Below are 144,179 nucleotides of genomic sequence, written 5' to 3'. Positions count from 1 at the left end.
GGCCCGCGCAGCGCTTTTCCTGCTGAGGTGGATGTTGGTGCCACAGTAATCTCCTATTGTTTGGCATCCCTGCCTTCGCATCAGAGAAGTGCCGGAGAAGAGCAGCGTTTTCAGGAGGAAATGCCAGTATTTTGGATCCATACAAATAAATACACCGACTGCCCGTGCTCCCCCCACTTCCCTCCAGCCAGTCAATAATTCAGATAAACACCTTTTCAAATGGCTCTTCTCCTATAATTTCCCTCCCTTTAAAAACGGTGATGGGGTTAGATCGGATGCCCCAGAACGTCCATCATGCATTTATTTTATCCAGCTCAGTGCTAGGCAGCAATTAGCAAACGTAATACTAATTAGGTTTTACAATGTAATATGTGTCCCTCTAAAGTTAAGTCATAGCATTTTAAGCTTCTAATGATTGCAAGGTCATTTTGCTATTCTACATAATAGTAGGGATGCTAATGAGTGCATTTGGTATGCACGGGATGCCCCTGTTTCCTCTTGGGGCTTATTAGCATTTATTGGGGACACTTTACTTAATTTGTTGCTGAACTTATGCCTTAAACGGAAGCAATGAACCAGCCACCTGAAAGGCTAGAAGTTTTAGACTCTAGTGGAATTGACCCTACCCACCGCCTGGCTATCTGGGTTATTATGAGATAATCATTTGTTTTCCCCTGGACGTAGAAGCTTCACACCCTCTTTGTGCCAACATTACCCAATGTGCTTAAACATGCTTGTTCCCACTGAGAAAAAATATTATGCTATTAAACTATGCTTGTTACGAATATATACCTTAACATTCACAGTTCCATGTAGCAATCATGCTGACAGGATGGGCATTCTGGATATATTTTGGATTCAGTGTCTAATTCTTAGACTGTAAGCTCTCAGGTGGCAACACGCAGACCCTCAAGACCGTCTCCACAAGCGTCTACCCCAGACCACATGTGACTCAGAGCTCTCTGTGGGCTCTGGGATGCTGTTGTAGGTAATGAGATGGTGAAAATGACAATGATGAGATTCTAGCAATCTAGAAAGAATTCTTCCCCGGGGCAGCTGGAAGACATGACAAACGGCGTTTCCAGGCCTAAATCATCGTCTGGGGTGACCTCATAGGGTGAGGGTTTGGAGAGACGCGATGGGGAATCGGCCTTCCTGCTTTCTTTCTCCGGGAGGGAAGGGAAGGAATGAGTTGATGGATATACACACACACACAAACTACAGAGAGCTAGTTTGTCTTAATTTATTCAGTCACGTGGTAAGTATTTATCCCCGGGTGGGGATGTGGTGATGACGGGATATGAATCCAGCCTCTCAAACTTGCATTACGATGTGAGAGACCTTAGCAAGCAGCGAGTTCCCAAGAGATTCTTTCTTTTCAACCACGTTAAATGAAGCAAAGAGCAGGGGCTGCTATGACAGAAGAGTGGGCCCCACCTTCTCGGAGGGGTGCAGAGCAGGGAGCAAAGAGCGGGAAGGCCCAGAGGAGGTGGCACTGGGCGTGGCTCCCAGGCAGCCTGGGCTCGGGGGGCTGGAGAGCCCTGGGGCCCACAGAACTGCATGGTTGCCCTTGGCCATGGGGAGACACTGGGGCATTTGAAGCCTGAAGGCGTTATCTCTTCCCCGGATCTCTTGACCAGTGATCAGAGAAGAGCTCTTGAACTTTAAAAAAAGATACTTTATTCATTTATTTTTAGAGAGAGGAGAAGGGAGGGGGAGAGGCAGAGAAACATCCATGAGATGTTTCATCCATGTGAGAGAGAAACATCGATCAGCCTCTTGCACACACCGCGACCAGGGACTGAACCCACATCCCCGGTATGTGCCCTCACCTCGCTTGGTGGGATGACACTCCAACCAGCGGAGCCACGCTGGTCAGGGGGAACTTCCTAAGTGTGAATGGGGGAGTCGTCCTACCCATGGACAGCATGACCATTCACAATGAGCTCCATCTCTGGGCATGGGTGGGGGCGGGACTCCAAGGCAGGAACCGACAGGTCAGCCCAGGAAAGACAGCTTCCAAGCCAGCAACTCCCAGCAACGGACACGCCCTGGTGTTGTAGCTTGTGGCCATTCCTAACACTTCCCCATAGCTGCCTCCCCACAGGGGGCGCTTCTGCTCCTGGGGCAAAAAAGGGAGAAGCGGTGGGAAGAAAAGAACTGCCAAAGCAACCTCTCTGATTAGTCCTGGGGATGTTCCTGCCCTCCCTTTAAGGACACTGAGTGCCAGGTCGTCAAAGATAGAGGTGAGTCCCAGGTGTCAGACAGAGCACGGGACGGAGGCAGGACTCCTCTGGTTACGGAAAGCCTACCTGAACAGAGCCCTGGGTTCTTCAGCCTCTGCAGCAGGTGGGGTTGGATGTCTGCCTGTCACTTCCCTAAACCTCCTGTCATCTCTGACCTAAGTCCGACACAGAACTCATCCGTCAGAAGCCTCAGTGGCTGCATGAGCCAGCCGTGCCCACTGGGCAGTCTGCCTCAGACCCCAGGGGACAAGCGTGACTCGAAACACCCACTTCACCTGACACAAAGAGAAGAAACTGCAGTGGCTTTGTCACTGGAGTGAACGGCACAGTCTCCTCGCCAGATAAAGCAGAAATAAAGTGCAATTGTGAGAGACAACAAAAGGATTATCCCCCATTCCTCCCAAAGCACCCGTCATTCCACTCAGGGATTACATTTCTCTTTACTTATCTTGCAAATAGTTTTTTGATTCTTGTTTTCTCTGAGGAGCACACGCGTGGCTTATGGCAAGTATGAAATGTAGCTGGGCCGCTCAAAGGCAAGGCCCCCATTAATCACAGAGAAGTCGTTCTCCTGACAGCCCGAGTCCTCTAATCCACTGCTGGGTGGACGTGCATCCGAGGAATTCACCCCACACCATCCAGTGCATAACCAAGGCTGCTCGTTTGCAAGGCTGAGCAGGATGACAGAGAGAGAGAGAGCCACATCTGAGGGCAAAGCGGAGCTGGTCCCAGGGCATCTCTCCCCAGCACCAGCTGTTGGGCCCTGAGGCCGCTTCATGGCTCCTGTACATCCCCTCCAGCCCCTGTGTGTCCTCCGCAGACCACAGACAGGCTTGCTTTTTAAAGACTCTCCTGCTTTTCACTTGGAATGGACAAAACATCAAAATCTGAGAAGCAGGCAGAGGTGAGGATGTTCCCAGTGGGTGGAATAATGGCACAGCTACCCTGGAAAACTGTGGAGACAGTGGGGCCAACGCCAGGCCTCTCTGCCCGCCTGTCAGGCTGAGGAGGACTGAGTGAACTGCCAGAGGCTTTGATGCTATCAAGAGCCTTGCCTCTGCTCTGACCTCCAGGGTCGGGGGTGAGGTCATAGCATCACTCTGGCAGTCTGTGACACATGGGTCGTCACTCTCATCATTCTTTTCATCTCTATGACATGCACATTTTCTCCTTCTTTTGTAGTGTTGACACCCTTACCCCAGTAACACAGCGTCCTGTGGTCCACACACAGTGGACCCTTGAATAGGCATGGCCATGGTGCTTGCTCGCGCTGCCCTCATTTGTTCCTCTGAGCCTCTGACATTGCAGGGCACCAGGAGGGGGAAGTAGCAAGAAAGGGCAAGTAGCAAGAAAGGACCCCAAGCTCCTTTCTTTCCTTTTTAAAAATCCTTTCTTGAGGATATGTTTATTGGTCTTTTGAGAGAGAGGAAAAGGGGGAGACGGAGAGAGAGAGAAACACCTATTGGTTGCGGTTGCCTCCTGTATGCATTCCGACCGGGGATGGAACCCACAACCTGTAGGTGTAGGGGATGATGCTCCAACCAGCCAGGCACCCAGCCAGGGCCCTGAGCTCCTTTTCTGTGCTGAACTCCCTGCCCACACCCCCACCGCCAGGCATCCTGCCTGGACCTCTTTCTTAGCAACTGTCCAAGTCATCCACCTAGGAAATGCTTCATGAATATGAACTGCACACAACTCACACCTGAAACCCTGTGGCTGCATTGGATCCAACGAGCACCTGGGGCCCCACTGGGAAGAGCAGAGATTTGCCCCAGCGATTTGCCCCCAGGCCCACCAGGTGGGGCGGAGTCTGCAGAGTGTGCTCAGGCCGGTGGGGTCCCTCAGTCAGGAGGCCAGTCTTAGAATGGAAGAGGAGGCTCCCCCGTTCAGCACACGCTTCCCTCGAAGGTGCTCAAAGCTTTCCAGAAAATTTAAAACCTTCCCCAAGTGCTCTCTTGTTTTGGGAAAAAATGGCAGAGGACCTCGTAATTCAGCCGGACCTCAGCAGTCTACCACGAGCTGTAGACCTCTGTCATTTGGCCATCACACGTCCACCAAGCCCACGCCCCACCTCAGAGGCAAGGAAGGAGAGCGAGCCTCTATTGCAAGGAGGGTTAAACGCACAGTCTCCCCTGTTTGTGGATAAGAGAAACCATTAGGGTGTTTTTATTTCTCCTCTCTCCATGTTGCGCAATACCACATCAAAAATACATTTGCAGGAGAGCTTATTTTCCGAAGATGGATAATTTGGTTAAATCTCTTCCACTTTAATTTCATCTCCAGTTTCAGATGAGCAGCAGTACAGCATGCAGTGGCAAAAGCCCATTTTATTCTCCTGAAAAAGAACGTAATGACCTTCTGATATAAATGTGATCCTCTGATAAGATGGCACTTGTGGGCTCCTTGGACAGGAACGTTCTGCTAAGTGAGTCTGCACTGGTGCACTAAGGCGCCACGGCCTCCGGACTTGCAGCTAGGACTGGGGAGAACAGGTAACTGGGGGAGGGGCGGTGGGCGCTTGGGTTGTCTGAGCCAGTCCAGCAGTATCGCCTCTGGATTCCTACAGCATTGGAGTGGCCCTTATGAGGTCTGCTCCCTTATACAGCCACGCACTTTACTTCAGGCAGCTCAAGGTCAGGATTACCCTGGTTCTAGTATTTGAGGTCACTCCAGTCTATCTTGTGAACAGTTGGGAGTAAAAATCTAGCACCAAAGTTATGAGGAATGAGGACAATGGAAATAGCAATGAAATGCTACTTTATGTCAGTTAGGTTAGCAAAAATTAGGAAAGTGGAGATAAGGGTAATGAGCGTGTGAGGACAATGGAACCCCCAGGCATGACTGGTGAGAACACAAACTGGTCAATTATTTTAGAGACGCCTGGTAGTGCTTAATAAAATTCTGTCTCCTAAGACCCAGATGTTTTGTCTGGTTGTAGGAACACCAGAATTTTCAAACAGATTTATGGGAGTAAGGAACAGAATTAGTAGAAATCTAGAGCTCCATCAAAAGGGAATGGATAAATAAAACTTTGTTAAGTTGCACCAATTAAAAATAACAAGTGGGTAAATACCTAACAGTATAAATAATCCTTAAAAGCTGAGTTGGGTGAAAGAAGAAACAGAGTTATATATGTCGCACAATGTCATTTAGGTAAATTAAAATTATTCATGTAGAAAATGCTATATATATTACATATGTATTCAAAGGCATAAATCAAACGCAGAATAGCCCTCACTGGCATGGGTCAATTGGCAGGTTCGATTCCTGGTCAGGGGACAGTCTAGGTTGTAGGTTCAGTCACCAGTCGGGGCACATATGAGAGGCGACCAATCAATGTTTTTCTCCTTCTTGCTCTTTCCTGTCCCCTCTCTAAAACATCAGTAAGCATGTCCTTGGGTGAGGATTTAAAAGGAAAAGATAGAATAAGTGCCTAAGGGCAGAGGAAGGGAAAGAGGAGTAGAGCCAGGGAGAAAGGTAGAAAAATAGAGACAACAGAGTTCTTAGATGGGTGAAAATGTGTCATAAGCTGAGAAACATAGTCAACCCGAGTCTTTGCTGCTTACATTCAATTTTGAAAAATAACACACAACTTAGGATGCAGAGTGAATAGCCACAGAAATGGTGATTCTGATGGTTACCATCTGGGTTCCCTTTTCCAACTGCCTTCTGAACCTACTCATCTTGGAAAATCAATAGGGATGCTGTAAGAAAAAGGGACTCAAAAGCAGGTGGAAAGTCTCTCCCATCCCCGAGCTCCCTGTGACTGTAGGTAATGAAAGGCTAACAGAGGTGGAAAGGTCCATGAAAGTCATTACAAACTAACTGACCCACCAGGATGGCACAAGCCCCAAGAGATGTGCTACGATCTTGTGGAACGGAGGTTTCCTACACATAGGGCTCTAACTGGAGAAGCGCGTTGACTTTGACTTGGGTGTAAGGATCATCCTTCGATACTGATCAAACAGGAGCCAGTCTGAATGCTTTGCAGCCTTTCACTCTTTGTAGACATCCTAGAAGAAGTGGGTGGGGTCATTAAAGTCGTTTACACTCGTAAAATGTGACCCAGTAACCACTAAACACAAAATCTCTGATAAAAACAGTAAAAAAAAAAAAACAAAAGCAGCATCATGTATCCTAACAGCCAAGGAGAAGAAGGAGCTGCCAGTCAGAGGTGGAATGCTGAAAAGACTTTCCTCTTCTTGGAACTGCAACGGTGCCTACTTTTCTCTCTCCATCGAACCAGTTTGCAAGAATGACCTGGAAGAGGAAACTTCCTCAGAGCTTGAGCACCACTCAACCTTTGGAAAGCTACACCATTCTCGACAACTAGTGTACCTAGCCAACAAAACCCTGGGGTGGAGGTCCCTGAAACAACTGTCGTGAAAGGCCCTGGCCAGTAAATGGGCTGAGAAGGGAGCTTCATTAAGCTCAGAGCTAGCAAGGCAGCTGTCCTCACATCCTGTACCACTTGTTCGCAATTTAGTTCACCTGTGGTGCCAAACATGGCCAGAGCATGTCCATGGAGGCCTAGTGGCTGAGTTCTTTGTGTTAGACCAGACGAGCAAGTAGAGGTCCTAGACATACGGCATCTTCTCAGAGACCCCTAGAATTCAAATCTCCTTCTACACAGCCTAAACCCCTCTTCAAGGATGCAAATTTGCCTACCGGGGGAGCAGCAACCAGTCCTATTAATTGCTTGGTGGTTTGTGTTTTGTAAAAAAAGTACAGTCACGAACTGCCTAACGATGTCTAGGTCAACCGTGGACCACACATGTAGCGGTGGTCCCATAAGAGCTGAAGATTTCTCATCGCCCGGTGATGTCATAGGGCCATGCACTACTCACATGTTTGTGGTGACACTGCCAGCACTAGGACAGTACAGCACATGCAACTACGCACAGGATGCACTTCCCACTGTGTCACCACTGCCCCCAGTATTCTGCGCAGTGACATGCTGCACAGGCTTGCAGCCTAGGAGCAATAGGCTCTACCACATCGCCTGGGTGTGGTGGGCCATGCCTAGTCTTGTGTACACGCACTCCATGTTCACACGACAAGGAAACCGCCCAGCAACACACTTCTCAGAATGCATCCCTGTCCTTGAACGGCACGTGCCTCTGGTCAGTCGACAGATCATTTTCTCTGCTCTCCAAACCAGTTGTTTTGCACAGCGAGGACACACTGCCAGAGTCAAGGAGCTGAATGAAAGTATGTCCGTTCTGTGTGTGTGAACACACGGCCTGATTTACAGCAAGTAGCCTAATCCCAGAGTGTGACTTCCTCAATTACAGACAGCCTGAATTCTTCCAACCAAAGACCCCTTCATTACCAATGACTGAGGGAAAGTGAATTCAGCTGAGGCTTCAGAGCTATTCAAAGGTTTCCTTGACTGCAGGGTTGCTGCATGCGAGAAATGCAGAGAACAGAACCAGAGACAACAATGAAAAAAATACTTCGAGTTGACTGATGGTAGCCCGACGGGAATGCATATTCAGGTTCCAATAATACACTCCTACTCTGTGTCTTGCTGCAAAGGGTTAAACAAAAAAAAAGTGATTAAACAATGATTTCTTTATAAGTGCTGGACTTCTGAGGCCTGTTTTCTCTGTTGGAAAAAAAATAGATTTAAGATAATGGCCCTATTCTCCTCAGAATAAATTAAGCTCAGAGATAAAGAATTCCATTACTAATGCCTTTCAGCAAAGCCCAGGCATCCTTTAAAGTCAAACTTTAGAGTATAATGTGGCATGATCTGGTTGAAATCTTTCCTGTAATGATATTTAAGTGATGGGCAAGGGTATCAATGGTTCAGGCAAAGTATTGATCGGATATCTTCAGGGCTGTTGAGCTCTGTCCCAGTATTTGTTGGAGGGAATGCACCGCATTTATTTCAAGACACTTTCAAAACAGTTGCAAGTCAAGCAACTGGTTTGTCTTAGAAACTATAGAAAAAGAGGACAAGTTAGGACGGGAGGAGAGAAAAGAAAGGAACCTGGAGGGAACTCAATGTGGGAATCAGTGGTGAAGACTGGAATATGGAACTAAGAGCCAGATTCAGGGATATTGGCTCAAAATAGCGCACGGTACCTGCTTCAAGTTATGGGCTGTTTTCAGGGGTTAGCTCTCCTTATTTTCCTGTTCTGTGGGAAGAGGAGACAAAAGGAGTCATCCTCACCCTTGCAGCAAGAAGTTGTCCCTTTTCCCTTGGGGAGCAGGGGCCTTCCCAAGAGGAGACAGCTAGGGGCTAGTCCGAAAGATCTGAGTGGTCTCTGCAAATACAGCCCCTTTCTCATGGGAAGGCAATGCCGTGGTCAGAGGGGCCCTGGGCCCACTTGCTCAGCAGTGGAATAGGATATTGGATGGAGAAAGAACGGGTGATAGCTTGGCTCAGTCATAGCCTTGTGGGGAACTTCTCAATGAGGCTAAAAACCCTTGGTGCTCCATCTAAGCATCACAGCCCCATTTAAGTCAAAAATTGGGTCTTTAAAGTTGTCATATAAGTTGCTGACAAGTTGATGACTAGCCCTGACATGGATCTGAAGTTCTAATTCATCTCCCCTACATACATGGCTGTAAGCTTCTAGAGGATAGATATCAAAAAAAGCTTATCTTACTCAACAGTCTCACTAAACACATGCATAGTGACAGTACCTGGTGCAGCTCCCATAACAACTGTTTGTCCTTGTTGAAACAAAGAGGCAGCCAACAAGTTTGCCGGGCACCGATGCCATCCCAGAGTTCACAGTCGAGGTGACCCCAGCTGGTCGCTAGGTGGCTTTAGGGACCCCATAGCAGTGCGAGATGTCTCCAGAGAGGTGGAGCAGAGCCTTTGTGGCCCCGCCCTCCCCTTCCACAGGGCAATGACTGTCACCCCGTGCCCGGTATGCTGATGTCTGCAAAGCACATCCTGGCTCCTGGATGTCACCTTTCCGTGAGCACGCCTGCAGTCTTGCAGTGGCAGCACCATTATCATGGAGCACACATAGGGCTTTGGGGACACTTGTCCAACCAGTAGCCCACCTAAGGGTGCTGCAGTTGTCCCTGGCAAGGACACACTGTGTGGAGTGGTCTAGATAACAGACACAGGAGACCCAGCGCCTGGCCAGACGAGACGCACTGCCGTGTCTTCACCGCAGAGGAAGCAGTCCTTCCCTTTGCTCAGAGTTTCCAGCTCATTCTCTGTATGAGTCTTTGGGTGGAAGTAATCTGAGCAGTAGAAATGAGTTTACGCACACAATATCTGCATATTCATATATTTGTTGATGACCATTTTTGGCCACTCTCTCAGTGTGAGGCAAGGTGCTGATTCCTGTGGACACAGACATGACAGGTGCACCCTCTTCCTCAAGAGTCCACAGTCCACTGGGGCACGTGAGTGAGAAAACCAACAACTATCACGTCTTGTGTTAGGAAGTGGACAGAATGCTGGCCGAGCCCCGGGCCCACCCCCTCCCAGTGCTCTGCATGGAATGCCGAGTTCCTACGAGGCTGTGATGGCCAGAGGCCCTGGCGAATTCTATATTCCTACCTGTGTCTGAATCACCTCTCCCTCCCAGGACATGTGCACAAGTCTTTTCTTTTTACATCCTCTGAATAACAACTTTTAAAAAGGAAGCCGACCTTGTGAAATAAGCAAAAAATAGTATCGTCATTGGCCCAGCACCACACTGTACCTCTTCCTATTATTCGCTTGCTTGTCTAATTATTCTAAAAAGAATGGCTATGCTAAAGCACCCTCTTATCAGCAAATATACTTCTGATTTAAGAAACTATCATAGAAAAACACCGGAAGGCTTGTAGTCATCTTTGCTATATTTAGAACGAAAATAACATCCTTCTGCAATTACCGTTTGGTATGAAGTTTAGTCGCTCACATTTTTCTTTTTTCTTTTGTAAACTTTCCTTCACCTTTTTTCTGGGTTAACAATGTAGGGATCAGAGTTACACAATTACGATGGAGAGGCCGTTTAAATTCCACCCTCCGTAGATACAGTATCTGTGGCAGTGTTCAATGAGAGATCAGAAGTGAGGAATTGAATAAGTGAGGCTGCTAATGAATTTGAAAACTCAGCAAAGCAGGGACAATTGGGCACTTCTCTGGCTGGCTGATCCCCCCCATCACCACATTCTGGCCTTGATTGATGAGTTTATTACTTCTGGTAACACTGGCCTCGGTGGAAAGAGAAAAGCAGGAGCCTGTTTGCGGAGCTCCCGGAGCCATTCAGTGTGTTGGATTCGCCGCGTGTTCAGGAGGCGGCAAGGGCAGGAGGCTGGCGATGACGCAAGGGAGAACTGCTGTGCCGCCAACACTTTCTTCGTCCCTGTAATAGGTCAACATGACAGTGGATGTTGTGGCCCCAAAAATGAGAAGTTGGCCCTAAATAAAAATAATTCAATCCATCACAAGTCCTACTGCCACCCCTCTAGGAGCCTGAGTTGGTTGGGCGCCTTGCTCGGCAGGCTCACCCCGGCGGCAGGTGCCCGACGGTGAATGCAGTACCTTCGTTCAACCTGGAGCAGAACTGGTCTTCCCCAGGTGGCTCTGCAACAGCCCGCCTTGCGCTCGTAGCGCATTTCAAACCCAGCCTGGAGGGCATTCTCCAGCAGAGACTGCGGCATTTGGAGGAGGGTGGGTTATAAAGGTCTGGATCGGAAGGTCCTAGGTAACTTGAAAATGCTAGTTTTATAAAGGTGGTATAGGACGAATTGCCTGGCTCGAACAGAGCCACCCCCTTTGAATAAAATTGCAAAGCTCTTAGGGCTATTTTTATCATTTGGACACTGTACCTCAGATGATACATTTCAAGCTTCATTTGGCACAAAATCTAGGTGGTTTAAGTCAACATTCAAGGTAAACATCTGCATTTTGGTGGCCCAAGGCCCCCACGCTGGAGATTACTGGCTGTTTTGCTGTTGCTGCTTACATCGTGCTTTGATATTTACTGTGTGTCTGACGCCAATCAGACTGATGACTCAGAGGAATATTAGAGCCGAAAAGAGGGACTTGGTCCGTGGCAACAGCTGCCTCTCGGTCAAAATCTTTTATGACTAAGAGGTCATCCCTAATAACATTTCCTTAAACATCTTTGCCACACTTCTTAGCTCAGCCACTGATGGCTTTCTACTGATGACTTTAAATGTATGTTTTTGACAGCGGGGCAAGGAATAATCTGTTCTATAAGACTGTGCTTGCTCGGACCATGAAAATCTGTTTCCTGCTACTGCACAGCTCACCTATAGCTTTATGGGGAGGGGTCAGGGGAGGAGGTAGCCATCACATGCCCATTTAATCTCGCCTTATCTATTGTTATTCTGCGCTCAGGCAATATTGTAACATTCTCTGTGTGTCTGTCAGCATTGGTGCTATTCCTCTGAGACATGGAGACCCCAGAGCACAGGAGCTGTGCAAATGTTCTTTGAAGGATCTAGGGCAGCTCCAAGGACAGTTAACTGCGCAAAACAACAGTTGGCTACAGAGAATGATGGTGATGATGCAAGAGTAACAGGTAACACACAGCATGGTCTTTGGATGGGCATTTGCAGCCGGGCTTCGGACGGGAAAGCAGTCTGGGGGAGTCACGGGTATCTCTGGTTCGGCAGAAAGGGTGGAACCATGCTTGGTGTCTGTGTGGTGTTGAGAGGGTGACTCTGTGTCATCAGTGGGGTTGTAATGGCGCTCTGCTCAGTGGCTGGAGGGCGAACTAAGCTTGATTCAGAGGTCTTCCCTTGAATATTCGACTTGGCTTGCTCCCAGGAAACTGCCATGCACAGTGCGGGGGAGGGTGCTTAATGTCTTCCCGAAAGAGATGCTTATACAGGGGTAGCTAGCTGAGGGGCTGAACCAGTTAGACGGGCTTCCTGGGAGATGAGCGGACAACTTCTACAGAGAAAAAAAATGATGGTTGCCAGAGTGTGGGGCGGGGGGTGGTGGTTGGAGAGGTGGTGAAGAGAGAAGGGATTAAGATGTACAAATTGCCAGTGATAAAAACAGTCACAGGGACGAAAAGCCTAGCATAGGGAATATGGTCAATAATATTGTGATAACCATGTGGTGTGAGATGGGGACTAGAGTAATCGGGGTGATCACTTGTGAGTTATATAAATCACTGGGTTGTACACCTGAAACTAATATAATATTGTATGTCAATGGTAATTGAAAAATAAATTAAAAAAGAGAAAACCTCTGTCCATCAACCTCCTTGTTTTCTCATTTTCAAAATAGTATTGTGCGATAAACAACCTTAAATAATTGACATTCACCACCTTGGGTGAGGAGCACACAGTAGGCAGGCACTTCCATAACACCCTTTCGCATTGGGATTCTAAGCCTAGGAGGGATGTGTGGCATTTACTGGTCATTGCCTTCGAGTCAGTGGCTGGGGGCGGGGGGTGGGGGTGAAGAATGAGCTGTGTGGGCAGGGGTCTTTCTTTTCCAGCCTGATGGGACCGAGACTTAGGACCTGCAAACACATTGCAGGTGTCACCCAGAGCTGGATAGGCATGTGGCTCAGGTGCTAAAAGGCATCTCACCATCGTCTAGCCTATCTGGCTGTGAACCCTTAACAAAACACCAGAGACATGTGTGAAATGGAGTCACTGTCCACCTCCTCGGTCTGACGACAGAGCCCTATCTGTCCACTGTCAATCCGGGCCGGGTGGCCAAGTAGTGCCCTGGAACACGGCTGCAGGGGGTGTGTGTGACGCCCCCCAGTGCTCCAGGGGCTCCCTGGGCCACACCCAACAGGGCAGGATTCTGGGTGTGGCAGAGCTGAGCGGGTAGGCACGGTGCAGGGGAAGCAGGGGGACAGGCGGAGCAATTCTGTTTGAGGTTAGTCCACAGAGTTGTCAGTTCAGGTCTTCAGGTCAAAATCATTTTATCTGCTAAACCAGATGCTTTGTAGAACAAAATGCCAGGCTGACTTCAAGGCTGGGAGGCGTGCTGAGCCCCAGGCTCCGCTCACGCGGCAGCAGCTCCAGCCCCGCCAGCTGCTCTCCAAATCCGCTCATTGCAGGCTCTGTTTCTCCCTTGCTCTCCATTTCCTTTGAAGACTTGAGACTGAGAGGCAGGAGGTTCAAAGACAGGGCCCCCGTGGCCAACTTCAAAGTTGTCCTGCCATGCGTGGCTGCAGAGTTGCTATTGTCAGTGGTGTTGACTTTGTTAGGGAAGCATCAGAAGGTAGGAAGGCATGGGGAAAGATCCATATCTATTGATAAAGAGGGAAACTGAGGCTCTGAAAGGGAAGTATTAAAGGCAAGATCATTCCCAAGGAAACGAGTCACCCATGCTCCCAGATGGCGAGCGCCCTAAAAATGACCGCTGGCTGTCTCTGCCCAGTAACGGGAACCTCTTCACAGCAGGTAAGTGGACGAGGATTCTCCTTCCACAGGGAAGCAGTGTTTTTGCTTTGGATTTCATTTCTTCTCACTGTTTTTAGCACGTACGGGCACATTATGGTCACTAATAATTACGGAGAGTATTAAAGACAGAAAATGTGAGTTGCACATGTGATAAAACTGATCCCTTCGGACCTCAAAGCTTTCTTAGGTAGCCGCAAGGAGGAGGTGCATATGGTTTCCCTCTGGGGTCTGTGGGGGGAAGCCGGGCTGGTTCGGCTGAACCCACGTTTTCTGCTGCCGCGTTATTCTACCCCACAGGACAAAGTACAAGGAACAACTAGCCTGCCTTCCCTGGATCAGTCAGTGAGTAGTGTCGCTCTTATTGCTGCTGATGGAGCACTTGAGTTTCACACTGAGACCTGGTCAGAACGGAAAGCTACCTCTCCGCCGGGTGGAAGTGCCCCTTTCGTCCCCCCCACCCCCCGCCACACCGGGCCCCCGCATCATGCACACGAGTGAGCCTGAGTTCCCTCTGCCTCCCAGGTCTGCACTGAAGACTCACTGAACACCATGCCCTGCCTGGGAGGGCGGCGTCTGCAACTGTATCACATCAGCATCTGCGTCAAATGTAGCTGTGTTTCTTTTTAGCAAGGAATATCATAACTTCCCCGATACTTTATGATGGTTGCAATAGAGAGAAAATGAGAAAGTTGCAACAGAAGGTCATTTCCAATGGCATGGAACAGTGTGAAATGCATGAAAAAGACTTCTTGTAGATGCCCAGCCAGGCAAGAAACCTTTCGCTGGAAGAGTAGGTTGAAAGCATAAGAAAACTTTGGTGGCAAAATATGTTTAAAAGCCCAGGTTTGAAACTCTTCTGTGACTCCCAGCAACTGTCCAAGCCACGTCCTGAGCATCTGCTGTGATGGGCTCGGAACTACACCCTGCAGCCACGACAGTGTGTCTGCCTGTGCCCTGGTCTCAGGAACAATGAACCGGGCTGGTACACAGAGATTGGAACAGTGTGACAGGTGACCTCGAAGCCAGCAGGGTCTGGCTGCTGCCACCTTTCCACCTCATCTCTTCCAGCAGTTTCTCTATCACATCCAGCCCTCCTCTCTGCACTTGCTTACCCCTCTGCCCGGGAAGCTCTCCCCCCAGGAGTCTGCGTTGCTCCCTCATTGTTTTTGCCCCTTTTCAACAAAACCTTCCTGGACCGCTTTATATGAAATAGCACTACCACCACAAGACCCCCACCCTCTTCCCTGCCTCCTTGTCCTCATACAGTGTCCTCCACACCAGGCCTGTTATTTCTTCTGTTTATTATCCTGACTCCTCCCAACTGAATGGAAGTTCCATGAAGGCAGCATCTTTGTTTTGTTTTCTGCTGTGTCTCCTGTTCCCACACATATAATAGACACATGCTGAACATTTATTAAATAAATAAATCTAGACAGGCATTTCAAGGGATAGCTTCTGAATTCACAGACATCAAGAGCTAAAGAGGTCTTTGGGATCATTTTGTTCAAGCAAAGTAGGGGCTTTGGAGCCGGGCTCCCGGTTCAAACCCAGGATCCATCACTTACTAGCCGTGTGACCTTGGGAAAGTCACTTGACCTCTGTTCAGTTTTCTCAACTGTTGTATGGGGAAAGGAATGGTGCCCTCTGATAGGGTTGTGATGAAGATTAATTACAATTATTATATAACATGCTTAGAACAAGCATGGCAGAAGGTAAGCATTATAATAGCACTGGCTATTGCTACTATTATTAAGAAAATGGAAGTCACGGAGATAAGTAATTTTCTCAAAATAACTCATTCATTCATTCACTCATTGATGCATCCAGTCATCCCACCAACACGTAAGCGGCTCCTGTATTCCAGAAACTGGGGATTCTACAGCAGATCAATAGAGTGGTTCCTGCTGTCCTGGGAGCTGTAATCTACACAGGGAGACGCACGTGGAACAAAGAGGTGTGTAAATATATAATGACAGTCGAGGTGAGTCCTGTGAAGTAATAGGGTGCCATGAGCCTGGAGGGCGGGAGACCTACTCTGTATTCTCCAGGGGCTGAGGGACACAGGAGGGCGCCATCAGAGAAAATGACATGCACACTGAGACCTGCAGCTGAGTAGAAATCAGCAGTGTGGGGTTGGGGGAGGGGTGTCATTGGAGAGGAAGGAGTTAAGGGGAGTTATAGAACTAAACCCAGGTCCCAGCCTAGGACTGTTTACCTCCTAGGCATATAGCCATGGGATTGAGTGTGAACTTCTCCACTGGCCTGATATCTCCTCAAGCAAGAGAGCAAAGACTCTTTGTAGTCACTAACGACTTTTCATAGCTGTAGGGCAGGCCTGGGAAGCACGCAGCACCCTCAGGGTGTGACCACGGCACTCCTTCCTCCAGCATCTGCTTAGCCTTAGTTCACAGGGTGTGGCTCTGTGAGGAGACGCTGTTCCACGCTCAGATATGCAATCCCCCCACGCACCCCCTGGGTCATTTACAACTGGGAAAGCGCTGAGCTGACTGGGGGCACACCAGCCCTGCCCCGGTGGTGTCTTGCACTCTTTTCAGCAGGCAAGGAGTCTCCTGGGAAGGCTGCCAGGGGAGAGGGAAACGTGGTTTGTTCTCCATAAACCCAGAAGAGGCAGTACCCTGATCTCAGAGATGACCTTTTGCTATTATTGTCTCAGCATGCATGGAAATGGTTGTACATGGGCCGAAGCAATAGCCATTATAAAACACTTGGCTAAAATATGGATTAATCCCTGGGAGCATGTTACGCAAGATTCAGATATATGGTCTGTGATATGGATAGGATATATTTTTTTATTGCAATAATAAGTTTCTCAACTCCTAATGGACCCTGTATTAACTGAAGATGACAGGGAGTGAGGAATGGAAAGCTGGCAATTTGTTAAGGCTGCAGAGCAGCCGTGCCAGGGGTTGTAAAAAATAAAACATTTCACAGTCATTAAAATCACCCTAAATTATCTCTCGGAACTCAAAGCAACAAACAGAACTCATCCTGAGTCTATCACCAGACATTTTTTCTTTATGGTGTTTCGATGCCTCTGGAGCTGACACGGTAGTCAATGGTCTACTCCCAGAAGCACCAGGGCTTTACAAAGACCCATCTGAGGACTTCCTGAAGGAAGTGGGCTTTGCTGTTGCTCAAGAAGAGAAAGGAGGCAGCTATGTGACAGATACACCACCCCTGGTGTAAAAGCTCTCATGTAAAAAATAAAGAGGAGGGGGTCAAGCCAGGAGGACCTTGTCCAGAGAGAAGGGATCCTCCGGGTAACCTCGGGGCCTTTGTGGAGTTGGTGGCTGGAAAGTAAAAAAGGACTTTAAACCTTGGATTGGGACTTTGTAGTTGTCTAGGGTGACAAGGGGCATGACAAAGATGTGAGAAGGACTATGGTCAGACTCCTGATTTTAATATAAGTCTTACCGCTATTTACTAAGAGCTTATTAAGTACGGTCCAGGTGCCCTTTGGAGGGATTTCCATCAACCAACCCATTCAATTCTTGTCATAACCCCGTGTGGTAAATAATAGTGCCCCCATTTCATGGAGAAGGAAACTGACAAGTTTCTCAGCCTCTCTAAGACTCAAAGTCACATGGCTAACAGGAAGCTGGGCGAGGGCCCAAGCAGCAAAGAACCAGTCTCCATGAAGGTACTGGCCACTGCCTGTCCCTCCTTCCAGGAAACAGTATGTTTATTCTGAGGGAGCTCGGTGAATGCTCAGCACTTCTGGTCCCACTCAGCCAGCAGAGACAATGCTGCCGCCCGAGTGTCCTTGACATAGATGACGTCAACGGCAGAAGTCCAGCGGTGACTCTGGACCAGACTCTTGGGCTTGGCAGTGAGCAAGACAGGAAGATGCATGTTCCAACAGGCAGGCAGAAGGAAGGGTGGGCTTTGCGAGACCCCTGGGCCACAGAGACTCTTCCTGTACCTTATTCTCTGGGGGGGAGAGAGTCACTTTGATCAGTAGGAGGGGGCAGGAGAGGGTGGGTGGCAGGGGACAAGAAACGTGCAGCTCTGAGGGATGACAGAGGAAGAGGGGGTATTGGTGATGGTGATAATGACTCCGTATTTCCAGGCCCCTCCTTCCTTTCCAAGTAGGAGCTACGAAGGGGGAAGGTGGCAACCAAGAACAGATAGTCGCTATGCTGAGGTCCTTCGTGAAAATGGCATTGTTGTCAGACTTGGAAAACAGTTTTTCACCTTGAATAAAACACCGACACTCGCCTAATTAAAGAAAATGGAGATTCCACAGACAGAGGGAAGCGGCCGATGCCTCTGCTGGTCGAGTCTGGGTGGGCCCGGGGCGAACTCCCGTGCAAAGATAGAGTGGGGCACTCTAGCATCACAGCTGTCCAGCCATTCAGTTACCTCCGTGGCCTTGGCCAGAGACGGGATTTCTGTTTGCCCCTCTTTCTCCCCAAGGAAAGGGGAGGGGTAGGAGTTGGGCTGGGGCAGAGGCACTATTATGAAGGAAATCCTTTTCCTGGGCCCCTGTGCATGGTGGGATGTTTTCATAAGGGCAGCAGGTAGGACGACTTATAGAGACTAGGAGAGAAGCCCCGCGAGCTGCTTCCAGCCACAGGCACCCAGGCAGGACTCCAAACCATTGGTCAGGCCCCTGGCAAGAGCTGGGCTAAGTCAGGAAGCCTGGATGAAGTGAGGCAGGCTTCCAGAAGGTCAGTCTAGAGACCAACTCTCCTTTCAGAAAGACAAGGCAGACTGTGGCTGGGTGGCTCAGTGGGATGGATATCATCCCATGGACCAAAACGTTTTGGATTCATTCCTGGTCAGGGCACATCCCTAGGATGCGGGTTCAATCCCTGGTCTGGGGAGCACATGGGAGGCAACCAATCAACTTTTCTCTCTTTCTTTCTCCCTCTCTATAATCAATAAACATATCCTTGGGTGAGGATTTAAAAAAAAAAAGGAAAGACAAGATAGGACAAAACACAAGTAGTCAGTAGCGTAGCCATTGTCCCTGGAGATGTGCTCACGATCTACCTCCAAGGAGCAAGCTCTCCTGGCCCAGGGCGGCCCTGCCCACCCAGCACATGGGCTGGGGCTCATCTTCCCTCCCTGCCCTCTCCCGTCTCTTCACCTGTCTGGACCACGTCTTCACTTCTCTCCACTCTAATTCCTCCTTCCCAGTGACACCCCTCCAGTGAGTCTGTGTAAAGATCCCAGCATTTCACTCGGCATCATACAAGAAGACATCACCCCCCCGCCCCGAGAGACCCATCATGAGCTATGAGAGAGAAATAACTTCTCTTGCCTATTAGTTTGGAATAAGATCCTGATGAACAGCAAAGGGGAGAAGAAGTCCGCCTTCCTCCATGAGTCCATGCTGTGTAGCTATGGGGCTCCTGCCTCTGCCATTCGCTATGTTTCCAGGGCCCTTGATTCCAATTTGAGACGCCACAAAGCCTCCTGCTGTATCAACCTAATTACCAGCCTCCCACTCTTGGCTCCCACTGGCATGGCAGGTGAAGTGGAGCCCAGAGAGGCCTGGTGGGCGAATGGAACCCAGTAATGGGCTGCATCATCTTCCCAACTACCAGTACTGTTTTATCGCGATAACACGCTGCGAGGTGCTGAGTCGTGACATGTGGGGGCTGGGGAAGCTGGGCTCATCCCTCCCACCTTTTGATATCCTTTCTCCATGGGGTATCTGGGATTAGTGGTGACTACAGGTGATATCAGGTTTTCCAGTTGTGGCTGGAGAGGCACTTCACTGCTCCCTGAGTCTACTCTACATTTCCACTGAATAGCAACAGTACCATTTAGGGAAATGCCCAGCTTCCTGCACGAGCCTGGCTGGTCTAAGGGCTCTCTATCCGCCTGGCATCCATCAGTTCAGCTCTGAGCTAGGGGTCCCATGTAGACCAATGAGATGCCGATGCTAAAGGGTGTTTGAGAACTCACCTTACTCACAGAGTGACAGACACACACTTTCTCCCAAGCGACGTAAGCCCAGAAGCACATGGCCTGGCTCGCCGTTGGCAGCTGTCTTGCAGCCAGGAAGGAGGCTGGCTTCGGGGAAAGACAACCCATGGAGGAAGAAGGGCCTAAGATGAAGAGAGAAAAATAGACCCCATGCCTTCGTTCATTAGTGCTTAACTCTGGATTGCTGGTTGTGTTAATCAACCAAATTCATTATGGTTTCAGTCAGTCGGAGTTGTTTCTGTTGTTTGAAGTCCAAAGAATGCTTTCTGTAGGAAAAGGTCCCTCCTCCCAACTCTGCTCGGGAAGAGACCCTCACCTGAGAGTGAACTAAAAGACACTGGAAGTGGCCCGGCAGGACAGAGTGCTCGTAGATGGTGAAGGCCCCAGAGCAGAGGAGGGGCCTCTGTGCTTGGAAGCTACATATGTGCTTTGGGGGCTCACCGCTAGGCAGTCAGTGATTCATGGGCATGATAAACAGGCCATCGCTCTCCCCCTGCAGTATGACGGGCAGCAGCACCAGGAGAGACTAGATTTTGCCACCCATCACCACTGCCACGTGATCTGCAGCATTCCTTCTGGGCGGAGTCTTCTTCCCACCCCTTCGTCAGGCTCACACGGCCTTTGCTTCGGCGAATGGAATATGAGTGAAAGCGCCGCACACCACACGTGAGCAGGTGCTTTGAATGCAGGCTCTGGGGTGGGTCGGCCACTTTCTGCCATCTGTCATGAGATAGGAGTGTCTCAGATCAGTGCCACTCCTTCAGCCAGGGCCCCAGAATGGAAAGCCATGTGGAGCAGAGCCACTGCCCACTTGCGCCATGAATGAGAGGCAAACGTTTCTTGTTGCAGGCCACTGAGATTCTGGACTTGTTTGTTACAACAGCCAAGCTAATACAAGTATCTATCAAGTATGACTACATTCTCAGGATTCTGCAGAGTGATTCGCAAGACAGAACTATGAACTATTTCTGTTTTCCAAGAGTTTACCAACACAGTGAGCCCCAGAAAGGATAACAGTGCCCTGGCCGGGTGGCTCAGTTGGTTGGGGCATTACCTCGTACACCAAAACATTGCAGGTTTGATTCTTGGTCAGGGCACATACTTAGGTTGCAGGTTCAGTTCCCAGTTGGGGAGCGTTTGGGAGGCAACCAAATGATGTTTCTCTCACATTGATGTCTCCCTGCCTCTCTGTCTCTACCTTCCACTTTCTCGAAAATCAATGAAGACATATCCTACGGTAAGAATTTAAAGAATATAGAGAATACCGAATTCAGGGATAACTTATGTCTATAGACTATGGGGCCATCCGAATCCAGAGGGAAGGAGACCAGAGGGGACTCCACTACTTGGGACGACTTCAAGAAGGGATAAGACTTGGCAAGTAGTGGGCAGGGTTAACCACGGGCTTCTGCAGGGGCCTGAACGGGGACAGACCCTCCTCTGACCTCGGCAGCCGCCCCGATGAAAGGAGGGCGTGGCAAACGCGGGGGCAGCACATACCACTTCACTCTTCCCTCTGCCGACTGGAGGCAAATATGCTGAGACTTCTACTCTCATGTTTGAACAAAAATATCTTAGTACACAAATGATTGCTTTACAATTAATTATTCAGAGCAAGCAATACCCATGAGACCTCAATATTATGACAGCCTGGAAATGTACTGTTTTCAAACTTCACATGCAACAAGTGTTGCCAAGTGTATGTTGAAAAAGAGCACAAGATTAGACAATTAACATTTTAATTTTGTATATTCACGGCGCATCTGTGGGTCAGCGTAAACATCACAGACAACTCGGCGCAGGCAAACTTGACACCCCCCGAAGACTCTGACCTTAAAAACCAATGTTTCTTAATTAGGCCTTTCCTTCCACTTCTGCCTTTGGGGAGAAGAGACTGTTATGAAAAAGATATGATTAGACAATATTGGAGTTCACCAGGCATCTCAAATGGTTTCAGTTTGATAAATAACAGCAGACTTCATTGCTGGAATCTTCCCTCTTGACTCTGTGCGCACCATGTGGATATCAAGGGGGATTTCACTGGCGTGTTTCGGATTCCTTTACACTTAATTCATTAAAAGATTTTTGAGGGTTTTTGAAGTCCCAAATCTCTCTTGAGCCGCTCTTCTCTCCCCCACCCCCAGGATATTTTTCATTTCTTTTCATAAAGTTCAGGAAATTGAATTTTAGTTCTGGATTTAAAAGGGGGAAAAGCAGCTGCTTGTCAGTGATAGTGGCTAAGGATTAAAACCCCAATCCTAAACATCTCTCCTGGAATCCATCCACCTGCTGAATATTTGTCTCTGCTCATTGGTCTCAAATTTCAGACGGTAGAGATTTGGCCACTTACGATTCTAGGAAAGAGCTTGGGAGTCGTATACCCTGCCGTCCTCCTTGTAGGAACAGTATACAGTTTTGTGCCAGACGAGCCAGGACAGTTGACTCAGACAAAAAGGGCAGAACTCAAGTGTCAAAGGCTGAATGAGACCTACAGCCCCATCCACCCAAGCCTTCTGCTCCACCAAGGCCCAGCTTGGCAACCCGGGTCTTCTCTTATGTTCTGTCCTGGTGCCTAGTGTTGCTTCAGTCACGTCGTAGTTGACTCATTCTTTGTTACGCCAGGTACACCCTGACCGAACTCTTCTGAGATAAAAGCATTTTGCATTTTTCCATTCTCTTGAGAGATCAGACCCTCATCTTGAAATGGATTATATAACCATTGCAAAAATAATATTATTTAACAAATAATTAAATAATTAAGTATTCTTTAATTATTAAATAACCAAACAATTAATTATGTAATAATAATTATCTGCATTTCTAATGTGCTCCGAGGTGATGTTTGGACGCTGCTCCTGAGACCACACTGGGAGAACCGCTCATTAAGATCATGTTAAGAGCAAAACAGCCGTGTGAGAGAAACAGACACTTCTAAACATTCTCTGAGACTCTGATTAGATAGATAACTAAACATAACTGATCAGGGTAGAGAGCCAGGCTGTGAGGTTTCATTGCAGAAGACTTTTTCCTTTTTCACGAAAAAGTAAAATAACCAGATGCACTTATGGATCATGGTAGGGGAGATTCCAATTTAGGGATGAGTGCCAGTTGGAATTTTACTGAATATAAATTTAGAGCTTGAGCAGGAACTTTGGAGCTGGAGAGAACGTTAGTGATCACCCAGTCCAACCTTCTAATTTTTACACCTGTAAAAAAGAAAATGAAGGTCCCGGCCAGTGTGGCTCAGTTGGTTGGAACCAGTAACCGAAGGTCACTGGTTTGATTTCCAGTCAAGGTACACATGTAGGCTGTACGTTTGGTACCCAGTCAAGCATGCCTACTGAAGGTAACTGGTCGATGCTTGTCTCTCACATTGGCATTGCTCTCCCTCTCTTTCCTTCCCTTCCTCTCTCTCTAAAAATAAAAATAAATAAAATTAAAAAAAAACAAATTAAAAGAAAAAGAAAATGCAGGTTCAGACAGGTGACTATGCCTGGCCCAGCATCCCAAGGTCTCCTCATGCCAGATGTTTCAGCTGCAGGCTGTCATCACAGGGAGGCAGGGCTTCTCCTGCAGCTGATCCCGAAGGCACAGTTGGTCACCCTACTGACATAGGTTTTACAGGTAATGAGTAATGATGAAAGGAGCAATAGAGTTCCCAGTGTGAGATTTGGGGTGGTTGCCGCAATTTCTGGTAGCGAGAGATCCTGTTCTGTGCTCTCCACTAGTTTCCCATACTTATGGACAGACTTCAGAGTCGGGTGAAGCTTCTGGCGAATGCCAGGATAGAAGCATTCCCTCCAACCCAACTGTGTGTCCCTGGTACACGTTCCTGGCTGTGCTTCTGGTGATTGGTGAACTCTCTATCCTACTTGGTGTGTGATTACATAGCTACAGGGACAGGGCAGAATTTAGTTTCTGTGACTCATCTCCCCAAGCTGAGCTTCCATAAGACTCCGCACTGATCTCTGGCATGTTTATTGCGTCTGGAAAAACAGTTTTCTGCATTCTCAGAAATGTGAGGTTAGCACATAATACACACGTCTCCCTGAGGAAAGACACAGACCCATGGAATAGTGGTTGAAGGATACACGACTTAAGGAAGATGAATGTTGCCAGGGAAAAAGGAAAGCTTGTCATTCATTTGCTCATAACGCTGTCCCCGTCCCCTGTGTGTGTCCAGCTGAGCCTCCGACGCATAGCTGGATGCTGGGGACATCCAGTGAATTGTAAGCAAATAAACATGATTTGGTAGCAGAAGAGCAGTATTTGCCACACCACAAACCTTTCCCCTCCATTTATTTTGACAACTTGGTGCCCACTATTTATGGCAGTGCTCAGCCCGTCCAGGTAGTCCGGGTGTTAGAAGTGACGTCTTTGTAAACCAAGTTGCTTCGACTCCAACGAGGTGATGAGCAAGCTGTCAGGATTGAGGCCACTCATGAGATTTTTGCTAACTAGTTAAATTACTGTATCTCTGCATACACATCCCTGACCACCATCATCAATCATTCATGGGATACGCTGGGTACATTTATTCAGAGAACCATAATAATACATTCCCTGCCTCCCAGAAATGTGTAATCTCAGACAGGGATTGCAAACACTCTGAAAGGGCCCTCCCTCTCTTCCTCCCTGTGTCCGTGGAGGACCAATAGTCAAGCACAGGGTTCTCTCCCAGTGTCGTTTCCTTCATCAGATGCCAGGTGGCCACTGCCAGCTGATGGCAGTAAGTGAATGCAAGGCTTCCCCGGTCTGCTTTCACTAGAGAGATCGGGGGATCAGAACTATAAGACATTTCTTCGACCCTGGAAAGAGGGGAGTGAGGTATTGTTACAGACCCAAGAACACAAAATTTTATAGCATCAGCTTAGGTTTTCACACCTTCCAAGTAGTACACAGACTAAACAAGCAAACCTGTAGAACGGAGGCAAAGGAGCTTTGTGGGTGTCGGGAAGTCTGGTCCCTCAGCGAGGATGCTGAGGGTGCTACCTCCACTGTGGGTGGGGGCAGGACGGGTGGCGGGTGTCTCTGCCCCTAAGACAGGCAGTGCCAGGCCCTTTGGCTGAGCCCCGGCCACAGCCACTTACTCCCCTCACTTCCTTCTGTCTATAGCTCCAGTGGAGTAATTAAAGTCACTCCGTTAAACTCGTGTGGTTGGCTCAATAAGCCAAGGGCAAGCTTATGGATCGGAGGATGGAAACCACTTTAAAACCTTGGCAGTTCTGGCTGTGGTGAGGAATGACAATTAGAATAATTAATAACCAGGTCCTTGATGTCGCGCCATCACCCAGGGCCTCGGCACATCAGAGGCGAGCCTGAGCCTCTGGCTGGAGGAGATAACAGAGCCGGGATCGCGTTGTTCCGGTGGCTCAGGCTGCCGTGGCCGAGGACGTGCTTGAGTTCGGAAGGCCAGTGGCACTGATGCTTTTTGAACTTGCACAGTCAGCTGTCGTCTGCAAGAGAAACCGCTCCCTCATAGGGAGGGTTAAATAGGAATTCCTGACTTGCAGACCAGGTGCCGAGGACTTGAGAGTTTCAGGGCTTCTAAGGGGACAGGTGGGCAGTGCTAGAGGAGGTCATGTGCGACGAGCTCAGCTGGCCAAGGCAAATGCAGGCACAACCCTGACGTCCAGAGAGGCATCCGGAGGCTAACTTGACTTTCCCCTTCAAGCAGATCAATAAATACTATTACCACCGATCGTCATCATTGAACAATTACTACTCGTTTGACAGGATGCTAAATGTGTTTATGCCCTTTGATTCCATCATTTAATTATGTCATTTAATCTTCATATCCATCCCATGAAGTACTTATCATTCTCCCTGTTGTATAGATGAAAGTTCTGGAAGATTAAAGAACTTTCATAAAGTCAAACTGACAACAAGTGCCTGGGTTAGGAATTTGAGCCCAAACTCATGCTTGTAACCACCAGGCTTCATTGCCTTTACGCAGTCTGATGTGCATGCCCACTGCTGATCCTGCCTACAAAAAGCCTTTTTTATCCCTGTAAGATGCATCTGTAGATCCCGAGAGGTCTATCGATTAGACAGAGATAAATGCACAGCACTATGATAATGCCAGCAAATCACTGCACTGATGAGCGAAAGGCAGAGTTAATCGCTCTTGATGCAAAGATCTTCATTTCACTGTGGAATTTAATCCATTTGGTCTGGATCTGAGATTCTCGGTAAAGTCGTCCTCAGGTGAAGAGTCACCACTGACAGTCATTTTTTCTTCCCTTATGAGGCAGTCATGGCCTTTTTTCTTGGAAAAAAATAAATTTAAGTACTTTATTTTTCTGCTCATGGTTTCCTAATTTTCCTGATCTTACTTGGCTATTTCTCAGAATATGTTTTAAGACAGATATGTTCTTGAGCATCATTGAACCCCCTCCTCTCTTGCCCCTTTACATTCTACCCTACAGACCCCTGTCCATGCCCCTGTTCCTCTCCAGCTCAGACCCCAGGGTCCACCCCTTCACCCACGGCACTTAACCTCTCATCCTCACACCTCACCTTCTTAGAAACCCAACCCCAGATCCCTTCAAGACCTGCCTCCCCTGGGCCTAATTCTGGGATCCTGGGAGTCGGTGGACAGAGTACCTCAACCCTCAGACTGGGCCCCTTTACAAATCTGCAACCTCCACGGGCCCCTTTACCCCACCTCCAATGCCTCCATGCTCAGACCTGCCTGCCCTTCCCATGAACTCCTCCACCCTTCTTCAGCATTACCAGTGCCTTCCCTAGCTCCCACTCTCAGCAGATAATCTCCCCACTTCCCAGAGAAAACAGAAGTCAAGGAGTAAGGGTTTTCTCAGTGTCTGGTCTCCAGGCCGTCAACCTGACTTCATCTGTCCTCAGGCCTCCACCTTCCCCTGCCACCTAAGAAGAGCCTGCCAACCCCAGATAAGGCTAACCCCTCCATCTGCGCTGTGGATTCTCCTCCCTCCCACTTCCACGGACCCAGTCCTTCCAATGTTACCCTCTCTCCTTCTTCCATAGGAAGGATAGGTCCTCCGTTTTGAACACAAATAAAACACACACCACCCCCCCCCCATCCATCCATATTCTTCTGCAGCTACTTGCCCACCTTCTCCTCCCTACTGCCAAACTTCTTGAAAGGGTTGTCAACTTCCCCTGTACTCATTTCTGACCCCCAACCCTTGCTCGTCCCACAGCATTCTGGCGTGCAGGTCTCCCCTGCTTCCTAAACGTCTCTCTCGCCATGGATGACCTCACTGCTCTGGACTCCAATGACCACGGGTTGGTCTTTATGTCACAAGCATGGGTTCTCTCTCAGTGAGACACGGTCCTCCACTTGGCTTCCACGACAGCACGCTCTCCTGGGTCTTCCTTCCTAGTTTGCCTTGTGGAACCTTTTCCCCACCCCACCCCTTTCTTAAGTGTTGGTATTCCTCGAGAGTTCTGCCCATAGTTCCAGAGCAGGTTTCTCTGCTGAGTTCCAGCCCCACATCATCTCCTGGAACTCACTGGCTTTCTCCCCAAACTCTACCATCCCAATTGCTGGAAGTGGCTCTTCCCATCCCCGCACTATCCATATTACCCATTTTTTCAATCCAGAAACTAGAGGGGCAGTTGTCTGTAGCTTCTTATTTTCCCTCAGCCCCTGTGATCAACCACTAACCTATTTTTTTATCTTACCAGTAAATAGTGCTGACTACTCTGTTCCCAGCATTTGCCATCGTGCCTTATAGATAGGAAACACTCAATAAATAAGTGGCTTTTTTGGTGGGTGGATCTGACATCTCTGGACACTTCCATGCCATTCCTTCTCCGCTGACATAGCTGAGGCCCCATCGTGCCTCATGTGGGTGAGTCCATGCAGCCAGCCTTGCTGCCTTGCCCTCCCTTTCCAGCTCGCTCATTCTCCTCACTGCAGAGAGTGATCTTGTAGGGCTCAAAGCAGGTCTCCTCACTCTCCTGCACACGCCTTCAGAGAGCTCCCTCCCAGCACCTACCTTGCTATCAGGCTCTTACCAAGAGCTCCAAAAATATTTCTTCAATAAAAAAAGGTTTGGGATCTAAAACAAAGAGGATTTCCTGGCATGCCGCAAGCATAATGCCCATCTGTTTTGTGCCATTATTGTATTTTCCTGTTTGCAATAAGGAACACATTGGGCTTCCCATACCAGGTCCACAGCTTCCGTTCTGTCCCTCCCAGAAACTGGCCCTGGAGTGTCATGAAGGGAGAGGCGGGGGCACTTGGGGATTTGGAAGAAGAACTGAAAAAAACCAGCTACCATTCCACTTGAGTCTCCATCTCCCCAAATACACGTGGCTGCTCCCGCGCTTCCCCTCATGCTGGCCCTCGTGGGACTGGGGTGACCAACCAGGTTCCAGCTATGTGCTCTGCCCTGTCCCACTGACACCCTCACCTCAATCCCCCACCCCTCCCTGTTCGCTTCTCCGGCTGTGGAGAAGGAATGTTGTTATGAGCACAACTCATGTCCCAACAGCACGATGTTCGCTGTGATTCTGGGCGTGTGTGTGTTGGGTGGTAGAGCAGCCAGGGGAGAAATAAAAAGAAATTCCTAAAATCTGCGCACTGCTAGGGAGAAGGGGAGGGGTGCACAGGCTCCTGAGTAGTCTGTGTTCCTCCCTTCCACCGTGAAGACCAGGGGTGCTGTGGCTGGATCCTAGGCCTTTGCAAAGGTTTGGCTGGTTGCCTTTGCTACCTCTCCACCTGCCGCGCATCTCACAATCCACCGCTAACTGGAAGGTTCTCCTGCCTTTTCCCCAGGCTGTCGCTGCTGCTGGGATCTGCCACGCACGTTCGTGTGTCCTGACAGGTGTCAGGGCTGCACACGTGTGAGGAGGCTGTCAGGAAGTGGAGAGCAGGAACATGCAGTGGCTGCCCCATGACACAGGCATGGAGTCACAGAGGCTGCCTGAGACTTCGAGGGATGACTTATGGATTCCACACGAGAGGCTGTCAGGCCCGAGCTGGGCTTGGCACGAGGGCCGAGCTGGAGAGCACCCGTCAGGGACTACGAGCTTGCCCAGCCTGCCCACGCCTCCTTGGTGTTGCGTCCTCCTGCTGTTATGGACTGCCAGTCTCCCATCCTCATCCCGCACACAGGGCCTGGGATGGCCAACATCCCGGAGTCACCACCAGGGAAAGCCTTACAATCACCTTGTGTACCCCGCTCACCCTCCATCTCCTGTCCTGCAGCCATTGACCATTGTGAGTGTTCCCAGGCTCTTGCTCTCCGCCCCTTCAACACGTCCCCCCCACCTCCACACACAGCACCCGAGCAGTCAGTGGACAGGGGGCTCTGCCCAGTGGGAGCTGACAGAAAACAGCCACACCTGCAACTGGGACATCCATTCCAAAAGCATAAGCTGCCCTGGGAATGGCAGCCACAGGGTCCTCGTCCTCTGTGTCCTTACATGACTGCAAGCTTGCATGCCCCAAGCCTCCGCCACGTCCCCACGCCTCAGACTCCTTGTCCACACACCACAGCAGACCCCGGGCCACCTCCCCAGGAGCAGAGAGGGTGTGGTAAACAGAACCTGGGTGGTGCACACTGCCCCTGAGGGACAAAGGGCAGGAGCGTGGTGTGCCTGGGCTTGAAGTCCAGGCTGACCACCTGCTGGTGGTAACACTTCACCTAAGCAGGCTGGTTTTCCCATTTGTTAAATGGAGAGAAATATCTCTACCTTGTGGGATGTGACCATGAAAGTGAATCTGAAGCATTCCTAATACAGCACCTAATGTCATCATTGAAACCGGTTTGCATTAGCTTGAGCATTTCCTTGTCATAAGTCCTGTGTGCCTGTCCCCCAGCCCCAGTCCTGCCGAAGTAGAGCCGTGGCTGGGATGGTCGAGACTCCCCTGTGGAGTTTGCAGTCAGGGGTTACTTCTCACTGAACTCACATTTCTGCATGACTCCCTGGACCCACGAAGGCTCTCACCTGTCTCTGCCGCTGCCCCGGTGACTTGTGGCCAGAATTGTGCCTGGGAGTGTGACGGAAGCCACCTGGCATGGGCCTAAGAAGAACTACAAAATCTCCAGCGAGCATGTCCCTTCCCACCCTGGTTACGATGCTGTGCACAGCCCGGCACCACGGAAAACTCTGATGTTCGGGTGGCTTCTGAATACTAACGAGGGCAGGAAAAAATACAAAAGGGAGAAAGCTAGTACAGTCAGAAGTTTTCCTTCTTGCTATAGATTTTCCCCGTTTTAGTGGATTTGAGAGAGGGTGTAGGAAAAGTGAGGGGAAAGAGTCAAAAGCAGATTATTACCCTGAGTTTCTCTTCCCTTTGATCCCCAGCGTGGCAGCGGCTGTCTGCCTGTTCTGTCGGCGCGTGAAAGGCAGAGGGGGGGAGCCGGCAAAATATTGACCACCGAGCTGAGACTATGGGTTACTTGGGTCTTGAAAGACGCAATCAATTAAAATGGAGCTTGGCACACACCAGATAAATTATCTTCTGAAAAAGAGAATCTGCTTCCCTCCCTGGTGTCCAGAATGCGCTAGAGACAGAAGAGAGGGGGCCACATGAATTGTGAACGGGAAAGCTCCCTATGATACACACACGTGCGCACACATGTGTGCACACATGTTGTGCATACTTGGTGCACAGTGGCGACTCCGTAAATATTGGTCACATTCCAATGGCGTGTTTGCACACTCTCACGTCTACACGCTCTACCCAACCACGCACACCGCTCTGTCTGTGTTCCTGTGTAGCAACGCTAGGCCTGAGAGCTGGCAGACTTCCGTGAGGTTCTACAAGGCTTACAGTCCTCTTTCTTTGTCATACAAATAATACATTTTAATAAATAAAAATTTTCTTGGCCACTCTCCCTTTGGACTACTTTCTGGAAAGTGTGGATGCGCCTTTTACTATAGTCACTGAATGAGAGAGCAGAAAAGAAACCAAAACTCTGAGCATTTTTCCCACCCGGGCCCTGCCTGCCGGGCCTGGGACCTCCAGCCCCATTGTCCCGAGGGCCAGGCCCAGGGCTCACTGTGTCATCCACTTGGAGAGCTCGTGTGTTTGAGTCTCAGAGTGTCCACTCTCAGAGCATGAGACCTGGAAGATGACTGTCACCCCCGGAGATGGCCCAGGCAGGATTGCCCGTCCCTCTTCTTCTCAATTCACTTAGGCTCCGCCTTCTTTGGGATCGACTGTCTCAAGCAGGTTCTAACAACACCTCAGGACTTTTCCATTTGTAAGTGGAGGATTCAGTTGAGGGAAAAAACATGCATAAGGAATAAAAAAACATGAAAGCTTCCTGGAGTTGGAGGAGGGTTCAAGGATGTGCCTCTCAAGAAGTCTAGAAGCCGATGGGGGTGTCAGAATGTGCACAGTTCAACACAAGGCTTGTGAGAAGTCTCCAGCAAACGTGCTTCCCAGGAGTCCAGGGCGGGAGATTCACTCTGCTTTGGGGCTTCTGGGCCCTGGAGGACAAGGAGGGGTTTGCTGGGCAGAGAAGAGATGGGATGGATTCTGCTAGAGGAAAGATGAGGCACAGAGGCACAGGCACAGGCACAGAGCATGCAGTGGATGTGTGTCTACATCCCTGGGTAGGGAAGTGGGATCAGAAATGAAGGCAGGACCAGACTTCACCGGGCTTTGAAATGCTTCCCACACCACTGTTTAGGCAAAGGGAAGCTAGTCCAGGGGTGGGGGCAGGGTTTGGAGAGACGACTCCGAAATTGGTGTAGAGACAGGATTTGGGAAGGGAAACCCTGCAGACTGGTCTGTGCCTCTGGATGGGGGCTGGACCCTTGCAGGGACAGTGGCAGCAGGAGGAAGGAGTGGACTGGGGACTGTCTCGGAAGTGCCCCCCACGTGCACGCCCAAGGCCCCTCCGTGCACGACTGGCTGGAAGATGCTATGCTGGCATGGCGAGAAGGAGTAAAGGAGAAGCAGAGTCGGGTTTTTGTATGTTGTTCTGCTTTGTGTTATTTGTTGGCTTGGGGAAGGTGAAAGGAAGAGAAGAGGCCACTGAGGAGAGGGGCAAATTGAGTTCAGTTTTAAAGCGAATGGGTTTGCAGTGGTTATGAGCTGCAAGGTTAGTGATGCTTAGTTGGTTCCTCTGAGCTTAAGTAGAAGGGGAAGGCCAAGTAATGGTTTTGGGGAGTCAGGAGCAAATCCCCGACTGCTACACTAATGAGAAAGAATGAATAAAGGCACTTAGAGAAAATGGGGGGCCGGGGAGAAGGGGGCAAGTTCAGTTCCATGGATTCCTTAGGATGTTTTTAAGAAGGTGGGTAGGAGCTGGATGCAGAGGGTGGGGAGGATGCACAGGGCCAGAGAGAGGAGGAAAGGCCCCTGAGAGGAGAGTATCTCACCAGCCAGAGGGGAAGAGAGTTCGAAGGAGGACAGGCTGTTCAGTCCCCAGGAAGCTGGGTGAGGATGCAGCCATCACAGGGAGTGGCACCCTGGCTCCTCCTCCCAAATCTGAAGCGTGCCGAATGGCCCCCAATGCCACCCAGGTGGGGAGCAAAGGGGAGAAAGGTGTGGGCACGTGGCTGATGAGGGCGTGTTCAGGGAGAATGAGGGAGGCTTGGGGAGGCACCTTTTGTGACTACAATAAAGGAAGCCAGTCGCATACGTGACACCATCTTCAATGCCCGTTATCCTGACCTGCTCCCAAACCCACAAAGCAAAACCAAGCAGATCGAAAACAAACACATTTTAAAAAGCACGACATCATGAGGGGCAGTCAAATGAGACAGAACAGAAAGCACACAGAGCCTCCTCACGCCGGAGCGGCACCTGACCCAGTTTCACAGGCAAGAGAGTCAGAGCTCCATCAGCGAGGTCGGCTGCCGGAGCGCGCCAGCCGGGCCCAGAAACCAACGGCGACCCAGCCTGCCCGGAGCCCCCTTGGGCACGAGAGCTCTCGGAGAATCTATTCAAGGCTTCCAATTTCCCCTCATCAGATTGCACATTTGCCTAAGAGCAATTCCACACTAAACATAACTCAGCCCAGAAAAATGCCCCTCTGTGCTTCCCTTTCATAGCTGAATCTCAGCTTGGCTTAAGTAACACCACTCAACATACACAAAGACGTGAGACTCGAGGCTGCCGTGATTGCATCAGAGCCCTGTGGGGAAGCCACCCACCCCGCCCACCCTACTCCTAACCACCCTTGAGGGAGGAGGAAGAAGGGGCGTGTAATTTGTTCATTTCTTACATTTTATGGAACACTACACTTTGCTTTCAGCATAATTATTGTTGTACTTTTTGCTGTTTCCCATTTACTGTGTTTTTGTAAAGGCCCTCACTCCCCCCTGCACACTTTTCTTAATGCATTAAAATTAATAACTCGTAACAGTGACCTAATTTGCTTTGAGTACTGTAACTCAGGGTTTTTCTTTTTTTCCTTTCTCTTTCCTCCCAGATCTGCAAACCCTTGAAATGTTACTGTGGTAACAGGAGCAATTGGGCAAATTCATGAATGAGCCCCATTGTGCCCTCCAAAGGCCTTGCCCCCACCCCACGACGACTCGCGATATTTGGATCTCCCGGGGTCTGCTGAGCCCTGGGTCCGATGCATCATGGTTGAGCTGCTCCCAGTACCTCCAAACCCGCGCCTGGTGTGCTCTCTACCACTTACCATCCAACTGTAGAGTTCCGTGCCAGTCCTTCCCCACTTGTTCTGGCTTCCCAGAGCTCCGTGGCAGGACTGTCCCCTTTCTCTATTACAAACCCTTGGCTTTCTTGGTTTAAATCTCCTGCCCTTCCCGACCAGAACAGGCTGGCGCCTCCATCAGGAATGCCTGCTGAGGACGAGGGGCGGGGCACTGGAGTCTCTTCCTTGCAGGGCATCCCATGGGCCAGGCCACGGCCTTCCTTCACAACAGCCTCCTAAGACCTCCGGCACTGAGCCTTGTTCCCTTAGGCTGTCCCGTACCCAGTGTAGCCGGAGGGGTCTTAATTGGTCAGGTTAAGAGATGTGTCCTGTCTGGTCAGATCTCTCCCCGCCCAACTACCCTGAGGCCCCCTTGCTCTCAGGATTGTGTCTCAGATCCTTCACACAGCCCCTTCCCTGACACTCCATGTGGTACCGACTGGAAACCGCACTAGCCTCGCGGCCCACACCTTCCTCTACCCTGAACAAGTCGGAATTGCTAGACTGTGCCGGTCATTTCTCTCTAGACTTTGCACATTTTGTTCCCTCTGTCCAACCTTCCCCACCTATCTCCTGCTCATACACACGACCAGTGGAAATAGAACCTGCTCTCAGAAAAACCTGAGGGGACTTGAACACCCAGCTTCTGAGCTCCAAGCCTGCTGTGTTTATCCTCATGCAGAACTTACATGCCCCACCTACTTTTGTCTGCTTACACTCCTTGCTCGAGCCCCCGCATGTCCATCAAGCCCTGGAGGGCAGGGCCTCTATCTCCAGCACCCGTCACCCTGCCTGGCACATGGTCGGTGCTGAAATCAAGACTGGAAGATGAACAAGCAGACTGGAATTCATGACCCATCTTTCCACCCTCCCACTCTTTCCTACTTCCTTTCCTCCCTTCCTCGCTTTCTCCCTCTTTGCCTGTCAATCACCTCATGAGCATTCCCTACTGATTTTGTGAATGAAAAACTCAAAGAAGAACCTCCCTCTCCCCCTGGGAGCCCATGGTGATGCGGGATCAGGTGTGGGGCAGGCTGATGACACGTTTCTTTTGAATGCTCCCCTAAGTAAACCCTCTAGGTGGGCCATCCTAGACAATGCGCTTGTTTTATGTCCTAGTCTCTGTTCTAGTAGCAAGTAAAGGAGCGAGGACCCTGAACAGTACTAGCTGTCTTAATACGCAATTCAAATGCAGCATGGGAGCCGTCATCCACCTGCATTCACGCTTCCTTACAGCACCCTGGGAGAGACTGTCATTCGTTTCCAGATGGCAGCAACGAGGCAGGAAAGGTGCCTGCCATCCCCTTGAAGCGGCGGGAGAAGAAGGTGTCTGGTGTGCCGCGGATGCACAGTGTGTCCTCACCTGGATGGGTGGAGATAAGGCACACTTGTACCAAGGATGGTATAAAGATTTTATTTCCACAACTACCCAGAGAAGGAAATTCATCATCACCCTCAGCAGACAGCAAGAAAAAAAATAAGGATGTATCAGGAGGCTTGGTATTGATTTTAAAATCCTGGCTGACAAGAAAATGATTTGAGTCCATTTCCATTTTGGGGCCGAAGCCTGGTGCTCCTCCGCCTCTGCCTGACCTCCTAGAGCAGAGTTCATCGAGAATCTCCCTGGCTGACACTCCAGTCCTGATCTGCAAGCAGCCTCTTGCCTGTCTGTCTGGAATAAGCGAAAGCCTGTGGGTGAGGGGTGTGATGTGGCTTCCTGGATCTTACCTGGGAAACAGCCAAGCAGGCCAATTTGAGGAGGGGGTGCTGTTTGGAGGCTGATTTAGGATAATACGTTTTAAAAGCCCTCCCCAGTCTCTTGCAGGCAGGCATTCCCGTCCTGATGGAGGTTCTCAGCCCTCAGCAAAGGGCAGGGCTCAGCGCCTTCAACCGACGAGCTCCAGGCTCTCACTGTGGACCGTCCCCACTGAGGCCCGCAGGTCTTGGCAGGTGCTCCCCAGCAGGAAGTGGGCGTCTGCTGTGAGGTCCTCCTTTCTGCATGGCCAGAGTCCTGAGCAGGGACAACAGCCTGTGTATTTAATTTACTCATAAATGAACAGCTTTGGTGTTGGGAAAAAAATTAACTCAACCTACAAATTTGTAATTGCTTGAGATTTCACCTCCTGGCCACGCTTCCCTTCCAATGGAGTTATTAAAACCCACACAATATGGTCTGATAATTTATTAATAGTCAGCATAAATAGATAAGAGCTCACATAGCCATTATAGCAACGGCATGTTAAATAACGAGGGATTATTTAAAAGGCACGTTGCCGGAAAGGAGAAGGCACGGTCACCAAGGTCTGGAATCGCTGCTGAGGTGGTGCAGGAGCTCTTGGATGCAAGGTCTTCTTGACTGATGAGTGGCTATCTTTTGTCACTATTGCCCCATCTTCTGTCGGAAGGGGGAGGGTACAGCTCGTCCTTGCTTTGCCAAAGCGGGCATCCAAATAAATGGGAAAGAAACAAACCATTTTGTCAAGGAACAAAGGAAAAATGCTGGTGTCCTTTGAGCCTCTGAAAGGGGCTCAACAGTCTGTCTCCCCATCAAAGTCCCTGCCATCAAAGCTGAGCAGGCCTTTCTCAGGGTGGCTCCTTCAGCCCCTGCACTTTGGGTCCAGCGCCCTGGGAAACGAGTGAGGACGCCTGAACTCACTGTAGGGACTCCCTGGCCCTTCTGCCACGCCAGCCCCAGTCTGCGAGCTCTGCCTCTTCCACGTTTTCACATTATCTTCCCTGGGGACCTCCCCTATACTACTTTTGAGTATTTTATAAAATTTCAAATTCAATAGCACATGCTTGAAAATAAGATTGAAAGAAAGATGGAAGGAAAACTGTCTCTTTTTTTTTTGTAGATGGCCTTACATGTAAAAAAATCCTAAGGATTGCCCTGACTGGTGTGGCTCGGTGGGGTGGGCACTGTCCCACAAACTGGAAGGTCACTGGTTTGATTCCCCGTCAGGGCACATGCCTGGATTGCAGGTTCTTCACTGGTTGGGGTGCATATGAGAGGCCACCTATGTTTCTCTCTCACGTTGATGTTTCTCTCCCTCTGTCCCTGCCTTCCCCCTCTCTCTAAATATAAATAAATAAGATCTAAAAAAATGAATCCTACAGAGTCTACAACAAAAAAATACTAGAATTAATATATGAGATTGGCAAAGTCACTGGCTACGAGATCAATATATAAAAATTAACTGTGTCTATACTGGGAATAATACACATAGGAAATTCAGAAAGCAATTCCATTTATAAAAGCATTCAAAAGAATAAAACACTTTGGAATAAATTTAATAGGAGAAGTGAAAAATTTATTCACTGCCAATCAAAAACACTGTTGAAAGACATGAATAAAGTTCTAAATAAATGGAGAGATATTCCATGGTCATGGTTAGGAAGCCTCGAAAGTATTCAGTGCCAATTATTTCCAAATTGTTTTTAGATTCAGTAAAATTATTTCCTATCAGAATATCAGCAAGATTTTTTTTTGGTGGAAATTAATAATCTAATCCCACTATTTATATAGAAATGCAAGAATCCCAGACTAGCTAAAACAATTTTGAGAAAGAAGAGAGTTGGAGGACTAACATTTCCTGATTTTAAAACATGCTGCAAAGTTATAGATAATGCACACAGTGTGGTGTTGGCATGGAAATAGGCAATAAATCAATGGAACAGAATTGAGAGCACAGACCTAAACTCTTGCATTTATGATCAATTGATTTTTAAAAAAAATGTGCCAAGACAATTCGATGGGAGAAGAGTGTTTTCAACAACTGGTACTGTAACAGTTTTGATGGTCACATGCAAAGGTGACATTTTTGGATCATGTTAGACCCTTGTCTCATACTGCACACACAAATTAACCAAAACTCATACGGACCTAAGTGTAAGAGCTAAAACTTTAAAACTTTCAGGAAAAAACACAGTAGAAAACTATTATGTCCTTCGGTTAGGCGAAGAGTTTTTCGATACACACCAAAAATGTAACTCGTAAAGAAACACATCAAAGATACGGACTTCATCAAAATTAAAAACTTTTGCACTTCAAAGGGCACCATTAAGACAATAAAAAGGTGAGTTACATAGTGGGAGAAATTTTGCAAATCATATACTTAAAAAAAAGATTTTATTCATTTATTTTTAGAGAGAGAGGAAGGGAGGGAGATCATCAATGTGTGTTTGTCTCTCACATGCCCCCTGCTGGGGACCTGGTTCAAAACCCAGGCAGGTGCCCTGACTGAGAATCGAACCAGTGACTCTTTATTTCACAGGCTGGCACTCAATCCACGGAGCCACCACACCAGCCAGGGCTGCAAATTATATACTTGATAAATAACATATCCAGAATGTATAAAGAACTTTTTAATAAACTAAATAATACAAAAGCAAACAATGCAACATGCTAAGTGCAAGGAACCACATGTAAAAGACTGCATCTTACACAATTCCATTGACATGCGAGGTCCAGAACAGGCAAATCGAGAGACAGAAAGTAGATTGCTAATCGCCTGAAGGAGTGGGGGTGGGAGGGATTGCCTGGAAATGGGCACGAGGGATCTCTGTGGGGAGATGGAATTATTCTAAACTGGATGGTAGTGATGGGTGCACAACTGTGTAAATTTACTAAAAATCATTCAGTCGTATACTTAGAGAATTTTATGGTATGTAAATTATACCTCCATAAAGCTGTTAAAAAGTAGCAGATGCTTATTAAGGATGTCACGAGGCTGCACGGATGGGAGGGCGCACATTAAGGAGACTACCTATGATTAATTTACCATTACAGCATTGCTAGTGAATGGCTCTTTCAGGAATACCTCCTGCTGGTGCTAGAAATTCACTGTATTTATCTAGGACGTAGCCTCATAGTTACATTAAGCAGAAACAATGGGAGCTATCAAACCCAATTCAGATGTCATCTCACCTGCAGAATAAAACAGGATAACTCCCAGATACCTTGGTCAGAGAGAGGCAGTGAAGAAATACCAAGTTGTAACATGCACCTATTGCTCGTTGGCTTTTAATCACTGCATAGTGTTACACTGTTTGGGTGTACAGCCGATGGTGAACATTTAATTTCCTTCCACTTTTAGCTTGTTATGCACCGTGCTGCTATGAACATTCATGCACATGTCTCTTTGTGGGCTTACATTTTCATTTCTCTACCATAGCTCTCTAGGCATGGAACTGCTGGGTCACAGGACAAAGTTATGCTGAACATTTTATGAAACTGCCCAATGGTTTTCCATGTTTTATCATAGTGGGGCATTCCTTACACTCTCTGAAGCTGTGTTGGCACATCATTGCCACCCAAAGTCCGCAGTTTACATCAGAGCTCCTGCTTGGTGCTGTGCATTCTATGGGTTTTGACAAATGTGTAACGACGGGTATCCATCACTAGAGTATCCCACGGCAGAGTTTCACTGCCCTAAAAATCATCCGAATGGTTTCAGGTCCCCCTCTTCACCCCACTGCCCCTCCCCACAACCCGGGCAATCACTGATCTTCTGACAGTCTCCACAGAATGCCATCCAGTGAATCGTAGCGTACATAGGCTTTTCGGATTGGCTCCTTTCACGTAGTAACATGAATTTCAGTTTTTTTAATAGTTCCATGGCTCATTTCTCTTTAGCCCTGAATAACATTTCATTGTCTGATGTACCGGGGTTTATTAATGCCTTCCTACTGAAGGACATCGTGGTTGTTTCCAAAAGCTGGGACTTATGAGTAAAGGTGCTTCTTCCAACATCCACATGCAGTTTTTGGGGGGTGGGCCTAAGTTTTCATCTCATTTAGGTAAATACCAAGAAGTATGATTGCTGGATCACATCAAAGAGTAAGAATACGTTTAGTTTTCTAAGAAGCTAACACGCTGCCTTCCAAAGTAGGACGCCATTTTGCCCTTGCAAGAGCAATGAATGAGGCTTCCCACGGCCCCACAGCCTCACCAGCTTTGGGGGTTTTGGATTTTGGCCAATCTAATAGGTGGATAGTGGCATTCATTCTTGTTTCGATGTTTAAATTCCCTAATGACACACGACGTTGAGCATCCTTTCATATGCTCATTCACCATGCTATATCTTTTTAGGTGAGCTTTAAATTAAGAGTTGCATTTCACAGATGTCAAAACTAAGGCTCAAACTATGCAACTTCTCCCGGGTCAAACTGCCAGCAAGGCAGGGACCTGCACCATTGTGCTGTATCCAGTCACACGGCGGTCACCACAGTGACAATAGAAACCACGCACTGAGCCCCACATAGGTGCCAGGTTTCTGACTCCCTTGGACACTTGACTTTTATATTTTCTCTAAATCTCAAAGCTTTGTAAGGGAGGCATTGTCACCCCCATGCACAAACGTGAGCACAAGGAGGCTAAGAAAGCTCAGGTAAAGTGGTCAAGGTCATATAGCGAGTGGTCAAGGTCAAGCAGGGGGCCAGGATTGTAAACTAGAATGTGTCTCGTCTGCCGGGAGGGAAGTTCAAAGCAACGATGCGCGCTCCCTAGGACTGAATGACCGCCTGCTCTAGGTCTCCCCCGATTAAAAACACTCTACAGTCCTAGGGAATGGGCCTGGGTGGATGGTCCCTAGTAGGACTCAGCTTCCCCAGCGCATCATACGGCTTCGCTGTGTTGCAGTGTTTACACCGGAAGCTGTATCATATCACAAAGGCACTTCGTGGACACAAGGGTCTTTCACCGTTTACAGCCACATTTGTACCATGAAGCCCACCTCTCAGGACACCCACCCTGATAACAGCATGTAGAGGCCCCTGAGGGGGATCTCTATGGGACATGTGTCATTCTGCTTCTTTCCAGAGAGGGGGGCAAAAATTAAAATACCGTTTTTCAGCAGCACCGAGCCCAAATCTGGGGTCTAGAATCAGCTTGGGGATAGAGTCTCGAGTGGGGGTGAAGAGCAGCGCAGTGGCCTGGGGGCACAAAGGCCCGTGAGTGGAGGAGCTCCCAGTCATACAAGGTGCACCCTGCGCTGCAGCTCTTCCCGGCGTCGGGTCAGTAGTTGTGGCCTCTGACCTGTCACGGGGGCTGCGACTACTGGGCTGCCGGCTGGAGCTGGGAGGAGTGGCAGAAAGTTCTTTAGAGGGTTTTGGAGATATTAACTGCTAACTGCTGTCTCTTCACAAGATACAATCCCCCCTTCTTTTTAGATTTCTTTTTAATTTTTATTTTTGATTTTAGGGAAGGGGGAGGAAGGGGGAAGGAGAGGGAGAGAAACATCCATTAGCTGTCTTCTGCATGCACTCGGACTAGGGATCAAACCTGCAGCCCAGGCGAGTGCCCTGAAGGGGTAATGAACCAGTGAACTTTCGGTGTGCAGAACAAGGCCCACGCCACTGAGCTCCACCGGCCAGGGCAGCAACCCTCTCTTCTGAGAGAGGGAGGCTGTGACCTTGTCCATCTTCACAGGCCCAAATGGGTGGTTCCACTTTATGAATTTAAATGTTTTTTCTTTCTGGGTTCCCTGCCTCCCCAAAATGACTGGATAACTGCTTCGCGTAAACATGGGACAATAGAATTGATGCTGTTTCAAGGGATCCTGGGGGCCTGGCTCAGGCAGAAGGCGGCCCGCAGGCCAGCAGGCTACTTCACTCTGCCAGGCGCCAGGCCCACAGGGCCTCTGCTGACCACCTGGATCGACTGCTGCCTGGAGAGACAGGCCCCTGGGGCAGCTGCCTGCATCTCTGGTTGGCGAGACAAGACACCCTGGAGGGCTATGCCTTCCCTCAGACTTGCTGGGAAAGCCCAAACGTGGCCTCGCTCCTCTCGGATGGTTCATTCCCCTGTACAGGGCTGGGTCCGCACGTCCACTTCACGAGAAGCTGAGATTATAGCAAATCTCATCTCCGCGAAGGCAGCGGACCTTCCTGCTACCCTCCCTCGTGCTTCGGACCTGCACCCTCTTCCCAGGGTCACTGCGAGCGAGCGTCAGGGTGACCTCAGGGTCTTGGGAAAGTCTCTGGGAGAAACTGGCAGAAAGGAAAATCTGATCGTGCTCCTGAGAGCTCTACCTCCCGACTTCCCAACGCTTGCTTCTGTGTCCCACCCCTGACCTCCTGTCCCTTCAAACTTGGAGATTTTCCCGGAGTCCACCTCTGGGGGGTAAAACTGGCCTTTTGGGCTTTTTCTGACTGACCATCCAGTGCCCACCCTCTCCAGGGAGCAGTTTGGACCACAGGCAGGTCACAGCGCCCAGCCTTTCTGCAGACAGCCTCCCCCAAATGGAGCACTGAAGGTGAAACAAACCAGTATTTTCACATCAAAAGCATCATAACTCATGTAACATTGGGGGTATTTTTTAAAACCCTTTATTCTAGATTAGAAAAACAATTGTTGTTTGTTTTTCCTTTCATTTCAGCAGGGTTCCAGATAATAAAAAGATTTATAATTAAGCCAGTAGATTTACTTTTGCTATGCTGCCCTAGATTATGAAAAAGTATAATTATATGCAATTAAAAAGTGAACAGTATTTTTTACCCGAGTGAAGCTTTGAAAGTCATTATGAATCCATTAGCTCAGTGGACCTTACAAATGGCCCTTCACTACTCTGGGCTTCCTGCAAATTTACAACATAGAGAAGTAACTTTCTTCCATGATGGTGTGCACGCATGTGCGTGCATGTGCGTGCATGCGTAAGTGCACGTGCACATTCACGATTCTCTGCAATCACTTCATGCCTAAGGCCATGTTCTTGGTGTTGAAGTTGCCATATTCTTCCAGCCACGTGGCTTGTCACGCTTCACTTTGGAGCTTGCCAGCGGGAAGACTGAGGGATGACCTGGAATTCTTCTCACTCACCCTTGTCTCCACCCCTTTGCAGTGGCCCGTCAGCCTTCAGTGTGGACAGCACCAGGTGAGGCCACGACTGGATGAAGCTATTGGGACTGTGATCCGGTCACAGTCTGCTGTGATGGCCCCAGTGAACTCACTCATGACTCGGGGGCTGTGGGGCTGGTTTTGGCTACCAGTCACCTCACTTATCCAGATAATTACCTCCCATGATGGAAGCCTTAGCTATTGACCACGGGGGATAACACACACAGGGGAGCTGATCTGGATGATTCAGACCCCATTCATGACTTTAGTTCAACTGAGCCTTCACATTGGACAAGAGGCCCCCATTATTGAAAATTTCATCATCTGCATGAAAGTAATGGATCATATCCATAAGTCCATTTTCTTTGGTTCCTCAATGTCAGAATCATCCACAGTGTCATTCTGGGCAGTGGTCCAGGGGTTGTGGTACAAAAATAAAGCAAAACAAAAAAACAACCCCCAATATCCCCCAAATTCTACACCACCTCCTTTCATGTAACTGGTCGTCACTGTTGTTTGACCTCCCCAGCCTTCCTGTGTTTGCCCAGTGACTAGAGTCTTCGGCAGTAGCTTCAAGTCTGGCCGATAATCAGAATCACCTGGGAAGCCTTAACACACACACAGAGTCATCGTAACCTCCACTTATGAATCAGCGGTTCTGGGAGTAAGGCTTAGGAACCAGGCAGTTAGCCTCGTGTGGTGTGTGAACTGGCATTTACAGCCCAGAGCGCAGGCAGCATACACTCAGGTGGATGAGAGAGAAGCCCTCATCTCTAGTCATTTTCTTACTCTCTTTACCCTTGTTTAGTCTTTAGGTATAAGCCTGGATGAACAAGGATCCAAAGGCTAGAACTGGATCCAGCTGTCGCAGACTTCTGCCAGTGGGCTGGGTGGGCTGAGTACCCCATGCCCAGTGGTACACCCCGGGGAAGATGGTGGGCTTCCCAGGTAGCGATCTGGTGCAACTATACCTGCTCAGCGGGCATGGGCTCTCTCCCTTGGTTATTGTCCAATTATTAGATGTTAGAGTTCCATCATGCACTCAATTCACCACGAGCCATCCACAGGTTACTTCAAAAAAAATACTGCAATGTTTTTTCCTGAAAGATGATGAGACAATGGATGTGCCAAAGTGAAAAGAACAAAGGACTTGAATTCAGAAGTAGCCTTTCACGTCAGCTTTGGCTTTTCCCATGGTTTAGCCTTGCAGAAGGCACTTCAGTCTTTTGGGCTTCAGCTTTCTCACCTGATTAAGAGGCAAGGTTGGGCCAAATGGTATCTAGATTCCCTTCCAGTTCAACACTCCCAGGGAGTTCTGTACATGTGCATCCAATAATTAATATTTCCGCACTCTACATCACTAAGGAGCTTTTACAACTGTGATCCAGTTATTAATCTCTTTGAGCCTTGGTTTACTCACTTGTAAAAGTGGGATAAACAGTATTATCAAGCGCATAGCTGGATAAGGACTACCTGATGCATGCAGCTAAAACCCTTGTGTCCTGCCCAGCACGCGGTGAGCTCAAAGCACATGTTACGTGGTCTCGTCCTCATCCTCACTGATGACACCACCCCCCACGTTCCAAAGGGCTCAAGTCACCACAGTCGCCATATCACCTTGTTGAGGTAACGCAGTGACCTGGAGCACCTGGTAACAGGATCAGGGCATCACCCTAACCCTGAATTCAGGAAATAGGAGCTGACCCACTGTATGAAAGCCTGGGTCCCATGCCTTTCTGGGTTCTCCCAGCTGGACAGGGTCATTCAAGCGCCGTGGAATGGCAGCCAGACAGGGCCAGTGACCTGCACTCATCCTGGGTGTCCAGGGGCATGTGCTGGAGGGGGCTGTCTTAGTCTAATGAATGAAGTCCTTCAGTGGAATGCGATCTCAGAGATTTCCCCTGGCATTTTTTGGCTGGCCGACCCCCTGGGGCCTCTCCTTGGGTCCCAGGCTTGCTGTTCTCCAGGCAACCTCATCTTCCTTCTCTCTCTTTCTCTGAGCATCTCAAAGCCAAGTTGTCCATAAACTCCCCTCACCATGCCACTGTGTTGCATGGGCTCGGCTCATTAACATGCAGGCAGTAAAGTACGGCGGGAGCTCCGATTTGTCATATTAAGGAGACTATATTGCTGTGGAGAGGAACATTAAAAGATTTTATTCTAAGATACCCCCTCCAAACCTCCACCCACTGCAGACAAAGTATCTTGGGACCAGCCTGTGCTCGGGCACGCTCATTTGCACAGCTTTCTGATGAATCTTCCCATCAGTCCCACAGGCCCGGCTGTCGCTCCCCCAGGCTTTTCCCTTGGGGGTCTCAGGATTGGCTTTGGGGAAGCCTTTGGAACCTTGAGCAGCCATGGTGGTAAAACCTTCATCTGAAGCCTTTCTCCTCACCTGTTCACTTACAGTGCAAGTCTTGTCCCAGAGAGGAGGTGGGGAGGGTGAGTCCCTCCCCGCCACCAACCATCTTTGCCTGGGAACTGATCCCAGCTTCCCTCGGCCACCTCAATACCATCTGATGTCATTACCACCATCCTCATCCACCAAAGGCCCCTTTAGCAATTGCACTGTACAAACGGAATCACTGAGACACGGCTGAGGTTGCTTGTGAGCAGAGCACAGGTGAACTTACATAGTGCCGTGGAGCACCGGAGGAGGAGGTCAAGCCGGAGGAGGAGGACAAAGTAAGTCAGCTGACCAAGAGGTAAGCGGACAGGAATGTGTGACTCCCGAGGACATCTCTGCCAGTTAGGTGCCCTGGGGGCGGGGGCAGGAGGCAGAGAAGAGGGTGCGACTGCAGGCTTTGCAGAACCAGAATGACTGGTGTGAGGGGTCAAAGGCAGTGGTCCCCAACTTTTTTGGCACTAGGAACCAGTTTTTCCACAGACAGTGGTTGGGGTGGAGTGGTGGGGAGACAGGAGGCAAAGCTCAGGCAAGCTTCCCTCTTGGTCCAGCTCCTGACAGGCCACGGACTGGTACCGGCCCACAGCCCGGGGGCTGGGGACTCCTGCTCTGAGGGATGCACTAAAGAGCAACCTCCACAAGTGACAGGAAGATTGTCCCTGTCCTCTATGTCCTCTCAGTTTCATCAACATCTGTTGAATGAAGGAAAACAAAGTGGGAAAATGGTCATTCTCAAGGTTTGGGGGAACACGCTCTCATTGAATTCAGGCTGAGTGGGGATGGCATTGTTTAGATACCTAGCACCAGGCCATGGAACTTCATCCAGGGCTCCCTGGGAAGAAAGAATCATGCTCGAGTTTGGCAGAAGGAAGCTGAGAGAAAGAAACCAAAGTTCCTCTCGGAAGAGATGTGGTTCCTTTGCTGCTGAAACCATGCAGAAGCGGTTAGGACTCAATGTGGACCTGGAGCTGGCTGAGCTTTGGCAAGGCAGCGCTGCACCCCGTCACCTCTCCCCACACCTGTGTGCCTGGCGAGAGCCCCCAGCTGGTCCGGGCTGGAGCTGAGTGGAATGGATTGAATTCCCTCCTCCGTTGCTCCTGGGGCTGCTAATTCATAGTTGCATTAGCTTTCATTTGGGTAACAGCATGAGGGGCTGTCAGATATCGGCTCTGACTGAATTTAATCCACAGGCTGTGCTCTGCCCTCTTTCCACTTGCCTTTTATTCAAGACCCTAATGAAGAGACTTATCTGATTGGTTCACCAGAGTTCTGCCTGGAATGGATAGCGCTAGCCTTCCTAGCTGCCCGCTCTGCTGTCCACTCCAATCAGGAATGGGACCCTCGCGACTCTCTCAGTTCTGAGACAAATTAAATCTCCCTGACAGACCCTGTCTGCCTCGAGTTCTCCATTATGCTTCGCTTTTGGTTTGCTTTCTGTTGACAGAACGGCTTTGACGTGTTCACAGATTCTCAGGGGCCTGTTCTCCGTCGACTCCCCTCCCCACCCCCGTTGTTGCTGTCCAGTGTGATATTTGTAATGACAAAACCATCTTGGTCCTTCTCAGGCATCCCCGCATCTATAGCTTTTCAGGTACCTGTCAGCAGTGTTCATTCACAGGTGTGATCTGATGGGCTTGGAGGGGCGGGAGAATGTCTCCACTTGCTTCTTAGAGGGACTTGGGACAACTTTCTTCCTTCTCCTTCAGGCCAGCACATCCAGTCCTTTTGAAAGAAGTCATTCTCCCCTCCGGTCTCCACAGGTCTTTAGAAGAGTGTGGCCTGGGGCCATTCAGTATCATTTTTAATCTATGCCTGCAATTTAGCAAATCTCCAGAAATGTTCCCCCAGGGTGTGGGGAAACAGCTCTTAGGCTTCCTGAGGTGCCCTCTGGCGGGGTGGAGCTGCTCACGTCTCCGCACCCTCACAGCCTCATTAGATTCACAAAAGAAGGCCCCGACTGCAGGCTGAAGGAGAGGGGGCCCTTCCCCCCTCTTTAGGACAGCCAGAAAGGGGGAGGAAAATCCCAGGCAAGCCTCGATCCTCAGGGCGACAACTGTGAGCACGTTGATGATCATAAATTCTGCATTTTCGAGCCTCCATTAGTACTGTAAGAGTTGTTTTATTGGCATTAATTATTGCAACGATATTGATTATATTCATCACTTGGGGTCCATGAAGCATCCTTTCAGCTCTGAAGTTCTACTCCTTCCATGGGCTCATTCCTTCGTTCTTCAACACACACACGGAGTACTTGCCACGTGTCAGGGGTTTTTGCTGAGAATTCTCCGGTTTGAGGTCCCCAGGGCAGGGGGTTGCTGGAGACCAGGCTAGGAGGGGGGATGAGACCAAACGCTTCCTGACTGCAGGTCCTTACGTACCCTTCTCACCTCAGGGTCTGGCATAGTCACCCTATCTTCTCTTCCCTGGTCCCCCGCTCCTAGGCAAATGCCCTCGGATCAACCCAGCACTTCAGCCGTACAAAGTAGGGGTGTGCGACCCCAGAAGACTACTACTTCCCTCCAGAAATGGCACCAGCCTCTTTCACATCATTCCTGGGACTTTCCGTGTACCCTACCCACCCTAGGGCAGGGGTGTCAAACTCATTTTCACTGGGGGACACATCAGCCTCTCAGTTGCCTTCAAAAGGCCGAGTGTAATCTTAGGACTGTATGGATGTAACTACTCCTTAACTGTTAAGCAAGAGCTTGATGCTGCCGCTGGGTAGAAACAAGGTGCCGGGCTGGACAAAACAAGGTGGAGGGCCCGATTTGGCCTGTGGGCCTTATGTTTGCCACCTGTGACCTGGGGTGACTGTCGCCAGAGTGGGGCCTCTCCAGACCTCAGGTCCTGAGCTGGGTGTTGTAGAAATTCCAGTAGAGTCCAGAATCCCAACTAGAACTGCTGAGAATTCTGAACTGGAACCCAGTGCCCTGAGCTGGGGCTCAACTGCCCTGTGCAAACAAAACCTCAAGCTCAGCCACAAGGATGCCAGTTGCAATTCTTTCCCTGAAATGACGAAGCCCCAGAAGCCCCCGAAACTGCAAACTGAGAAGTCTCACCTCACACAATGGCCTCCGGGCTCTGCAGCTGGCTGGCCACCCTTGACCCACAGAAGGGAAGGTTTGGTTGATACAACATGCTACCCTACTAAGAGTTGTAAGACCTGGGCTCTGATCACTTTGATAATAAGATTAAGTGGCCACAGAAAATAAAATGCTTGGGTATTCTAATAACAGGTGTAATAATAACGACTGCTATTACTGGTGCGGTCATTACGTACTGGGCAATGAATTACATGTTGTACATTGGTTTTTAGCTATTTATCTGCACGAACAAACATATAGGTAGGCATCATTGTGCACACATTGTTTAACCAACAATCACTGTGTGGCTAGGTGTGGCAGGCCTTGAACTAGGTACCTGGCATAACCGCACAGATATCACATCTCCAGGTATAAAAGGGTTAAATAACGTCCCACCACACAGCTAGCAGGCGACAGAAGGAACTGGAAATCTGGTCTGCCAGGTTCTACAGCCCAGACTCCTAGCTGCTAACTCCCCTACCTGCCTCCTCTGGGTGTGATGATCTTCATGGCAGCCAAAGCTAGCGTCTTCTGAGCCAGTGGCTTACCTGCTGCCCTTGTCGTTTTCCCACTCAGCTTCTCCCACTCCTGGGCTTCTCCCACCAGCTTCTCCCACACCTGGGCTAATCTTCCCTGCTGTTCTTTCTATCTATGCAAGAGCCATTTTTGTGTTCTCCCTGCTGCACGGGGTCTCATTTTCTTTTTTTAAAACTATTTTATTTATTTATCTTTAGAGGGGGAGGGAAGGAGAGAAATATCAATGTATGGTTGCCTCTCATGAGTCCCCTGCTGGGAACTGGCCTGCAACCCAGGCGATCGTGTGGTTCGCAGGCCCGCGCTCAATCGACTGAGCTACAGCAGCCAGGGCTGGGTCTCATTTTCAATTGCCACCTGAATACTACTATTTTCTCCTTATCTTCCACTCTCTGCTCACTCCTTCACTCTCCTATAACTCTAAAATATCTGTGAATTGGCTGAACTGAGGGACTGCGTCATGGTATGATTCTAGGGACACAAACTGTGAACTCCTTTGAAAATACTAGCTGTACATTACAGAACCCAGAGCAAAAGTAGAGACGAAGAGTTCCAGAATAACTGTCCACGAAGCCAGAACCATGGGTGTCCTGGAAGGTTTTGAAACGGGATGGCCTTCCTATCTTGAAACTGCGTTTGACTGGCCAGTGTACTGGAAAGGAAAAGTGTGCATAGCCACTGAGTTGTGTTACGCACACAGAAACCATACAAACACAACTTAAGAGAAAGAGCTCTGAGGCAGGTTCTCACATGCCGCGTGGGAGACAACAGGGCAGACAATAGAGAGACAGGTCCCCGTGGACTGGGATGGGGTAAGAACGAGGCCAATGGCTCTTCACGTTGTCTAAAAAAATCTAGAAATGTTCATTGTATCATGTGTAGCATCACCTTGAGTTTGCCAAAATAATGAGGTTTTCAGAATAATGACTTGCCTTCTTCTAGACTGATATGACGTCAGCACAGTCCCTGATCCCAGTCTAGGTGGGGGGAGGGGGGTGGCTGAGGAGCTGGGTGGCCAGTGACGCTGCCGGGAGGCACAGTGCGGGGATGGGAGGCGAGCCGGCCCTCACACACCACCAAACTGTGAGAGGCTATCTGGTGAGACATGGCATCGGGCTCCTCGAGTTGTTCACTCAGCTGCCCCATCTGCTGCTGGGCTACCCCCACACCCCCACACAGCTCATTATTTCATAACAGGTGTTAAATATAAATTGTTCATTAAAACACATATTATTGAATGTTTAACTACCATGTAATTGATTTTCTATCCATTGCCTAGTGGCTAACCCTCAATAAATGCTTTTTGTAATCAACTTAAAGTATAATACCTACCACGCTTGATATCTTTCTCCTTTGATTTAATAAGAAACCGATTCTATATTATTAAAATTATACTTGATCGTGAAAGAAACTGGTCAAGTTTCAGGAACATTAGAATTCTCTGCCACGAACCTGCTGGCCTTTAGGGTAGAGTCCCAGTGTCGCTGAGACACAGGGGGCCTAGATCTCATCCTGTTCTCACCACTGTGACATTCGCTGAGGTCCAGGACAGTCAAACACCAAGCTCAGAGCGAGAGAGGCGGTGGCACAGGGCCAGGACTACCCCCGGGACCTGGTTCACGGCCCCACGTCCTGACGGGCCATGTGGTTCTTTCCGAGGGAGAGACCCAGAAAATGGGAAGGGGTTTCAGGCTTCCGCCAAACCCCCAAAATAGCTTAGCATCCATGGGATTGAGGTTTTCTCTTTCAGAGGTTTGCCCAAGGCTGCTTACCCCCTTTTTCAAAGCCTCCCAGAACTCCCACCTCCTCAGAGGGCCTGCCTGGACCAGATGGAAATGGAAGGTGACTGACTAGGGGCAGGCTGGAAAAATGGCTGTTCAACTCCCAGGAGGCACGTGGCTGGGGGTGGGGACAGCAATTTAGATGCCGCCGTGTAGGGGATGTGAAGGAGGAAATACCACTCACTTGTCCTCAAAAACTCAAAAGTGCTCACAGAATCCCCAACCCTCTCAGCTTCCAAAACTCACTTAGGTACACACACTAACGACACAGGCGGAGTGAATAATACATGAAATAATACACGTAAAGTTCTCTGAAAAGGCACAGATTAAAATATTGCCCATTACTGTGTTCCGTATGAATATTTATTATTCTACACTATGGTCCTTAACTCACTTAATCTCCTTCTCCTGGACTTCGAGAGGAATATTATCCATTTACTGAGTGATTCATTCATTTATTTCCTTACGTAAATCCCTAGGTAAGAATTTGCCAGGTCTGCTGATAGGATTTTTTCGTGAGCTTTCCTGACGTACTCTCGGACACCTTAGTCTCTCTGGAAGCACATGTAGGCAGTGTGTGAGCTTACTGGGCACCATGAATGAGTGATCTCTATGAGGGTGAGTCTTCTGCCAGAAAAAGCGAGCAAGAAGAAGCGGAGTGAGTCTTAATTAGACCTGCTGTAAAGGGAGTTTAGTAATGCATAGGCCATGGGACCTCAGGTTCCTTCCACTTCTTAAATTTTCTGATTCTGATTCTTACGGAACTCTGAAACTGGGCCACACGCATCCTCATAGGGAGTGACATAAAGGTGTATTTCGGACTCAAACCATAACAGGCTGCTTGGCATCTTCCCTCTATGCTCTCGCCCTGGGAGCTCAAAGGCTAAGCATTCAGCCCGTGACAAAACACGGAGACTGCGTGAGCAGTACGCTGTTGTTAGACAAATAGGATTCCTCCTCTCAAAGGGCATTCTCTTCTGCGTGGTGAGTGGGAAGCCCACGCTATGTAGGGCACATTCCACAAATAAAAGTCAGGGGCCACCAAAGGACTCAGTGTGGGAGCCTTCACTCCCCAAGAGAGGAGGGCTGCTAAGAATGGCAGGAACCACCCACAGATGGTCTGAGTAGCAGTTGTATCGACAGATGCATGTACAACACAGCCCTTTTCTCTGAAGGGCCCAGCCAAGCTCACACCGAGTTCTCCACTGTGTACATTCAAACCAAAATAAATAATCCAAGAAAAGCTGCACATGTCTGTGTGTTTAGGGTCCAAGATAAATCAGGCAATAGGCCCAAGAGGAATTTAAGACATTTGGCAACTCTTCTTCCTTTGGCTCTGTTATTTATGGAAACTTAAGCATTAGCTCACTTTCCAGCTTTAAAATAAACCAGGATGCCCAATGTCCTGAACACCAAGGCTGATCTCTACTGGCAAGTGTTTAAGATCCTCCGGAATCTGCTCCCCTTTAACAAATTCCAGGTCTTCGGAATGCTCGAGCAAAACTCGCTTGCTCTCACTGCGGACACCTTTCTCCCATTACTCGTTCTTACTTCTACCTTCAGGTCTCTACTCAGGCCTAATGCACTACAAGAGAAGCGTACACTGTTTTCCTCCGTGTAGGAAGATCCAGCTTTCCCTAAGAGCCAGCCGGTGCTGATCTGGGCTGATCTCTCCCTTCTCCCATCTCACAGTGCACAGAGGAGGGTGAGGCAAGGGGATATTTGGGATTCTGAGGTGCTAGGACTGGGTACCAGGAGGACCATTTGCAGAGACCACCTAAACTGCTTGGCAGAAAAAGCCCTGAAGCGACCTGGGCTGGAAGTTCTCTTGGGGAAGAAAGAATGCCCCTGGCAAATAAAGGGGAGTCCCTAAGAGCAGTCCAGGTTACAGAAGATTTGGGAATCTTCTCAGAGAGAAGATTCCTGCTGCATTAGGGCAGAGAACTTATGACGCAGAAGAAAGTTCAGAGACATGTGCTCCATTTAGGAAAAACAAACAAACAAACCAACCAACCCCAACACAGTTTCTGGAAGGCTCAGATCCATCCAGAGATATTCCCAAGTTCGACACAGTGTGTCATCATTCAAATCATTTGTGGTAAAGCTGTAGAATCTTGCTCCCAAATATATAAGGTTGGAATCAAACAGTTTGCCCCTTAAGAATCCCCAGTCCAGAAATGGGCCATTTCTTCATGTGCTGGGAAGACCTCAAGTGCACAGGGGCATTTCAGCTGAGCCCTGAAGGGGAGTAAGTCTTAAACCAGTGAGAAACAGGGAGTGCCTCACCCTGAGGAAAGCAGGTGTCCTCTTCCGGACGGCTCATCTTTGAGGTATGCACACATCACCTATTGGCTCTGGGCTTCGGTAAGAAACAGAGGGATGGTGATAAATGTAGGCCCTCAGAACCCCCAAAAGAAGCTCCCTGTATGGACAGACTCTGAAAACTTTTCAAAAGGAGAATTGAAAATTGTGGGGAAGGTGGAAGGTACCTTTTGAATCTGGTCCACAGGGAGATGAGACAGCTGGCAGGTTGCAGAGCCCCCGTGAGCCCTAGATTCCTCCCCTGTAACCACAGGGCTAAGTTCTGGTGGGGTTTCTGTAAAGACTGAAAACATCTAACAAATGGTGGCTGTTGGGGAGAAGAGTCTATCCTGAGGCTGGAGTTGGAAGAGAGGTCAGAGCAGACACTATTGCGTGAGTTTAGAAGTGGTCCCCACAGGGGAAGGAGTGATGCTGTGGAAACATGAGGATAGTGGGAGGCCGTGAAAGAGAAGAGAATATAATGAAAATACTAAAGGTAGAAAGATAGATGACAGATAGATAGATAGATAGGTAGGTAGGCAGGTAGATAGATAGACTTGATGACTCATCTTTGAGGTTAGGAAGGAAAACAAATGAGCACCTAGGGGAGAAGTGAGGAGACCCGACTCGTGAAATGAACAGCCTTGGACTAGAGGGGCCACGTGCACCTTTTGCTTTAAGACAAAATAGAAGACACAGAAAAGGTCTAACCATCTAAAGACCCGAGGTTAAGAAAAGAGGCCACTGTAGGAATCAAAATGCTTTGGAAATTTGACAATGAACTCCCGTGACTTTGGATTTTGTATAATTAGAACACGGGCGTCAGAGGGGCAGAAGTCACATCTTACGTTTTCCAGTTTGTTGGCCACAGACTCTGGCAGCAAAGGACACATGGTAGATGCCCAGCGACGCACAATGATGACCATGGTGGGTGTTGGGCACGAGGGGGAATTTGGGGGGCCGTCTGCTACTGGTGGATGGATACATTCTAGTTAGGACTGACTCCGAGAGAAGCGGGCAATGCCGAACAAGATTTTAAAAGGTCAAGGGCCTATGTCTGGAGTCCAAGGCCCCAGGAGCACACACTCGTCATCAAGGAAGGACTAATTGTTCTCGAAGTTCCAAAACAGTCGTGCCAATCAGGATGTTGGCAATGATGGCAGCCAAAGCAGCCAGAAGGAAAACAAAGCGTCTGAGTGATGGAAGGAAGGGCAGGAGCCACGGATCGACTGGTCCGATCAATCCAGCAGAGACGCAAAGGAGCTGGCCCAGGGCTCCCTGGACATCCTTTCGCCTTATTGAGGTCTGTGGCAATGAGCTCATCTCCAGGAAAGTAGCAACTGACCAAAGGAAATGAAAGAATGAAACCACACTTTAACAACAGGCCCATCATGAGCTGGAGCCTCCAAGTTACTTAGGGCAAATACACATGCATTTACCCTGTATATGTGTCCTGTGAAGGTCTGGAAAAGATAAGAGAGAGAGAACAATGAGAATTAAAGAAAAAAAAACCCGGAGTTCTTTTTATTCATTTATGATGGGAACATGTTGACAGACCAAAGAGAAGAAAAGAAGATCAAAGATGCAAATGGGAGTTAAACACATACGAGAGAGACAGACAGACAGAAAGACAGACAGAGAGGCAGAGAGAGGAGACCCACCGATCCACTAAGTATGATGACGAGATAAGAGGGCTGATGACGGACAGACTATCATTGGTTTATCACAAAAGAGTAATTCTTATACATTTACACCACAGGCTACTGAGAAGGAGTTTTCATGATTTCTGCTTCTCAGAGGTCTTTCAGACAGCTTTTCCAATATACTGTGTTTTATATACATTCTGCAGTGACTGTCCCTGGTGTTATTAGTTGTTTGGGCTTTTCTCTGCCTGCCACTGGCTTATCTATGTTATCCTGACTTGGATCTCTCTTCATCTTCTTTCTTCCTTTGCCAAGGATGGGTTTCGCAGCAGGATCTGCTGAGTGGCATGCACACAGGTGCGAGCCTGCCAGGTGTGTGAGTGTGGATGCCTGTGTCTGCGCACATGTGCACATTCACATACATGTTTGTGTGCAAGTCCATGTGTGTGTGTGTGTGCGCGCGTGTGCACACAGAGTTTAAATTATCACTGGGGGCTTTGTACCCCTCTCGTATCGTATGTAATGGCTTGAGGTTTCCAAGGAGGGGCTGAGGGATCGAAGCCACCGTCTCAGGTTCCAGAGGATGCAGCGTTGGCCATCGCCTGCACCCAAGGGAGGATTAGAGAGGAACTGGGGAGTTGATAGCAGGTCTCTCTCTTTCTCTCTCATTAAAAAAAGAGGCTGCCTCAGAGCCGACATTGTATTTTATAGTCACATTAGAGTTGAGTTCAGACATATTCTGTGCTATTACAGCTGATTATTTATCACTTCAATGGAGACTTTATTAATTTACTTAATGTTCACTGTTGATAACATGAAAGATCTCCAAATCACACATCATCTGCAGGCTTAGGAAGGCTTAATTCTACCCCGCCTTTCTGGTGCCCTCCTGTCTGTCTCCCACTGCATGCCCGCATGCCCTCCAGCCCTTGGTCAGGCCGGGCAGAGCCCTGGGCTCAGAGAAGGCACCACGCTGCTGTCCCCGGAGGAGTGGAGGTGGTCTTCTCCACTCAGCTCCACCCTCGTAAGACAGTTCGATGCACAACATTACATTTCAACCCAGCAAGGGCCCTTAAAGGTCGTCTGATTGAATCTCACAGGCAGTTCATGGTCACAGTCACATACGGAGTACCTACCATGTAGGCTTTGTCACTGTGGACGGCCTGGCTGCCCCTTGAACAGCTGTGTTAGAAAGTCCTTCCTCCTGTGACACAGAAACGTCTCCCCTGGCACATGGCCTGGCTCACCAGAGTAAGCCACTCTTAGGAAACAGATGCCCAAAAGAGATGCTGAGACCACCTAGGAAACCACCCTGTCTTTGGCTTGTTCCCTTCTCAGGACACCCGGACATGGCAGACATCAATATGTCACATGTGTCTTAACTCAGTTGAAGCAGGGAGGCCACTAGGAGCGAGGGAACTGACCACTGGCCACACTGGCCTTGCTCTGATTCCCTCAGCACGCACATAGCCCAAGGGGTGCTGCCATTGGCCTGTGGGGGTCGCTGCAGTCTCTCTTTTGCAGTTGGTTTAGAGCATGAATGAGGGGAAACGCCCAGCAGGGTCATGAGGTGGTTGAAGGAGCTGAAAGAGTGAAAAGCAAGTTGCTTGAACCCCTAAAAAAAGCATTTCTCCAGCATGTAGCAATTGCTTTGAAAGCAAGTGACAGAAAGCTGGCGTAATCCTTGTTCTGAGCATACTTACAGCTGCCCACAGTTTTTAATTAATACGCTGGGCTCCCGAACAGAGGGGAGGAGGTTGGAGAACATGAACAGATTTACTTCTCCCAGCCAGAGAAAGTGCTTTAGAGAAAACGCCCTGGCTGCCTGTGGGCCTCTGCTTTTCCCTGCCCTTCCCCGTGTGTCCAGGCCCTCCAGTGACTTATGTAGACCCTGGAAGGAGGCCTGCTTGTTCTGGTTTGGAGACATTTTATTCCACTTTGCCCACATTTGCCCCTTCCCTACATAATGCATTCACTCATTCCACAAATATTAATTGAGTAGCTAACTCTACACAGAGCAGGCACAGCGTCTAAACTGAACAACTATATTTAGATCAAAAGCTCAAGCTTTGACGTGGCATCAAAACAGGCACGGTGCTCATGCTCAGAAGGCGGAGGTCTAGGGATAGAGGAGCGCTCAGTGCGTGTGCTCTGGCCGGCAGTCTGGGTTTTCAGCCGGCGATCGTTCTCATTGTGTCCACTCTGGTGGTCAGTGCCTCCGATCCTCCAGTTCTTACACAGTGTTTGACTATCACTCTGAAAGTATGAATTGAATAGTTATACACACACATAACGCCAAACGTGAAAAGTTCTATGAAGAAGGGGATATGGAACTAGGGGTCCATACTGCCACCAGGGACACGTGCCAAAGCCCCCATGCTGTGTTCTGTGTTGTCCCGTGAGGTGGAGTCCCATGTGTGCCGACCTGCTCCCCAGTCCTGAGTCCCCCAGCGACCAACTTCCCGGACTCCGGTCTGCCTCCTGCTTTAGCCACTCACACATCTTCTTTGTTCACTCCTTCCTTCACTCACTCATTCATTCACTCATTCACTCACTCAGCCGACCACCCTTTGCTAGAGGCTGGGCATTGAGAGCTGACACCCTCTGGACCTTGCGGAGAGTGGGCACAGCACTGGCCCCGCCCTCGCGTGGCCGGATCTTTCTCTTTCGGTTAGGGAATCTGATGTCAGGCTCATTCCATCTGACAAAGTCTCTCCTCGTCTGGAACTCCCTGTCTCCTCCTATCTTCTTCAGGCCATTTCCACATGTCTAAGCATTTTAATGGCATATGGTTCCAGGGGGGGAATCTCCAAATGAGAGAAAATTAGCAACTGTGCTTATTGGGCTAAAGAAAATGACTGGAGGGGAAGTTTTCTTTAAAAATACCCCCAAGAAGCAGCAGCCTCGGGAGATGTGACTGCAATAAAAATGATGATTTTTTTGTAGGGGTGATAGTGGGGGTGGATTATCAATTGCATTTCCTTTCCCCTGGAATGCGTCACAGTCATTAATTTGTTTAATTTATTTTTTTGCCTCTTCTCTAGCGAAGCAGCTCAATTCACTGCCGGCCTACCCATCAGAACAAATTACACTTTGGAAATATCCGAGTGCTTCAATTTCCCATTAAATATAATAAGAAATCACAATGCACTGTTCTGGCCTGATGACTTCTCGCCAAGGACCTACAAGCACTTTTGACAATGGCTGCCGGGCAGTTCTGGTTGTCACCCTTGGGGGTACAGAGGCAGGAACACAGGCCCAGGACCACCAGGCCCTGTACTAATTTGTACACGTGTGTGTAACTCTAGGGTGGTGTTCTTCATCCACTTCACATGCACGGGAGCTGATTCTGCAACACAATTCCAGAGTCTTCGCAGCGGGGGCCACCTCTTCTGCCTCTTCGGTGTCTCCCTACGGTGTCCCAGTCAACTCCACTGGCTGCTGTGACTGATGGATTCACAGAGTGAAGACTAGTGAGGACAGTGGTGGCCAGTGTTCATGGAAGCTGGGTTTCTACCTCCCAGCTTCTGCTACTTATCACAAGGCTCAGAGGCTGATTTTTCTTCCTCTGAGGCTCCTGCTTCTCGCTTGTTGTGCTCAGCCATTGCTGAGATGCTGAAAACTGCTCACTGCTGCACACCCGTCTGTTCTAAGGAGCTGCTAATTGATGATTCCATTTCATTTTCAGGATGTTATCTTACTTCCGCAGATTGGAAATTGAAATGTCCAGGGGTTACACATAGGGTATATACAGCTCTTTCAAGTCAGAGATTAATTGTCAAGTATTAATATTTAATTTTTTTTATTGCAAAAGCTTGTCACAGGCTGCTGAGGAAGGTGAGAGCTCAGACTCATCTCACCTGGGGCCCAGCGTGCTCAAGAATAGAGCCGCCAGCACTGTGGGCTCTGCAGCTTCTGAGTCTAAGAGCGGGCGTGGGCTGCAGAGGAAGGTGGGAGTGCGTGTGGAGGCCTAGTGAGTTCTTGCACAGGAGAAGTTTCTAAGAAACCACTGGCAGGGTTGGCCCAGATACAGGCTCCCTGCCGGGTCAGTGCGGACTTCTGCCAGGCCGGGAGAAAGAGGTCTCAGGACAAGCCTTGACCTTGTCCTATGTGGGCCATCTGAGGGACCCCAGGGTGACCTGAAGGACTAGGTTGGTGTCAACACACTAGATGCCTGAAGACCTGGGTTTGGTGCCAGCTTTACCCCTCACTAGCAAATCAGTCTCCAGAAACGTCTGTTTCCTCCTCTGTCAGATGGGCAGGGAGCCGTCCACCTCAAGGGCCACCCTGTCCCTCAGTACGAGTATTGTTCAATTGCACGCTACTTGTAGCTTCCAAGGTGTAAAGGAGAACAGAGGTCCCCGATAGTCTGTAAAGTCTGGCAGCGTCTCAGGACATCAAGTGGAGTGGTGTTTTAGGTTTGTTGGACTCTTGCAAAGAACTGCTGGAAGAGTTAAAGGAGACAGTGTAAGGACCACAAGGCCTGGCATTTAGCAAATGTTAATGTGCCGTCTCTAGCAGTTGCAGCTTAGAATTTTGAAAAATAAGAAGGGCATCTGAGAGAGTGGCTATGGAAGAGTAATTGTGTAATCGTGAGCATTCAACTGGCACAAAGACGGAATGTGGGCAACATAGGGAGTCCCCCCAGGAGCCCAATGCTGAACGAAGTTTACCTGGACTGGTGCTGACGTCGGGCAAGGAAGCATCTGCAAAAAGTTCCTCCATGTGAGCCCACCCCTCATCCTTTGGCTCAGAGTACACCTCCCCCCAAGGGCAAGTGATGAGATTAGGGACCCACATTCAGTGAACTGAGACTGGCCAGCCTGGTATTCAGCCTCACTCAGCATTTTCATCAGCCCCAGCCTTGCCTCATGTTTACTCGCACTTCCCTTTTATCCACAGATGTGCCTACCACGTTCATTGAACTTGACAGTATAGCACCATCAACACCTACAATTTTCCCTACGGTACCCAGCACAGCACCTCTCACACATAGCTTTTTTATTCCATCCTGTTAGTGTGTGCACACAAATGCGCATACTTGTGTAAAACCTCCTTAACAAAAGGTAGCTGAGGTGGTTTGGGGGATTAGTCATACAAATGAGAACATTTCTCTTATCTCTTCCCTTCTCTGTCTTTGGTGCTCCTCCCATCATCTCTGCCATGCCTCTTGTGATTTTAATTTATGTGTCAAGTTCCCTGGTCTGCAGGGTGCCCAGAAGTTTGGTCCAATGGTATTCTGATTGTGTCTGTGAGGGTGTTGCTAGATGGGATTAACCTTTAAGCCAGTAGGCTACGTAAAGCAGAGTGCGATCCCTAACTTGGTGGGCCTCATGCAATCTGTCGAAGGCTGGACTAGAACAAAAATTGGACGCTCCCATGATTAAGTGGGAGCCCCTCCTGCCTGACTGTGTGAGTGGAACATTGATGTTTTCCTGCCTTTGGACTCAAACCAGAGCTTTGACTATTCCTGGGTCTCCTGCAGGTGTTTAGACTGAAACTTCCATCATTGGCTCTCCTGGTCTCCAGCTGACTGATGGCAGACTGTGGGAATCTCAGCCTTTGTAGTCATGGGAGCCAATCATAGGGCTTTCTCTCTGTATATAAGCATACACCCTCTTCATTCTGTTTATCAGGAGAAGCCTGGCTAACACATCCCTATGCATTGGTTTTGACTGAAGCCTCTTTTACCATTTTTCCTCCTTGTTCCACATGCAATGCCAATTTGGATAATCTTGCCCTATTTCCAAGGCTCCAATCACTACCCATGTGTTAAAAAATTATAAACCTTTCTCTTTAATCTGGATGCCTCCCAAGTTTAAGCCTCAATATCATCTGTTTATTATCAACTTGGTATCCCTTCTTGGATATCTCCAAGGTCTGTCCAGTTAGCCTGCCCAAAGAGGACGGCAGTACCCGTCTCCCCTGCGTTGGCCCCCAGTTCAGAGAATGCCCTGCCTTCTGCGCTGTTGCCAGACCTTGGCTACTCATATGACACTCCCTAAATCTGACTAATGCTCAAAGACAGTAGACTTGGCCTCTTGACTCCCCTCACGTCTAAACCCTCCCCTCCAAGTCTGTTAGCACTGCTTTGGGTCATCCTTCATCATTTCGTCTAAGTCCTTACCACACAGGTTTGTTTAGGTCTGTCTTTATGTTTTAGATTCTGTCTTTCTTCCAGGCAGGAATCCTGACTGATCCACTTATTTTTGTATTCCTCAGTTCCCAGCAAAGTAGTTGGCAAATATCAGCTACTTAGTAAATGGTTATTGTCTGAATGAATGAATGAATGAATGACTTCATTCATGCAAGGCAGAGCATCTGATAAGACCTTGGCATGCCTCAGGAAACACGAAACAGAAGTTAGTCTCCTCATCAGAAATAAACAAAAAGCAAGCTCTCCTTGATTAAATCTGAAATGAGGAAAACAAAAGCCGGCAGTTATCTTAAGAGGAAGGCAGCTAATACCCCAACTACTCCTGTGGGATACTAGAGACTCTGTTAGGAGAGGTTATGTTTGTTTGTTTTTGTTTTTGTTTGCCACTCGCAGAAAAGGCGTTCAGGACACTGAGGCAAACACAATCTTCCTAAAGAGGCCCTGGGGTGTATTTAAAGTTCTCCCAACACACACTGCCTGGGGTCTGAAGGCTTTGATTTCAAAGGACCTGCACAGAGCAAACTCCTGAAGCACAATTAATCAAACTCCTCAAGATGGATTTGATTTGAATTGTGGTTCCAGGAAGCTGTTAACAGTCCAGAGACCAGACTGCTGATTTAGCTCCTGGATGGAAACCATGTGGCCAGGGATACCCAGCAAGATGGGAGACAGAAACTGACAATTAAGCTAAAAATGTAAACTACACAAACCCTACTTGTGAATAACTCCAAAACCCCCTTCCCTTCCACCTTCTCATCAATTTATAGTCCTCAACTATTTGAAAACACCTGGCAAATGAAAATAGGCTTTGATAGACTGAATTACTGATAAGATGGACAAAATAATGGTGAAGAGAGGACCGTCATAGGAGAGATCTAGCCTTCTAACAGCTTTCTGAAATGAATGAACTGCTAGTCTTCTCCCTGATCACCCTTCTTCAAGCACACACACACACACACACACACATACACATCCTTGAAAATTTGGAAGCACTGCTGCTTGCAAATGGGCCCATTAAAAGCCGATAAATCAATGGGAAATGCATAAAAAGGTCTAATTTATCATATGACGCATTGGACAGGGTTTTCAGTTTTACACACATTCGTTCTAGAAATCTGTTGATCTGTGCAACATTTCTGAACAAAGTACACGATGATGAACCATTCTCTTCTGGAATCTATATGGAAAGCAATTATGCTCAAACCCCCAAGACAAAACGTGATAAATGCAGCAGCCACGCTATTGATTTGGCATTTCACCACCACCCTTCTCCCTCCGGCATGCCGTCTTCTCCATGGGCCCGAAAAGGCAGGCCCGCCTACTCCCGTGAAACGTGTTTCCCATGTCTTGAACCAAGGCAAATTCCCCAGCAATTCCCTGAAGACCCCAGATGGTGAGATCCTCGCGCAATGTTGGGAAGTGGCCAGAAGCACTGTCCCTGTCGTGGAGACCTTCCTCAGTCCCTTCAGCCTATGACCCCAATGCTAAAGATCTCCTCGCACACCATTCCCCCGTCTGCACTTGTTCATAGTGGGAGAGGCCTGGGTATGAGCATGTGAGTGAGATGAGACATAGACAAGCCATTCAGCTCTGCCCATTCTACAGGGGAAGTTCCCTCCGAGCGGGTGCCGGGTCTGTGGCATTTTTGTATTCTCAGTCGCTAGCAGGCGGTGGGCCACTGTGGGATCTGAGTGAGTGCTTCATCTGTGCAAAGGGCCTGGCACAGTAGTTTCTTTAAAAATATTCGATGAACATGGCTATTGAATGATAAAACCTGCACACGTAAAACAGTAGATCCCAGTCCAGCTCATGGACCATTCCAAACAGGTTCATGATTTGGAGTAGAAGCTACCTGGCCTCTTTGATTGAGAGGAACATTATTGATTACAGTCAGCAGGTACAGATTAATGTCCAACGTGCAATGTCTGCAGACACGGGGCTAAGCTACATGTACACAGTACCTACTTCTCCCAAACAGAGAGAAAGCTTTCAAATATCTGGCCACTCATTGTCCAGCTTGACAGACTCTGTCAGGAGTTTGCCTAGTACGTGCTTCATTCCCCGTTGGGCGGGCCCTCTGAGAAAGACCCTCCCTGCAAGAAGAAAGTATGAACATAAGGTCAGGCATTCTCTTAGAAGCACTCTGATAGTTTCAGCTCAGCATTTCTGCACAAATGCCCAGAGATACACTCGGTGACTTTACCCCCGAGGCATGCCAACAGCTTGTGTTATAAACTCCTGCAAATAAGGATTCATTAGAACAGAATCAAGTGACAGACTTGGAACGAAGGCAGCACAGATGAAGAAGACCCGGAGGTTCTTTGGAGATGTTGACTTTTATCAAGGTCAACACTGAGATTTATTGACCCAAGGGGTAAATATTGATAGAGACTCAGAAGGTCAATATTTGCCCCAAGGAGGAAAAATAAATCTTCCCAGTGACCCCCAAACTGATCTGTATTCTGTAGACTCAGTTCCAAAATGAATTAGCTATGACACAGATTAAGATACCATTTCATTAGATTGTCTAGGGCATTGGAAAGCAATATTAATACTGAGCACTTCGTGTTCAAAACATACTTTCCAAACATTCATTAAAAAGTACCATCCTCTGCCTGATACATACAAGTGCTATACTCCCAGCCCAACAGATGGGTCATTAGGGCCAAGAAAAGGTTAAATTTATTTAGGGCACCAAAAAAAAAAAAGAGTGGGAAGATGAACTGGGGATAAGGACAGGCTGGAAGCTCTGTGGGGACGATCTATAAATAGAACAGTGCCTTAATGTAAGTTCCTGGTAAAATCTTAAGTTCACTTGCTTTAAAGACTTTAATTTAGTTCATCTATTTCCTGTTGTTGACAAATCTACCCGAGTCAGTCAGCTGTATTGCTTATTTACAGAGATGTTTTGGGCGTTGACATATGAAAAGGGCCATCTTTTGAACATCGGTTCTCAACTCTCAGATGTGAGGAGTAGGTTGGTGGTCCTGGGAGGGAACTGCCTCTAGGCCTGTTCTTCCATTGGCACAACAGTTATCGCCAGATGCCAGTTCGCAGGAATCCCTCGGCTCTCACAGGGGTCCCGGGATGTTGGCACTGAGAAATGTCAGAAAATACTAACCTACAAGCAACTGGCATTTGAATTCATGTATCCAATTATTCTCCCTTTTGTATTGTCTCAAAGTTAAATTTTAGATATTATAAAGTTTTGATTATCTTTGTTTATGGAAAGACAGAGACTTGGATAATCCAGAACATTGGCCAGCCCACCAATCTTACTTCCTTCTGACTTTGGAGTCCTTTACTTCCCCTTATCACGTTGGCCTCATTCCGTTTTCCTTTGGGTAGTTAACACTGGGAAATAACGAACAGCTCCAGAGCACCAGCAAATGACAGCCAGCGAAGTGACAGAAAGCGACAAGTTCTGGGTATGGAGACAGCAGCCCTGGTGGTGTGCATCGTGTCACCCACAGACAGCTGCTCGGATCGGTGAGGCTCAACTTTCAGGAGTTAGAATTTTCAAGATCGATCAACCTGAAATCTGTTGGAGTGAAGGAGCGGGGTATTAATAGCATCCTCATTCAAATCGCTTGGAAAAAGGAAACAATTAGACTTGAAGGGATGCACGTGGTGTTAGCTGAAAACAGAATTTAGAAGTCCCGACCCCCCCGCTGGGCACTCTGGGGACAGGGCTGCTTTACCCCGCAGCAGGGTGTGGGGGTTGCCCAGGAAGTCAGTGATCCTGATACAGTTTGGTATTACTACGACTGACAATAGAGTACAGACAAGGGAAAGTGTTTATCGCATTTAATATTTAATAACGTAAAAGGAAAGCGTCCGCAGGAGCAGATGGGAGGCGCACGGATCTGCAGCGAGCCCGGCTCTCTGCCCGCTGTCAGAGGGGCGAGTGTGTCCTGGGGGTCGGGATGAGCACAGCGCTCGCGCTTCTGCAGAAACTGTTATCTTGCGGGTATCGATTGTATGTGTTCCAGTCAAGCTGGCAGCCTCTCCCTGCTGCCCTTATTTCATTCTTTTATCTGTGACATTACTCTTTTTAGGCATCCATCTGAACCCTCCCATGCCACTCAGCCCTGCGAGCTGCAGGCCTAGGGCCGTGGTGTGTGTTCAGCACTGCAGACCCGGGCTCTGCCGCACTTGCTGGCTCCGGCTGTGAGTGGAAGCTCAGGGACCCTCCTCTGGAACAGAGTAACGAGTCCTTCCTGGGGGCCCGGCTGCTTGGGGTCCAGAGACGCGCCGCTGGCCCTCCTCCTTAGGACACACCTGCTCTGACCAACAGCACTTGCTTGCTCTTGGCAAGTTACCACCCCAGTCGACGTCCTTATTTGTAAAATGGGGACGATACCACCTACCTTATGGAACTCTCTGGAAGATGAAATAAGATGATAAACCAAAACGTTCTGCAGAGTGTCTGGCACAGAGCAGTTCCCAGTGAGTGGAAGCAGCTGCTATGAACACCCTCCCCGGGTACCTGTGGCTAAAACAGGCAGTGTCTGGATTCGAGAATACCCAGCCTTTAAAGCCAGCATCTTAGAATTCTTTAGCTAGAAAGGCCCTCAAGAGGTTATTTCATCCATCCACTTGCCTTCCCATCAGCCCAGGCTGCTGACAATCTCTTTTTAAAACACTGTTAGAAAAGATTCTGAAACTTTCTCCGACCTGGAGCCCCCCGGTGTCTACACAACCCCACCCCTGCTGGAGCAGCTCAAACACCTTTGACCGGCTGCAGGGAGAGGAGAGGGGCTGGAGGAGACTGGAGCCCTGGGCCAGCACCTCCGCTTGTGCATGTGAAATTGCTGCATCTCTAGTGGCCAGTTTTGCTTTCCTCGGAAATGTGCAGGAGGCCCACACATGCCTGCTGAAGAGTGCTGCAAGTCCTACGTGCCCCTCAAGCCCCCGAGTGCGAGGCAGCTGTGTGCTGATGCGGGCCCAGTCCTAACAGGGAACGGCTTCCCACGGGGCACCTCGGTTCTGTGGCCTCCCTCCAAACTGCACCTCAGGACCTGTCTTGCAATGGTAATAACAATAATAAAACTTATGTGCATAATGCCCATTTTCTATATTTGAAAATCTTCTGCATCTCATTTGATCTTCACCACAACCTATCTCAGAGACGAGGGAGCAGGTGTGGAGAAAAGCCAGGCGATTTGGCCAGGGCCACATCGTTAGAATGAGGAAATGCCCATTCACACCCAAGTCTTCCACTGCCAAGCCCTATGCTCTTTTCTCCGATTACACGGCCAATGGACAGGACAGTGGTTCTCAGCGGGCGAGTTCCCCCACCTTTTCCCCAGGGGAGTTCGTGAATGTCTAGAGATACTTCTGTTTGTCACAGCTGGGGAGTGGATAAGCAGTGAGTAGAAGCCAAAGATGCTGCTAACCATCCTACAAGGCACGAGACAGCCCATCTCAACACAGAATTATCCACCCAAAATATCAGCAGTGCCAAGGTTGACAATCCCATCCTAGACTTGACATAAGGGGGCAAATAACGGAATCCAGTGGCCTGCTGGCCTGTTCCTGCTTCCCTGACTATCTCACTGGGCCCACCTGCTTACCCCAAAGAAAGTTCATAGACACAGAGGATGCTGGGATACTCGGCGAGAGTTAATAGCCAAATGTACAGTTGTTGGATTTTGTAGAGCTGCTGGTAGAAGTTATTTTCATTTTGCTTTTTAAATTAGTTTGGGAGTTGGTGTTCTTCTTTACATAATTACAAGCTGACAAACATGCTTCTGTATTTTTTTTAATTAACCGATATTTGTATTCGAGTTCCCCAAATTACACACCGCAGCTTGCACATTACAGGACAGCTGCCGTGCTCCAGATGTGGGCAATATCCAGAACGTGGTAATGGCAAAATGCAAAAGAAACAAAGGGAAGAAAGAAGGAGGAGTTAATGTATCTGGATGGAGGAGAGCAATTTCAGTCGGTGTGTTTGGATTTTTTTTTTATGGAGATGAATACCTTAGGTTCTCCCAAATTTTCAGCTCGGTTTAAACAGTTGGGAGGAAGCCGTCTGGGTCATTCATTGCTGCCATCAAAGACTCGCGGGTGCCTTGTAAAAGCAGATTACAGATGAAACGGGGCAAGTAGAACTGTTCACAGTGTGTGGGAGAAACTATTCGAATTGCTCCTGTTTACAAACACCTATTAAAATGCACTGAGCTCCTCCTGGAGAGAGCTGCCCTAAGATGGGTAAGCTACCGTATTTATTTATTTAGCCCGCTTAGGAGACTGAGCCCCTTTAGCTTACTTTATCTCAGCAGGGGGCTCTCAGGAGCCCACACCATCACGGAATGTGCACTAAGGGACTTGGGACTAGAAATGGGCCCGGAGTGGAAGGTGAACAGCCCAGTCTCGGCCGGCCTGCCTGCCTGCTGTGTGACTCCGAGGACCCTGACTCTCCGGGGCTCTGCTCCCTCTTCTGTAAATAGAGTGGGTGCGACTGGATGATTCATGAGGTCCCTCGGGCGCTAACGGGTTATGATTACATGTGTTTTTGACAATCTTATCAGACACAGGAAAACACTGACTTAACCTTAACTAGGTCTCTGGAGGGAGGGAGCATCTTCAGGGGCATCTGAGAACTAAGGCTCCGAGACCCAGTTCTCAGAGAATCAGGCTCTTAGCAAATTCTGCGCTGACAGAAGAGGGTGCTCAGGTGCCAATAAAGACATTTCAAAAACATAAACAACAAGTTGGGGGCAAAGGAGGCTGTGGATGCCAGTGTGGCCAGGGGACGTCCTTTCATTCACTTCTTCAATGGGCGCTTGCCAAGTGGCTGCCCTGGGCCCTGGGAATGGAGAGATAGGATGGATTTACTGTCTGTGGGGACTCCAGTCTTCCAGGGAGAAGGGGCTGTCTTCCAGGGAACATGTGCTGGCCGTTCAGTACGGTGTGGCAAGTACTAGGCTGGAGGGAAGCATGGGAGACCATGGGGAGTCACAGAAAGAGTGAAAGAAAGCTACTGAGGAGGTGACACCCAGGCAGCCTCTGGAAGGAGGGTGGGAGTAAGGACATCTCATCAGGGTTGAGGGGCTGCAGCTGGGGGCATGGGACGGTGCCGCATGCTGTGCTCGGGGCAATGCAAGCAATCCCGTGGTAGGATACGGGCAAGGCCCACAAGGCAAATCCTATCACGCGAATACAGAAGAAAGAGCGATTGTGAAGGAGCCTGCAGTGATGTGTGCTGGAGGCCTGGGTGCCGCCCAGACTGCTGATGGTACCTAGGCTGACTCAGTAACAGACATGTCACCCCCAAAGGTGGCTCGCTTCTGAGGTTCTATCAAAGCTGAAGATGGTGGAGGAAGGAGGCAGAAGGAGAGCCTTGCCTTGCCTTTCGTGATGGCTTCTATCCTCTCCCTACTGTTAACGGCCTGCAAACTACAAAATGCTGCAGTCCAAGGACACACACGACGTTGTTTTGAAGGGTTGGTATTTAGTTCCAGCAAAGCCAATGAGGGGAAACAAAGTTTTGTGTTGATGTGATTAATGGCACACTCCACCTGAGCTAAGACAAGATAATACAAAAGAAAACTGGGACGAAATGAGCCTTCTTTCACAAACCAACTGACAGCAGAGCAGCCAAGCTGTGCTCTGTTGACACTGCGCCTAGTGGTAGCACAGGGAAGTGCAGCCTTCTCTACCATCACCCTCTATCCCTGGGGCTCCTATGCTGTTTTTCAGGGTTCACAGCTCAGCTAATGCCACTCTGCTTTCCATATCTCTACACATTTCTCTTTGGCTCCTTTTATATTTTTATAAATTTAGTTGAGTTTTCCCAGGAGTTCTCTCCTTTTTCTTCTTCCCTCTAGTCTCTCATTCTCTTCATCAAACAGCATTTTAATTATTACCGATGGATAAGTATAAACCTAAGTGATACAGTTGTATTAATTAAGTAGAAAACCATGGGTCTGGAGCAAAATTAGACACAAAGAAACCAGTACCACCGATCCTGAAAACTCTTCAAAATACTCTGTTGACCTCTCAGAGGGTCCAGGAAAACCACGTATCACACCGATATATTGTCATCTAGAGAAACCTGATTGTTATTATATACCAAGGTACAGCGAACTTTTGATTTTACCTTTGTTTATTCAATGATTAAGTGGCTAATGTGTTTACTGATGTTGCCATAGGGGTGTTTTCCATTATGTGTAAATTTATAAACAGAGAGCATTTCAACTGCATTCCCAGTGAAGTCAAATTCTGTGGATTGGCCGAGGCATTCAGTTTAATTTACAACATGGCTTCCATGCAAATCACGTTTGCTAGTTCCAAATACGTGACATCTAAAGGACTGTAGGTAGAGTGGCTGATGCGGCCTGTTCCCTGGGGAGGTCCGCCCTGTGGTGGGGGGACAGAAAGGTGCCGACTGGTGACTGGGTGGCCCCAACCTCAGCTCTGACTCCCTGACCTCCTTCAAAGTGGTTGCCAAAGGCTAAGGTTATTTCAAGATTTGAAATATTAAAACAACTATTGCTGTTCAACGTTTCTTTATTGTTTCTTCCCTCAACCACAGCCTTTGCCTTCCTTCTTCTCTCCTTATTGTTACCTTCCTCTAAGGAGCAGAGTCTTATTAAGGTGGTTTTTTTTGACGAGTTATGAGCAGAATGTATTACCTACATTTCTGGTGACATAATAAATTGCAGGAACAAAACTGTATAAACGCCGTGACAAGGGCAATGCTTTGGAGGTTAAACCATTAGTGAGAAATCATCAAGGTAGGCTGCTGATTTTTTAATGAATAGGGGCTGCAGAGGCAACTCATTCAGCGCCCGGTTTTCCCAGCTCTCCCCTGAGAATAACGATCTCCATCTGCAAGATTATAATCATTAAACATTGTTTGCAAAGTCCCAAGACAACGCCTAGATGTGCAAATGGGAGTTAGAAGCCACCGGGAGCTGGACAGACTTTTTTATGTTCTGTCTCCCCACACTTTCGTCTGACCTTTGGCGTATCACTGAGACTTTTCTGCACCCATTAAAATGGGATTGTGGTACCTCAACTCATCAGTTCCAAGAGGAGTGGTTACTGCAGCTAGTTACCGAAGTGAGAGCTGTGAAGGGAGCCATGGAAGAGAAGACAAATCAGCCAGTTCCTTTGCTTTGAGCTCAACCTCAGTCGTTGTAAGGAAGGCACTCAAGCCCAAACTAGCAAAGGGCACGGAGGCAGCTTCTCCACAGTCCATAGTCCAGCTTTGCCATAGCCCATCCTTTAAGGTTTCCAGGTAAGAGGCTGGGAAAGACGATTGATTTGAAAAGATTTTACTTATTTATTCTTAGAGAGCAGGGAAGGGTGGGAGAAAGAGAGGTCGGGAAAGGTGGATATGCAAGAGAGAAAGATCAGCTTGGATACCTTCCACGTGCTCCCAGTTAGAGACCAAACCCACAACCCTGACCACTGGGACCCCAATGGATGATCCTTCGCTCTGCAGAATGATGCCTAACCAACTGAGCCACACCTGTCAGGGCACCGTGATTTTTCTAACTACATGTTCTATGTAACTTGGGCTCACTCCATTGTGTAGATAGGATGACCAGCGACTGAACCCAACCAGGTAAGAGTAGCATCTGGATATTCAACCAGTCTAGTATCGACAGGTTCGTGGTAGAGGCTTGACAGGGCCTCTTCTCCAGTGTATGATTACACGCCCACTGTCACGGAAGTGGCGTGGAAACTCCCCTGGTTCTCCCGTTGGCAAGCTGAGAACTCCAGATGAATGATAGGGTGTGGCACATCGGTGCTTTTTCCATTGAAAACTATCAGAGGCTGTAATCGATTTGTACACATTTCTTTGACCTAGTGATTGCACAGAAAAGGCCTGGTAGTGGAAGAGGATTGTGCACGCATGTTACTTTACACACTGCATTTTTACCACGGTAAGAGTGAGAGCCACACCAGGTGTGCCTGTGGTGGGTACTTGTTAGTCTTTTTGGCTGCCCAGCTGTAGTAACTAACCCTTCCTATACGGGATGGGGCAAAAGTACATTTACAGCCGTGAGTATGCAAAACACCGAGTTTACTCTTGTGTTATTATTTATTAATTATTGCATTACTTTCTATCCAAACAACTATGAACCTACTTTTGCTCCTCCATCACTCTTGGTGGGAAACAGGTTCCTTCCTGCTCCAGATAGAATTTGCAGGATTCCTGGTTTTCCCAGCCTCCCTTGCAGCTAGACTGCAGGCTCCAGGCCCCAGTCACTGCCAACCAGACCCACTTCCCAGACTCAGCCTCCAGAGTTGGTGATACTGAGAAGTGGTTAAGCAGAACATCTCTTCTAGCAGGGTGGGCAATTGTGGCGAGATCATGCGGGGCTCAGCTGTGTCTGCTGACAAGAGCAGCAGTTCTGATGGCAGTTTGGGGTGTGATTTAGACCCACCTCAGAGCCTGGTTCATGGGCCCTCTGGCTGTTCTGTGACTTGCCCAATATTGTTTTTTGTTTACGCCAGCCAGATTTCCTGTGGCTTGCCACTACAGCCCCTGCCTGATACAATGCCCACACATGAGTATGCCACATGTATGCACACACCACACAGACCACGCACTCCTTCTCCTTCCCTGCATATTCTTCTTTTCTTGGCTTGAAAAATGTTATTGCACAGCGAGCTTAAAACAACTGCAGAGGAGAAAAAACCTTTATTCCATGCCCCCCATCATCTACACAACAAGTAATGGAGGAGAGGGAACAATATGCTGTTCTGATTGATTTGATAGCCTTAAATCTACCCTCCCTTTCACTCAGGCAGGATGCTGGACAAAGTCAGTGGGAATTACATTTGTATGACTAAGGGCAGAGCTGAACCCAGAGAGACTGGAGAATAATTTAGCATTTAACTTACTCTACTACCAACTGTAAGTTTTGCAAAAAGAAAAAAAAAGAGGCAGAAATTGAGTCCTAAAACCAATCTGCATGGGCATGTTAGTCACAGGCCTCTGGATAACAGGCTGAATCTCCTCTGACAAAAACATTTGTTGGCTCATTTTTGTGGTGGGAGAGTCTTCTCAGGACTTAGAAGTGACTGCAATTACCAGCATCCCATTGCCAAGTTCAAAGGGACCCAACCAATGTCTACATAGCCTCAGGGGTCCTTACTCGGTTACCAAGGAAGAGTTGGTTGAGGCATAAACCCCATTATGTGAAAGGTCTTTGAGGGTCAGTGGGAACAAGGCAGTGGGGGAGTGAGGTCAGCTGCTGCCCTGGGGTGAAGCGCTCTGGTGCTGCTGAAACCATTAGGTCTGGACCCCGTTTTGTTACAAACTGTCGGGGTGGAGCTGAGCCAGTCGTTTGACCTCTACGAATCGGAAAACAGAGCTTTCTCTCAAGTAACGTTGTGTGGTATAACTGGCACCAGTTTAGGAGGCAAACCATTCAGTTCAGGAACTTCAGCGCTGTCATTTATGACCTTGCGCAAGTAACTTCATAGTTCTTCCATTTTGACATCTGTTAAACAAGGAAAAGAACACTCCTTACAGAGTTTGGAAGAATTACTGGTAAGAGTAAGGACATACATAAAGTATGCAAAACATCGCCCGACGAGGAGGAATTTGGCAAGTGCTAGTTTCATTTATTCAGTCATTGATGCATTCACTGATTCATAGATTCCCCCAACAAATATTTATGGACACTTCCAATGCGTCAGGTGCATTGTACGTGCCGGGAATACAGTGATTTATATGACAGGTAACGTCCTTCCTCCTGCCATTCGCATTTTCTCTCTGCTAGAAGAGTTAGACTCGTGCTCTGTGATTCTGGAGGTGCACCCGGGGCTCACCTCTGCCAGCACTGTCCTGTGAGTTCCCTGAGGACAGAGACCAGCTCTACCTCTGCTTCCTGGAAGCACATAGTAGGTGCTCAGTGAATGTTTGGTCATGAATTGCATCACTTACCATGTAAAATATTGCAGGTGCCATCTGCAGAAGTAAAGCATTCTGTGCTTTGTGTTTTACCACCTCTTCAGACTCGATCATCTCTTCATATTTCAGAAAATGTGTGTGTCCTACCCTTTCCTGCAGTGCCCATCCCCATCTTTCCTTTCCTGTTTACATCTCCCCGACTCCCTTATCTCTGTGCTGTAGTAGAATACTTCTTTCAATATGTTTCCTCAGTTGTGTTTTAAGAGTGCGGGGAGTGCTGCAGGTCATCTTAGCAGAACCTCTCCTCTGATACAGCAATGTTCTTTACGCCGTCTCTCACTCACTGTTATCCAGCCTCCCCCAAAGGTGGTGAAGGATGGCAGGCGGGCTGCCTACTCCGTTTCAAGCTTTCATTCTGGAAGGTTCTTCCTCCTACCTTCTTGTCATTTCCTTAAACAAGTACGTGCTGACCCCCTACTGTATGCCAGCAACCACGTTCGGAGCTGGAGAGACAGAAATGTGCCCAGTGGCGTTGTTCCCACCCTCCCGTGGCTGGCACTGGAGTCCAGGACTTCTTACAGAGGTAAGGGATTAGGGATCTGCCCTCTAGTTTTATACCTGAGGGAAGTTTCTTTGTTCCTTCTAAGTCATGTTTCTTAAAATATGGTTCTTGGGCCACTGGAAGGACAATTGCCTCCAATGTCTGTTCGATTGTAATTTCCTGAGCCCCTCCTGGGATTAATGAATCAGAATCTCAAAGAATCTCAGAACTGGAGTCACTGAAATCTGCAATTTAAACAAACACCCCAGGTAATTCTCATGCACAATAAAACCTAAGAATGCCTAAGCCTTGCCTTTCCTGCCCCAACTGCGCTAAGTTCCTCCACCTTTCCTTACGTTACACTGCGTCCTCCAGGCTTCCCACCCTCTCGAGTGGACCCACGCTGTCGGTGGCTCTCAGGGTGGAGCACGCTCACCCAGAGGTGGCCACATCAGCAGAGAGTACCAGGGGCTTGCTGGCATCCCTGATATGAACACAACGCTTCGCCTGTGGAAGCCAGAGTCCATTATTTGTAACTATGCCACACTGTTAGCTCATATTGAACTTTCAGTAAATAAAACTCCATTAATTAAGACTCTGAGAATATACCTGAAAGAGGAAGATTTTTTTAAATCAAATTTGTGAGTAAGGAGAGACAGGTTATGAAATTGTAATGCCAATATTGTTTCAATGAGATGTTAGCATGACTTTGCAAGCCCAGGGTGGCTTCCAGTGACATGATGACCTCTGGGTGTGTACAAATTCTCAGTCTCTCAGACTTTTTTTCTGGAGGTCTATGTGAAGTCTACCTGTGTGCTATTTCCAGATATACTGACATCGGCTCCTCCACTTTTAAAAGCATGGTATTTTTCCAGACTCTGGCATTTTCCAACATTTCTTAACAATTTTTTCACCCCGAAGGGTCCTAGGATCATACCTTCAAATTGTTTCAATATCCTGGGAGGTTAATTTTGTTGGGCCTAGTAGCCAGATTTGTTTTAAACATCTCATTATCATCATGATTACAATAGCTGACATTAATTGAATTGAAAGAAAAATTTCAGACACTGAGTGTTTTACTTGAATTAATTTAGTCAACAATATATGACTTCCATACCCTTGTCATTCCTCTTTTACCAAAGGCTACACTGAGCCAGGCATGGTCACTACTGGCACAAGTATATTACGTGGCAGATGGTGTTAAATCCTTCACCTTGGCAACTCTCAGTCACTATCTTACAGAGTCTCTTATCATCACACCGCCTGTGTCAGGTTCAAGTTCTTTCTCAAGCAAGTGGATTGTCCCTCAAACATAAAGGCATTGTGGGAAAGATGGTACCAAAAGAGCAGTGTGGAAATTCTCTGTAACGGATGAATATGCTCATTTTTCAAGGAGGACACTCCCACTTCTTGGAGCTTAAAAGTCTCCTTTCTGCTGTTTCCCATGGTTCTCTTTTTCCTTTTCCTGCAAGCGTGGCTCATTTTGGGACTCTATGCCACCTGGTACCTGTCTTACAGGCCCCTTCTCCCCTCTTGTCCCCACCCCGTGCCAAGTGCCTCGCCTGCTGTCTTTTCCACTCGTCCTTGTACAACCTGAGCTCCTTGGAGAGTTGTCTGCGTGGCCACTGTGGCTTCCTCAGAGGCGGTCCCCTTTCCTTCATCAGGATAATTCGTATCACGCTGCCAACGTCAGCTTTGTTTGGGACGCTCCCATCTTTCGGAAGCCACCTTTCCTGCTGAGCGCCCTTCTTTTCATATTTTTCTTTTCCAAGCATTTTATCGACGGTCCTTAAGCCTAGGATAGGTGTCTGACGATGCCCGGCATCCTGTTTTTATTATAATTCCTAAGGTGAGCACTTATTTTTCCTTCAAAGTTGCTATTTGATTCACTCATTGATTCCTGCATTCTTTCAGTAAACATGTATTGAATGTCTATTATGAGCTGGCCTCGTCATCAAGAGGTTTATGCCTCTCTGGCTCTATGCCTGACACGTATTAGGTGTTCGATGAATATTTGTTGAAAAAGTAAAAATGAGTTAGACTTGAACCTAGAGTGGCAGAGTTCCTCATTGATTTTCCCCAGCTCTCTGTGTGATCAAGCTCGCCTCGCAGGCAATTAAAAAATGTTAAGACTCTGCCTTTAGCAGGACTAGCCTTCTGGCCACCTCGGGAGAGCTGAGGGTCCCCGCTGCACTGTGCTTAGTCCCGTGCCCGGTCGTGCTTTGTGTTAGGGAAGGCCATGCACATCCTGTCCACCATGTAGGCAGAGGAACCGCCTAAGTTCCTTTTTCCTTTGCGTCCTCACTCACATTCTGCCACCATGCCTTCCGCCCCCACAGCATGGTCTTGTGTATGACAGACAGACAGACAGACGTACCTCCTTACGTTACGCCCAGGCTACTGACAGCGTCTCCCCTGCACACTGACCTGCTCAAAAGTGCCCCCCAGCAAGCCTGTGACATCAGCCCCAGGGGGCAGTTGTTACACATGGGGGTGCTAGAGTTTAATGGGACCGTGATGTATTATTATGCACCGTGTACGGGTCATAAGCCTCGGGTTCGTGAAGGGTAACCATGGACTTCCTGCTCCGCGACTTTCTTTCTGTGTCACACCTGTTGTCCTCTCAGCTGTGTGTGGTCTTCGTCCTCCCCTTCTAACTGAAGTTTAGATCACTGGGTATTTGGTTTTCTCCACTCATGTGTGGAATCTGCGAGACCAACCCTACTCTTTTCCCTCTCCTTTGCAGCAGTTACATCCCGAAGGAAAGCACTCTGGCCACGCCCCACCTGTTATTGCTTCTCCTGCCCAGCACAATGACTGCAGTCAGTGGCCGGGTCGCTCCCTGACCCCGGGTCCTGTGCACAGGGCATGGGACCACTGGGGTTACCGGGGCCCTGGGGACCCTTGTATCACAGCACAGTGAGTTCCCTGCAGTGCCCTGATTAGGCTGCCTTCTCTCATGCCTCCAGGCTTCAGCACACACTCGTCCTCTGCCCAGAGTGCCCTTTCCTCCCCCTCAGCTCCCCCCATGCCTCACTCCACCCCTGTCCATTGTCTTCTCCAACTGCAGCTCACCCTGGAGTTCTGCTTCACGGACCAAGTTCTCCCTGCGAGCTCTCTCCAGCAGGTGGGCCAGCATCTCTCTGGCGTCCTGCTGCAGAAATAACCGTGGCGCTGCCCCGGTCCCCACCTTTCCGCACTCGAATGGTCGGTTTTCTTATCTGTCTTCCCTTCTGTATCTTGTGCTCCTGGATGCAACAGCGTGCAGAGCGGTTTATTTGTCTTTCTGAACGTTGGGCCTGCTTTCAGGTCGGTGCTGCGTAAACAGCAGAGGCAGGGCCGGGGTGGGGGGTGCAAGTGCAGGAAGGAAATGGTGAATGAACAGATCCCAAACAAAATGCAACTCCCCAGACACAATTAAGAGCACAAACTCTCAGGCAAGCAGCCATTAAAGACACGGAGCCCAAATTCATCCGAAACAAAAGACCGGCCTCTGACCATTAGGCATCGCCCAGGAAACACTCTCTCTGCGTCCCCTTGTCAGCGCTCCACAGACCACATCTGCTTTTGGACCGGGGAAGAGCCAGAGGGAGGGAGAAATGAATAGAAATGAGAGAACGCATTTCATTTATTTATTTATTTTACATATAAATCAGCTAATCTGTTTAACATTCATATTAAAGTTGTAATCACCTTTGCACACATTAAAATACAAACTAGCACAAGTAATAGGCCTTAAGAACAACATTACAATAGCTATTAACGCCTAACAGCTACCTTATCAACTTACAACATCCCTATAAAATAATAACTGCATCCGGGATTGATTTGAAGGAAACTCATTCTCCCCGAGCACTGAAGCCTGACAGAGTCTGGTGAAGCCGAGAGTCTAGCTGACGCTAGAGGCAGCTCTGGGGAACCAGACAGAACACCGGATGGGAGTCAGGAGGCCTGAGCCTTGATTTTTGGCTCCATAACCTACTAAAGATAGGATCTGGAGCACATTTCTTAACCTCTCTGAGACTCAGTTTCCTCATCTGCAGAATGGAAATAAGGATCTTTTCATCATTATGGTTTTGTTTTTTAAAAATATTATATTTATTTTTAGACAGAGGGGAAGGGAGGGAGAAAGACAGGGAAAGAAATACCAATGTGTGGTTGCCCCGCAAGCACCCTGCACTGGGGACCTGGCCTGCAACCCAGGCAAGTGCCCTGACTGGGAATCGAACCAGAGACCCTTTGGTTCACAGGCTGGTGCTCAATCCACTGAGCCACACCAGCCAGGGCTCTCATTGTGTTTTTATGGAGCATGTACTGAGATCATGAGAAAGCTTGTGGCACATGTAGCAGGTGTGTCATAAGCGTTTGTCTTTTCAAGACAGCTGGGTGCTGGAGGGGCAATGGGGAGCCAGGCTCTGACCTGCGTTGTGCCTGGTCCACGCATTCCTTTCTCTGACTCAGGAAACACTAGTTGAACATCATCGGAGAGGATTGGATGATTTTAAAAGGTTAGAACAATAGCTTCTCTCTGTCTGGGGCTCACAGTGCAGTTGGTGAGACACAGTGTAAACGGCAAGTTGGACAGGACTGAACACAGGACACAGCGGCACATGTATCTCATGTCGAGGGAGGACAAAAAAAGGAGGGTTTCTGAGCTGGAAACAGGAAGCGACTTCATGATGTTTGAGCCAAGCCTTGAAATATAAAGAGTATTTCAATAAATAACGAGGAAAGAATATTTTAGGCTGAGGGAATAACATAAGCAAAGATGTGAAGTCATAGTATAGCCAGGGAATATTTAAAAAAAAGGAAAAAAATGTTTGGCCGAAGCAAGGAGGAATGGAGAGAAGATGATGCCGGAAAGGCCGTTGGTGTCCGATCTCAGAGTACTTTAAATGTGGGGTGACCGTGTGGACCTCAGCCAGACCGAGGTAGCAGTTTTGGCCTCAGTTTTGCAGGCAAAGGGCAGCCATGGTCTTAGCTGAGGTGGGAAGAGGAAATCTGACTCGTATTCTAGGAAGACACAGGAGCCTGAATAATGATGATGATAAAGGATGGCTTTGGAAAAAGGGGAGGAACTTGAGAGGATGCTCTAATAGTTTGGAAGGAAATGGTCAGGATAAGTAGAAGCGTAGGAGACAAACAAAAGAGACAGCGCGGCTGAAGCCCATCAGGGCAAGAGAACTGACCGGATGGAGGTGGGTGCAGGCTCAGGCTTCAGAGCAGGTACTGGGAATATGCCGGGTACCTTTTACCAAGGTTAGGATCGCAGCACAAGCTAAAGTGACTTGGTTTTCAGATTGTTGACTTAGAAGCAACAATGGGGTACCCACGTGAGCCCCATGGAGTAGGAAACTAAATGAGGCACAGGAATGTTTCATTAGTTCTCACTCTCATAATTAGCTGCCAGAATAGGTGCTAGGAGTATAAACTTGGTACTAACCAAAATCCAGTTAGGATACAATACAATAATTTGGGGATCACTCAGCAATGTTGGTTCTCAGTACTTCAGCAATGAATGATACTGTATTTAGAGCTCTACACAATAAATTACTGTTAGCCCAATTCAAATTCCTACGAAGTACTAGTCTTATGGGATGAACTTACGCATTTTGATACTCAGTTATAGATGTTTGGAGCTTGGTACCACAGGCCCACCTCTCAGACAAGCTGGTAGCCAGGCCCCTAGACAAAGGGAGGAATGATAACCAGTTGAACCCAGTGGGGCTTTCTTACATTTACAAGCCATCCTCTCTCGTTTATTCTTAGAGTGTGTCCCAGGGCCTCTGCAGGCTACAGAAGTTAATGCTGATGTGCTCCAGTGACCAGTATGAAGTAATGTCCTAACAGAGCCCTCAGAAGGACTGATGACCTTCGGGACCACTGAGAGCACACTGACAATTGCCATTACGCTAGAGGAAAAGAACCAGGAGGTGTCACATGTGCTGTAGAACTCCAGGAAGAAGAGAGACCAGCACCTTCCTCGATCACTGAGGAAGTGCCACACACACCTGTACCCGTCTGGGTAGGCACGTGACTCTGCCCCTGGCTACCCATTCCACGAGGGGCCGGAGCTCGGCCTTTCTCAAAGAGGGAGGAAACTTTGTTCTCTATGGCACAGGCACAAGGGGCTGTTTCCAGTGCACCCCCTCTGTGGGGAAGGCTCTGGACTTGGTGGCCAGGAGCTGAGGGGGAGGTCTCCATGGCCACCGCAGAGGGCACCCCTCCCGCCCGGCCCTGGGGGTGCCCTGTGGTGCTGATGCCCCAGGAGATGATTTCAGAGCTTCTGCACCACACATGCCCTCCATAGGGGACTCTGCCAGGGACGCAGCCTTTAAACGCCTCATTAATATTCAAATCTATGCAAGTCATTCCAATTTGAATTCTATGCATATTATTGAAGAGAACAAAATGCAAATATATACAAATTCATCCATATGAAGAAATAAATAGGGGGAAGCTCTGCATAATGGGGTTATAATCACTCTCAGGCTTATGTCTCTGCTTTGGTGCCCCAGAGCCCCAAGGCCTGGAGCTGGTGGACCCCTGGGACTGCTCGGAAGCCACATAACCTTTCCTGGACATGGGCTCTTCCAGGGCTGAACACTTGTTTAAAGATGCTACCATTGTCCACTGCTTGTGTCTCTCACTGGGCTTCCAAGGCAGAATTGTGGTGGATTCTCCAGGTGAGTGTGGGTGTGGGCAGAATCAGAGACCTGTCTAGGGGGTCTCACATTTTGCCTCTTCTAGATGCCAGAGGGGGGCTGGAATAGGGTCAGTCACTTCAGCCCCCACTGTGCATCGAACAGCCCCCCACTCTCTATAAAGTCTTGATATATCAGGTGGGCAGAGATGGGCTAAGCTTCCTAATTTCTTAGGAAGAAATAACTCCGCTAACCTTAGGGAGGCTTCATGACGTCTTTAAAGCACAACGACTGAATCTCAAGGTCTACAGGGTCTCATACTATCATCCCATACACTCTCCTTTGCTCTAAACACGTGGCAAGACATACACACTCATCCTTGAGTTTGCAACACACCTTCACCTCCATGCACTGTCTGTGCCCGCTCCCTCGAGCCCCCTTCCTAGCTGGATCCTCAATCAAAGGCCAGAAACTCAACCAGACTCAGAGGGAAAGAGAGAACATCAAAGCTCAGGCAGTAAACCTCTTACCCTACAGCAAATCACACACAGAAAGCACAGTGCCCGTTCGTGCTTTGTTTTACACAGCCCTTGTTCTCTGTTTCATTTCAATTACAACAAAGACATGAGGGGGTTGAGCTATGTGGTGTTTTCAAGGAGCATTCCCATACTCCATGCTAATGAAGCCAAAGTAAATCACTATTAAGAATCATTTATTGAAGTTTAACTACAGACTCCAATGGGTATTACCCCTGATTTCTCCCCCAGGGGACCCGACGACACTTGCATCTAGTACTAGCTCCATTGATTAATGTAAGCCTCATTGATACGAAGTCGTAGTATAATATCATAATAACCGTTTCACACTGAGCACCTTTTACTTGATCATCTTAAAGTCTTTATACATATGAATGGGAGGGAGATCATTCTCTCAGGTTTATGGATAAGGAGATGGAGGCACAGGTTTCCCCCCCAGGGGGGTGGGGAGAGATGCCTGGATTTCACTGAAGGCAGGGTCTGCAGGCTCCCTTTCGTCTCTCATCCCCATGGCACACAGAATAGTGACCGTGACGATGTCCTTGTCCTGATCCTACAACATGTTACCTTATAGACAAAAAGGACTTTGCAGCTGTAGTGAGAAGTTAAAAGATCTGGAGATGGGAGATGACCTTGGACTAGGTCTGACAGCATCACAAGAACTCTTATAAGGGGTCCTGGATGGTGTGGCTCAGTTGGTTGAGCATCATCCCGCAAAGTGAAAGGTTGACAACGGTTTGATTCCAGGTCAGGACATACTCCTGGGGTGCGGGTTCCAGTGGGGAGGGGCGGGTATGAGAGGTAACCCATCACTGTTTCTCTCTCACACCAGTGTTTCTCTTCACCTTCTTCTCCCTCCCTTCCCCTCTTCCTAAAAATAAATCAAATCTTTAAAAAGGAGAGAGAGCAAGAACTCTTCTAAGGTTCGAGCAGGAGGCCGAGCACTTCCAGTAGTAGTGGACGTGGAGGCAGGAGCAAGAAGAGATTGGGGGAGGGAAGGAGTGGCAAGCCAAGGAGAGCAGGTGGCCCTTCTCCAGCAGCGGGAAGAGGCAGGGAAACAGACGGTCCCCTGGAGCCCCCAGAAAGAACCAGCCCCGCCCACACCTTGACTTCAGCCCAGGGAAGCTCATTTCAGACTTCTGGCCTCCAGTGACATCACACGACACTAATGTATCATAGTGCCCTGGGGGCACTGTACGTTTGTGGGAATTTCTACACCGGCCACAGGACACCAATACAGTGCCCAGATATCCTTTCTCAGCTGAGGCTCCTCTTCCAAACCAGGGAACCTGGAAAAGAATAGGAGTGACTACCTTGTCCCTTCTCCCAAGGACAGCACAGAACTAACACCCTTTCAGGTGCCTAGGTACTAATTTAATTAATCCATACTGCGGAAGCCCTCTATGGCCCTTGCGTTTAAGCTTCTGACAAACCCTGGTGAGAGCGGCTGCCTGGCCTCACCTGCTCCTGCAGAAGCCACGCAGTCTGTGGCCGCGAAGAGACGGAGGATCCTGAGCAGACCTACTCTGACTTTGGGCACCGGCCCCAGCTCAACGCCCCTAGGGACACAGAAAGAGACAGCTGCAGAGACCTCGCCTCTGCTTGACACCCTCTTCATGATTCAGAACATCCCTCAATAGTAACTCTTTGGGAGGCAGGTGGGACAGGAGGTCCGAGTCCCTTCTGCATAGAAGGGCCATGCCCAGCACCACGCCACAGGCACAGGACACAGCAGATGGTCTCCTGGCCTCTAGTCTGAGGCCTGCCTCATAGACGTGGAGGGAGAGAAGTTGTGGTGGGTGTTCTGGACCCTCAGCAGGTTCTAGACGGACACCTCATGGCAGGTGCACTGCAAGGTCAGGGCCCACACAACACTGAAGGGCTGCTCTGGGAGGCACTTCCGGGCCACCACTGCCACTAGGAAGTCCCCACAATAATGGAGCGATTACAGTCTCTTCATCATGCCCCACTTACGAGAGAGTCCCAGTCAAGTGCACTTTCGCCCCAGCCTCTGTACAGAGGCTCTGGGTCCTCGGCCAGGATCAGCCATCAGTACCAGAGCCTTGCCCACGCTCCCCTCCCAAGTTGCTGCCCTGCCTGTACAGGGTGCATGTACCCCATCACGCTCCCTGCAATGCCACCTCCAAGTTCATACTCCTCAGGGGCAGGAACCCAGCAGGAGACACGGGAGGCAGAGCGGGGGAGGGGAAGAACCACTTGGTGTGGATTCAGAACTCCTGAGTTTTTCTCTTAACTTTGACATTTACTAGTGTGTGACCTTAGAAAGGCCATTTACCATAACTTGATCTCATTTTCCTGATTCTTGAAAGTGAGGGTGAGAAGTGACCATCATGAAGGTCAGGGTTCTGGGAACCACCAGGGACTACATGAATGCAAAGAGGGACTGACCCATTGCCACCTTTCCCGAGGAATGCTGGGTGCTCACGGGCACTGTGACTGCAGGAGGCAGGAGCCGTAAGAGGCAGAGCCTGTTCTTTGACCAGCACTTTTTGGGTGAGTGAGTGGCGATCGGGCGCAGAGGGAGGAACCACTGAATCCCTGCTGTGGTTCAGTCTTTCCCTGTATGAGAGACACTGGCCCTGCTTCCCAGACCCCAATGGAGGAATTGCACAAACCGGTTCACAGGCCCTCACCTCCCAGAGGTTCACTATCTAGGAGGGAAGGCAGGCAGAAGAGCCACTTGGGTATATTGTGACAAGTGCTGCAAGAGTTTTCCACAGAGGAAGGGGAAGGGGAAAGGGCACTTAAATTTGCTTGTGAGGAGCGAGGTTGAGGCGTCAGGAACGCCCCCCCCTCACCCCGCAGGAGGCAAAGGGGTCCTCAGGGCAGAAGTTAGCCAGACCAGCAGAAGTTAGGTGAGAAACGGGGGAGGCGAGCGGGAGGCGAGCGTGAGGGAGCAGAGCACACTCGGAGGTCAGCAGCTCAGCCTGCTGGGTGGGTGTGGGAGAGGCCAGGCCTCTGCCCGAGCACCTTTACCGCGCAGGTGCTGGGACGCCATCAGAGGAACACACAGCTGTCTGATGACAGAGACCTCTGTGCCTGGAACCGCACCTCCGGCCACCCTCACGACTAAGCAGCTAAAGCGTCCCACTGAGGGATGGAAACTTCAGAACCTCCTGTGTGTTGGGAGTGTGCACCTCCGTGGAGCCCACCTGGGGCGGGGAGAGTTGAGGCTGTTGTTCTGAGTCCTCTAGTCTTATCTCCGGGAGACTAAAATGTCTGCGTCCCTCTTTCTCTCCTGGCTAGCCTGACGGCACACATGCCTCTCCGCTATCAGCCACTCCGTCCTTCAGACACCTGGGCATGAGCATCATGCACACCCAGCAGCCAATGGAGGCCCGGCAGCCTTAGGATCCGCCTGCAGCTGGTTTCCCATTGGTGGTTTGGGTTGGAGAAAGAGGCCCAGGGGCCTACTGATGAGAATATCTTTTTTTATGAATTGAAATATAAAGTGCCAGTAAGCAGTGAGCATATCCCAGTTCACAATGAAGTGAATATCAATATCCGTCGTTGCATTGACCTTGAAGAATTTTAGAAACTAGAACAGGGATTCTTGGGGTGCATGATTACATACATTCTGAATCTCATCATTGTGCAAAGCAGAAAAATCCATCCTTTATGCAACCTCGCCTCTCTGGTGTGCAGCGTTGAGTTGAAAATAAACACTGCGAGGTGCCAGGGGAAGAAAGCCCACGGCCTCTCTCCACTACCATCTGCCCTGTAAGTGCAGACGACCCCGTGGCTCCCTGGGGCTCTCCTGGGCTGGGGCAGGGCTGGGGCAGGGCTGAGAGGCCTGGGGAAAGAAATGACTCTCAGGTGCTTCTCGGGTGTGAGGAAGCTGGTGATGTCAGTGACAGACTGGCAAAGCCACCATGCTGCGGACTGTGTGTTCTTGACCATAGTGTGTTTGGTTTCCTATGCTCTCGACCCACGGTGACTCCTGAGTTCATTGTCACTGTGCACGTCACCCAAGGACAACATGACGTGAAACTCTAGGGGCAGCTCCCATGAGTCACCCTAACTCCTCTGGTCGCAAGCTGTTCTGGACCTCTCGTCCAGCCCCCATTATTATAAGCGGTAGATCTGGCCCTTCAACGACACGGGTCAGAACTGCGGGAACCCACCTGTGCACAGATTTTCTTCGGTAAGCACATGTATGTTTTGGACCCATGATTGGGGGTCTGTGAATGCAGAGGGCCAACTATGTGCACCAGTCTATGCCATTTCATGTAGGGGCTTGAGCGTCGGTGGAGCTTGGTATCCGTGGTGGGTCCTGAACTGATGCCCTGTGGATGCCTAGGACCAGCTAGGTTTTGGGGGAGCCAAAAGTTATACTCTGATTTTTCCCTTTGTGGGGGCGTGTGCCTCTCACCCCCACACTGTCCAAGGGTCTACTGTTCCCATGGAAGTGAGGCCATAGCAGGGGAGGGGAGGGGCAGAGTGAATGCAGGAGATTCCCATGCCAGAGAACGCACTCTTGAAGTTTGTGGTTGTTGTTGTTATTATTATTATTATTTAAAGCGTCTCGATGCTTCCTGAGAGGAAAATGATGCGTGTGCTGCTGCCTGGTGGGCATTCAAATACTCCGAATGCTATTCAGTTAATAGTGCAAAATGGCTTGGTATAAAGGCTATTTTCTGTTTGCATTAGAAAGTACTTTTTCAGTTCACATGGTTGCAACGGCCTTCAAGCAAGACACAAACATTTGGGCCCTGGCTGTGTGAATGTTTCAGGTAGACAAAAAAGAAAACGAAGACAACTGAACTTAGGAAATACAGCAGCATGTGTACTCCACTCTCCTGGGCAAGAGTTCAGTGGTATGAATCTCGGAAAGTAAGTAACTGTTGATAGTGAGAGGAAAATGTAGAATCGAGTTAGGAGTAGCAGGAGAAGGGGTGGGGGGGGGGGCAGTAGCACATTTTTCTGGAAGGTATTTCCTGACTCTGATCAGCTCAGCACTTGGCTGTGTTCACCTGGAAAGCATGGATTCTATCAGTGACTACCACTGCCCGGCTTGGATGAAGAGCTCACGCCCAGAGAAACGGTACCCGCATGGATTTGGAGCCTGGGGGCCCGCAGACAGGGTGCTGCTGAGGTCGCGTGTTCCCCTCAAGGGCTCAGGCTTAGGACCGAAAGAGAGGACGTGTACGTCTTCCGTGTGGTGACCTATCTGCCTTGCACTCTTTCTCCGGATTCTCGATTCCATCTAAAGGAGCTTTGAAAACTTCAAAGAACTTCTATGTTTTGCTCGTTTGTCATAAGTGACCATCTTAAGCAACACGATGATTTAAGCACGGCCCAGGTAGGTACGTGCTATCTTCAGAAATGATTTCTGACACGAGGGAAGATGTATCAGCTGGAGCCAACCTGCGGAGCGTCGGAGGCCGAATGACATTCACACCCTTCTTTATTCCGAGAGTCTTTTCATTTCTCCCTAACAACTGCTATTAATCATCGCAGAACCATGTGGTCTCCTGACATTCTTACTATTCTAGACTCGACAGAGAGGAGGGTGTGATGTCCTGGAATGCCTCCTCCTGCCGAGAAGCTCTGTTCTTACAGCGGGCAGCTAACACCACCCTCACCTCTCCCCAGGCAGAATGGGCTTCAACTTTTTTTTTTTAAATTCATTTCAGGAAAGTTAGGAGGTAATGGATTCTTGTTAGGAAATCAGCATTTGGCTTTTGAGATGTCAAGCTACTCTGGAGCTGGGTTCTAGAGGAAAACAGCAGCCAGTAGCCCAGGCTGGGTGGCTCAGCTGGTTGGAGCATCGTCCTGTACAACGAAAGGTTGTAGGTTTGATCCCCAGTCAGGGTGGCAGGAGGCAACAGGTCAATGTTTCTCTCTCACACTGATGCTTCTCTCTCTCTCTCTCTCTCATCAATAAAACTACCCTAAGGTAAAAATTAAAAAAAAAACAAAAAACAGGAAAACAGCAACTACTACAGGTAAGATTTTTAAAAATCTTTTAAAAAAATTTATTTATCTTTAGAGGGGAAGGGAAGGAGAGAGGAAGAGAAAATATCAATGTACGGTTGCCTCTCGTGAGTCCCCTGCTGGGAACTGGCCTGTAACCCAGGCATGTGCCCTGACTGGGAATCGAACCGTGATCGTGTGGTTTGTAGGCCCATGCTCAATCCACTGAGCTACACCAGCCAGGGCTACAGGTAGGATTTTTAAAAAATAAAAGAGCAGCCACTAGCTAGTAGCAAAGCCTCTCAGATTCTTATTCATGCCTCTGTGTTAGATTTTTTAAAAAATTTCCATCAGCTCCTCTTCCCATGCCCTACCAGTTACAAAGGAGAAGGACCACAGGCCCGGACAGGGGTTTCTGCGGCTTCCTGAAAATCACACAGCATCAAGGCGCCCATGTGACCAAACTCCTTCTGAAGGGATGGGCAGCAAGGGGCGCCGGGTCTGTGCAGGAGCATTTGGGTGGCAGCTCTGTCACCCATGGTGTGGCCTTCAGGCAAGTCTCGAAACCTAAACCTCAGTAGTCCTCATCTGCAAACGAGTATGCCAGTCCAGCTTTGTCTGGCCACCTGAGGGCTGAACAGGGGACGACCTGCCAGGATCAGCAGGGCACTTGGCCACAGGCCCCAGTTGGGCTCCAAAGAAGAGCCGCAGGCACAGCGGCGGTGGAGAGAAACACAAGGAAACCGCTGCAGGCTCTGATGCTCTCGGTTCTCACATGCCCCCTCTTCCTGTGCGGCTTTCCGGCTTTCCGTGGAGGGACTTGTGAGCACTAAGGAGTCGCATTGGGAAAGGCGGGGGGCGGGGGGGGGGCGGCCAAACCAAGGGGCCCAGGAGGCCAGCGAAGCCAAGGGAACCGGCACATTGGAACGGCATTCTGTATGCGGGGGAGGGATCTAGCTTGATTATTTGTAGGAAATTCCCAAACTACGCAGTTCAACTTTCCTTCTCTGATCAAATCTACAGCTTCTGATGGGGCTTTTCAAACTTTACATAAAAGTTTTTCTCTCTGACATCAGTACTGAAGATGTCCCCTGCTGTCTGCCAAGGGACCTATTAGTAAAACGGACAGAATGATCCTCTGCCCGACTCCATGGCTCCCCCGTCTCCCCCAGGAAGACAGGCGATGTGAGGACTAGGGCTCAGAGAGAGCAGCAGGAGCCCGTGATGCTGAGTCACATGTGGGAGGCTGCTTGAGTTTGAGCGAACCTGACCTACAAGTCCCACTGGCGCCCAGAAAGTAGTGGACAGTCAGACAATGTCGAATGACTTCAGGCCACGTCAATGGCGGGTCTGCCAGCTGCTCTGGCCACACAGAGAGAGGACGAGAAGTGGACTGCTCCGAAGGTGGCCTCAGCCTTCCTTCATTCCATGTCCCATTGTGCTTGTTCTGCTGCACAGACATTGAGCCTGGGGCCTTCGATCCAGTTTTCTGAAAAGGGCGGAGCTTCCAGTCTTGAGTGGATGAAGGAAGACGGAGGAGCCAATGGAGTCCACAGGACTCCCTGCACCTTCCCCTGGCAGAGTGTGGGGCACCAGCATTGGGCACCTGCCCAGGATCTGGCTACCTTGCCTGCAAAAGACCTCTTTCCAGCAAACAGCCAAGGCTCATGGAGACTATTGTCACAGTGCCTGTTTCTGTCCAGAGGTGACGGCAACAGCGTCTCTCCAGCTTGCAAGGGGGCGGGGGGTCAGGAATAATGAGGAGTCACTTTAGCATCAGTTTGTTTGCTTTTTCAGCACGAGAGGGGAGCCAAGGCAGGAATATTGGCCCCCGAATCATTAAAGGGAAAACACCTTGGGAGGGGCAGTGGGCCCAGGCCTAGGGGTGGGCTCCCTGGAGAGAAGGGGGGCTGCTGGCTGCAGGCAGCCGCCGTCCTGGGGTGGACACCGGCTTCACCACCCACAGGAGAGACATCACCACAGGGGAACACCTCAACACAGGGAAACCGACTCTGCTAGTTGAGGTCTCTCACCTGCTCTCTTTGCAGCTTGCCCAAGCCCCGAAAGCATTTGTAAGTAGACCAACCTACCTCTTGGCACTCTGCCCTCACATCCATCAGAACGAGGAGAAAGGAACCGAGGCACCCAAAAAGCTTGCTCCTCTCTTCCTTGCTCCCCGACTCACGCCCAGCTGCTCCAGCCCCACTGTCCCAGGTAGAGAAAGACCCAGGCACCCACTAGAGAGCCCATCTCCCTTCCTGGGCCTTTGGCTGGCAGCTCACTCCTGGCTTTGCAAGCGCTGCTGCTGCCACCATCAGGCCGATGTAGGAATCGCACTGATTCCCTGGTTTCCTCTTGGAAAACATTCTGACAGCTCCCGCCTGCTGTGGTCCTGAGAAAAAAAATCTGTCCCCAATCATCCCTTACACGGTGCAAGGTGTCCCCAATGCAATAGGACTCCCTATGAATTTGGGGTAGACCCCAGCATCCTTAAGTGAGGAGTGGAAAAGTGTGGGTCCTAGGACCTGGTGAACAAAGCCACCTGCAGATTAATTTGCAGTTTCTCTTTCTCGTCCCCAGGGCAGTGAGGCAGTGAGAGTGGGAGTCGCTTCTGCGCTGCTCTGGGTGGGTCTCCGGGAGAGCGCTCCACGTTTCTGCCTCCCAAATGCCTGCACGATGAGCCACCAGGCCCCAGCAACACTCTGAAGCTGTCATAGCTCCCAGCATTGCCAAGGGTGACAGGTGGACTGTCACATAGCACCAGAGCCGAGTCACCTGTGACATTTGCAGGTGAATGACAGAAATGGGAACTGACATGCATCGAGGAACAGAAGAACGTGCCTGCTTCTTGTGGAAGCTGAGGAGTGGGTGGCTGGCCAGAGGATATTGCCCTTGGCAGTGTTCCTGGTGACCCAATGGTCACTCAGGGCCTCACTCAGATAGCAGCCACCCCCTACGGGGCAAGACCACACTCTTCATAGAGGGTTGCCTTTGCCTGCCATCCTGTGGGGGCCCCCCAGCCTCCTTAGTGGTGATGTCAGAGACACCTCCTTTCATTTTTCCTCGTTTTTCTTTCCATCGTTTCCATATTTATTCATGGCAGCCCACGTGCTGAACAGTGTGCAAGGCAGCAGGGGGCACTTAAGAAATGGTTTTTCATCTACTAGTGAAGAGAAGAAAAGTCCCTACCTTTGCTTTTCCCCCCTTCAGAACAGTCACAAAAGAAGCTACCAAAGCCATGTCCACTTTTTGCTGTTCAGCCCAGAAGGCTGGCTTGTCATTCCCTCAGGCAGGAGTGGCCTGGAAACCTGGTACCCTCCAGGGAATCCTGAAACCTGAAAGATGAAGGAGCCAATCCAGAAGGAGTCCGGGATGAAGGAGAGATAGAGCTCCGATGCAGGGCCATTTTTGAAAGGTCAGTTCCCCAGTTTTGGTCCGGAACTCCCGAGCCCCTTTTCTCTGCCTAGACCCTGAGGACTCCCACCAGCTACAAGCAGCACAGGCATTTTCAGTGTGGGAGGTTTGCTGCAGCCGGGCCCCCCAGCATCGGGGAAGCATCCGGCACACAGAGGTGAATCACCCTGGGACTGAGCGCAGTCAGGGGCCATCACCGTTCTGAGGGTCGGCAGAGATGACAGCCTCTGGTGGCTTCACTTCATGGTGATGGAATGAAGGGGTGCGGTGAAAGGCACATGCCACTTGTGAGGATTTGCACGTTGCTAAGTATCATCATGTCATCATGACAAGAACACACTATTGCCACCATCACTATAATGATAAGCAAAAGGGTGTGCCTGGTACCTAGATGAAAACGCGCTGGGCAAAGAGAGCTATTACCCATTATGTACCGTCTAGGAACTGATTACCCTCAGTAAATAGCTCATTGCTGATAGATAATATTTAGGAAATCTTAGAATTGGAGAGGACTTGGATATCATCTAGTCTACTCTCCAGTTCCTTTCTCAGTGAATGACGCTTCCCTTCCTGACAACCTGAATTCTATTCGGAGTTTTTCAGCGATGGGAGACTGCCCAGTGGGCCAGCCTCAGACACCGGAGTTAGACAGCAACGGTGTGGAAAACGGCACTGTCTATGTCTTGCAGAGTCATGGAGCTTTTTGCTTCACTATCGAGCTAGTCTCACTGGGGAAATGAAGACAGGCCAGAGAGTGGGACACACGGGGAGATCCCATGATGTCCTTTACTCAGGAATGAAAGGTTAGTTGGCACAGGAGACCTGTAAACATGTCTAACATCTGAGCAGAAAACCACTTAGCTTGGAACCGAGTTTTCCCCAAAGCCAGTATTGCTTAGCTTTCTCTCGAGAACCGAAAAGAAATCATCAGCAGAGTGCCCCTCGGCACCTCTTGCTCGCCTCATCCTCGTCCTGGCCTCTTTTTCTGGTCTGCCATCCATCTTCAGTGTGAGGCTGCCTCCATCTCTGGCTCGTCTTGTGGGGGCCCTAGAAGCTGGCAAATCCCATTCCTCAGCGAGGGCATCGGGCGAACAGCCCAGTGTGGACTCAGCCACGCCTGCTGCTGTGTGCTGCGTGTTCTCACCCAACACATCCCTCTGAAGTGCACAGCCGCCCGCTCCCCTTCTCTGCCTTCCCTCCGGAATGCAGCTAAGGTCAGATTCTCCATACTTGCTCTCTTGTTCACCGGTCCATGCCCCACGTAAGAGCCATGCAGGAAGATGAGCCAGAAAGATTGAGTATATTTCCATTCAAATCTATATGTGAGACACAGAAAACCCCCCAAAGAATAAATGACACATTGGCCCTCCTTTTGGCTGGGAGGGGGCCCATGGACTCATGATATGCAGAGGAATAGACACACAAACTACTAAGAATGTTTTTAAAGAGTAGGCTTAACGCTGATAATCCATCCTCAAAACTTTTAGCAGCCCGACCATCACCATTTGCAGGCGGATCCTTCTCTTCCCAACTTCCTCCGTGATTCCCTTCAATACACTGACATTCTGGGGCCCCCAGGGCCCCATTGCTTCTGAATGTGCCACATTCTGTTGTCTACTTGCCTTTGCTCTCATTCTAGGGGAGGGCCCGAGACACTGTTGATGCTGCATCAGAAGGACTCCTAGACGTCTTGCAAAAAAACCCAGTCACCCCCTTGTGTGGCCTTCCCTGCTGCCCTCGCCCACCCCAGCTGCTCTCTGCACACTCCGACCGCTCTGAGCCCAGCGTATGGTGACCAGGAGTCAACGTGTCTGCCCACTGACCGGGCTCAGAGTGTCTCCAGGACGGAAATGTGGTCCTGGGAATCTTTGCCTCCAAAGCCCCTGGCACAGTGCCTACTACACAGAGGCCCTCAGTGAGTGCTGGCTGAGAGGCCACGGGCTGGGCTCTGGTGCAGTAAAATGCTACTGGATCCCAAGGGGAGGGGTAATACATGAAGCGCCTGCGGGGAATAGGGCAGAGTGGTGAAAGTTATGTTGCATTTTCACTGCCGAGGCTCTGTGTCCGATGCCAAACTCCTGTCTTCCAGACCCGAGGTAGAAAGGCTACGACCTTGCAACAACTGTCCAATGAACACAGGCCACGTGGGCAGGCCCTCTAGATGACTCAACCTGACACACACGCACTCTCTAACATGACGGGCGCACACCATGGAAATGTTTGTTGCCATGATCAGGTAAACGGCCTCAGGTAAACCTGCTTCACTTTTTCTTCCACCCATGCCAGGTGGAACGTGAGAACGAGAGCCCACCTCCCCTGAGAGCCCACCTCCCCTGTGAGTAAAACAGTTCATTCATTCTAGGTTCTGGACATCACTACTCTTCAGCAGTCAGTGTGGGGGGGGGGTGTAGGGCAGGGTCACCGATGAGAGGAGGCCTGGAGTGGGCATGGCAGGGCTGCTAGACTGCCCCAAAGCCCATGATGGCATGTGGGCTGGTGTCTGCCTTTGGCTGCTTCCTTGCCCTTGTTTCCTGGAAGGAGGACAGGAGCATTGGCCTCCTGCCTCCGTGCGCCTCCTCCCAGCCAGGGCTGCCACGGAAGCACCCTGCCAGGAGCGGGACCCGCCCACACTGGCCACTATTTCCACGGCTTTCACTTGTTACCAATGTACCCAGAGAAAGCTGACATTTATTTAATCCTCATCGCGGTGTTGACTGTGTGCTTATGGAAGACATTTGTTTCCAAGCAGCTTATGCTAAATTGCAGTGATAGAAAGAAAACACTTCTCCAATATTGACATTTACTAACTTCTAGAAGTATACCGCCAGAATACTCATTTTTACCACTTGGAGAGGAGGAGGAGAAGGCAAATCGCCTGATGTTTGATCCCTGGCTCCTGCTGGGGCAGATGTGCCTCAAGATCTGTGAGGAGCCCATCCTCTCAGCTGACGTGCGCACCTGACCAGGGGAAGGGAAATGGCGCTGGGCCACACATGGACCCGCGCTGTGCCTCAGCACAGTGGCCCCTACATCGTCCCTTAAGTGGAGATCAAATCCCATTCTACTTGGAACACGGGGCACAGCCACCAGAACCTGGGCGCTGGGCACTGGCTGGCGTGGCGCCTCTCTCCTGTGTGGATGGCAATGCGGGCTATGGAACCCAAGGGAAGAGGCTCCTCCAGAGCCCTGCTCTGTGAACCTGCCGGGTGTCCACCAGCCTTGAGGGAAGGCTGGGCCCCAGTCACCCTGCTGCGAGCTCTACCCTTCAAGTCGAGGTCGCTGCAGCAGGGAGAGCCCGAGTGTGATTAAGCCTGAGACCTGCGATCCCACTGACCCTCTGCACCACTGAGTGGGGGTGTCCCTGGGCCCAGGCACATGCAGGGGAACCCAGTGCCTGACAGTTTTGAGGTGGACCCCGATCAAAATGCCTGCACTGGTTTTTCCTCCAAAAGTCCTCTCAACATCTTACAAGGATAAAAACGAGCTGAAAAATGGTGCCTGGGGACCATGGGACCGCCCTCTCCACCCTCTGCTTACATCAGGACTCTACAGCGAATGCCCTTGGCCCTCCTCCCCACTCCTCCATCACAGGCAATTTTCTTTTCCCTGGTCATGTTTCCAAAACAGTTTATCTTTTTATCTCCTTGGAAGAAAAGTACTCTGTAAATCAAAGGTATCATTAGTATTGTTATTATTTTGCTATTGAAATCTCTTGAATTCACTCTGGATTATTCATGGGCTTTTTTGGGTCTGCAATATAAAGCTTCCTAAGTCACCCCCACTGGGCTGAACAAAAGAGAAAAATTGCATCTTTGGGCCCCATCCCCTGCTCCACCCGGGCTCCTGCTGGCCCTGGCTCCCCCAGCACAGGCGCACCACGCTGGGCTGCTCCCTGGTCCTGTGCCGAGCTCTCTGCTGCCACTTCCCAGCCAGACCCGCCTTTGTAACCCGGGAGGAAGGCCGGCCCTGCACGGTCCTCCAAGTGCAGTGTGAAGGTGTTAGCCCCACCCCACGCCCTTGACCCCTGGGGAGTTTCTCTTCCCTCTGCAATTGGTCTGGCTGGCAACTGAGAATTCCCTGCGGGGCAGCAGACACTGTGGCCACCTCCGTGCCCAGCAGACATGTCCCAGTTTCCCTCACCCAGCAAATCTGTGAAAGAAGTGGTCCCACACCCTTGGCAGCCAGCATCGACCTTTCAGCACAAAAGCAGCGATTCTTTCTCCTTTAGACAAGATGTCATACCACTTGGAGTGTGGGGTGGTGGGGAGACAGCATCACACTTATTACTTGCCTCTTCTTTTGTTATATGACATTTCTGGGTGAGGACCAGTGTTTCCAAAGTTGTTGCTCACTCCCAATGTCCTTTTCTAATGCCTTCCCAGCATGCACCCCCTAGGGTCCCCTCTGTTCTGTTGGCTGCCTTTGAGGTGCTCATGCTCTCTTTTCATCTCCCTGTTCCCTCCCCTCCTCTGCCCAGCAAGTTGCTGCAAGTTGAGCCTCCTGTATTGCTCCTTTCTTCCCATGCTTCCAATCCTTCCCTTGGCTCACACCTTGCCCTGGCCAACTCCTTCCACTCACACTCTATTTTAGCCTCCTGTCTGCTTCATGTTCTTCTCTTCCCTGAGAGATTCATGCCACTGTGAGCCTCCATCCCTCAAGGGGACATCTGATAGCCCCTTTGGGTGATCCCAGGAAGCAAGTCAGCAGGGCAATTTTCTTAGACACCCAGTTGAATTGCCAACTCAGGAACGTCACTGACACTTAACGCAACCTTTCACCCCAACGTGCCAAAACAGCACGGTGCAGAGGTAGAGAGAGGTCAGGGCTCACCAGGATTAGAGCTTTCAGAGTCACCAGGCAGGGCGGGACACTGGGCACACTAGAGTGAACTGCCAGAGAGTGGGGGCCGAGGGCACCTTTCCTAGAGCATCCTGAGTGAGAGGCATGGCGCCGGTGCCTCTGCCCTGCCCCAGACTCCCCGAACCTGAGATCAGTGGGCAGAGGGAGTCCTGGAAGGGCAGGCTGGAGGGGCTGGGTCTTCAAGATGAAGATAGGCACCAGCGGAAAGAGTTGTGAGAAAACTGAAATGGTAAAGGGAAAAAACAGAGCGAGTTCTGAGTTTATGGATGACCAGGGAATCCATGCCTTTCAACCCAGGGCAGAGCATGCCTCTTTCCAGAGGGAGGCAGAGTGTGCTGCGACATTGCCCCTCTCAGTCCAGAGTACGAGGCCCTGACAGCAGAGGGAGGAGGCCTCCCCAGCAGGAGGAAACCCACGGGCAGCTCTGGGCGGGAGCCCATGAACTTGGAGGAGCCAGGCCCAGGCACCCTGGCTGGGGCGACAGGGAGGAATGTCACTGGGTCTTTCTACTGCCACCTTGGGAACAATAAACACATACTCGATTTTCATCTACAGGTAAAGTCCGAGCTTTCACAGAATAAGGTTGCAGCATACCATGAAATTAATTATACCATAATACCTTAATTTCATTCTCCAAATTATGGGGAAAAAGGAAAGGTGAACAAACAGTTGACAACTCGGAAAGCAAGGACGAGTGAAGCAGACTCAGAGAGTTTACCAGCATGCTCTCCTTTGAAGTCATCTGAGCACTGCTCAGAGCACTCCCTCTATGTGGGAACTAAGACACCGCGGGCAGGAAGCCTGAGCATTGGGCTTCCAGAAACTCCAAGGTGACATGCAGGTTTCCAAGGTGAGAGGTGTCGGGCGGCAGATGGAAGTATCGCCGGAGTGCCAGGCATGGCCCAAAATAGAACCCTGGACATCCGTATTCTCTGAGTGGACGACCATCCCTGACTCTGCACGTGCCCTTGGAAAGTGTCCCGGGAGAAAGAGCATGTGGAAGGTGGGGGTCAGAAGGGTGGCTCTGTGGGTGACGGGGTGGGGCATGAGGAAGTGGCCTCAGTCAGTCAGAGGGATGATGGCCAGAGCCATCTGAGCCTGTGGGCTAGTCCTCTGATGACCCGTTAAAAGTAGAAACATCTCATCCCGTAATGGCAACTCCGTGGCACCGGGTAGGGGTGGAGCGCAGCATACGAGCTAAGCATCAATGTGGAGAGGGTCAAATAGACTCCTCTGGGGGATTCTCAAACAACATCGGCAAACAACATCGGCGTTAAACTAAAGGTCCGCAGAGCAAGTCAAACGGTGCTCTACCACAGTGAGGTCCATAAAACATTCGGCTGCAGCCAGCCACTGTCTATTCCAGAGACCTGGGACCTACATCGTCCAGAGGTGGGGGGTATTCTCCCTGGCTGGGTCCACTTTGGTCTCATCATCCTTCTTTAGACCTGTGGTGGTGTCCTGTGTGTCTACCACCTGATAGGGTGGCAGTGCTGGCCAAGCTCAGTGTACTCAGGAGCAACAAGGAACTATGAATTGCATGACCATGACCCTGTGGTGTCTTCCCAGTGCTCTCAGGGCTAAGAGTAGATGAAGCAGACATTTTACCTCCATAGGTAAACATTTAAAGATTCAAGTGAGGCCGTCAAGAAATAGCTGTGTACTGAGAAAGGATAGCAAAGCAGAAGATGCACTCTGAGAATCAGATGGCTGATAGCCGGAGAGGCACTTAGACACCTACGGACTCCTCGTGCCAATCTAGAGAATAACTGTGCTGATGCGCCGCTGACGAACGCAAACCACTGATTAAAACGGGTCCTGGTCCCATGAACTGTGTGCAGGGGGGTGGTTGGATCCTCCCTCTAGGGATCCCACAGGCAACTTCCTGAGTGAACTGGGAAGGGGCACAGGAGGATGAGAGCAACTGTGCGTGTTCAGTTGTGCAGACGTGTGCTCATAAGCAAGCGTGCACACATCTGAGACAGAGCATAGTCTCACAAATGGTTTATACCAGTGTTCTGAGATACCTCTTATTTATTTCCCCTGAACACTCTGGGGAAGGCAATTTATCTTCCCGCTGCTGTAGGGAGCCCTGGCGAGGCGCACACAGCCTTGTGGACACACGAGCATGTATGTGCACCCCATAATGATACACAGGCAGGGGTCTGACACGGTCACATGGGGGAAGCGCCCCCCAGGATTCATCAGGATGGCCCTAAGCAACACTGGAGGAGGTGAAATCTGCAGGGACCACAGTGCCAGTGGAAGAGGTGAGGGGGGAGGCTGAGATTCTGCTTAGGCTGGCTTCTCCCTGACAGGGCGAGAGAGGGAGTCACGCTGTTTGCTTGCAAAGCCAGCCACCGATGGCAGTGCTCTGCGTTCTCAAAAACTTTTACCCTTCATTTAATCAACAGATGGACCTGCCCTGTGGTGGGTATTTCTGAGAGTCCAGGCCCTCTCAGAGCTGTGCCGGCTGCATAAACGCCGCGGCCGGTGGCGAAGGAGCACAACAGCACCAGCGTGCTGGAAACAGCGGGCAGCCGTCCATTTACGCGTCCCCTTTGAACTCCATTCCACAGGTGACTCTTGATGCATTTGGCTAAGTAGGCACTCAGGATCCCTCTCCCAAATCACCCTCCCCCCGCCCCTCCCAGCCCGACCCGCCCTGTGGCAGGGAGCCCAGAGGTGGCAAAGTTCTTTTCTGAACGTTCACCAGCTCCTCTTCGCCTGCCAGGCTGCAGAAACGAAACAATCGGCACCAGGGGCGAAATTCCATTTTATACCCTGAATCGAATGCTGAGGAGAACTCAGAATTCGGCCTTACTCAGAGAACTCGATTCCATTCAGTGAAACTCTTCACAAGCTGTTCCCCAGCCCTGCAAATTACCCCCACGGTACATTCGGTAATTGCAGCCCCTTCTGCAAAAGAGCGGCGCGCAGGCTCGCTCTTGAACACACACAGGCAAGTCAGACCTTTTTAGAGCTAAAAATCCACCTCAACAAAGCTCTCCTTCCCGACTCGCTCCGTCTCCAGCCTGGGTCAGAAGGAGAGGAGGTGCCCAGAAGTTCAAGGCGCACATCCACACAGACAGTGCCTCATTAACATACCGGGGGCATAAAGGATTCATTTGCATTGGAGAGTTTGAGCTGGATGTTGACAAGAGAGAGGAGAAAGTCACTCCCCGCCCCCATACCCCTTCCTCCCAAAGGAAAGTAAACAGTAGCATTTTGTTGCATTTTCAAAGGCAAAGGAGCAATGCCAGTGCCTCTCGACCGGGCCAGAGAGGCGCATCCATCAGCTGAGTTTCCAAAGCCTCCCGCCTCCCGCTCTCTGCCTCCCCGCTCCCTGGCAGCACCCACTTTCCCTGCAACTCCGGCGGCCTGGGTCCTACCTTGACTGAAGAGGAAGAAGCAGACGAGGAGCAGGTGGAGCTGGGAAGGTTTCATTCCTTGGCGCGGCGAGAGCGAGCCGGCGGGCAACTTGGGCACGCAATGAGTTTCCCCTGCTCGGCTCGCGGGTCTCAGCCTGCGCCGCGGTCCTCGCCGGGTCGCCCACTAGCTGTCTGTCCTGGCGTCCCCGGGGCCTCCGGCTCTTGCACCTCCGGTCTCCGCAGCCAGTCGGCACAAGTGGCTGTTTTCTAGCCGCCTCGGGAAGCCCGGGTCTTCAGCAGCGTCCCCTCTCGGAGCAGATCCATCTCCGCTCCCGGCCTCCCGGGCGCGCAGCTTCCTCCGGGCTCCTCCCACCGCCAGGCAGCGAGCGAGCGGGGGACCAGTGACAGAAGGGCTCCTTTCACTGAAGCTGGGGAGGGGAGAGGGAGGGGAAACCGATCATAATTAAAGAGGAAACACTCGGAGAAGGAGATCTATGCAAAGCAGACGGTGGGGGTGATAGGGGTGGGGGCTCTATTCTTTCTCCCCTCCCCCCAACAGCGGGAAATTTAGCTTTTGTCACCATTAGTGACCAAAAGGCATCTTCAACGGCGAGTGAAGCTGTGACTTTTTTGTCCACACGATATAATGTTGTTTAATGGGAGCGAAGTTAAGAAGGACTATATGCACGCGCACGCAGGGGAACATGCATACCCTCCACCCCTCCCCGGAGGACTGGAAATGGGGCCGAAAGAGGAAAACGGAGAGGGGAGGGGAAGAGGGGCGTCTTTCCCCAGAAAGGACCTGGCCAATGTATGCAGTGGGAGTCTCAGAGTTGGGGAAGAGACAAGCACGCTTTGCATTTTGGAGACTTTCCTAGGAGGGGTAGGTAGGCAATGAAACCTAAACGGTGGACCCTAGTATGCTTTGTGCTACTCCTAGAAAAACAAAATGAAGGAACTAGAGGGAAACCAGGTAGGTTTTTGACCACATGCCTGTCTATTGTACTGATTTGTGTGTCTCCCGCTAAGGGTAGGAGAGTAGCCTGTCTTTGCCTTTGCGGCCTCTCCTCCAGCAAGCACCCTGTCACTCTGAGTGCACTGGGTCTTTTTTACGAGAGGTGCTTTGAATCCTATGTGGAAGGAGAGGCCAAGGTCATAGGCAAACTGCCTCTTAAGAACCTTCAGGTCTTTTACCTATATGAAACCCACATTCAAAGCAAACTCTGTTTCTTCCAGGATATCCAAGTGGATTGACCTAGGTCTATTTATGTGATAGACATTTAGATACACCTGGCATAAGCAGGGCATTGAGGGAGATAAAATCATAGGTATAGACTATGGCTTCAGGAGCTCATAATTCAGTGTGAAAGTAGGGTATACACATAACACCCAAACTATGAGGAGAGTTACAAAACAGTGTCTGAAATATGCAGCATTATACAGAAAGGGAGCTACCAAGTAAAAAGAGGAAAATGAAAGATGCTCTTTTGATTTGTCATTCAATTATAAAAATCAGTCATTACTTTCTTCAGTCGCCGGGACTTGGAGAAGGCTTCGGGAAGAAGCCTTTGGGAAGGCTTCGCCTTCCTTCCGTCAGTATTGTGCACTTTGGTGACTTTGCTGACTGCAAGGCACAGTCCAGCTCCACATTTCCATGTGGATGTATCCCTTGGTATTTAGGAACAAGAAAGAGAGAAGTGGGGGCACCTGGAGGAGGGCATGCCGGTCGAGCTCACATCTGGTGGCTCGTGTCAAAGACCTACACATCAGTAGATGTCTGCTGTGTCGACTCTGCCATTGTTAATGCAATAGTTTGTTTAGCTGCATCCCTCAGAGGCTGTGAAACACATCAAATGGAAATCTGCAAGCAAACTTTTTTTAGGTGGGGGGGACACAGGGCAGCAGAAACTAAGAGGATATCAAAGAGGCACCTCACCAGGTGCAGATTGGCTAGATTGGCAAACAGCTTTCAGAAGCATTGTCCACAGGGCCTTTCACAGACTTGTTACGGCCAACAAGGCAATAAAGCAGAAGAGGCAAAGCAGAAACACGTGCAAACGCTGGATAACAATTCCAAACAACATATGCCAAATAACATCTTAAGAGTAAAAACAGGGCATGTAGAGTGCTCCAACTTGAGTAGTCGCTGCCGTTCATTCCATGGGGGTGGAAAGAAATCTAAGATCCGGGTACAAGTCCCAAGGCCAAGCCTTACAGAGAGCAAGACTTCTAATACAGAATGCAGACTGTACCTTACAAAGCAACATTTGATGTTCTGACATTTATCCTTTAAGCTGTTGTTCAGTTTGGGTTGCTAATTTCTAAATGGCCTGGGGTCTACATTTGCTTAATTCGGTCCCAAGGGAAACATTACAAAACAAGAGTCAGGAGGCCAGTGAACTGTGCAATACACAAAAAATCAGGTCCACGGACAGCGGGTGCAAACCTCACACACTCCCTCTTGGATAGGAGAGGCTTGGTGGGAGTCCAAGGTGGGAAGCACCTAGACTCCTCTCCCACTGGTGCCTGAGACTGGCCTCACGACCCTCAGCCAGCTGGACCTGCGCCCTGCACCCTTCCCCACCCTCTCCACCCTCTCCACCTCTCCCCGCAGCCTCCGGTCTCCGGCGGAAAGGTAAAAGCTTGGATTAAGCGATGAGCTGCCGGGCTCTAAAAGGACCGGAAAAAACCACGGCAATCTTCAGCAGCCACCACGTGGGGCAGCGAGAACGACAGCGGTACATGCAGGGTCCACAGCCAGCCGAGCCCTGGCGCCAGCCGGGACCGTGGCCCCGCCATCTCCGCCCGGCTGGTCCCGGCCTCACCTCCTCCAGGGGCTCGGGTAGCCCCTGGCGCTGCCAGGTGCCTTCGCCCAGTTCCCGGCGAGGAGGAGAAGGCTCCACCAGATGGGGTAGGCGAGACTCTCAGGCCCGGGAGCGCGTGGGGAGGGGACCCTAGGGGAGTGGAAGGGATGGGGAAATGGGGAGGGAGGGGGAGGAGGCGAGGGGCAGCAGAGAAAGGGAGGGCAGTGGGGAGAAGCATGGGGGAGACCCTCACTCTTGGAGGGAACACCCGTGTCCGGAGCGCGGCGCGGGACACCGGGTCTCTGGGAAGGTTTGTGGAGGTGGCAGCCCTAAAGAGACAACAGAAAAGCGGCAACTTGGATAACCGCCCGAATTTTTCTTCTCTGTGCATCCAGACTCCCGGTCTCCGTGGCGCCCATCCTGCAATCCGGGGTCCTTCACCAGCAGGTGGCATTCTCTCCAGCCTTTCTCCTGGAGTGTAGCTAAGGAGGTTCGGTTCATCAGTCGCTGCCAGCCTCCCCCCCTCCCCCGCCCCGCCCCGTCCCGTCCCGCTTCCTCTCTCCTGCCAAGTGTCCTTTGACCCCACCTAACCCCCCCATTCCCCGCCCCCGCCGGTAACCAGGAACTCACCGCCAAGTGAGGGAGGGCTGGCTCCAGATTCCACTGCTGGCCTGCCAAGAAGTTTCAGAGGCGCAAGTCTCCAACTTACAGCTCCTGGGCCCTGCTCTCCTGGCAGCATGTTTGCCGCGGAGTCTTCTCAAGTCTGGAAGGACAATGAGGCTTGGAGGTCTGGGTCCTGACGCAGGAGTGCGGGGCCCTGCTCTCCAGCGCCCTGAGCAGGCCCAAGTTCAGACGGACCAGACAGACCCCGGGCACTGCGACTTTCCAGTGACTTTCCTCTTCACTGTTCATGCACCGTTGGCAACATTTCTTATTCCCTTGATTGGCGTCGAGGCCTGTTTGGGTACTTAATGAAGACGTGTGGAAGGAATAAATAAATTCCTGTTTTTGGAAAGTTTGTCCTCCGGTTGCGGGGAAGTAAACGCAGGTGTATACCTGGAAAATAAAATTACGAAACATCTCATTTGGCCTTTTAATAAGACAGAAATTGTCCTGGGGGTCATCTGTCAGGTTGAATCCACCTGCTGGAGGCCCTGCAGGAAGGGGCTGAGAGGCAGCACAGGCCGTAGCCCCCAGCCAAGTGTTTCTGCCGCCTGCAGGGCTCAGCGGGCTGGCTGCCCCCCACGGCCTGCGTGTACTCACCAGGTGCGGGTACCCCAGATAAGGCGAGGGGGGCTTCTGTAAGCCACAGGCACTCGTGGCCGGTGGAGAATTTCCTGTTTAATGCCTCTTCACAATATTTGTTGCACAGATGTATTATAAACCGCATTTCCTCCCTTCCTCCTGCTCTCTCTCTTTCCATCTTTCTTTCTCCCTTCCTCTTTTCCTCCCTCCCTCCCTCCCTCCCTCCCTCCCTCCCTTCCTCCCTTCCTTCCTTTCTTCCCTTCTTTGTTTTGTGTATCCTGCCAGTACTGGTTAAAACCTCCTTGTCCAGAGATTTAAACACATTTTGAACAGGTCCCTCCTGGGAATTCAGGGTAAGTTAATAAGGGCTTAAAACTACATATTCGTCCCGAGGCCAGATGGTCTTCAGGCGTCCTCCTCGGGCGGCAGCCCGCCCGACCTGGGCAGTCACCATCCTCCAGCCTATTTCTTTTTCATTTATCTGAACCACATTATCGCTCACATCCGTGCAGGCATATTATAGACTTTAACCCGGGTTCATGGTGGTCACTTGTGGAACCAGCTTTCAAAAACATCTCCCCAAAGGGCAGGGCGAGCCTGCAGCAGTGAACCACCCCAGGCCAGGCCTGACTGAGGGTCATGGCAGGACTTTTCACCTGGGCTGGCTCCAGCCTGGCACTGCCACTTCGTAGACACTTAAGGAGGCTAGGCATCTCTTTGGTCATCTATAGAAGTGACCAGTTGAAGACGGTGGATCTCTGGGATCCCTCCCAATCTAAAAACCCTACTGTCTCCTCTCCAGAGGGTGTGTGGCTCAACCTGGAGGGATTTGGGGTCCCAGAACCCCCAGTATTTGGGGCCATTGGGGTCCAGTCTTAGGGTCCTGGAATCTGTGTGTGCCCCTCTCCTCTCACTGATTACAGCTTCTTCCCAAACTGGTTCACGTGCATCCTGTGCTGAGTGCCCTTGGTCTTGCCCCAACCTGGTCGGTCACCTTGTACTCTCTCTTCACTCCTAATTTCCCCCAGAACTATGCCCCTCACCCAGCTTGGATTCCAGGTTCCCAGAGAAGCTTTTCTTCCCTGCACATTCATAATTGTCCTAGACACAAACCTGTTATTAAAGTATGGGAATGCTGATGCCAAGGTGGCTCATTGTAAAGACCCCTTTAGAGCAAGAAGGAGCACGGCACCTTGTGTTGTAACTCACTCTTAACACGAAGCAGAATGGACCGTCAGCCCTGTCTGATTATGCACCCGTCTACACAGATGGGTGCATAATCAGTTCCCAGTTCCCTCTCCAGTTCCCAGCTGTGCCCCAGCTCTCGCCCTGGCAGGCTCAGGCACTCTGTACATAACGCTGAATGAGTGGGAACGTTTCACCTAGTGCCCCACTTCCTGTTTTCTGAATCCTATTGAACTTACACTTCCCTCTGTTATTAAACCATTGTCATACACCTGGCATGTGCTTGCCCCTGCTCTGGCTGTATTTTGTGGGGATGGGTAATGAAGGGAGCCTATACATAGTCTGCAAAATGTGGAATGCACTTCAAGACATGAAAGATATTTTTATCTCTTCAGTATCATCCTGCACAAGGAGACAGTTCTCCGGCAGCACCGTGCAAGAACAATGGACCTGTTTAGCCTTCACCCACTCCTGCGCGCAGGACACTGGGTATTCACTTCGCATGGGAGTGGCATTCTCTGTCTCAGCAAAGGCCCAAACGGTGAATAATGTGCAGGGAGAAAAGCGATGAGAATGCTATGAAAGGATGTGCTGGTGCCCCAGTGCCTTGTCTTGTCATGGGCTGAGTGCACAGGGCAGCCCCTTCGTCCGTGGTCTGGGGATGGCGAGGGGCATGAGCCTTGGCATCTGTCTTCAGAGCTCAGAGCCAGTCCTGTGCCACCTGGGAATATGCTGTGTGTTCTTTTTGCATATATGAATAGGCTGATTATGTGGAAACTATTTGGAAGACAGAGTGAAATTTCAGTTTATGACTCATTTGTGGTATTCACAGTCTTAGAAATTATACTGCATTTATCCTGTTTTCCATTATTATTTTTCATAAATTCCTCTCCACACAAACATACACATGTCCTGGCCTATGTTATGAATCAGGAACCCTCTCCAGCAGCCAGGGAACAGCTGCATCTTACTAGAAGTCCCTGTAAGTTTCTTTCCCCAATGACAAACTTGATTTTCTCTTTTCTGTTTCTTTGCACACAATATTTTTCCTTCTTTCCTCCCTCCTTCTCTCACTTTCTCCCTTTCTTTCTTCTCTCTATATAATCAACTCACATCAGTTTATAAATAAACTTACAAAGTAAGTATGTATTTATAACTTTTACACGTGTCAACATTTATGAAGTTACTTGACGTCTTGTATATCCCAAACTCTACACGTATGCACACAGTAGCTTACATCAACACGTTAACAACGGGCCTCTTAGGCACATATTCTGAAGTACTAAGATCTAGACCAGATTTTCATCATCTCTACCTGAACTCATAGCCTCCACGACTCATTGCCTGGTCTACAAATGCATAAACCCCTATCCACCATCCAACCCACTGTTCTACCAGATTTGTTTGCAATTCAGAACTATTACAGAGTAGTTCTCCATGCTTAAAGACATGGAGTGTCCCCACGATGGGGTATCAACTTTTCATCACAATACAGAGGGCAGGTCAAACAAACGTATCTTCTCCTCTAATCACCAGGCCCCTCCGACACGACCTATACTTTAGTCCCCTCAAATTACTTTATTGATTGTTGTTTTCCTGCACTTCCCTGGTGCTATTTTCTCTCCTGTTGTGCCTTTCACCCTTGTTGCCTAATAACAGGTGCCCACGGCTCACCAGTCGGTTGGACTACCTTCCCATGGGGAGTTTGCTTCACCTCTTCAACCACACAGTCAAAAATGAGCCGCTTATCCATCTAGGTTTACAAAGCATTCTTATCATTTTTTAATGATGTAAGTATTAATGTTGCATTATAATTATTCATTTACATGTCTACCTTTCAAAATAAATGTGAGGTCTTCAAGGTCAAGGACAATTCTGTGGAATTTCTTTTGGCATATCCCAGAATGCATTGTGCAATGGTTGGCTGACAGTAATCGTCTGCTAAATGGTAGTTAAATGAACTAAAATTAGGCCCAAACTCCTGGTGTCCTTCTGGTGACCATCCAATTTCCAGCTGGGGATTTTCTTTCTTCATCATCTGATACCTTTAAGTCCAATGAGATCTAGAAGACTCCATACCCATCTTCTGGAACTAGGAACCTTGGAAGGATGAAGGAAGATTTCTCACTGCACTTTTTGAACCCAACCCATGTCTCGGGAAGTTGGTGCTGTTAATCTGTGCAAAACACAGCCTAACTCCAGCTCTTGTATTCAAGAACAGTTAGAAATCCTGCTTTTCAATATTGCTTGATGGCACAGTCCCAAAGCAGTTGAGAAGCTAGACACTCTATAATAATTATATGGACACAGGTTCAAAGTAAATGAGAAACACCAACATTAATTTTACCCAAACTCAGTCCAATTTGAATTGAGTTGATGGTTCAGTGCTTTTCCTGTTGTTTCGCTCTCTCTCTCTTTTTCTCTGTTGTTTGACAGTGTGCACAGGCAGGAAAGCAGAGACTCCTTCCGCTCCATTTGGCCTTGTTGCGCCAGCCCAGTCAGACTCCAGCGGAAAACAGAAGGTGTGATACGACACCGCGGTTCTCAGGGTGGGGTCCCCGGCCTGGCAGTTGTTAGCATCCCCTGAGACCTTGCTACAAGTGCACCTCTTCATGCCCTGCCCCAGACCTCCTAAATCAGAATCTGCTCTGGGGGCTAGCTACCTATGTGTTAACAGCCTCTCTGATAATTCTGACGCCTGCCAGTATTTGAGAGTTACTGTGACTAGAATCCCGGCGTGCCTCACCAGGGCCCACCATGGGTCAGGTAATGGCTAGTTCTGTCACACCGATCCTTCTGGCTTTCTTCCACCTCACTGGGTTATTCTGAAGCACACTCAGACATCATGTCCTCTCATCCGTAAGTATTTCGGTATGTGATAAGGGGCTTTAATGTAGATGAAAATAACTCTTCATAGTGTAATTTGCTAGCTATTTAGCTACACCATTCATCTTTAGACAATTCATTGTTAGAATATCCTTACCAGTAATAATGTGGTAGTCAATACAGTAGATAAGACAGAAAAAGATTATTTTTCCTTTTTTGGATTAAGAATTTGTTATTTATGAAATAATGAGTGTGGTCATTATATTGGGGAAGAAAAATGAACACCGAAGAAGCAAGCCCCAGGTGCGGTTGCAAACCAAATAGTTTGCATCCCCTGGAGAGGCTGACTCCTCACAGGTCATAAAATTTCGTGCTGTACCCTGTTCATCAGGTACGAGATCTGATCATTTTCCTGGAGTTGTGATAGACTTACAAGATGTATCCACATTCCTGGCATGATCTCTCTGGTGCACTTGTGTTTGTTTGAAAGATGGCCAGAGGTAAGATGCAACTTACACCCGTGATCTGATACCACCGGGAGAACACAAGGGAGCCCAGGCCTCCCCTGGTTCTTACCAGCTGAGTGTGCAAGCCCTCTGAGTTAGCCAGCCAGCCAGCCTCACCAGGCAGCCATGGCATCCCCAGGTCCCTCAAGCCCCATCGCACCCCATGAGTAGTTATTAGACTGAGCAATCAAGAGAGTGTCGGGGCCTAAAGACGGTGAATGCAATCCAAATCGCACCAGGAGGGCTTGGCTGAGGCAGCCCCAAACAGGATGCTGCAGCCGAGCCAGGTAGCCCCCACCCTTGTAGGCATCTCTTGATCACGAGTACTACCTACCAATTAAGATGCTGATCATGCGCCCACCCACCAACTGTCGCCAAGAGCATGCAGTGAGCATGCACAGGACAACCTATCAGGACCACCTCCCCTTTTCCCCTGCATATATAACAGCCCCGCCCAAAATAAAATTTGCAGCTTGATCAGAATCCTTTGTCTTGCTGCCTTTCTCCGCGCCTCTTGTTCCCATCCCTATACATCCGTTTCAGGTAGACTCGGGACCCTCGTTGACTGTTCTGCGGGACAGAACAAGAGAGTATTTGCCCCTATCCTCAGAACTCTGGGGCAGACTCTGACACTTGCATGGAGCACGATTTGATAGCACTATCTGCAAAGTGTCAAAAGGGGGAGGCAATCAATACACTTAATTTACTTGGCGTAATTCATTGCCTAACCAGAGTTTTCAGTGAAGGCAGACAAATTCCACACTGAACTCACCCACCCACCCACCTGGATCGAGAGAACAGTGAACCCATCTTTCAAATGAGATGTAACACTGAGTTTCTTGCCTTTATTGCTGACTTCCTTGGCCCTTCCTTTCTTGAGACAGGGTGCTCATTCGGTTGGCTGTGTTTCAGAGCAGGCGACGGACGCCATTGACTGAAAGCCCCCTGCTAGTCCCACCTGAGCTGACTGTTTTCATGCTCCGCCCTTGTGTGTGCCTGTGTTGCTCACTCAGAAGGCTGTCAGTCCAAGCTACACTCCTCCTGAAGAGGAAGGACCTGTACAGGTACTTTTCTGCCATGGTGGTGATTTTTTCTTTTCAAGGCTAACCCAATAGATTTTCTGTTTGTTATGCGAAGGGAAGCTACAAATGAGTAAGAATTGCCCATGGCAGTCAGGTGGGAAACTCAGCATGACGCACTGAGGTCACCGAGCCCCTTCAAGGTAAGTATTGAAAAGGGATCTAGGCTTAATGGCTTCACAATGACCTCTCAAGCTCCTGTCTCAGCTAGCCCATGCCATGGGCAAGATGACTCAAAGTAGAGTTCGCCACATAGTAGCGATGATCATCAATAGGCTCTGAGTTTTATTTACTTATTTATTTATTTTTGGAATCTTCACTCAAGGACATTTTTTTTCATTGCTTTTAGAGGAATAAAGGGAGAAAGGAAGAGCTAGGAAGAAATGTCAATGTGAGAGAGAAACACTGATTGGTTGCCTCCCATACACTCCAGGACCAGGGAGTAAGCCTGTAATCCAGGTACGTGCCCTTGATACAGGGTGCAGCCAAGGGGGGGCCCAGAAAAGATTTGGAATGGTGTCCAGAACTCAAAGTGTACAGGAATATTGGAGGAAATATTAAGATATCCTCACCCCCCCACCCCAAGGTGTCAGTTGGGGGAAGGGACGAATGGAGCAGGGCCATTGAGAGCTGTTTTGCATAGCAACAGTTTTGCAGCTAACCTCTGGAATGGTCATTTAACATATCTATAACTTTTAACTGGTTTCATAGATATGTTAAAGAGCTGTGGCCAAGTTTTGGGCCAGGGAGAAGTGAGTGGCGGCTAACCAGGCGGGAACGGGGGCTGCTTCTCTGAGACAGAGTGCCTGCGAGAGAGGTATGTGGCTTTAGCAGAGTGAAGACCCCCTCTTGGCCAGGTGAGGGGGAGAGCCACACTGTTTTGGAAAGATGTAGACCCCTGTAGCCATTAGGAGGGAGAGCCGAGCGGTTTCAGCAGAGTGCAGACCCCCTCTTGGCCAGGTGAAAGGGAACCCCACGTAGCTTTGCCAGAATGGAGATCCCTGCAGCCAGGTGAAGAAGAAAGACGCGCTTTTGGTGGAGTGCGGCTTTGGTAGAAGAGGCCCACGCAGCTTTGGCGTGCTCCCTTTGGCTGAGTGGCCTGGAAACCAGGAGAGACTTTGACTGGAACTTGGTACAAAGAACTCTTGCCAGTGAAAGGTGCCACATGACTTTGGATTAATTGGAGATCCTGCCTGGACAGGCAGGCGACACAGCTCACGTGCCAGGGACCTGAAAACGGACGTGTGCTCTTTTCCTGATTTACGGTACCCGGAGTTGGGACAGTGGGAGAAAGGAGCGCTGTGTGTGTGTGTGTGTGTGCGTGTGTGTGTGTGTGTGTAGGTGTATACCCTTAAAGACTTTAATATTTTAAGGAAGGCATTAGGCCTGAATAGCATTAAATAAACATTTTGTTTCCTTTTCACAAATCTCTGGCATTGAGAGATGTCTTTCCAATTGACGGCGGACGGAAGAGCCTAATAGATATTAGTATACTGTCCTTGGGAGGGGCCCCTGTTTTCTGTAGCAGTTTTTGGCATCCCTGGGTGGGCCAAGTATTGCCCCCCCTCTCGGACCCTTTGTTCGGTAACACCCTGACCAGAAATTGAACCTGTGAACCTTCAGTTGCAGGGTGACGCTCCAACCACTGAGCAACACCAGCCAGGGCGGGTTCTACGTTTTCGAGAGAATCTTTTGGAGTGTTCCTTCCTTGTTACGCTACATCTATCCCTGGGAAATGCTTAATATTGGCCCAGTGGCAATGCACTGACACAGACAGAAAGGGGACAAAACCAGAAAGAGATGAACTTGGTGTCAAGCAGCTAAAGGAGCTTGAGGGGGAGGGATGTAATTACAAGGCATCTTTGAATAATCATGCTGTTACTATTAATTAGAAAGTGCCACTTTCTGCCTTAACCACCTGAAATTCGGAGACCACCCTGCTATGGGCTCTACCAAGCTTTGGCGCGCTCCCTGGGGGCCAGGAGAGATACATGGTAAGAAAACACAGGGCTCCTCACAGGGCCAAATAGGTCCTGAGAGCATAGCCTGAAATGGTCAGGGGGTGCATTTCCACGCTTTTTATTTGTCAAAACTCCTCACTTTCTGAGTTACCCACAAAAGGAGGGAAAGAATCCACTGCCATTTCCTTTCTTTTTTTAATTTTAAGTATTTTTATTTTCATTATTATTATTTTTAACCCTTACCCGAGGATATGTTTGGAGAGGAAGACAGAGAGAGAGAGAGAGAGAGAGAGATTTGAGAGAGAAACACCAATCAGTTGCTTCTCGCATTTGACCTTCCTGCAGGACCAGGGATCAAACCCGCAACCTAGGTATGTTCCCCACCCAGGGATGAAGCCCTCACCCTTTCTGTGTATGGTGTGACACTCCAACCAACTGAGCCACCTGGCCAGTGTTGTCCTTCCCTTTCTTGTGAATAGGCTGGTAAAAAAAAAATCAAGATATAACTCCCTGTGAACATGTTTTACTATCCTTTAAAATAGGAGAAAATCAAGCAATGTTTGTTTAATGTTTCTTTTTTTTAGGGTGCTGGAGGGGATGCAAAAGATAGAAGACACAGGCCCCTGGCATCAAGTACCTTCCAATGCACTTGGAGTCACAAAAGAGACACATCGTTTGATGAAGCAACCATTTATTTATTCATTTAAATGTTCCTGAGACATGTGTTCATAGAGTACCTACTTGGTGTCAGGCACTAATGCAGGCACTGACAACACAGAGTTGAGAAAGAGATCCATTCGGTCCCCAAGGGGCCTGTGAATGGCCCAGTGAGACATAAAGAACCACAGCATCAGCTTCTGAGGTGAGCTGGAAGTGATCCACTGATCCAGAGGTGCGGAGGGGGGCACACTCGCGTGGACCAGGCGGGCTGGGAAGTTGTGCAAAAGGGCCTCTGCTGGAGCAGAAGGGACGGGGGGCAAACCTGGTAGGAGTCCTAGTTCAATTGGAGACCCTGACACCCACTGCGTCCCTCGTCTCCACCTCACGATCCATCTCCCAGAAGACAGGCGATTAAACTCAACCGGAGAAGCATAATTGTGGCAATGGAGGAGGAGATTAATTCCTAATTTTGATTTCTTTTGAACCATTTTTACTTGACTGAATCAAACTTGCTGAGAGATGATTCATTACCATCTATTTTAAATCACGGCCAGGAAGCACAATGACACGCCACAATGATAGAGAATGTGTTTCAAGTGAGGAAATCTCAATATTTTTAAACTTTCAAAAAATTAATTTGGTTCTTCCTTGTAGAACATAAGGGAAAGAAATGACCTAAAAAATTGTTAGAGAATTCACTGCTGGGGAATGAATCCATGTATGACTTATGTAAGCCAAAACTAAACATGATAATCTTTAAAAAATCAAATATTACAGAAACATATAAAGTCAAACATGACACCTTGTTTCACCAGCCCTCGCCCCAAATCCCCGCACAGAGACAACCACTATTGGCAGTTTTGTATGGGCCCTTCTAGTCTTTTACATGTTTATACAATATGTAAGAGCAAACACTCCATGGACATGTACACAAGCAGAAATACACGAGATAGATGTTATTCTGCAATAATATTTTCTTTGATCTTAGCATATCTCATAGATGTTTCCAATGATAGCTGGCTTTCACGTGCCTGGAGGAAACAGAAAATGAAGCTTTCATTGCCTTTTGTCCTTTGCATTCCAGGGGGAAACCTTCTTCTTGCCTCCATCCCCAGTGCAAGCTCCTGGTGAAGCATTGACTGCCATCCCCATCTGGGAGAGGGGCAGAAAGGAAAAGTGAGGGTATAGGAGGAAATCTGAACTCCTGAGTCTCCAGTTCTTAAATCTGGTCCAGATATAGGAATAGGAACAGGACCAAAAGTTAACCTGAAACTCTTAGGCAAACAATGATGGGCTGGTTTCAGGGAGCAAGATGGCCCTGATCTCAAACAGACCACTATCGAGCCCACTTTTCCTTATCACTTCTTGTGCACAAACACAAACGAGTGCTTTAGTGGTATCCTTTCTTTTTAAAATTTTCTTTTTGTTATTGTTGTTCTGTTATAGTTGTCCTAATTTCCCCCCATTGCTCTTCTCTGCTCCACACGCCACCTTCCCTGCTCCCACAATCAATCCCCACCCCATTGTCCGTGTCCATGGGTCATTTATACTTGTTTTTTAACTAGGCCCTTCTCCATCCTTCCTTCCTTATCCCCCTCTCTCTGCTCCCTGCTCATCCCTATCAGTCTGTTCCTTATTTCCATGCCTCTGGTTCTATTTTGCTCCTTTGTTTGTTTGCTTTGTTCATTGGGTTCCACTTATAAGTGAGATCATAGAGTATTTCTCTTTTGCCTCCTGGCTTATTTCATTTAACATAATGCTCTCCAGTTCCAACCATGCTATCATGAAGGGTAGGAGTTCTTCCTTTCTTTCTGCTGTGTAGTATTCCATTGGTGAATGTACTGCATTTTTCTGTTCCACTTGTTTATTGATGGGCATTTAGGTTGTTTTCAGCACTTGCCTATGATAAACAATGCTTTAGTGGTATTCTTTCCACCATTGCCCTTTTGTAAAGTAGAGGAAAGAAGGAAGGGAGGGACGGAGGAAGGGAGGAAGAGAGATGAAATAAGGCAGGAGTCAGATGTCTCTGCCCTCTCTATAAACCTGAGGCTGAGCCTCTCCGGCAGCCCTCTAGGGAGAATTAGAGGCTGCCATTCTCTCAGCTCATCCAGGAGCACCCAAACAGTGGAAAGAGTTTGCCCTGAGTTCACACTGCTTCCATGTGAGGTTCAATTAGATCAGCTCTCCACATGCAAACCTTTCTACTCTGGAGAAAGATAAAATCTTTGGGTAAGCATTCTTTAATTTATTGGGTTTTAGATATAATTTATCAGAGATGTTAATATCCACTGGGCCCTTATCTCTTACCCTCCCTCCCCATTTTTCCAAACATAAGCAATCAGATCAGACAGGACAAGCATTTTTCTTGTATCAGAAAAGATAAATTCTTGAATGTGCATGTTGTAATGCAGTTGTAGGAACAAACAGAGGATCTGGGTCTTTGGTGCAAACTCACTTAGTCCTCAGAGAGCGCAGGAATGTGTGCCCCAGGGCTTCCAGAGGCCAGCGTGGAGAGATGTCTTCAGAGCAGCTCCAAATCTTGAATAATCGTCATTAAGCTGGAGCAGTTTAATTAACACAGGTCATGGAGCAAGAGCCCTGGCAACCACGCCAGTCTGTGTCCTGGCATAAAATGAGCTGCACTCAAATGGGATCCTGAAGGAAATTTCACAGACTATGTACAGAGAAATGGGCAGGGTTAAGGGATCCCATGAGAGGTGATGCTGAGGCAAAGGGAACAGTTGTTAAGCCATACCACTGAGCCCTGAGGGGAGGGATAAATGGAAGTGGAGCCTCGGAGAACTGAAGCATGGGGGTGAGGCCACCTGGCGTGAACTGTGGTCCCAGGTCCCAGAAGGACAGGGTGCAGTCAGTGCCAGAGCCCAACAGAAAGGGGGCAATCGAAGACATCCTCTCCTCTTGCACTCCCATCTTCGGTTCATGACTCCAGCTGGAAATCAGAAGGAAAAGGAATAGGGAGATAGCGTCACAGAGTCATCATTTCAGGGCCCAGAGCAAAGTGGAGGTGGCCCTGGAAGTGATGTTGGTGGTGGTGATGGTGGCAGGGGTGGGCGGTGGTATCGGGGGAGATACAGAGAACAGCTCTCACTCCAGACTAGTGGTGACTCAGACAAAACGGAAACAGGTCAGGACAGGAAAATGTGACCAACTTTCCTGAGGCTCTGGATCCAATCAGGAGGGCAAAGAAACTGTTGTCCGTGCCACCCCAGTGTGCTTAGCACTTGAAGGATGTACCAGAGCCGCCGAATCTGCAGAATCCCAATCATTCAATTGTTACCAACATTGGAAACTGAGAAGGCAGGGAGAGAATCCCATCCTTCATCCTTCTGCCTCCAGGTAAGGTAGTGCTTGGCTCTTCCAGGGAGATGGGACACCACCACATTCTTGCTTACACAGTTTTATGAGATGTTCATTTTTATTCCTTGTTAGTCATGCATGCAAAATGAAAAAAAAGATCATTTTAGTTACAAACACTTAGGCGTTTACCGTGGGGTGTGCACCGGTTTAAACTTTGTGGTGGGTACGGAGATAAGCAAGATGCGGTCTTTGCTCTTCTGAAGCTTGCATCCTGCTGAACATGAAAGATGTGTGCACAGCAAATTATAATTAAACGTGGTAAGCGATGAGGGCCTTCATGGAGATCCACACAATATGTTTATGGAAGAAGAGAAAAGTTAGAGGTGACGTTTGATCATGAGCATTAGAAAGGCAGGGTGCTGTGTCAGCTGGTAGTTAAGAAGAGATGAGAAAGAAGTGGTGGGCAAGGAGGTGGGCAAGCAGGAAGGTGGGAAGGCACCACAGCTGGTTGGAGGGCAGGGCAAGCTCTAGGAGGCTGGAAGGTGGAGCTGGTGGCCGTTGGCAGTAGGAGTCAGCTGGACAGAACTGTAGAATGGATCAATGACGATACTAAGGCCTTTAAGGTAAAACTGACAGCTACCTGATCAATAGCCAATCTCCTCTATATGCTTCCTAACAGAACCCCAATTTTTCCAGGGTGTCATTATGTTCATTTAAATCTACGAATGTCCTCAGCTCCCTTGCAGCTAGAGGGGCGACGGGTAACCCTACTCTCACCTGAAACATGAAAATAGAAGTCTACTGGGTGAGGTCTCTTGGAAAGCCATTATATTACTGGTCACAAAGGACTCTCCTGGCCCATGTGTTAGGACTCTCCTAACCCTTGGTCCCCCTCTCCTTTCTGTTTAGAATGTGCACTTGAGGCTGGAGGTAGGGCAGGCATCTTGTGACTATGAAGCAAAGTCCCATGCCTGCGAGGGCAGAAAACAAATGAGAAAGAACCAGAGTCTATGATGACTTCCTGGATCAGCCGCCTCACACCGGAAATGCCAACCTCCTGAGTTCTGATTACATTTTACAGCCTATTTAGACCCCGCAGCCCTATTTCTGTTACATGAAGCTGCATATGCTCACCCAGTGCTTGAATGCTTGAGTTTATTCTACAGGATATTTGGAAACACTGAAGACTAAGCAGTAGCATAGGCCTGGTATCAGGGCACTTCGCTTTCCTTGGACATGATAAATAAAAGACCTGGCATTAGTGATCTGGCTGCTTCCAGTTTGGTTCTACCCTTGGTTTGCAAACTGTCTCAGGGTGACTCACTTGACCTTTCTGGGAAAAGTGAAGTCACTTATAAAATGCAGGTTTTTCTTAGAAGGTATCCGAAGGACTGCTGAGCCCCATGGTTTCTTGACCTGAGCAACATATTTGGAAGAGGGCACCAGAAGACATGGAGGCTGCCTGCAGAAGGGAGAGCTGGGAACAGGAAAGTGGTGATGCGCTTGTTAGAGTTGGAGAGAAAACTGGTAGTTAGGACTTGACCTAGGGACCTGGAGATAGAGGAGAAGGAGCTGGTTGTGCCACCAATAAGCCTGGACTGGACGGAGGCTGGGTGATGTGGAAGGAAAAGCTGTAGCTGACTGATCCAAAGGTGAATAAACCACAAAAGTGCAAGAAGACTGAGTCTTCTTCAGTATTCCAAGGCTTTCAAATAGGTTTTTGCAAATCCTGAGATGGTGTGGCCACAACTATCACTCTTAGATAGTCATAGGAGCTGGAGCCAATAATAATAAAAATAATGGTGATTCACGTCACACTCTCCCCCTCAAGCGCCCATAGCATGTGTGTATGGTTGTTACAGTGTGTCATTGGGATGCCCTTGCCCTGTGAAGAAAAGAAGAGAAACTGTCTGAAGGGGTAGGGACCTGCTTACAGTGCCAAGGCAAGGTCAGGGCCAGAGCCAGCCCTGCAGTTCAGTCGGCTGCCCGCTGGCCTGGGCTCCCCAGGGCCCGTGATTTGGGCGCTGCCACCCCGGATGCATGAAGACTAGTTCCGGCATGCAAGCTCTAATAAACAACCTCTTTGCCTTTTTTTGTTTGTTTTTGTGGGGTTTTTTGGGTCATGACACATTGTGTTTCTCCCTGGGTCAGCTCTGGAGGTGCTGAACACGAGCGTCTTAGCCAAAGCTCCAGTATCTACCTGGGAAACACAAGCAGGGCGTCCTGGCCTCAGTTTCACACACGGACAGGTGCTGAGAATGCTCTGTGGTCCCTGAAGGTGTGGTGTTTGCTTCTGTTTGTTTTTGTTTTTCTTTTTCCTTAGCTTGTGCTTCTAGTTTTGCTTAGGGGCTGGCTTTGCCTATTCTGAAAATTCAGGTTTCCCCATCCAATTTTTCGTAACCTACATTTCAATTCGGTCCAATCTCAGACACCATTCCTTTCACAGATTGCTCTTACAAACAATGGGGGCCTAACTGGTATAGTTTCATCCCAAAATGGCATCGGAAGCGTCTGCAATGCCGCCAAGCCAGCACTTTTCGAAGCATCTGACGATATTAATTTCAGTCTATTTCCTGAGGTTTGCAGGAAACGAAAATGTAGAAAGTGCTGTGGCAAAAAAAAAAAATAAAAAAATAAAAAAAAATAAAGCTTCATAGGGAAAAAAAGGAAGATTGACAGGAAACCGGGCTTCAGTAGGGCAGCTTGCATGGAGTAGCGCTGTCCTCTTCGCTGCGTATCAACATATGTGGAGGAAAATAGCTCATCCATACTGCAGCCTGCGACTGGGCACGGGCTTTGCCCACGTGCTGTAGGTGTGGGACGCTTTGGGGTAAATATTCACGGGAGACCGAATCTGGGCTGCGGTGTAAATCATTGATTGCTGTGGCCAGCCTTTTCCATAAAAACAAAGTTACATCAGCTTTTTGTCAGAGTAAAGAAAAAACCATCTAAGGAGGCAATAAGATGGGTTTTTCTAAAACCCATGATTATTTGGTGCTACTTGGTTTTCCCATACCCCTTTTGGTTTTCGCATTTGAATCAGATCTTTTAAATCCGGGTCTTTCTGGAAAGAAATTTCTTCTAAATGTCTCACAAGCAATGGTAATTTGAAACGAATTCTACTTCCAAACACACCATCTTTCCTTCTAAAGACACCTTTCTTTGTCTGGTTTCCTCTTTTTGCTAATAATCCCAGTGCTGGTGTTCCCCTCCCTCCCTCCCTCCCTCCCTCTCTCCCTTCCTTCCTTCTTTCCCTTTTTCCTTTTTTCTTTTCTTCCTCCCTCCCTCTTTCTCCCTCCCTCCCTCCCTTTCTCTCCCTCCTCTCTTTCCTTCCTGCCTCCCTTACTCCCTTCCTTCCTTCCTCCTAATGAATATAATTAAGCAAACATGTTATAATCACCATGTAGCTAAAGAAGTGGACCTTTGCCAGCCACTCCAAAATCCTCGCCCACCTTATTTCCATCTCAATCCTTCCCTCACAAGAGTTGTCTCAATCTTGACTTTTATAGAAATCACTTCCTGTGTTTCTTTATATTTTTATCACTGAAGCAAAATTCTTAGACACATCGGTTTAGACTTTCCTATGGGAACATTTTCTGTGTTCTTAAGAATCCTTTAATCTATAACTCTCTCTCACCTCACACCCCCTCTCAGTGTATTTCTGTTTGTGGAAGCTCCTCTGGTGAGGACCTGCGCCGTGGGTTCCGGAGCATTCCCTCGTGGTGCAGCCAGTGTTTCTCTGTGTTTCCTGAAAACCAGAAGCAGCGTCCAGGGCTGGGTCTGACTTTTGTTTGGTCCCTTTGGTCAGAACATAGGTTGAGTCCTGTTTGCTTGTTTTCCCCCGTCAGGGGGCATTTGATAACTCTTTGTCTCCATTTTGTGATATAAGCACTTCTTTCTTTTTTTAATTGAGGCATAGTTGACATTTAACATTATATGGATTTCATGTATACAACAACGATTCGATATTTGTGCGCTGAGAAGTGGTCACCACAGGAAGTTGAGTTTCCTCGTCTCCCTGTAAAGTTGCACTGCGTCAATGTCAGTATGCAGCACCCATGTTCTCCACTGTTTCTGTACAAAGGTGTTTTTTTCTCTTTTTAAGATTTTATTATTATTATTATTTTTTTAGAGAAAGGGGAAGGGAGGGGGAAAAAGGAGTGAGAGAAACATTGATTGGTTGCCTCTTGCACACATCCCCTGACTGGGAACCAGACACAGGCCCTGGTCATGTGGAATCAAATCACTAGGAATCAAATCTGTGACCTTTCACTTTGCAGAACGGTGCCCAGCCCACCAAGCCACAGCGGTCAGGGCCTCCGTGGTGCTCCTGACTGACCCCTGCATGAGGTGCCCCCTCCTTGCTGGGCTGCTTCAGGGGCCTCTTCCCACTTCTCACCAGGAGGAGGACACAGTCTTGCCCAGCACAGACAGGGGTTCTAGCATGCTCACCAGTAGGCCCTGCACAGCCTGAGGGATCTCCGGGGAGACTTAGGACATGAGCCAGTAGTTGGTGACCCCTAAAGCCTGTGATAGCAGACAGGAAGGACCACAGCCAAGTGTTCAAACAACAACAACAACAAAAGCCAGCTCCACAGCTGCTCACCTCCACTGGGACATGATCTTTAAAAACAAGGCCCCGCCATTCCCATCTCCGCCAGCTGTCCTTGCTTGTTGCTGTGATGTGAACAAGGGCGGGAGGACAGAGCCTGGAGGTGCTCGTGGGTGTGTGAATCTGTAAGGCAGGGACACTCTGGACTTTAGGGACAGGCTCAGGAGCCACTGCGAACCCCAGAAAAGGCATCGCCAGGGCCTTGAGGTTGACTGTTTCAGGACCCACATTGTCATGCAGAGGAGGAGTCTGGACAGACCAGGGTCAGCTGAGACTGTCCCCCAGCTCTCTGCTCTGCCCTCTCGCTGTGACAGCCCAGGTGAGCCTGTCTCTCTTTCTTTTTCTTTTTCTTCAAATTTATAGGTGCAAGACGTGCCCAAATGCCACCATGCATAGTGTGAAACCTATTATGATTTGTTGTTATTGAGAGGAGGTGAGAGATGAGGTGGTGAGAAAATATGCTGCCTCACCCCGGCTGTAACTTTTAATAGAGCCAGGATCAAATTCTGCAAAACTTTAAGGAGAATCTCTTTCAAATATTCCAGTAGCTTCACATGGTCTGTTACTATTGATTCCCGCAGTATGGATGAGAACCAGGGCTGAGATGGAGGTTAAACGTGGTGCCCCAGGCCAGGCAAGGGCCCATTCTCAGTGGCGTGTGCTGTTCATTGTAGATGACTCTATACATTTTGCTTGTTGTTCTTATTCTTAGGTGCATTATGAGGAATAACAACGGCAGATGGGCCAACCCAGTGAGTGATAGGACTAGAATGAGACTTCTGAAAAGTCATTGGGGTCCCTCCCAGCTTTGGTCCCCCCTGACGTGAGCCCAAGACCTGTCATTGTGGTGACCTGGGTCCTGGTGTCCTGTGGAGGGCTGTGAAGCTGTGTGGGATGCAGGGCAAGGAGCAGGGGTGGCCCTCAGAGGTGTCTGGAGGATGAAGGAGGGAGTGGATGAGTGACTTCATCAAGGAGTGGACATGTTGACGGGTGAGGTCTCCCCTGGAACCTTTAATGTTCTGGTGAGTTACAGGAAGGTGTAACCATTCTTGGGGTTCCTGTCCCACCTCCCTGCTTAGGCCCTGACTCGTTTAGCCCCGGCATGGTGGTTACTGACACAGCTGTTAATGGTCATTAGTGGGTAAAATGGAAGGCTTCTTCGGAGCTAAAAAGTGCGTGTGGGTTTGGCCTGTTGATCTGAGCCAATGTGGTTCCCATCATTCAAACGCCTATACCTGAGACACACAAAAGCATTTGCTAAATTGCAAAGGCAGTAAACAGAATTAAGAGTGTGTGAGTGGCAGAAGCAAGTCAAAAAGAAGAGACAGTGAGTGAAAGGTCAAGTTCAGAGTGTGGAGGAGTAGGTTTCAGGATTCTAAACACAGTATCAGGAAGCTGCTGGTATTTTCAAGCCTACTTTTCTGGAGCAGATTTGGAATACTCTGTCGTCTGCTTTGAGGGGTGATTTGGAATCACTACTTCCAATCATTACCTTTGATGTATTGTTCTCTCTGATCAGTGAGTTCATTGTGGGGTAGCCTAATAAGATCTGGAGGCAGAACGTGGAGCCCGGGAGGGACAGCACCAGCTGTGGCAGGTCTTGCAGTCTGACTGGTGATGGAATTGTCTGTGCTCTGTGAGCCCTCGTGCGGATTGCTCCTATTGGGGACTGAGAGAAAAAATTTGAAAAGCTGAAAACTTATGAGCTAACAAATAGCTGCTTTATTTTCTTCTCATTTCAGACCTGCTGAGTTTTCATCCAGAGCAGCCACAAGGGAACCTCTCCATCATACATCTGGAAATTCACTATTGTTAAGGATTATTTCGCAGATTTTCCGGAAATGAAAGAAAAATGGGGAAGGTGAAAACTTTGGTGTTTTCCAAGTGTCCGAGCTTTAATGTGTGTGGCAATGCTGCACTTTCCCTGGGAGTGTTCCCCTGGGAATTCTTTCTTCCTTCTTCACAGCGCTCTCCATTTATGCCCCTCTGACTCCGGAGCCCAGCCCGTTCACACCCATTCCCCAGTTCGGCCTTGTGGTGTGACCTCCAAACTTCCGTTCTTTTCCTTTTTTGTCATCAGATAATCCTGTTAGATAACAGGAAGACACCAGGTGCTGTCCAGCACAGAGTACGAGGCCTAAGACCATACAATTAAAGAGGAGAAATCAGCTGCTAGCACAGCCATTTCATGACTGAGTCGCACAAATGCTCTGAGGCTGCACTGCTGACTGCGCTCTTTAAACGAGAGTTCATTGAGAGGAAATACCGTGAACGATACGCTTCTTCAGTCAGACCAGTCACCTGTGTGTCAAGCACTGAGTGGACACACGTAGCTAGCTAGTGGCCGCTGCATTAGACAGTGTAGACTTTATACACCGTTTCTAACATCACAGAAAGTTCTGTTGGTCTAGTCTCTTTACTCAATTAGTGTTAAGCTGGCACTGTGTAAGAAAAAGACCGCCAACGAAGGGTTGTCCTTATGAGCGATTGTCACAGAGATGATCAGACCTTAGTTTGATAACCATGATGCTTTTGGAATCGAGCAAGCCAGAGATAATTTCACAAAATTAATGACGTTCCCATCTAGGTCTCCAAGCCCTGACGAAAGATTAAAGAACTTAGATCCGGTTGGAAATAAATAAATAAATAAACGGACCCCAAAGCACCCTGACTTCTATGGACTGAATTGCCACCGACAAATTCATATGTTGACGCCCTAACCTCCAATGTGACTGTCTTTAAGGTAGGACCTTTGGAGAGGTGGCAAAGATTGAATGAGGTCACAAGGGTGGGACCCTAGTGAGACAGGGCTGGTCTCCTTATGAAGTGGGGAGGAGAATCCAGAGCTCATCCTCTCCACCACGTGAGGGCACATCAAAAAGGTGGCCATCCATAAGCCAGGAAAAGACCTCCCATCAGAGGCTACCATGCCGGGACCTGGCTTGAGAACGTCCTGCATCCAGTACTGCGGTGTAAGCCACCCCATCTATGATATTTTGAGATGGCAGCCCACCAGACTAATGCAATCACCTTGTGGTTGAATTGCTGCCACTAATAAGGGCTAGCATTTGTTAAGTATTTCAGAGGTGATGTTATGTATTTTATTTGCTTTTCCCAAGAGCCCTGGAGGCTGGTATGAATATTGTGATTTCACAGATGACGAAAAAAAGTCCTGAGAATTCTCAGATAGTCAAGGGTCAGGGTGAGTCTAGATGGCAGGCCTTCTCCAGTCTAGCTCTGCACTCCAGCTGTTCTGCCACCATGCTTTGGACATCTGCTGCGACTGGCTGCGTATGCTGCCTTGGCGACTCCGAGCACCGGGCTCCCCCCAAGCTGCTCTCATGTTAGATAGAGTCTGCCCCGGTGGAAGTAGGTGAGAGTTCAGAAACGGGAAATCAGTACTGCATAGTCCGTGAGGGGTTTGTTTCCAGATGTTAAGAATATTTTCTACAATGTTTTTTAAAGCAAGAAAGAAACCAGAGAGGGACATGAACAAAAAAATCTACGGAAGAGAAAATTCAAATAACCAATACACATTTTGAAACGTGTAACCTGGTTAGTAAAAAAGAAAATATGTGTTAAAAGAAGGATGATTTTTACACTTAATCAATTAGGAAGAAAGTTTAAAAGTCTCATAATATCAAGCACTGAAGGAGAAACAGGAATTGTCATAACTGGACACCAGAGGGTGAATTAGTGCAGCCTTTTTGGAGAATAATTTTCCAGCAAGAGATACATGCCATACAATCTAGGGATTGACTTCTAGATGTGTGTCCAGGAGAAAACTGTGCACACGCGCACACAGATATGACCAAGGATATTCATTTCAGTTTAATTGGTAACCGTACAAACTTGGAAATGAACTCAATGTCCATCGGTAACATAATGGGTAATATGTATAGTTCAGTCGTACAAAATTTTTTCTAGTACTTAAAATGAACTAGATTTAAATGTATCAACATATATAAATCTCAAAAACATAATGTCAAGTAAAAGGGCAAGTTATGAAAATACAAAGTCTGTCCAGAAAATATCCAGTCATGTAATATGAAAAATAGAGACATTTATTGAAGAAACAATAAGATACAATGGACAATGATGCCTCAGTCCCCTTCAGAGTAGGCATCTTCGGACCTCACACAGTTCTCCCAATCACCATCAGCTGCCCCGCAATGTTTTCCCAAATCTCATTAATGGTCTGAAATGTCTTCCCTTTCAAAGGTGATTTCAGTTTTAGGAAAAGCCAAAAGTCACAGGGCACCAAATCTGGGTTGTGGAGGAGCTGAGTCACCTGGGTGATTTGATGTTTCACTAAAAACTCTGCACGAGACGTGATGTATAAGTGGGTACTTTGTCATGGTGAAGCTGCCAATCACCTGTTGCCCATAGCTTCGGCCTTCTGAATCATCCAAATAGTTTCCATGAAGGAATGTTCAAGCTTAATGCAAAATTGAATGCAGATTTGTTGCTCTGCTCACTCAGTCATTTTGACTTCGATGGCCACACAGTACACATGCTCATTCAATGGCATCTACTGCCCCCACTGACTAGTACAGTGAAGTCATCATTGTTCACACATGTGCATTCCAGTCCACTCTTCTTGGCTGCCAGGTTACATTGACGTCACACCAACTGTTCTCATCATATTAACAATGGCTGGACTTTTTCTGGACAGACTTATGTGATATGTGATGATATAATTTATATAAAATGTAAAAAATTTATATTATTAATATTATATATTGTTTGTGGATGCATAATAGGAAAAATATAAACAACATAAATATAAAGATAAAATTCAACGTTAACATGGGGGATATCTTTGAGGATGGAAGAAAGTGCTATAGGAGCTCAATTACATTTGTAAATTTTTGCCTCAAATTTTTAGGCAGATAGGGAGAAAAATAACATGAGCTGTATCAATATGGATGGTATATGAATAATTGTCAAGTAGTTCTCTGTACTTTTATGCATATAAATTTTTCATGATTTAAAAACTTGAGACTTCTGGCCAAGATGGAGTTGTAGGTGGAAATACTGTACCTCCTCACACAACCAAATTTAAGGACAACAATGATTTAGAAACAAATACACAACCAAAACAGAAAATTGAACTATATGGAAGTCTGACAATTCATCCAGACTGGTAAGAGGGGTGCAGAGGGTTCATGGCAGGGAAAACCAATGGCGGCCCGACCAACCCAGGCGCGCAGGCAGCAGTTGGCAGATCCCAGGCATGGGGTGGCAATGGGCAGACCCAGGGAGGGCACGGGGTGGCAATGGGCAGACCAATGAGGGCGCAAGGTGGCTGGCTGACTGCAGTCACACATTCACGTGCAGATAAACCAGGCAAAAAAAAAAAACAAAAAACGGACAGTAAGACAGACCCCCCCCCAACCAAGGGCCCCAACAATGGGAATTAAAGCCTAAAAGCACCGATTAAAAAATCTTTCGGGGATTGAGGTGCCAGGAGAGATTCCCAGACTCACAGGAGAGTTTGTTGGAGAGACCCACAGGGTCCTAGAATGTACACAAGCCCACCCACCCGAGAACCAGCACCAGAAGGGCCCAATTTGCTTGTGGGAAGTGGCAGAGGAGACCGAAATTTGAGAAAGAGCAGAGCAAGTGCCATTATTCCCTCTCTGACTCTTCCCCCAGTTACAACCTAGCAACTGGACTGACTCACCCTGGTGAACACCTAAGATTTCACCCCTCATACATAACAGGTTCGAACAGACCAAAACATTATGGCTCAAGCAGAAGAACATCGCAAAGCCCCAGAGCCAATACTTGTAAATGACAAAGAGATAACCAACCTATCAGATACATAGCTCAAAATACTGGTGATCAGAATGCTCACAGAACTGGTTGATTTTGGTCACAAATTAGATGAAAAAATGAAGGTTACACTAAGTGAAATGAAGCAAAATGCACAGGGAATCAATAGTGATGGGAAGAAAACTGGGACTCAAATCAATGGTGTGGATGAGAAGGAAGAAAGAAACATCCAATCAGAAAAGAATGAAGCAATAAGAATTCAAAAAAATGAGGAGAGGCTTAGGAACCTCCAGGACATCTTTAAATGTTCCAATCTCCTAATTATAAGGGTACCAGAAGGGGAAGAGGAAGAGCGACAAGTGGAAAACTTATTTGAACAAGTAATAAAGGAGAACTTCCCCAATCTGGCAAGGGAAATAGACTTCCAGGAAGTCCAGGAAGCAAAGAGAGTCCCAAAGAAGGTGGACCTAAGGAGGAACACACCAAGGCACATCAGAATTACATTAGCCAAGATTAAAATGAAGGAGAGAATCCTAGAAGCAGCAACAGATAAGAAGACAGTCACCTACAAAGGAGTTCCCATGAGACTGTCAGCTGATTTCTCAAAAGAGACCTTACAGGCAAGAAGGGGCTGGAAAGAAGTATTCCAACTCATAAAATCCAAAGACCTACATCCAAGATTGCTCTATCCAGCAAAGCTTTCATTTAGAATGGAAGGGCAGACAAAGTACTTCTCAGATAAGGTCAAGTTCAAGGAGTTCATCATCACCAAGCCCCTATTATATGAAATGTTAAAGGGACTTATCTACGAAAAAGAAGAAAAAATATGAACAGTGAGAGGACAGCAAACTCACAGTTATTAACAACCACACCTAAAACAAAAGCAAACTAAGTAGACGGCTAGATCAGGAGTGGAACCGTAGAAATGAAGATCACATGGAGGGTTAGCAACAGGGGAGTGGGAGGAGGAGAAGCAGGGAGAAGGCACAGAGAATAAGCAGCATAGATGGTAGGTAGAAAACAGACAGGGGGAGGGCAAGAATAGTTTGGGAAATATAGAAGCTAAAGAACATGTAACACATGGACACGAATTAAAGGGGGGGAATGGGGGGAGGGGGTTTGCAGGGTAGAGGGGAATGAAGGGGGGAATGGGACAACTGTAATGGCATAATCAATAAAATATATTTTAAAAATAATAATAAAATAAAAATAAAAACTTGAAACTTTGGACAATATCAGAATTATCCTGAACGTTTAATATCAGCACTCACAGCCCCACCTAAGCCTGTGGTCTCCAGAGCAGACAGACAAGGGTGGCAAGAAGCACTCAGCAACTACCACCCAGGAGCCTCCAGCAAGTCAGGGGTAGAGCCGGGGTGTGACATCACAGCTGGAGACCAGGGTCAGCACTCACCCTGTGCTAAGCAGACACCGGGAAAGAAACAGTGAGCAAGAGTCACAGACTCTGCCCTCAGCTTTGCCTCGACTCCTTCTGTATCAGGAGTCCCGGCCCCATGTAGAATGAGACTGGAACACACGCTTAACATCTTGAAAAATAAAGGCAAAATCAAAGCTTAAAACTAATTCTTAAGGCAACTAATGGTTGATACAGGCAAGTGTTTTCTTGAGTCTCCAGAAAGCTCAGCATTGCTAAAAGTGGTTTGTTTGTTTTACAGGAATAAAAAGAATAAAAAACATTAATTAGTGTTTCACGAGTCACCCAGCTGACACACACCTTTTCTTTTAAAAAACAAACAACCGAGACACCTTCGCTGTTAAACACCCCTCTTCACTGCTGCCTCCCTTCTCCCCACTCCGAGTTCAAGGCTCTCTCAGATTTCCAGAGAGTTTATGTGATTAGATATTCCATGTTTTAGGCATCTTAAAATGTCTTTTTTAGGTTCTTCCTGAATGTCAGCTGATGTAACCATTTGAATGAATAAATGAACATCGACTGAGCAACTGTTATGTGAGGTGCTTGTTCACGACGTATTTAACTTCATTTGACTCTTAAAACCATCCTTCAAAATAGATGCCATTATTAATATTATCCTCATTGTAGAATGAAGAGAACTGAGTCCCAGAAAGAGCAACTGGACCAACTGAAAAAATATCAGTGAGAAACAAAAATATCCTAACTTCCCAAATGCCCAGTGAAGCCATGGTTCTCCTAGGCAGGACTCACCTCTGACTCTGTGCTCCGAGACACTGGCACATCCGACGCAGCCTGTGTTAGTACAATTACTGGGCCTATTAAATGCAAAGAAGGGGGAGCTGGAAAGGCCCTGTGCACATAGCAAGTCAAAAAGCAGTCCCTTGCACTGCGTCCACTTGCGTTACCTTCACGTGTTCTTAACTGAGAGATGAAGGGACCTCCTGCTCCTAGGATGAGGGTGTCAGCTTTTGTCCTTCCAGCCATTTGACCATGGCAGCAGGTTAACAACAGGACGGTTCCAGGTCTGGGTAAACATGTAAGGACAGCCATCCCTCTATTCCAGTGGGGATTCTGGCTTTAGTGACACTGTGAGCAGTTAAACTTAAGCAGGGTCCTGCACGAAGGGTACAATTTGCATATTGTATGAGAAGGTGGTGTGCACCGTCATGGGAGAGTAGAGGTGAAGGCTCAACACTGGCAGGAATGAGACTTCCCTAAGTGAGAGGGAAAAAGGAAATAGAACAGAAGACATAAAGATGGCATATAATTAGAAATAATGGTAAAGTGACATTTATCCATAGGCAGTGTGGTGTGGCGGTGTAGAGAAAGACACTGGCATTAGGCTGCCGGGGATGCAGCTGTGACCCTGCCTCTTACTAGCTGTTGGCAGGTCATTCACTTGAACTCTGAACTTTAGTTTCCTCGTCTGCTACGAGGAAACCAATTCTTCATCCTAGAGTTGTCATGTGGATTAAATAAGAAAATTCCGGCGTGGCTTTAGCACAGAAAACTAATAAATGTTAGTCATAATTAGCATGGCATTAGCAATCTTGGCCATTGCCTTCAGGGGAAGCTACTGAAAGTTTTGAACACGGGAACGATCAGGTTTGAGCCACAGCAAAGTGCAGTTGAGTTTAGACAGTGATAGGAGAACAGTCTGGAGGACATGGTGGTGATCTGGCTATGAGGTAATCGGGTCATGCTTGGAATGATATTAATGAGAATAAAAGAGAAAGGCCAAGTGTGACTGTCATTTCAGGATTTAGAAATTTAGTCAATAAGGGGGGGAGGCGTAAGAGAGAGCTGAATGAGAGATGAGGTCTAGTTGTTACCTTGGTCTACCAAAGTAGTGGCAACATTGAATAAGGAAGTAACCGGTTTTAGGGGAAGACTCCCTTTGAGATTTATTTCTTAATCTTGAAGGTCAGGTGGACAGTCGACATGGAACTGCCCAGGTGGCCATCAGAAGTGTTCACTCACTGAAGAGAACTGACTACATTTATTGTCTGAAGCTCCATAGTTATTCCCTAAACTTCATTTATGTATGACTTATATTTTCCTCTATTTTGTACCTCCTACAGCATCGTTTATTTAATACTTTACTTTAATTTGACTTAAACTGACTTATTGGCTTCATCTAAACAAAAATAGCTGTGGAATCTCAGGCTTTCTGTGTTAGTTACAGTTTGTCTAATATACATTAAAATAAAATTATAACTGTTAAAATAGAAGTATTCATCCATATGCCTCCTAAAATCATTCCTGGTACTATCATCATTATACATGCAATTTATAAAACTTGGATAAAAATGAACATTAAAGCCAGAAGAACTGTTGATTTTCTTATGGAAATAGAATAGCATACATATTAGGAAGTTAAAGCGAGGGGGAGAAAATGGCCAGAAAATTACAAAAAAAGAAAGAAGTAAGGGAGAATGAGGATGGTATAATGTCATGGCAGTATGTGGGGGCAGAGTGAGCAGGGTGTGCTGAGAAAATTTCAGAGAAAAGTTGGTAATAATGCTAATATCTAGAAGAATACTGTTTTTTAGAAAGTTGTGGTATCTAGCAATAGATAACCAAGGGAGGGTCAGATTCTGCATATATTTTGAAACTTAAAAAGTAAATAAAAGTAAAGTCAACACATGCGATTTGTTGATGGATTCAGCGTGGCATATAAGAGAAAGAGAAGAGACAGTGCCAAGACTGGCAACCGGAGCTGTGGGACTGTTGTTGTTGCTATTAACTGAGGTATGGAAAATTATGGGGGGTCTATGTTTGGGGACACGGGAGATTGGGAATTCCTGGACAGTTGGAGATGTAGAAGAGGTTTCTGAGAGGATTTAGATGAAACAATAGCATAAATGGGTCTGGAGTTCAGGGCTCAGGGTCAGCCAACAGATAAAATTTGGGAGCTGTCAAATACAGGGAATAAGTAAATTTACAAAACCAAATATTTTCACTGTAGCAGTTACAATGAGTGTGGCTATGCTCGTTAACAAGCACCCCCTACCTTCCCAATTCTTAGTTGCTCACGACTTCAGCATTTTCCTTGGTTGTTTATGTTATTTGTCCACTGCGGGTCTGCTGTGAGCTCTGCTCCATGGCTCAGGCTAGCAGGGCAGGCTGAGGCAATAGAACTCTCGGGAGGCTTGTATGAGTGACAGGACACTCTGGCTCAGATGAGATGTATAACTTCTGCTCACCATCACAGGACAGAAGTAGCCACACAGCCTCCCTCAAGCCTAGAGGCAGCACCATCCTGCCATGTGCCTGGGAGCCCGAGAGGCTGACACATCTGGAGTCCTGGGTGGAGAAGGAAAGGCAGCTAACTCATGAGCCCTGGGGCACTGAGACATCCACAGGGTGACGGGGTGAGAAGGAACCAGCAATTGAGGAGAATGAAGGAAAATGAGGAGAATGTGGCTTCCTGAAAGTAAAGTGAAGCTATTGTCGCCTGGGTTTAGAAGCTTCATAGGAGGGACATAACAGGTAGGGGTGAGAAAAGTCAACAAGCCCTAGGACATGAGACGAAAGAGAGAGAAGTGTCAGAGAGTTCCCTTAAGAATGAGGTTCACTTGCTACCTTACACCAAGTCAGAACACCTGGAGGCCATCTCAGATGACGAGGACTGGGTTGAAGAGCAGCTACTTTGTGTTGTCTTGTCAAGTCTCTTAACCTAGGTTTCCTCACCTGAATAAGAGGCTATGATGAAGACTGAGTTACATACTGCCTGGTCCGGGCTGTGCAGAAAGCACTCAAGTGAGGCAGTGAGCGTTGCCATGTTGGTGTGAACTGCTATAACCATCTTGGAAAGCTCTGGCACTATCTGTGAAAGCTGAACATGGGCATGGCCCAGGATTCAGCATTATAACCAAGTACACGCACCCAGTAGCCTGGGAACATATTTCACCAAAAGGCATGGACTGGACGTTAATGGTAGCCCCTGACAGGAAATGACTGACTTCGATTGGCAGACTGCGGCATGCGTGTGTATTGGAGTCACCTGATCACACAAACCAGTACTGTGTGTGAATCCCACCACACTGGGCTGAGGAAAGCAGACACTCACAGAGTACATTCCCTATGGTTCCTTTTATATGATGCACAAAAAGAAGGCAGAGCTAAGCTTTGCAGACAGAAGGTAGGACAGTGGTTATTCTCCTGGGGAGAGAGTGAGTTGCTAAGAGGAGTGAGAGGTGGACTTGGGGGCCGAGGGGTACGTTCTGTGACAGGAGCAGCGAACATGTGCATTCACAATGGAAGAATTGATCAAGCTATACATTTGTATATGTGCATTTTTATTAGAAAAGATACTCTTTTTTTCAGGAACACAGTGACATCGGATGTATTATAGCTGCCAAGAAAAGCTGAGTTACTCTACTTACTCGGTGGCTACACCCGATCCCACCTGGTTTTTTAATCACAATTGCTGTCTCTGTTGCCAAGGAGCTGGCTGGTTCAAGCCCTGGAGTGACATTTGTGTAAGTGGGGTGTGTGTCCTCTCAGCTTGATTGGTGGTTTCGATGCTTGTCCTTATGCTGCCATTGTAATTAGATTGGTGGCGAATCCAGAAATTCCAGGTTGTTACATTTGTCTCTTGATTGCTGGATTTTTAAAAAGGATAGGTTGTACTTATGAATAGGACGGTGGCTTTGGCTTGGAGGAAGCTATGCTCACTTATTAGGACAATTTTATTAGGTTAATGAGCACATTGTGATGCTAAACAGAGCAGTAAAGTGGGGTAAGTTGTCCTTTAAGCCCCTACCTTTTCTGCAGAGTGTCAGTCGGTCACAAAGCAGGGCTCCGTGAACATCAGCCTTGAATTTAAGAGTTCCAGCAAAAAAAAACCCCAAACAGTGAAAGTCCTTGCCAATTCTGCAAGGCAATCTTTGCTGCCTCTTGCTTGGTCTTTGCTCTTCTCACTGCAGCTGGTTTGAAGTGATGCTCTAACTCTAATCATCACCAGGAATGAACACACCCAGACCCAGAGGGGCAAATGGACGCTCAGAAACACATTGAGGAGCCACCTGACATGGGATCCTCGATTGCTCAGGCTTTTTGGAATCAGGCTCAGGAGTCCGGTCACCTGATTTGGGAAGCTGGCTGGTGACGAGGACGTACCTTCTCCCTTTGCCTGCTCCGCCCCTTCAGGACTGAGCCTGAATTGTGTCAGCTAGAACATTTTAGTTTTGCCTAATTAGATAATACCTTTTAATTTTATTTTTAAAAGAATTGCTTTTTTCTCTTAGACATTTTTACTTAATTCAGGGGAGGTAATTAGAATTCCATTTTCTCCCAGAATGAACTAGAAGGCGTTTGGGTATAAAGGCGTATTTGCGTTTGCAGTTTCTATGGAGATTTTTAACTTTATAAATGTTTTCCAAATATTAGTCACAAGATGCTACTTTCAGCGGAAAAGGTAAACATGTTAAGCTTACATATTAAATTAGATAATCTTTTCAAAAAGACACATGTGGATAGCAAGCTTTTATCACCAATGCTTAGCTATTATCTGTCACATCTTCACCTAATTCTGATCTTATCCCTGATTATCAGGGTACTTCTTTCTAAATCACCCCAATACCGACTTGGAAGAAAAGGTGATCAGTTCAATTCGCTGAACATGTACTGAGCGCTTACCCTATGTCAGGTGCTGTACAGGGTCTGGCAGAAGTAAGGCCTGCTTCAGTGAAGTTGGTAGGGTAATAGTATGGGTGTAATAATTTGTAGTGTCAATTTGAACATTTCACCTACACTGTCATATGGTGTGCTTGAATGTGATGTTGTTGTGTTACAGAATTACGTGCTTGTGATTTTGTAATACAATATTTTATAATGAAAAGGGCATTATTTGTGCCAGACCCTGTACTTGGTGTTAGAGATGGGGAACTGGATAAGAAACTGGACTTCTCTTAAAGGAGCTCAAATTTAGACAGAAGCACAAACACAGTAACAGAATGCAGGGGATAAAAGGAAGTAGAAGTTATAACTATAGTATAGAGGAGGGAAGAATTGGTTTTAAAGGTGGCAGGATTCTGCGAAAACTTCCTAAAGAAAAGACTATTTGAATTGGGTTTTGAAGGATGAAGAGTTCCCCTCATAGGCATTGGAATGCAGTGAGCCTAGGCATAGATACTCTCTGGCCTAGCACCTGCCGGGAACTAGAGGCAGTTACACCAGACGTAGAAGCTTGACATGTAGACAGGGGCAATGTGGATCTAGATAGAAATCTTGTACCTTAGTCTGCTGGTGATGGAACGAGTGTGGAGCTTTCTAAGTAGGTATATGATGGATCAGTAGGGTGGAGGATGGGCTGAAGGTGTGCCTGGAGTTGGAAACGCTGTTCAAGGGATGAAGAACAATTCCAAGGTTGTTGCACTAGTTCAGACTAGTCGCGATGATAATTTGGACAAAAATGTTAGCATGTTTGGAAGTGAGAGGACAATTGGAGAGACATTTAAAAGGCCTGACACTACTTGGTGAGAGATGGATTTAGTTTTAAACCCTTCCTTCAGCTTGCCTCACAACATCTGCACTATTTTGTTGGCTCCTCTTTATTTTTAATTCCCAGCAACATAGCAGGACTGCTCAGAATGCGAAAGCTGCCAACCCGGTCTCTCAAACCTGGAGGGTTTCTTGGGCACTTGTTGAAAGATGAGTGGGAGGACCCGGGCTACTTCTCTCCACCTGCTCCTTGAGCCTCCAGCTGGCAGCTCACTGGGTACAGCATCATTTCAATTCTTTTCTGAAGAACATCTTGAGCTCATGATCTGACTCACTTTACGCAATTCCATTTACACTTAAAGACAGAGTAGAATGTCTACTGAACACAAGAACACACCTGGCTAGTTTCGCCCTAGCCAGGTGGCTCAGTTGGTTAGAGGTCACCCCGTACAAAAAAAAAGTCGTGGGTTCAGTCCCTGGTCAGGGGACTGATTGGAGGCAACTGATGGATGTTTCTCTTTCACACTGACGTTTTTTTCCCTTCCTTTCTCTCTAAAATGAATAATACAATATTCTTGGGTGAGGATTCAAAAAATTAAAAACACAATTTCACAAAACGGAAACAGCATTTCATGAACAGATCTTAATGGGCTTATTTATCTTTTGTAATCACAAAAGGAAATACTCCTGGAAAAATTTATTGTAGGTATAGCAGTTAAAACACTTTGGGTTTCAAAAAAAAGAAAAGCTAACCCAAATGGAATTAGGCCCTAAAGGGAATTTGTTAGCCTACGTAGCAGGAAGAAAGAATGGCCTCATCCAGCAAACAGTATCCTCAGAGAAGGTCTCTACTTCCTGGCCTTCCTCCTCCCCAGGCTGGCCGTGCCCTTTGCTTCCATTGGTTACAAGATGGCAGCCAACAGCTCCACGTCAACGTGCACAGCCGGCCTAAGTCCAAGGGTAAAACTGGAGCCAGGCCTGTTTGATGCTCTGAGAACAGTGGTGGAGGTTCCCCAGTCAATCCTCGCAGGAAGTTCTGAGCATTGGCAGCAGAAGGCAGAGTGGATGGCAAGCAGGTGAAGATAGAAAATAGCTACCATGTTAGGAAGTTCAAAAATTTGGAGAGGAGCACAAAATTTTGAGCTTGTTGAGTCTACTGCTTCATTTGCAACTTACTCAGCAACTAAGACAGCGATAGGTGCTCCCTAAATAGTTGTTCAGTGAGTGAAACCAGCACATCCGTCCCATCAGACGTGGTGCTTGGTTTCTCAGATCTGAGAGAGCTGACTGTACGTGTACTGGAGGCTCCGTGTCGTAGGCGTCACCCTCCTGCGTTCCACAGCAGTGTCACCCTGCACTTCAGTTGCCTGTTTACATCTCCTTCTCTACCCGCTGAGGGCAGGGGCCACGTGTTTCCTCCTTCAGTGGTAATGACACAGCAGAGTGCTAACACAAAGTTTGTTCTCAGGAATTATTTGTTTTATGTGTACATACAAGCGAGCATGAGTGAATGAATAAGTACATCAATTAATTAACAATCAATTAAGAGTCAGCTCTTGAGTCCTTAGAATACCAGTTTTTCTCCTCGGTCCCTGTGCTTTATTAATATGCTACCCTGCAGCAACAACCCCCGAACGTGTTCACATATTAGAATCAGCGTGGGGTGGGGATATAGCATATTTAAAAAATTTAAAGCCCAGGACATACCCCAGACCAAGTAAATCATGGTACTTTGGGGTTATGTCAGGATGGGCAATTTTAAGCTCCCCAGATGAGCTCAACACGTAGACAGACTTGGAAAGCACTGCTCTGTGGGTTTACTCGGAAGCCTGGTGAACTCTGAAGGGTACCTGTGACCGCCGTCCCGGTGTGCACCACCGGTTAGGGGAGTGTTGTCCCTGTGTCCTCAGGGCCGAGTGAGAAACTTCCTGAGCTTTGAAAACCAGGATGTAGAGGTTGAAATGTAGAGGAGGGCTGTTTGCGTGGCTCTGAAATAAAAAATGAGAGTTGCCTAAGTCATCTGCTTTCTCTTATTCAATCAGTGAAGAACAGTGAGCTGGATAAGCATGGAACTTATGTAAGCTGGAACTTGTAACAGTCAACAGACTGGGTTCCTCCTCTCGGGCCCACTGACCCTTCAGAGCTCGGGTGATGCTAAGAACCTGGGTGAATGGAGTCAGGGTCTTGTGTCTCTCAAACTCCCACTCCTGCTAAGGGGAGGGGCCTATGCCCATCCAAAACAAACCACAGAAGTCACACTCCAGCCATCCATGAATCTGCAGAAGACATAGGCCCAACCTCACTGTCGTTAGAACCTTGCTATTCAAAGCGTTATCAGGGGGCTCGCAGCCTGGGCTTCCTCCAGGAATTTTCGGGCAATACAGATTTCCAGGCCCCACCCCAGGCCTGCTGAACCAGGATCAGCACTAACGAGATGCTCAGGTGACAAGCACGCTCCTTTACATTTGAGCAACACAGCTTTAGACAACTTAAGTGTGGAAAAAAATATTAAGTTTTGACGTTTTTCCCGTTGTTGAGAAAAAGTCTAACAATCCCGTGCTTCTGTGGAACTTGCACTACTTTGTGTCTCTACTGAAAAATGATCGGGACATCTCCATCCTTTGCTTGTGAAAAATAGGCACTTCTCGTGTTAATGTTTTGATGCCTAAGCCTTTGCATCAGACCAGAGGAATTCCAGAACCCTCTTGCTAGGTGTGTCAACAGTAACAACTATGTGAGGTGGGGAAACCAGCAATGGTGGCACTGGGACCAGATCCCTGCGGCCTTCCCACCCCTGGGCCTCCTGCCCCTGAACAGCACACGAGGCTGAGTCAGCGCTTCCCAAACTTGGATGTGCACACAGATCACTGTGGCATCCTGTTAAATGCAGATTCTGGCTCATTAGGCCTGAGGTGGGGCTTCTGATTATGCATTGCCAGTGAGCTCACGGTGTGCTGTGCAGGTGCTTCTGGGGGCAGTGGCTCCTGGGCTGCAGCCCTCCCTCGGCATCACCATTACCGGGAGCTTGTTAGGTGTGTAAATTCTGAGGCCCAGACACTCCAGGTCTGCTGAATCAGGAGCCATTATGGTGGGGCCTAGCAATGTGGGTTTTTTTTTCTTTTTACAAACTGTATGGACCTATTTTTAGAGAGAGGGGAAGGGAGGGAGGAAGAGAGGGAGAGAAACACTGTTGTGAGAGAGAGATATGGATCCGTTGCCTCTTGTAGGTGCCCCAAGTGGGAATGAACTGGCATCCTAACCATGCGCCCTGACTGGGAATTGAACCGGTGACCTTTCACTTTGTGGAATGATGCCCAGCTGAGTCACACTGGCTGGGGCCGTAATCTGTGTTTCAATAAGTCCCTGGGGTGATGCCAATGCATGTTTAAGTTTGAGAACCTCTGCTCCAGGCAATTTTATATTAAACCTTGCTTTACCTCAGAAATGGAGTGGTCAAAAAGGCGTATCAGAATGTATGGCGTATCAGAATGTACGTGTTTGGGGGTGACAGTGAGGAAGGTGAAATACCTGTATTTTTCTAGACAAATACTCCAGGTAATGTTCTAGGCAGCTGGGTTTGGGAACCCCTGTTCTTGACTGTACTCTGGAAACACCCAGCTCGAAATCAGCCATTTCTAAATGTTCCATTTATAGCCAGCTACCCAGTTCGGACTTTGGTGAACTGAGAGGACCTCCTCTTTCCTCTGTCCTCACCCGCAAGCCCCAATCCTCTCCTCTTAAATGGGTCAGGCTGGACTTCAGAAAACACCTGCCATTGGCAGGTCATCGAGCTGAATTCCATTACCTGTTGACTGCAGGTCTGTGATGTTCTCTGCCATACCTTTCTGTTCAATTAGTTCTCATCCACCCGCATGAGTAATACCTTGCCCTTGGGCATCATCTGAAGTCAGGCTTGGGGTGGTTCGCTTACACTGCGTACAGCTGGGGTACATGTTAACAAAGGCAGAGACATCAGTGTGGTAAAAATGAAAGCCAGATAATACTCAGTGGTGGTGAGGTTACTCTCCTAAACCACCAGGAAAAGGCAATTAGCCTATTAGAAGGACAATTGGTAAGCAACATTATTTCTAGGAGTTGATCCTGAAGAAACACCCATTCAAGGAACAAAGATGCATGGATAAGAATGTTCATTGCTGGTCCTGGCTGGGTGGCTCAGTGGGTTGGAGCACTGACCCATAAACAAACAGGTTGTGGGTTTTATCCCTGGTCAGGGCGCATATGGGAGGCAATGGATCGATGTTTCTCTCTTACATCAATGTTTCTCTCTCCCTTCCTCCCTCTCTCTATAAAACCAACGAACATATCTTTGGATGAGGATTAAAAAAAATAATGTTTCTTGATGGATTTTTTGTAATGCCCCCGGAACGGGAAGCTACCACAGTCACAACCATTAGGAGAACGGTTGATTAAATTGTGGTATATTTGTGCAGTGGCATGTTTAACTAAGGGAGGGGCTCTGGAAGGGCTGGAGAAAGCTGAAAGCCTGGACCCAACAGAGACCCTTGCCTCCCGAAAGCCTCCTGGAATGCAGCTTCCCCAGCGAGGTCGTCTCAGGGAAGCTGGGTTCCTCATACCGCAGCTCAGGGCTCCCAGAGAGAGCGTCGGCTGAACCAGGTGGGTTCTGCATGGCCTTTCATGCCTTAGACTTGGGAGAAATACACTGTAGCTTTTGCACATCCCTGTGGGAGGAAGTCCTAGTTATAAACCTACTCAGATTCAGGAGGGGGAAGGATATAAACTCCCCTTTTGGAGGGAGAAGCGTCGAGAACTTGTGGCCATGTTTTGTTATCACCACACGGCTGTCACCTCCCGGGAGACGGGGTGAAGGAAGAAGATTTTGCCTTTCACTTTATACCTTTCTGTATTGTTTGATTTATTTAAAGATTGTTGGCATTACTTTTGAGGTTTAAAGAAAGATAAAATAAGAAGAAAGTAACTGGAAGAAAAGGGAGGCCAGTGGTAGAACCTTGCAAGGAGAGAAGGGGCGGAAGGAGAGGAAGAAAGGCAAGCAGACATGGGCGATGAAGACCCAGAGGAAACAGATGCCGAACTGACGAACCTGGAGGGGGCAGCTGGGCTCTGGGCTTGAACTGAATGGCTTGAACTGAATGCCAGTGGACAGCCTTCTGCCAACAGCCCGTACCAGCTGCCCTTGGAAATAGTACTCGTCCTTTAAGAAACAATTCATATCTCATCTCCTCTGTGTAACCTGAATAGTTTCCTCCCAGCTAGAGTGGGCTCTCCCTCTTCCACCTGACATTGGTTTGTGTGAGGAGCCCTGTATATAGCCCGGGCCAGCCCTGCTCTCTCGGTTAGTTGAGTATAATTCTATGCCCCTCCAGAAACTGTCTTTAAACGCTGACATTTGTTAATTTCCTACATTCCCGCATTGCTTCTTAGTGCTATGCCTTATGGGGGTGATGGAGGTAGATATTCCATAAATATTTTTTTGTATTAAAAAGCCTCATCGAACACACACTTATACAGCATCTACTGTGAGACTGGCAATGCCCTCATATACTGGCTTATTTCCTCTCTCAGAACAACCCTCTGAGAAGGTACCATCCTGCTCCCATTTCATAGAAGACAAAACTGATGCATAGAGAGGTTAAGGAGCAAGGCCCCCAAACCAACAATGGGCAGAGCTGGGCATCAACTCAAACAACTCAGCTCTAGATTCTGTCCTCTACCCAGGGCACGTCCCACTTTTCTTCATCCAGACATTCAAGGGCACATTCCATCTTCCCCCTTTTGAGAGTCTGGAAGGGCGTCTCACTGAATTTTGTAAAATGCAGCAGCACCCTGACAGAATTGAAATTCCATCTACAAACTGCTGTCTGGAAGACCGTGTGGCAAAAAAAGCAGAGTGGCAGTCGGGCTGGGCAATTAATGCTCCAGCCATTTAACCTTCTCTGTCCCTTCACTGACTCCAGCCTGGACTTAACAAGGCCTCCCAGGAAGTGTGCGAAGCTCCCAGAGCCGTGATCAATGGCCCAGAAGGGTCTACAGTGAGAGCATCACACAAAGTTGGAAGAGATCACTTTACTGGAAAGAAGAGGGACTCAGAAAAGTGCTGGCGTGTGAGTAGGAAAGAGCCTGAAGTCAATACTGGTGGGTAGAATGTGAAACTGTCCTGCGGTTGAAAACTCCAGAGTAACGGGGTCACAGATTTGTTTTTCGCCCCCTGATTCTGCGAATGATTGCAATGGTTATATGAAAAAAGAGCAAGAATAATCAATTTCAATATCTGTGATTATGCCCTGCAGTAAAATAGAGTGGGGGACTTGGGCGAACAACTCATGGGCGAAGTGCTACAAAGCAGGAAGGAAGTAGGCTAGTCAGTTTCACCGAGACCCACTTGGCTTCATTTGGAAGGACCTTAAGTGAGAGACAGGGATTGGCACAAAGGTTCTGTCAAACCTGGAGTGCTCTGCAGGAAGCTGTGGCTTTGCTTTGCCGTGAGTCTCCACAGATAAATAACACAAATACAGGAGACTCGACTGTTAGCCCTCTTGCTCGCTTATTGCTTTTTATCGTCTGAAGAACTCAATGCTAATTCCTAACATTCAACATTTATGGACTTCCAGGAACTCATAAATGTCACATCAGGCTGCCTCTTGCTGAATTTTTAATCAAGGGGGAGAAATTCAGCTACAAATAGACCAAGAACCAAGAGGCCCAGTATTGATTGGTCAAAGTGGCACTTATGAACCTGAGGTTGAAGTTGTTCGGATAAAAGGATGCTGGGCTTGATGGCCTCAGAGCCGTTGTTTTCCACCAGCTCCAGGTGAGTATCAGATCTCCTCTCAGAAACACAGTTTTCAGCCTTTTTCATTACATGGCACACAAACTAATTACTGACACTCTGTGCCAAGCTGACAAAAAATAGGTATGACTTTGATTGATTTATTAAAAATTAATAATAACAGTAATTATCACTCCTATTTTATTCCAAAGTGACTTTTTAAAAAACCAGGTGCCTATACTTGTATATAAGGGTTTCTGGTATCAATAATTAACCAATGAGACACAAGCTTACTATGCGATGTGGCCAATAAAGTATAAGACCAATAAGGCATAACTCTGTTACATGACCTGTATATTTATGGTTCAAGACAGGGTATTCACACCAGAAGGCTATTGTTGTCTTGGCTGTTGTCATTTTTCTATTGACAATCTAAGGGAAAAGAGGTCAGTGCCCTCACTAAACAGTCAGGTACTGCACGTCTCAAAAATTCTTGAGGCACACTCATTGGAAATTGCTGCCTTAGAGTTACTGAGTAACAGCAAAGAACATGAGGCCTACTGAACACCCACAGTAATAGCTGTAAGTCGAGAAAGGAGAGCTGGAACTCTGACCCAGACCAAGTATTGTCTGAGTCAGAAATCCTATAGATGTCAGTCCTAAAGCAGATTGAACCACTCTTCCCGTATAGTTCGGAAGGTCCAGAGTGGAATGGGCCGAGGCCAAGGTGCTCTGGTTGTCCTGCTCCATACAGCGTCTGGCCTCTAAGTCTGAGGCCTTGAACCGTCCCGGAAGAGATACAGAACAGAGCTTATTATGTCAGGGATCACTCGGCCCGGTGAATGATGTCTCTCACTAATGCCAAGCCATGAATCATTGGTCTGTGGCGCTGTAAAATTAACATGCACCGCTATAAATAACTCATCCGTAATGGGCTGTCATTGATGGCTTTTTGGAAAGGCTTGACTCAGGAGTAAGGGTTTTAATGACTGTAATTGAAACTAGATGAAAAGCATCAGCATTGGGCTTTTTTCTGACCCATTCGAGGACAAGTCTCATCATATGTCCAAACAATTAGGCTGTGTCAAACCCGAGGGACGCGATGCCGCAGTGCCTCTCCTCCGGCACCTCTGCCTGTGGTCTCCTGACATGCTGCCCGGTGAGTGACAGAGCATGGCAGAGCTCCTCCGCGCCGGTCCTTCACAAAGGGCCTTAATGGAGCAGCAGGGCTGGAAAAGCAGCCCCTGCCCCGACTCCCAGACCAGAGCCGTTCCTGCGGGAAAAGTCATTATCGTTAATAACAATGAGTTTTCTTTGCGCAGCGGAATATGGTTTACAAACGTCTTTCACGTCCATTATCTCAATTGATCTTCAGGAGGGCCCTGGGAGGTCGTTCTGACATCATGGCTATTCTCCTCAGACGCCTGGGGAAGTGGAGGCTCAGAGAACCAATGACTTCCCCAAGGTCATGCAGCTCAGAAGTGATGAAGGGGAGAAACAGAAACCTCTGATCTAAGCATGTCCACATGCTGGGGCCTCCTTCCTACCCCTGGTCTACAGGCTGGTACCCACTGTCTTCTTCCTCCTGTGAAACCCTCCACCTGGTAGTCCTGAGAGGCCCCGCATCTCCCTCTGCAACAGAAAAAGACAGACAGCTGAGCACAGAGGACACACAGTACGCTTTTCACAAGCTGCCTCAAATTCCAACCTGCTTTTTTCTAGCACATTTTGAGTCATGAGTGGAAGTTCCAATCCTGCTAGTGGAGAGGTTTTGAAACAGGCCAGGTGGTACTTCAGGGCTGTCTTTTCATTTAGCTTCTGGTTTAATAGAGAACATCAAGGGTGTCCTTTCAAGGTGAGGCTGAGTATTAGGGAGGGTCAGCCTTTGACATGGAAAAGCCCTGGATTAGATTTCAAGACCCTCGGGGACACTCACTTGCCAAAGCCCAGCCGTCCCTCAAATCAGATTCTGCTCTACGTGGAGATTTCCCCTGCGTGTGTCCCCCCTGCGTGTGTCCTAAGAAGGAGAAGCTCTGAGATCCCAGCCAGCTCCTTCAGTCCCGTGGTGGCTGCTGCTGGCCTTGTTCTTGGGAGGCAGAAAACCNTTCTGGTTTAATAGAGAACATCAAGGGTGTCCTTTCAAGGTGAGGCTGAGTATTAGGGAGGGTCAGCCTTTGACACGGAAAAGCCCTGGATTGGATTTCAAGACCCTCGGGCACACTCACTCGCCAAAGCCCAGCCATCCCTCAAATCAGATTCTGCTCCACGTGGAGATTTCCCCTGCGTGTGTCCCCCCTGCGTGTGTCCTAAGAAGGAGAAGCTCTGAGATCCCAGCCAGCTCCTTCAGTCCCGTGGTGGCTGCTGCTGGCCTTGTTCTTGGGAGGCAGAAAACCTTAAAAGCAGGAGAGACCATATGCTTCAGCCATTACCTTCTGAGCCTCCCCAGACAATTTGTCGGAGGAGCTGAGCCCACGTGTCTCTCCAGCCCTAACATGTCCCCACCGAGCCTGCACCACGCTGGTGGAGGTTTGCGAATGAGCACGAAGCATACCTTTGTCCCTACAGCATGTCACTGTGCTCCTCCTGGAGCCGGCTCCTAATCCCCCTGCGCAAAAATAACAAGTCCCACCTAGGATTGCGTACACGGTCTAATTACACGTAACAAAACATCTTGTCTCCGGAGGGAAGGAGTGTTTGGTAGTAAATTAAGAGATGCAAAAACCACCGTGAGCCATGCTGATTAATCCAGGTCTCTAGCAATGGGGAGGGATCCTGGAGAAATGGGTTTGCGGTTGGATGATTATAAGCCCTCCATGGGGGCTTTTCCCTGGAACCGCGTCTGTGCTGAGGGGAGGGAGGGGGCCTGGGGTAGAGACTGCAGAGCCGATTCACTTAGTGTGGTGTTAAAGAAATGGAAATTACTCCAGAAAAAGAAGGAAGCTTATTAAATGGTCAAAACACCAGGGAGCCCACCTGCATGGGCTCAACATCTCTCACCGCAGTTTCAGATGGGACGGCATCCACGCAGGCAGAAAGCGTTATCCAGCCCCCTTAAGAACCACGGGCTCATTGGACTCTCCTTCCCCTTTTAGCACCAAGCTCAGAGAGCCTCTCCAGTCTCCAGTCTATGGGGACCTGATGGACTAAGTGGAAGACAGAATAAACACATTAGAAAACAGAGAAAAACATGCTTGCAACTGATTACAACTATGAAGATAGACTCTGTGTGTATTTAGGCAAAGGGGTGGGGGGAGGGGCACCTGCGCCTGCACATACCTGAAGCTTTATAGGTAACACAAAGTGCCTAAGCCTTCAAGTAAGATTTGTTTTTGAACATTTGGCTTAGTCACTTCCTAGCAGCTACCTGACCCCTCTGGGCCTTAGTTTTCTAATCTGCGAAGTGGGACCACTCCTGCCCTTCCTATGTAGGGCTTATGGTGGGGATACTATTAGAAAACAGACTGAAAATGCCATGCAAACCGTAGAGCATTATACAGGTGGCATTGTCCCTCGTGGCAGCACAGAGCGGCCAGCACAGAGCAAGTGTCTTGTCAAACACGCTCGTTGTCGGACGGGTGGACTGATGGGGGGAGAATGGAGTTATTGGAAACCTTTGAAAAACTCGAGGGAGATTTGCATACATCATGGATTTTTAATAGAATTTTTAAATGGGAGGGTTGTGGAGGCTTGCTGAGAAGATCAGAGGAATATTCCCGACTGGCAGGAGGCAGAAATCCGAGGGAGTAGGAGCTGAAAGAACTAAGGTAAAAAATGGAGGAAAGGAGAAGTAATGGAAGGCTGGGGGCCGAGGTTAGGTGCTGGGGCGGGGCTTGCCCTGAGTGCAGCTGGTTGCACGAACATTTGAACGGTTACACAAGAGAGTGAAGGTTCAGCAAGGACCAACATCCGCATGAGGCCTGCAGCCTGCTCTTGGGGGATGTGCAGGTTTGCAGCTGAAGATCAAAAAGTAGATAAAATGGGCATGTCTGGCTCAGGTACAGAATTCTTGTGCCTGTGAAATCTTTTGTGGTGGTTGCAGGTAGTGAAAGGGGAGAGAGTGGGAATAGGTAGGATTGACCATGAACTAGAACCCTGCCATGTACTGATCAAGAGCTTGTTACACAGACCCATTCCAACCAACATTCCAGTCTATCAAGGAATGGAGCAGTTCAAGGGCCTTAGTTGAGAAGCAGTAGATCCCTAGGGAACAACCCCCAAAAGCCAGCCTGTGAACCTTCCAGGGAAGCAGCGCCCCTCCCCCACTCCCCATGAGCATGTGCACTTCTCCAGAGTTGTAATCCCTAAAGAGGAGAAAAATACATTTCCACTACAAGAGAGGGAACTTCTGTGAGAACAGAGCTGTGTTTAGAATGTTTTAGTGTATAGTAATCGACATGCGGCTTCAGCACTCAAAAGCCCGCCTCTCTGGAATAGAATAACAATGCTTTCTCCTTTATATTTTCCTTGCAGGCTGCCATGGACTGCTGTTGTGAAGCAAATCCTTCTGTTGCAACCCTTTATTTTTTACCTCTCCCCCCTTTGTAAATCACTTTCTCTCTCTAAAAGATTAAAGTGTGGTAAAAGCTGCTAAGTGAGTAAGAAATGGACCCTTCTGAGCCAACAGATCTGCCCCCCATGTGTCTTTGAGTCATAACTGCTAACATGTCTTGACATAATCCAGTTTTTCTTTTGATTTTTCTCTCTCTTGGTGGCAGGGCTATAAAGAAACTCAAAGTGCTTGAGGATGGGAGGTTTGGCCATACATGAACTGCACATCCTGAGAGACACCCGTCAAATAGACGTAAATGTGGCCAGGGTTCATTTCTTGGCACAACCTGGTTTTCATTCGGCTCTGAGTGCCAGTTGCCCTCAGGGGCTATCGGTGGGCCTCCAAGAGTTCTGTCCACAATGTGGACCACCCTCTCCCTGCACATACACATGCGGGGGCAGGGTAGGTTCAAATCCAGACCCTTTCCTTGCTAGCCGAGATCTTTAGACAAATCACTCTCCCTCTGTGAGCCCCAGTGCCTCATCTGCAAAGTAGGGTGAGAATATAAGCCCAGAAGGATGTTGGAGGAGAAAGAGTGGTAACCTGTGCGACAGGTAAGAGCTGATTTTGCCCCCTTTCACAGGAAGCATCACCCTCTTTCACACCCTCCCTGTCTGCATGGACCTGTGTCACGTGGACCGTACACGAGAAGCTGGGAGCACTGCCTCTGGAGAGGCTGCAATCTGATATGGGAGGTTGATTTTAGTTTTCGCTGTACAAATGTCTGTGCTATTTGAAATTCTTGTTACAAGCATGTATTTCTTGAAAACATTATACAGAATACATGGATTTAGGAACTCTGAGTTCCCAACTCTTGCTCCTTTGTGGTCAACAGGTCTCACCTTCCTTTCAGGTTTAGCAGCATCATACTGAGCACACCCAGGAAGAGAATTCTACACGCGCTGGTTTTGGTCCGACCATCGGATTTGCGTAGGGCAGGTGGCCTCCAAACTCCAGGGGCTCTGGGAAATAAATGGACTTCTTAATGAAGGCCTGGAGAACTGCAGAGGCATTTGGAAAAAGACCAAAATATACTCATATCTCACACCATGTTCCAAAATAAGTCCAAGTGGATTGGTGATTTAAATGTGAAAAAAAAAAGAAAAATAAAACCATGCAAGTACTAGAAGAAAACATGTGTGAATTGTTTTCATAATGTGGGTATGAAGAGCTTTTCTAGTCATGATTCAAAAATCCAGATTTAATGAAAGAAAAGACGGATAAATCTGACCATACTTTTTAAAAAGCACAAAACCGCATGGCCAAAGAGTCACAAAAAGCAAAAGACAAGCAGCAGACTTGAAGCAAGTGTCCACCATGTACATTACGGATAAAGGGCTAATGTCTTTCAGATACGTGAGGAACACTTGAAAATTAAGACGTAAAAGTCCAAAAGCCTGAAAAAAACATGAGAAGCCCTGGCTGGAGTTAGCTCAGTGGATTGAGCGTGGGCCTGCGAAGCAAAGGATCGCGGTTCGATTCCCAGTCAGGGCACATGCCTGTGTTGCAGGCCAGGTCCCCGCAGGGGATGCAGGAGAGGCAACCACACATTCATATTTCTCTCCCTCTCTCTTTCCCTTCCCCTTTAAAAATAAATAAATTTAAAAAAACATGAGCGAAGGACACTTCACAAAAATATGCATAAATGATCTTCCCACATATAAAAAACTGTTCACACATACTCTCAATAAGAGGAATGTAAAATAAAATGACCCTTTGATACCACTTTTTACCTACCAGTTAGGCAGAATTCAGAAGGTTGACAATCCATACACGCTTTTTCTGAGGCCCCGGGAAAACACACCTTCCTACTGCTCGTGAGAACAACGTGGTCAGGCTCCTTGGAGAACATTGGATGTGGAGGGAACTATGGGATTTACCTGTAGGCTAGCTGTTGTTCTTGTTGG

The sequence above is a fragment of the Sturnira hondurensis genome, unplaced genomic scaffold (genome assembly GCF_014824575.4).
Source record: "Sturnira hondurensis isolate 20B ecotype Veracruz unplaced genomic scaffold, ASM1482457v3 Scaffold0024152, whole genome shotgun sequence".
In the NCBI taxonomy this organism is placed as follows: Eukaryota; Metazoa; Chordata; class Mammalia; order Chiroptera; family Phyllostomidae; genus Sturnira; species Sturnira hondurensis.
Note: the sequence above shows the minus strand (reverse complement) of the source record.